The sequence below is a fragment of the Tursiops truncatus genome, chromosome Y (assembly GCF_011762595.2).
Source record: "Tursiops truncatus isolate mTurTru1 chromosome Y, mTurTru1.mat.Y, whole genome shotgun sequence".
NCBI lineage: Eukaryota > Metazoa > Chordata > Mammalia > Artiodactyla > Delphinidae > Tursiops > Tursiops truncatus.
Genome location: NC_133428.1, coordinates 5,413,431 through 5,552,217, shown reverse-complemented (window position 1 = coordinate 5,552,217; position 138,787 = coordinate 5,413,431). Strand labels below are relative to the sequence as shown.

Genomic DNA, 138,787 nt, shown 5'->3' with positions numbered 1-138,787 from the left:
AGGGCGTTGCCCATGCGGCCACCGCTGGACCGAGACATTGGGGTCGTCCTCTCCCGGAAGCTGTTGGCACCTCCCGCCAAGGGACCACCGTCTTCTGGCCTCCGTGGCACCCAACACAATGGTGCGCCTGCCTGGTGAAGGTGAGACCTTTTCAGATACGGCAGCTCAGGAAGCGGAGGAAGACGGGTTTCAAGGGAAAGATGAGCCACTATGGCTTCCCGTGCTCTGAAGGATGAAGACGGTCGGGGTATCTGGGATGCAGATCATACGACCCTGGGGTCACGTCCCAGCACAAACCTGCCTTCCGCCCCAGCCTCGCCTCCAGAGCCCGGGGAGACCTCCCGTCTGGGAGTCCCGTCCCGTCTGCCCCAGGAGCTGAGAGAGACCCTCCCGGCCCCGCCGAGGGGACATCTCTTCCCTTCCCATCAGCATGCTGGGCCGGCCCCTCCTCTCCACTCCCCTGATTTTCGGTCTTACCTTTCTGGAGGTGCGTGTCTATTCCCACATCTATGCCTACACCCTCACCTGTACCCCACTACCTGTCCACCCACACCTATGCTAGACCTATGTCTAAACAGCTATACCTGTAGGTAGAACATGTACGTATCCACCTGTGGATGCCGCTAGCTCTGTCTATACTTTTACCTGTAGCTCTATCCCTACATCCACATACATTTGTTTATATCCGTACGCCTATACTTACACGTTTATACCTATATCTATACTTCTACTTAAATGGATTTCTATATACCTATATCTATATGTGTATCTCTATACGTTTATCTATATTGATCCCTATCTCTCTATATTTATATTTATAACTACATCTATAGGTATATACCTATATTTATATCTGTAGAGCTTCACCTGTGACTATATACTCCTACCAGAAGACCTACGCTTATGCTATATTTATATACCTATATGTGTATCTTATATGTGTATACCTATAGCTACATCTGTACTTTATTTACACCCATGTCTATATAGCTATATATATACCATATCTATATAACTGTATGTACATGTATATCTCTGTCTATAAACCTATACCTATACCTACCCCTGTATGTATATATCTCTACCTATATCTGTATACTTCTACACCTAGACTATGTACTTGCAGCTCTGTACTTATATTTATACCCGTACCTACACTTTGATATTTCTACCCCTACACTGGTGCTGTCCCTATATCCCACCTAGAGCCACACCTGTACTTCTATACCTCCCCCTCCACAGTATGTACACCTGTATCTACAGCCATCACTCAGGATGTGCCTACCTACGTCTACCTCCATCTCTCTCTGTTTCTACATGTCTATACCTTTACCGCACCTCTGTGAACATGCATGTGTTTGTCTCTGCCTCAACTTCTATCTCTGCGCGTCTATATATCTATTTCTCTTTCTCTAGCTCTGTCTCTGTCTCTCTCTAACCGTCTCTCTATCTCATCGGCACTCAGACCCTGCCTCCACTACAAGTTTAGAAGCCCAGCGCCTAGCTCAGCCCATGCGTGGAGCACGACGCTGGTAATCACAGGGTATTAGAGATGGAAATGTCTTACGTATCTCCCGAAGGAAAGAAGGAAGGAGGAACTAAACGGTGAGGATATCAGAGCTGAAAGAGCCCCACCCCCAGGAATCAATGCTCCTTTCATCAATGACAGCAGGAGAACCCAGGATCCCAGGGCAAATGCAGCGCCCATCTTTTAGTGCAGTAATGGCATGCACCCCATGACTCATTCTCCTGTCGCCCTGGTCCACTAGATCGTGACCTCCTTGAGACAGAGGCCGTTAATCTTGCTTTCTCTTAGCAAGACTTGGCATGGTGCTGGGTAGGCATTCAACACATTTGTGCTGAGTTGAATGAACGCATACATTATTCTTGTCCTAACGTTAAGAGTCAAGTCAGAGGCTATGAAATCCTAAACTGCGGTTGTTTGATTAATGCTTATGCTGAGTGGACTAAAGATTCAGGAAGAAAAGAAATGCATCCCTTTTGTGTCCCTTTTTATCCCAATGCCTAGTACCGTGCCTGCCGCATACCAGGGGGTTCTGTACACATAAGTGAAAGGTGCAAAGAGCTGTGTCATTTCACCACGATGGGTGTGAAAGCAGAGCAATGATTCCCTCTGTGAAGGATACAGATTTGAAGATACAAAGACACTTATTCCGGAGGAGGTGAGTGGGTAATTCTGTACTAACTTTTGTAAGGAACTCCCAACTGTCTCCAAACCACTGAAGGATTCTGGAGTGGGTTAGGAAGTCAGAAGTCTTTTTTCCAAAATTAAGGCGAGGGCTTCCCTGGTGGCACAGTGGTTAAGAATCCGCCTGCCAATGCAGGGGACACGGGTTCGAGCCCTGGTCCGGGAAGGTCCCACATGCCACGGAGCAACAAAGCCTGTGCTCCACAACTACTGAGCCTGTGCTCTAGAGCCCACAAGCCACAACTACTGAGCCCACCTGCCACAACTACTGAGGCCCGCGCTCCTAGAGCCCGTGCTCCACAACAAGAGAGGCCACCCAATGAGAAGCCCACGCACTGCAACAGGGAGTGGCCCGGCTCGCCGCAACTAGAGAAAGCCCGCGCACAGCGCGCAGCAACGAAGACCCAACGCAGCCAAAAATAAATAAATTTATAAAAAATAAAAACAAAATTAAGGCGATTGCACCTCTGTGCCGTGTGCCAGGAGAACACTGTCCCTCAAGCCCCATCCACTAAGGAACTCAGGTTAACTGTTAAAGTAGGGGGTCCCAGGAAGAAAGGTTGTGTGGTGGACAACATTGAATTCTTCATGCTCCCAGCTTGGAAGGATGAGTTGGAAGGTTTGCTTTTTCAAATGGCTTATATAACTTCATGGAAAGATTGTCAGTGGGAGGGAGAGGACACCACTTCTCTGGAGTGTCCCTTTGTATAAGCATTTGATCAGTACTAATTTTGTTGGGTTTTATCCTGATGTATCTCAATCCTTTGCTTGGAACCGCAGGCTATAATACTAATACTACAGAGTTACTGTGAATATTGAAATGGGATCATGGGACTTCCTTGGTGGCGCAGTGGTTAAGAACCCGCCTGCCAATGCAGAGGACACGGGTTCGAGCCCTGATCCTGGAAGATCCAACATGGTTCAGGGCAACTAAGCCAGTGCAGCACAACTACTGAGCCTGTGCTCTAGAGCCCTCGAGCCACAACTACGGAGCCCGCAGACCACAACTACTGAAGCCCACGTGCCTTGAGCCCGTGCTCCACAACAAGAGAAGCCACCGCAATGAGAAGCCCGTGCACTGCAATGAAGAGTAGCCCCCGCTCGCCGCAACTAGAGAAAGCCCGCACGCAGCAACGAAGACCCAACGCAGCCAAAAATAAATACATTAAATTAAATAATTTTTTTAAAAAATAATAAAGTTTATCTCCTTCTTGGAAGATATCTAGAGTAGCCTTGACCGTGGTTAAGCCCAATGCACCTCATATTGTTCACATTTAATTTTGGACAGGGTTAATGGAAGGTTGAGCCGGGAACCCTCATTCCACAAGCCCAGAATCAGAAATTTATGTTGTCTTCTGCTTACCAACAACTTAACCGCACTCCTTGCTCTGAAAAACTTAGTTTACAGAACCTCATTGAAATTTTGACAAAACAGCTCAATTTTTATTATTTTAGACACTATTCCTGTATGTTCAGTGCATTCAGTTATCATCCCAAGAACAACTTTTTTTTTACACATATATACATTCTTTTATTAATATTCTTTTCCATTATGGTTTATCCCAGGATATTGGATATAGTTCCCTGTGCTCTACAGTAGGACCTTGTTGTTTATCCATTCTAAATGTAATAGATTGCATCCGCTAACCCAACCTCCCAATCCATCACTCTCCCTCCGCGCCCCCCCGCTTGGCAACCACAAGACTGTTCTCTATGTCTGTGAGCCTGTTTCTGCTCTGTAGATAAGTTCATTTGTGTCATATTTTAGATGCCACATATAAATGATATCACATGGTATTTGTCTTTCTCTTCCAAGAACTTCTTGATGTGGAGAAAACGGAGCCTTCATGGGATATACAAGAAGTAGGAGATTTTCAATTCTCTTAGTCAACTCTTTAGGAAATATATCAAATGCACTTCATTAGAATGAGATAACATTTGAAAAGCTAATTATAACCCGTTTTATTCTACTAACTAAATCAGGTCCCTGTTGGTCTGCTACCTCTTGGTACTTTCATAGTGTATTACCTTTATTTAAAATTTTTTTTCCAGTTTATGAAGGTGTAATTTTTTTAAAAGAAATTAATTTAAAAATAAAGGAAAAGGGTTTCCCTGGTGGCGCAGAGGTTAAGAATCCACCTGCCCATGCAGGGGACACAGGTTCGAGCCCTGGTCTGGGAAGATCCCACATGCCGCAAAGCAACTAAGCCCGTGCGCCACAACTATTGAGCCCGCGTGCCACAACTACTGAAGCGCATGCACCTAGAGCCCGTGCTCCGCAACAAGAGAAGCCACCGCCATGAGAAACCCGCACGCCACAACGAAGAGGAGCCCCCGCTCGCCGCAACTAGAGAAAGCCCGCGTGCAGCAACGAAGACCCAACGCAGCCAAACATAAATAAATGTATTAAAAAAATAAAAATAATAAAGGAAAAAGCCACTGACACACACCACGACATAGCAGAAGCTCAAAACCAAAACCACCTACGTTAAGTGAAAGAAGACAACCTCAAAAGGTCCCATAGTGTAAAATCCCTTTTGAATGCAATCATAGTTCAACTTGTAAAACCCTCATGATAGAAAGCCTGGCAAAGAATAAACTGAAATTTGAAAAACATGAAGTTCCTTGCTCTGATATGTTCACGTCTTTTCCTTCAAATAGGAGGAATCTTCGTAATTGCCTTCTCCTCCTTTTAAAAAGAAGATGAAAAGTAATTCCTGCAGAGGCCATGTATGACTTAAAACCTCCTGAATCCCTCCTAGAGTAGCATATCTGTCACGTCTGGTCGTGTTTTTGCTCTTCGTTTTGTCCAATTTTCCCCCCATAGGCTGCGTTTTTCTCCTCTTTCATTTGCCTCATGGTTTAGGAATTTTTATTTTAAGAGGATTTATCCCTTTGAAGCCCCACTTCTCCCCCCACCCCCCACGGTGAATGCATTCTTTCAACCTCGTCAACATCCAGCTGTGTCTGCAGAGTTGGGATGGGATTGTCTGGAGCAGGTTCTCAGGAAGGGTCCCGCCTCTGCGTCTGGTGAGTCTGTCGCTGACTGTGCCTCAGATCTGCTCTTCTATTCCAGTTGCAGTTTTCCACAATGCCTCTTTGTTTTGTTTTGGGCTGTGAGTCCTTCCTCTTCAAGTCACCCTTTTCTTATTTTTTATTTTTTAAATAGAAAGGACTGCAGGGCACCTAGAGTGAGGAACTCAGCTTGCCTCTGTATAAATGTTTGACCTGAATCCACACACAATACAGGTGTGTGGTTTTTCTCACTTATTTTTACACTCGGGCAATTCTTTTTTTTTTTTCCTACTTACACCCTTGTGAGATGGAGGAGCCAGAAATGGCACCAAACTCTGCCAATGGGCTGCCACCTTGTTTTTCTCTTCTCAGCCGCCTTCTCCGTATTGTTTGATAAGCCTGGCTTACTAGCTCATGGTCACGGATCGAGTCGACCTCAAGGAACACTGAACAATTGTTTGGGCTTAAGCCACAGCTATTAAACAATTATTGAAAGATAAAGCAAGTTTGCTGCTTTTCCATCTTCCCATCTGCAATCAAAAGCAGAGAGATTTCTGTGGGGGACCAGAGCGTGAGGATTTAGTTGACCGTCTCCAAGCTGGTCCCTCCCAATCCCCTCCTCCTAATGTTCATGCCCTTGCGTCACCTTCACCCCAGGAATATGGGTGGAATCTGTGTCTTTCTTCTAATGCAAAGATGGCAAAGCTTAGGGACTTCCCTGGCGGTCCAGGGGTTAAGATTCCGCACTTCCACTGCAGGGGACGAGGGTTTGATCCCTGGCTGGGGAACTGAGATCCCGCGTGCCACGCAGTGTAGGGAAAAAAAAAAAAAAAGATGGCAAAGGTTAGTGGATGTCTCTTCTGAGACTGTGTTGCATAAGACTGAAACTTCTGGGACTTAACTGGTGGCGCAGTGGTTAAGAATTCGCCTGCCAGTGCAGGGGACACGGGTTCGAGCCCTGGTCTGGGAAGATCCCATATGCTGTAGAGTAACTAAGCCCGTGCGCCACAACTACTGAGCCTGCGTTCTAGAGCCCGCGAGCCACAACTACTGAGCCCGTGTGCCACAACTACTGAACCTGCAAGCCTAGAGCCCGTGCTCCACAACAAGAGAAGCCACTGCAAAGAGAAGCCCGAGCAAAAAACGAAGAGTAGCCCCCGCTCGCTGCAACTAAAGAAGGTCCACATGCAGTAACAAAGACCCAATGCAGCCAAAAATTAAAAAAAAAAAAAAGACTGAAACTTCTGTTCTGCCAGCAAAGCCTCCTGCCCCATGGAACCCAGGGGCCGTGTCCTGAGATGTCCACACAGCAAGGAATGGACAGTGGCTTCCAGCCAACAGCCAGAAGGGAGCCAAAACCCTCAGTGTGAAAAGCCACAAGGAACCAGTTCCTGCCAACAGCTGCTTCAGACCCTCCCACTGTCTCCGGGGAGCCCCCAGCCCTGGCTGACACATCTGCAGCCTGCAGCAGAGGACTCGGCTAAACTATGCCTGGATTTCAGACTCCCAGGAACGTGTACTGGTTAAGCCTCCGAGTTCTGGGGGAAGATGTTTTGCATCAAGAGGTAAGTGACACAAAGGCAGAGGTATTTGGAGCAGAGACAGATTTTTGAAAAGAGCGTCCGTTTCCTCTCTGGTGGGTTACAGAAGTAAAGATGAGGATGCTTGCAGTCCTGGGGGTTTCTGGTGCCTTGTATTAGGGTGTGTGGCCCTAAAGAGGTCTGTGTCGGTATTTCCTGCTGGACTCAATCTTCCCAAAGGAACAAAGCTTTTCAAGCAAGAGCTCTCCGTGGGGCACCAGCCAGCCCCGCTGGCTGCAAGGTTTGTGGGGAAACATGCCATCCATACCTCAGAGACTAAGGCAAATTGTTACATCAGTCACGCTCCTGTTTCCTCTGCGTCCGTCTTTTTTAAAAAACAATCTCATGAACTTGGACCTCCTTCTGGATTTCGGTTCCCTGTTCACCCAGACACCCCTCAAGATGTGGGTGTCAGAAGATGTCCTGACCCAGCCTTGATAATGGAGAATCCTGCCTGTGACATTGAGTCTCTGTCGGCCCTTCTTACCTCCACGCCTAGGAAGACACAGATTTCTCCGGAGCAGGAAAATTGAACTTGGCCTCCCGTTAACACTCACGGCTAGGGATTTTTTTATTTATTTATTTATTTTTGTCTTTAGTTAAAAAATGCTATGCAGAAGAGATGATCTATTTTGCAAGTGGAAAAATACTGTACACACAGAGACACACACACGGAGTGTGGTGCTATATCTGTAGGTGTGAAGGGAGGCAGTAAAGTGTCAGCTCAGCTCACCTGAGTCCAGATCGGAGGCTCCTCCTCCAGGTCAGGAGCCAGCAAAGCGCTGTCTACACCAGCTGCAGCTTCAGGCTGGGAACTGAGCTACAGTCAGGGGTGTCTGTGATCCAGGTGCAAACAGTCCCACCCTTGGGATGCAGGTCACGTTCCCTCCCTGATCGCTGCTTTGTGGCCCCGGAGCTCTGGGATGCTGGGGGTTCCAGGGAGAGCTCTCAGGAGAAAAGGGAGTGAGGAAGACAGAGCAGGACAGGAGAAACAGCCCAGCAAGGATGTGACCTTTGCAGCCTGATCCCTTGGGGAGGTCTGGCGCCTGCATTGCACCGCAGAGCTGGTCTTTTGTACAATGGGTCATTGCCTGTCGGCTGCCTGAGCTTGGGGATGTGTGGGGTGATATCCCAGGCCAGGCAGCTTCCATAGATCTGAGCCCATCACAAGGAAAAAATGTTTTTCTATTTCTTTAATTTGGAGAATTTGAATCATCAATATGAAAAGATGAATCTTATCACTGTTTCATGACGTAAGTCAAATCATTGCGCCATACGCCGTCAACTGTTCCGGTGCTGTATGTCAATTCCATCTCAATAAAAATGGAAGAAGACATAAAAATTTAAAAAACGTTTTTAAATAAGAAAATGGAACCGTTTAAAAATGTGAAAGCCGTTCTTAGCTTGGGGCCATAACGACCCAGTTTAAATTTCATCTCCTGCTGGAATACTTAGAAATAAACCCTTCCCAATTCTATCTCGTTTACCCTTAATTTGGTCAGCACGGAGGATGTAGCTTGTGCTACAAGGAGTTTTTTTTTTTTTTTTTCGTATCAAGTTAAATGTGTGTCACCCAAAACAAGCTGCACGAGGCTGGCCCTCGATCTCCCGGACAGGAGAATATTCACAAAGTTTGGTTCCAGGATCCTGTACGTTTTATAGATAATAACCGCCAAGGAGGTGAGTGAGGACGGTAAAAATAGCAAAATGCAGACACAACTCGAAATGCCCAACCCTCCACGTGGTGATTATTTAATTCAAGCTCCCTCTTCCCGTCAACTGTCAGGTCGCCCTGTTCAGACAATGAGTCATGGAATTCCAACACAGATAACAGCTCCTACAACGTAATTTGGGTTGTAGATCCCAGATAGAGGACACTACGCGTCCCTTCTGAAAGCCAGGCGCATTTTTATTAGTCACGGTTTTGAATTATTGACGGCTCCCTTTAATTAGACTTGAGGAATGAGGCGTTTGATCAATGCCAAAGTCTGCGTTGTAGAGTAACTTAAAGCAGGAGCCGAAAGGAATCTGTATCCTTCTGGCACCAAGCGTGAGCTACGAGTTTCTCTTTTTCTGAAGCCCTCCAACCATGTTGAAGTGCTCTTCACATACAGGCTTAGAGATATACCTGGAGAACGATTTATCAATCTGAGCTGTTTTATCGCTAATAAACTCCGGGAGAATGGACACACATTTTCTCTGGGTCTCTCCTCTTCGTTATGGAGCTGTTTTCCTTACAGTTCGTTGAAAGGCTGGAATGAACACAGGGATGAAGGATTTTCCATCATCTTGTTTCACGTAAAATCCTCCCACCTTTTTCTTCTTCCAGGTTTACTGAGATAGAATTAACACACAGCACTGTATAAGCTTAAGGGATACGGCATAGTGACTTACATACATCATGAAATCATGACCACGTAACTTTAGTGACCATCCATCATTTCACAGAGATACAAAAGAAGCAAAATAGAAAAACTATTTTTGCTTTTCTCGTGATGAGAAATCTCAGGATTTACTGTCTTAACGACTTTCATATATAACACAGAGCAGTGTTAATTACTTGTATCATGTTTATAATATTGAACATTACATCCCTAGCACTTATTTACCTTTTAACTGGATAAAAGTTCCTTTGGGTCACCTTCCTCCAATTCCACCTTCCCCTACCCCCGTCTCTGTAACCACCAATCTGATCTCTTTTCCTAAGAGTTTTTGTCTGCTTTTGAAGTATAATTGACCTACAGTACTTTTAGTCCTTGTTCTACGACATAATGATTCAATACTTCTGTACACTGGTCCACTTTCTAAGTTACCCAGCTTTCACGTGTTTCTGGGTTTATTGGAACTACAATTTCACTGGGGAATGACCATCCCCAAACTGGTTTATTTTATTTCATCTGTCGCATTTACCAACGTTAATCACCACCAATTATTTGTACAACCTCCTTGTGTTCCTTCAGATAGGGGATCAATAAAAATCAACCCATGGGAGCCATACTTGAGTGTATGAACATTTATATCCAGCATACTGGCCTATTTCAAACATTTAAAAATCTTCTCCCAGCCGTGTTTCTAACTCATGGCTTTTCTTTGTTCCTAACCTACGTTTTGAAATAAATTTATAACCACATTTTATCAGACCTGAATTTATAACCACATTTTATCAGACCTGAATACATGATCCATGAAACAGCCACGCCTCCAGCCCCCACCCCTCAAATATTTTGCAATTAAAATTGTACTTTTACTCCAAATGTTTTACCCAAACGTATTTGTTTTTAGCGGAAAGATTTTTGGTGGCCAAAAATAATTTTCGTTTCTTTTCTTTTTTTTTTTTTTTGGGACATAAACTAATCCACCCACCGCAAAAGCTCTGTTTCAGCTTGATAAGGCATTCCGGTGTTTGCAAAACACTTTCATCCTTGCAGCAACGGGGAAACTGGCGGCTATGCCAGCATGACACTCTCGCGCATGGAAACGTTCTCAGTTGAAAGCGGCCCGGATGGCACTCTGACGGGTCTCCTGGCAGCACTGGGCTGGCCTTCATAAACACCCGCCAAGGGAATGGGGATTCCGTGGAAAGCCTGCCCGTGTATCCTGCATGATTCCATAAGCTGCTTACCACTGAAGTTCTTCTGTGTCTATTCACCTTCAAATAGGGGTCCATCCTTTTTTTTTTTTTTCTTTTTTTGACTTAATTTTTTCCAAGTGCAAAGCTTTTTTCTTCGTTTCTGTTTCTAATTGACGTCTAGTAGATTTACAGCGTTGCGTTAGTTTCAGGTGTACAGCACAGTGATTCAGTTACATGTATATATCTACCCTTTTTCAGATTCTCTCTCATCATTTTAATGTTTCTTTCTTCTTCAATATGTGCACGCCAACCAATTTTCTCTTCTCTCCTTGGGCGATGCGTATCACAACAGCGGGGTCCTGGTAAAGGGTTAACCGACTATCCAGGAAAAAAAGAAATGCTGGTCCGTCTCTGGAGCCAATTTCTGTGGTGTAAACACGGCCACCCTGGTTGAGGTCGTGGAGCATGGATTTGGGACGTGATGAGCCGTGCTGGGCTCCAAGGGTGGGCAGGAGCTGGTTCTATCACCTCTCCATTAAGGTGTCGACAGGGGAGACGGATGAGACGCCTAAGGGGGCTTTGGGATGGGAAACACATAACCCCACAGGTGATTCGTTCCAAGGGTATGACTGGCCACAGCAGGTGGGTACCCCAGGGGAGACGGCATCCCGCAACCCTGGGAAGATGTATGTGGACTTTCCTCACCTCCCGATAAGAATCTGCCTCTCTCATAGACGCTAAGTCCATCCATACCAGAATCACCAAGTCCGTGTAGGTATCACCACCTCAGCTCACGGGAGACCCTAAGAGTCCCACGGTTGCCCGCTGGGTTGACTAAGAAGATGCAGTGTGTCGTGGCCATACTAGGAAGTGTGAGGGAGAAAGTGTGAGCTGGGCTGGATGGAGCTCCCACCTGGGACTGGACAGAGCTACCCTCCGTCCAGTGTCATGACACCCACACCTGCACAGGTAAGTCAGTGCAGGTGCTGGGGCTGGAAGCTACCTGTGCACACAAAACACAGTGGAAGGGGCTTCCCTGGTGGCGCAGTGGTTAAGAATCCTCCTGCCAATGCAGGGGACACAGGTTCGAGCCCTGGTCCGGGAAGATCCCACATGCCGCGGAGCAACTAAGCCCGTGCACCACAACTACTGAGCCTGCAAGCCACAGCTACTGAGCCCATGCACCACAACTCCTGAAGCCCGCGCACCTAGAGCCCACGCTCCGCAACAAGAGAAGCCACTGCAATGAGAAGCCCACGCACCGCAACAAAGAGCAGCCCCCGCTCGCCGCAACTAGAGAAAGCCCGTGCACAGCAACGAAGACCCAACGCAGCCAAAAATAAAATTAATTAATTGGTAAATTTATAGAAAAAAAATACAGTGGGAATATTGGAGGGACGTTCAACACTGCCTCAGAATGTTCTCTAAGACTGAGGAGGTGAGCATCCCTGAGGGGTATTTAAGAGTGTGTACAACGAAATTAAAGCAAAAGGGTCAGAGGACCCTGGCTGGTCTCTCACTGGGTCCATCTTCATCCTAAACTCCTAGACAAGCTTCATCCCCAAGCAGTGCACTGGCTCCCTGGACCCCACAGAGTTCCTCACCTCCCTTGGAATGCTATTCTCCCTGGCAGAAAATGTGTCTTTTTTTTTTTTTTTTTTGTCTATAACATGTATATCTGGTCAACCAGACAAATAAGCTAATTGTGTGAGAAAATGCTGTCAAAACAGAAATGGCTTTTCGTTGTAGAGTCTTAGGAAACGTTTGTGCAAGTTTTTTCTTTTAATGACACTTATTTTGATTTGGGGATTCAGAAACTCTACCGGATCGCAGAAAAAAATAAAGGCAGAAAATAAACCACACTTGCACAGTTCTGAGAAACGTGGGTCTCGCGCTTGGGAGGGATGAAACGCAGGCTAAGTGTGATATTTTTTTTTAAAGGGATGTTTATCTATTAAATATGTTCACATATATTTATTTGGCAAACAACTTCAGTAAATAAAAAAGCATGTATTTATAGGATGCAGGCCTAGGAGTCTTCTCAGCAACCAGAGGTTGTAGATCGGGTGAGCTGAATGGTCCGTGGGGATGGCGCACCGTAAGAAGCAGAGAACTGCCCTCAGCATTCAGCAGAGGCTTCCACAGGAACCACCGGATTCTTCTCTCTGTGTCCTTAAGTGTTTTCCAAACTACACCAAGCAAAATTCCTTCCAACACAAATAACTCAGGACACTCATTGCCGTGTCAGCAGGGAGTAACAGGGGCTCTGGGGATCAAAACACGTGGGAAACACGGGGCTGCAAAGAGGGAGCTATTATTCATTTCAGCAAGACGTCTCTGTCTTTTCTTCGCGCAAGTGCAATGAAATCTTTCCAGGGAAGAGAGATTATGATACGATCGGCAGCTTTCCCCAAACCAACCTGACCACCCGACACATTTAGGAGCATTTCAACCCAACTGGATTCCAGGGAACAGAACCAGTAACATCCGAAGTTCGTTACCCTGTGGATGAATACTACTGTTTGTATAGAGTTAGATACTGTCTGTTAGATACTGTTGAAGTAACTTCGGACAGGAGTAGAATCCCTTCTCCAAGAGGCTGCAGGTAGAATATAAATATACCATGTGCCCTACATCGAAATATAAGATGCACGTTACATATACAGGTACGCTTCACACGCTAAAAGCTTGAGTTATCAAGGCTGACACTTTCCCTTAACCAAGGGCTTTCTTGTCTTCCTCCAAGAAAACCTTGTCTCTAGAACAAGGTCTTCATAACTTTCCAGAAGTTCTGCGTATGTCCAAAATACGTTAAGAAAGACATCGAGGTTTCCAGTAAACTTTTCTATGCATGGAGCGAAACAGCAGGAGATTTCCAGGCAAGTCTAGATGCTTAGATGTCCTGGAACCTGTGAGTAAAAACTTTCCTGCTTGAATGCCGTATAAGAGCGAGCATGGCCCTACCTTCAGGTATCTTTGATCACTGAATTAACAGGAGGGTGAATGAAAGGGGGGCTCAGGAGCTGTCCTGGAAATGACACATTCCACAAACACAGCCCTGTTTTTTCTCCTCTGAAACGTGGCATTTCTGAAAAGGATGCAGGTGATGTTGCCCCTTTGTCCTGCAGCATCTCTGTCTTTCTCAGAATTAGGCTTGGGAAACGCAGGTCATGCTTGGAAGATTTCAGACTTCGGGCAAGGAAAGCCCCCAACTCTTCATTTTCTCATCATTCTGCATGTTAGGGTACAGCTACAATCCCAATGAACAGGGGACAGTGGGCACAGCCTCTCACGGGCCAATGGGCCAAGGAGATGTGGAAAGTGAGTGTTTTCCAGGCATTCAGCAAACTCCCTGCTCTCCTTGAATGAGCTCAGAGTCCACCATCAAATCAAGGTCCCTGTATGCGCCAGCCCTAAAAGATTTCTGGGGAACTGGGGACGATTTTTCAAAGATAAAAACCACCATGCTACAGGGAATACAGCCAATATATACATATATTTTTTTGCGGTATGCGGGCCTCTCACTGCTGTGGCCTCTCCCGTTGCGGAGCACAGGCTCCGGACGCGCAGGCTCAGCGGCCATGGCTCACGGGCCCAGCCGCTCCACGGCATGTGGGATGCTCCCGGACCGGGGCACGAACCCGCGTCCCCTGCATCGGCAGGCGGACTCTCAAGCACTGCGTCACCAGGGAAGCCCCCCAGCCAATATTTTATAATAACTATAAATGGCGTGTAACCTTTAAAAATTGTGAATCACTATATTGTACACCTGTAACTTATATAATATGGTACAGCAAGTCTACTTCAACTTAAAAAACCACCATGCTGAAAATCAGTCAGTCAGTCTCGTAGCTCAAAGCCCGTTTCTTGGACCAACTGCTGCAGCTGTTGACCAGGAGCTGGTTACGGACATAGCATCCCGACCCTATCCTGATTGGCTGAAGCTGCCTCTGGTTCATAAGACCCCTGGGTGATTCACTCTAGAAGGATATTTGCTCTGACCTGTCATATTTTAAGAGGTGAATCAGTCTCCTGTTGCTGTCGTAACAAATTACCACCTACTTTGTAGCTTAAAGCAAAGCCAGCATCTTCTTTTATGGTTCTGGAGAAATGCCTAGTTAGGTTTCCTGCCCATTTTTTGATTTTTTTTTTTTATTGAATTGTATAAGTTCTTTGTATACTTTGGAAATTAAGCCCTTGTTGGTCCCATCGTTTGCAAATATTTTCTCCCCTTCCATAGGTTGTCTTTTCATTTTGTTGATGATTTCCGTTGCTGTGCAGAAGCTCGTAAGTTTGATTGCGTCCCCTTTGTTTATTTTTGCTTTTATTTCTATTGCCTTGGGAGACTGATCAAAGAACACATTGGTACAATTTATGTCAGAGAATATTTTGCCTATGTTCTCTTCTAGGAGTTTTATGGTATCATACCTTATATTTAAGTCTTTAAGCCATTTGAGTTTATTTTTGTGTGTGATGTGAGGGTGTGTTCTAACTCCATTGATTTACATGTGACTGTCCAACATTCCTAACACCACTTGCCAGAGAGACTGTCTTTTCTCCATTGTATATTCTTGTCTTTGTTGTCAAAGATTAATTGACCATAAGTCTGTGGGTTTATTTCTGGGCTCTCTATTCTGTTCCTTTGATCCATGTCTGTTTTTGTGCTGATACCACACTGTTTTGATTACTGTAGCTTTGTAGTATTGTCTGAAGTCTGGGAGGGTGATGCCTCCAGCTTTGTTCTTTTTCTTCAGGATTGCTTTGGCAATTCTGGGTCTTATGGTTCCATATAAGATCCAGTGATTTTTTTAAATGACACCCCAAATAAATATTCTCAAATCTCAAAGGTTAGGTAGTGTGATACTGTGATTTGGCATAAGAAACAAATATTTGTTCCTCATCCCAGTTGCTGGGTGATGCTGATGCTGCCAGCCCATGGACCACTCCATGTGTGGTTTTGTGCGTAAACACACTGCAGAGAACAACCTAGGCTGGAAATGGTAACAAAATGAAATCTGGAGTTTTACTTAACTCGGGAGATGGATTTGGAGCTTGGGAAAGCCTCTCCCCTGACCTTCAGTAGGAAGTGAACACACCCAGACAATTTATCACAGAGCAGATGAGGTGAACATCCCAGATGGATCAGTTCAAATACATCGGTAAGACCAGCAACAACCAACAGCATGCATGGCCTCCCGACAGGATACAGGAACAATTGCATCACCTTCCTCTGTGCCTGTGTGTGGTTTTGTCCCTGAGGAAGAACAGCTCATGTGATGAAGGGCTGATTAGATCAAGCCAGGGGGGGAAGGCTTACAAAAGGGGCAGGGGTTAGTCGATCGTGGCAGAAAAAAGGAACTTTTATCAAGTCCAAACCCCAATCAGTTTTAAAGAGTAATTAGCTGTGTACACGGCAACTGAAGATTGAAAGGGATTTAAACTTTGTTTTCATTAATTTTAAAAGTGAGTCTTGCTACGTTGATGCTTTTAGAACTCACCGTTGAAAGAGGCAGAGTCTGCACGGGAAGCTCCCTGAGGACTTCGTGGAAAAAACCCAGAGCTCCATCCTGCACTGAGCAAAGTGCATTTTCCCAGCGGGGCTCAGGGCCCCACTTTAAAAAGGGGAGTCTGGAGGCTGGTCCTTGCCCACGCTAGGAGGGGATGATAGAATTCTCTAGGATCTAGATGCTAAAAGGCCACCTTTCACTGGCTTTCTGCTTCAGGGGTGGGGAATGATTCATTTAATCCAGGATAAATAGCTATTTAAACTTATCTGGGTAGACTGGTCAAAGACACATTAAGGTGGAGATTCCAAAAGCAAACATATTATACTATAAAGGTGTCTTTTATTTAAAAAATAAAAGAGAAAGGAAAAGACATGAGATCTTCCAGGCATTACGAAATGAGCAACGTTTAGAATATCAGGTAATCCATCCTCGTTCCAAATGTTTGCCAACACGGCATAAACATTATTCCTCTATTTTCCAGTTTCTAGGGTACAGTATGCTGCTGCAATTGTTGGGACTTGGACAGAGATGAAACAGTGAGTAACAGTCAGTATGGCAACCCACTGTTTCCAATTTCCTGAACCATCGGGAGAATATAATCCGTCTCTTTGGTAATATTTATGAACCATAACTTGAGAATTTTTATTACAATTCCACATGCCCGACATTTATTCTCTTCTATCTAAAGTCATGGCAACTCTGGAATCTAATTGTTTTTCTCTGGAACAAAGAGTCAAGCAGAGAGAATGTAGAGACTTACGGGTATTCCACAGAATGTTTTGTGATTTCTCTGCATCATGAACTGGGCTCTCTCTCTCTCTCTCTCTCTCGCTCTCGCTCTCGCTCTCGCTCTCGCTCTCGCTCTCTCTCTCTCTCCAGGGGACTCTATGATTCTCTGGTGTACCTGGGAACCCAGGCCTCTTCCAACCAACTCTTTTTCTTCCCTTGGATTTATTCCTCAGTAAAACTAAGAAAAGCCCCAGAAAGGGTCTGCAGAATGATCCACTCTAAGTCATTTCATTCATTCATTCATGTGTGCATTCATTCACGAAGTGAATACTGATAACCTAGGTTGTGCCAGGTACTGAAGGATGCCTGCATATACATGGGTATAAATATTTGATCTCAGAAAGTAATAGGTACATGGATGGAATAACAAATAGATGGATGGGTGGCTGGGTGGGTGGGTAGGTGGACGGATGAATGGATGGATCAATGGTTGGGTGGATAAATGAATGGATGGATAGATGGATAGATGAATTGATGGATGAATGGGTGGATAAATGAATAGATAGTTGGGTAGATAGACGATGGGTGGAAGATTCTCCAATTTCTGGTTTACTGCCACCCCCTTTCCATCCTTCAGGGTGTTTGCTAGTGCCAGAGGGGCAGGATGGGTGGTTCCATGCAGAGATTATGAGTCCATATGCTGTTGTCAGCAGCCCCAGGTACCAGCTGTGTTACCCTGGACATGCAACTCAACCTCTCTGCCCCTCCACTGTCCTATCTTTAAAGCAGAGGTATCCACAGTGCCCCGCCTCATAGGATTGTCATGGGGAATTTGTGAGAAAATCCGGGTCCACAAGGCACAGTGAGAGGTCAGTACATGATACGACCATTGAGAGAGTGATCAGTAGATGTATCCCCTCAAAGGGACTTGAGATCACTACTCTCAGGTGGCCCCGGAACAGGGCAAGTTCTTTTCCAACTGAAAACTCTGTCAACTATAGTGTGAAACCGCATGACCCCAATTTTAAATTTACATCTCCTTCCACAAGAGCAAGGGGAGCCTTGGAACAGTCAAACACGTCGCAGAAACACGGACTTGTCCACCCAACTGGGGAAGATGAATAATCCTGTACCAAACACAAGAGGAACCATGAGCCGTCCCCACTCAGACGGATGAACACAGCAAACCACAAAGCAAGCGAGAACGTCCTGGGGATCGATGCACGGGCCCCGCAGCTGGATACACGGAGCTGGAGTCACGCCTGCTCCTAGCTGGTGCTAAGTGGGCCAGATGACTTACATCCATCAGCTCCGCAATCTATAAGATCAGGGACATCCCTCCCTGGCTGGCAGGGGTGAGAAGGATTAACTGAGGTTATGTCCACCCTGGCAGCCGGCGCTGACGATTCCATGGTGTGGATGATACAGTCTTACTTTGCTTTGTGCCGCAACGGAAACTGTGCTAAGAGGAAATGTCAATGCCAGACTCATGCCTTGCTTTCCTCTCTTCGAATCGATTCCCAAAAGTGGATCTGTCCACTTCTTCCTCTTCTTATGTTTTCTTTCTTTTTTTAATTGAAGTATAGTTGATTTACCATGTTGTGTTAATTTTTGCTGTACAGCAAAGTGATTCAGTTATATATATATATACACACACTTACATTCTTTTTCATATTCTTTTCCATGATGGTTTATCCCAGGGTATTGAATATAGTTCCCTGGGGTCTACAGTACGACCTTATTGGTCCTTATGTTTTCTCTTAACGTTTCCCCACAACACTAAGCTTTTTAGAAACGTACGAATACTCTTTTTTTTTTTTTTTTCTTTTTGCGGTACATGGGCCTCTCACTGTTGTGACCTCTCCCGTTGCGGCGCACAGGCTCCGGACGCGCAGGCTCAGCGGCCATGGCTCACGGGCCCAGCCGCTCCGCGGCATGTGGGATCTTCCCGGACCGGGGCACGAACCCGCGTCCCCTGCAACGGCAGGCGGACTCTCAACCACTGCACCACCAGGGAAGCCCCCGTACGAATACTCTTGATCTTATACCCTTTTCCTCTAAACTATTGATATGGGCCCCAAACATGTGACAATAATCATCTTAATGATGTTTTTCCTTTGGCTTGAAACTTATGAGAAGAATACTGGGTATGCCAGCCATAAAAAAGAATGAAAAAATGCCATTTGCAGCAACATGGATGCAGCTAGAGATGATCATACTGAGTGAAGTAAGTCAGACAGAGAAAGACAAATACCATATGATCTCACTTATATGTGGAATCTAAAGTATGACACAAACTTATCTATGAAACAGAAACAGACTCACAGACATAAAGAACAGACTTGTGGTTGCCTAGGGGGAGAGGGGTGGAGAGAGATGGGTTGGGAGTTTGGAATTAACAGATACAGACTAGTATATATAGGATGGATAAACAGCAAGGTCCTACTGTAGAGCACAGGGAACTCTACTCAATATCCTGTGATAAACCATCATGGAAAAGAATATAAAACAAGAATGTCTCTGTGTGTATAGCTGAGTCACTTTGCCGTACAGCAGAGACTGACACAGCATTGTAAGTCAACTCTACTTCAATTTAAAAAATGCTACTAAAAACAAGAATACTCGGTATGCGGTAGTCAAGTGGATGTGAGGGTCCCCGAAAGAGAGAGTTTCTCATTGGGGCTGCTTGTGGGTGAGGACAGGGTTTCTGCGAACCCCTGGTAACTTGTGCAGGACTTGGTTGGGTATGAGAGTGTGCGTTTTCCATTCATGTCCAGAGTTTTCACTGACTCATGACTGTCTTCCCATCTTATCACAGCTGACCCAGCACACATAACTCCAACCTCTAACCAACTCTTTTCGATCGCCATTCAGAGTTTCAGGCAAAGTGCAAGATCATTTTTTTTTTAACATAATAAGGATTCAAGAACGGTGTAAATTCTTACCTTGTTCTCTAGCCTTCCGGGATAAACGTACACACCACGACTTAGACATTCCTGCCCCCTTCGTTCAAAAATGTTCACGCAGGGGCTTCCGTGGTGGCGCAGTGGTTGAGAGTCCGCCTGCCGATGCAAGGGACACGGGTTCGTGCCCCGGTCCGGGAGGATCCCGCATGTCGCGGAGCAGCTGGGCCCGTGAGCCATGGCCGCTGCGCCTGCGCGTCCGGAGCCTGTGCTCCGCAACGGGAGAGGCCGCAACAGTGAGAGGCCCGCGTACCGCAAAAAACAAAAAACAAAAAACAAAAAAATGTTCACGCAGGGCTTCACCGGTGGCGCAGTGGTTGGGAGTCCGCCTGCCGATGCAGGGGACACGGGTTCGTGCCCCGGTCCGGGAAGATTCCACAGGCCGCGGAGCGGCTGGGCCCGTGAGCCATGGCTGCGGAGCCTGCGCGTCTGGAGCCTGTGCTGTGCAATGGGAGAGGCCACAGCAGTGAGAGGCCCGCGTACCGCAAAAAAAAAAAAAAAAAGTTCACGCAGGGCTTCCCTGGTGGCGCAGTGGCTGAGGGTCCGCCTGCCGATGCAGGGGACGCGGGTTCGTGCCCCGGAGCGGCTGGGCCCGTGAGCCATGGCCGCTCAGCCTGCGCGTCCGGAGCCTGTGCTCCGCAACGGGAGGGACCGCAACACTGAGAGGCCCGTGTACCTCAAAAAACAAAACAAAAACATGTTCACGCAGGACTTCCCTGGTGGCGCAGTGGTTGAGAGTCCGCCTGCCGATGCAGGGGACACGGGTTCGTGCCCCGGTCCGCGAAGATCCCACATGCCGCCGAGCGGCTGGGCCCGCGAGCCATGGCCGCCGCGCCTGCGCGTCCGGAGCCTGTGCTCCGCAATGGGAGGGGCCACAACAGTGAGAGGCCCGCGTACCACAAAAAAAAAAAAATGTTCACGTGCATCTACGGTTTTTCTAACTTTGTTCCTTGGTGAACTTGAACTATGCAGAAGAATGGTAAGTGGCACATGTCGAGGGCTTACATTATGCCATTGTTTTTAAACATATTCCATACACATTAACATGTCACATGGTCCTTAAACGGTAGGCGGCATAGGATATCCATTTTCATTTCTTAAGTTGGGTACCCCAGGGTCCCAAGGATGAGATGTTCCCTCCTAGGTTTAAGCCACGGCAGCCTGATTCTAGACCATGCTCTCAGCCGGGATGCTCTGCTGGAGGGCCCCTGAACCCCTCCACGGAGGGATGCTGTCCATCCTTTCCCAGCTGCATGGAAGTAGAGGGATCTCACCAGCGAAATGGTGATGATTCGTGGGGTACACTGTAAGGTATCTCCCTGTTCAGGCCTCCCAGGTGTCTCAGCAAAATGCACCCTGAAAATATGAGGAGGGGGCTGTCTGTCTGCGGGGTTCTTCCCCACCGATGCTTGTTCAGTTTCTGACAAAACCCCTATGTCACCACCGAGCCAGCTGCTTCTTGTATCCTCCCCTGATCCCTTACATAAGCCATCCTTGGCCCCTCAGCCCACCATGCTGAAACCCCTTTCCCAGGGGAAAAGGCCCCCCACCCAGCCTCTTCAAACACTGCATCCTTTAGTTGGGAGTGTAGAGAGAGAAATGATCCCTGAGCCCAGATTTGCCAAGATGTTCTTTCTTTGGATTAATACGAAAATAAGTGCATTATAAGCACAAGAGGGTTTTTTTTTCTTTTATCCAATTAAAATCATGCTCATTCAATATGCCTTGGGACTTCCCTGGCGGTCCAGTGGTTAGGATTCCGTGCTTCCACTGCAGGGGGCCCGGGTTCGATCCCTGGTCGGGGAACTAAGATCCCACATGCCGGGCAGTGTGGCCAAAAATATATTTTTTTAAATATGCCTTTTCCAACTCCACTCCTTAGCCCTTCCACCCTGTTCTCGGCTGGGTCACACAATTACTCTGCATCTTATGTGTGTCCTCCTTGTGGGGCAGCTCACAGATGAGGCAGGTGCGCGATGAGAATTGAGACCAGCAGCTCTAGAGAGGAGTATTCTCCAACTCAAGGGCGGTGACCTTCCTGAATCCTCCTGAGATACAGGGAAACCAGACCTCGTTTAGGAAAATGACATCAGAATAATAGCTCTTGTGTGGAATCACCATCCAGTTTTGCCATTGCTTTTTTGTTATGGTTGTTTTCCTAGAAATGACACCCTTTCCCACCTACGGAAAAGCGTCTGAGGGGCGTCTCATTCTGCAAGCTGCACAGAGACGAGGCTATGCCCACCTCGTGTGATAAACACCTTTCCGCCCTCGGCTATCTCTACAGGGTCAGTGAATTCTCTGTGCCTCTTCCAAGTGCCACGCTGCTAGCCGCACACGCACCCGGGTTCTGTTCCCACTATGAGACAAAGAGCTGTAGCCATGCTGTGCGGTTTCAAAAATATTTTATTTTCTGGAATAGCCATATGTCTGGAAGAGCTTTGTCTTTATCGCCCATCTCCACACAGGGAGACAGAAGCTACGACGAGAGAACAGAGGTGCAATACGTCACACCTGCAGGACGGAATGACGGGAGTGTTTGGGAGGATGTATAAAATGCTCACCAGGGTGCATGAGGACAGGTGGGGGGCAGGGGCTGGCGATGCCGGGTTGCACACTGCCGAGCACATTCATCGAGACGTGCACGCACCCCACAGCGCGGGGGGAGGGGGGCCCTGAATTTTCACCTGGCCCCCCTCAGAGTTTACACAGAGTGGAGGGAGAAACCTGCTACAAGTCCTCCGCGGCTGCCACACTGGGCAATGCAGGTCTCACCCGTGACGCGACGTCCAAAGTGCCTGCTGCATCGTTTACGGTTGCAAGAGAAGTAACGCTAGGCTTGTTTCTAGAATGTTCCAGGACGCTCTTATTTCGTGTGCAGAGTCTCTTGTCGGTATTTTATAAGGATGCCACTCTCCTTCCGGATCATGGGTTCTGCTCACCGCAACAGACGGATAGAAAGACTCGGGGTACGTTGGCAACAAGGATGGTGGGGCGTGTCTTGTCTGTGTCCCCTCGCGCGTCTGCCTGCTGTGTACACAAGAGCAAGCCCGGAAGCTCTGGGCGGGCTTGTGTACGCCGTAGGGCATGGGCTTGCATCTGAGACTGAAGAGGGTCAGGCACCAGCTGGACCTACCTTCATGACGGCATCATCTGAACCCGATTGTTCTCTGGACTTGCCTAGTCAGGAATAACAGTAAACACTTCCACTGGGCTGCGCCACTGACCACAGGAACCCCTGTGACTATGCACAACGGGAAGGCGGAGGAAAACTTCACAACACGGAGTGGGCCGGGGGGCGGGCGGGCGGGAATGGCTAGGATGGGACCACAAAGGGGTATGGAGGTTACAGATGCCAGCATAGCCCCGGAGGTGAGAGTTGCCCATGAGTCCTGACCGCCTGGTGATGGCGTGGCAAGATGAGTGATGGGGGATGGCCTCAATCCTCATAGGTGGTCACACCACCCTTCACCCCACAGCGCAGCTGGAACACATGCTGGTTGGCAGACTCCAAGGTAGGGCCGAGCAGGGACCTCCAGGCATCCGACCCTACATCCACATTGGAGTCCTGGCCGGCCGGTGGTCCACGCGGGGCTGTGTTCTCACGACCTCTTGGCTTGTACCTGGAGGACAGGTGAACGGTAGGCTCCACGGGCAACCGGAGCTTCTCTTTCCCTTCAGGGCCCCTAAAGGGTTGGAAAGAGAAGGAAAGACAACAGAAGTGTAAGGGGGAGAACATCAGTGGTGAGCCCACAGGAGCGAACCCCCTTCCATGCTGCTGAGCTTTTCCCCCAGCACCCAGGTCTTCGTTCCTAACATCATGCTCAAATAAGAGGAAACAGGGCTCCCTGGAGAAATGGCTAATTCTAGGACCCGGGCTTAGGAGACCCGGGCTTAGGAGACGTGGCTGGAGTGTCTTCTAGTTCCAGAAAGTAAGGAAATGTTCAAAAATACACAATAATTGGGGCATGTCAGTAGGACACAGAAGATAAAGTGGAAGAGGTCCCAATGGCCAAGCAATTTGAGGCAGGAAATAAAATACTATTGGATTGTAACCCGAAAGAAGAAATGAATCTCCATGTGTCCAAACTGGGAGACATCCATGAGTGAAGAAATAAATAAATGAGGGAGGAAAACTAAACATCTCATGCAGAAAAATTCCAAATAGATGCTGTGCCCCTAAGACGGTGGAATATGGTTTCCTTCTTAAGTGTGGGCTGTTCACAGGGTCTTCCTTCCAAAAGGGTGTGGAATGAGGACACACAAGTAACTTTGCATTGGAGACATCTGACTACCTCAGCCAGCTGACCAAGAAAGCCCCAAACGCACAGTGACAAGTCATGTTGATAATATGTCCCTTTGATAAAAGGTGATGAAAAGAGCACTTCACTCCTGTGGGTTTTCTCTCAAAGACCAATCATCCCAGTCTAATAATGAAAAAAAAAAAAATCAGGCAAATCCTAATAGAGGGGCAACCTAAAAAAAGAAATCTAACAAGTGCTCATCAAAGCTAAGGTCATCAAAAACAAAGAAAGTTTTAAAATAGAATTACCATATGATCCAGCAATCCCACTCCTGGACCTATATTCAGACAAAACTATAATTCGAAAAGATACACGCAGGGCTTCCCTGGTGGCGCAGTGGTTGAGAGTCCGCCTGCCGAGGCAGGGGACACGGGTTCGTGCCCCGGTCCGGGAAGATCCCACGTGCCGCGGAGCGGCTGGGCCCGTGAGCCATGGCCGCTGGGCCTGCGTGTCCGGAGCCTGTGCTCCGCAACGGGAGAGGCCACAACAGTGAGAGGCCCGCGTACCACAAAAAAAGAAAAGATGCATGCACCCCAATGTTCATAGCAGCACTATTCACAATAGCCAAGACATGGAAGCAACCTAAGTGTCCATCGACAGAGGAATGCATGAAGAAGATGTGGTGCATATATACAATGGAATACTACTCAGCCATAAAAAAGAACGAAAAAATGCCATTTGCAGCAACATAGATGGACTTTGAGATGATCATACTGAGTGAAGTCAGTCAGACAGAGAAAGGCAAAAACAAAGTTTGAGACACTGTCACAGCCCAGAGGAGCCCAAGGAGGCATGAGGGTGAAAGTGATAATGGTGTCCTAGGTGGGATCCTGGGACAGAAACGGGACTTGAGGGAAGAAGTAGTGAAACCCAAATAAAATGTGGGGTTTAGCAGGAGAGTCTCGACTCACGTGCCTACATGAATATCACGTTCCGTTCATGGATTATTTCTATCCTTTGTATGGCTGGACCAAACGGAACACAAGATCTGGCCATCAGCGGTGTCTCTGAAGGCTGAAGGGATGCCCGGTGAAGCACGGCAGGGAATTCTGGGGCCCCGTTGCTGTCAGGGCACCCAAAAAGGCAGTGACCCGTCACAGAAGCAGCAGCCATGTGTGGTGGTTTGGATGTGTCCCCCGACGAGGAATAGTTCTGGCCAAGTAACCCTACATTTGGGAAACTGGATGGTTGGCAACGCTGATGAGCAGAAGAGACAGAGGGGGATTCCTTCAGGGCTGAGGGAGTTCCAGGAATCTCACCCAGAAAAGGGGGGGTGAGCTGGAAGACACTAGGGCATCCGACCCTGGAGCCACCAAGCTCTTCGATAAAGCTTGTCTCCACTGACACGTGCTGTAGGTGTACGATACCCACGGGGTCCAAAGGCTTAGTATAAACACAGCATGTCAGCTATCTCCCTGACGGTTAGTAGACAATTCTAAACGCGTGTATATACCTATAGAATTTTAAAATATAATTTTAGTAAATTATATATGTATGTATATACCTATAAAATGTATAAAGTATATGTATATATGTTTTCATACATTTCTATAAATTCTGTACACTAAAAAATAGAAACACACGTATCTCTATTAATATATAAATGTACATGTTCATTTATGTATATGCACACACACATATATACATATATATTGTTGAAATGATACTTTTTTGATATACTGATTAAATAAAATATATCAATTCAATTGATTTCTTTTTTTATAAATTTATTTATTTTATTCATTTTTTTCTGGCTGCATTGGGTTTCTGTTGCTGTGTGCGGGCTTTCTCTAGTTGCGGCGAGCAGGGGCTACTCTTGGTTGTGGTGCGTGGGCTTCTCATTGCAGTGGCTTCTCTTGTCACAGAGCACGGGCTATAGGCTCGTGGGCTTCAGTAGTTGTGGCTCACAGGCTCAGTAGCTGTGGCTCGCGGGCTCTAGAGCGCAGGCTCAGTAGTTGTGGCGCACGGGCTTAGTTGCCCCGCGGCATGTGGGATCTTCCCGGACCAGGGCTGGAACCCGTGTCCCCTGCATCGGCAGGCGGACTCTTAACCACTGTGCCACCAGGGAAGCCCTCAATTGATTTCATCTTGACCATTCTTGCTTTCTTTTCTCATGTGGCTACCACGACAAGTTTTTCCTTCCAGTTTTATTGAGATATAATGGACATACAATGCTGTGTAAGTTGAAGGTGTACAGCGTGGTGATTTGACCTACATACACCATGAAATAATGACGCAATAAGTTCAGTGAACATTTGTCATCTCATCTAGATACAAAATTAAAGAAATAGAAAAAACCTTTTTTATGATGAGAACTGTTAGTATTTTGTCTCTTAACCACCTGCATGTGTGACACACAGCAGAGTTAATTATCCTTCTCATGCCGTACGTTACACCCCTGGTACTGATTTATCTTATAAGTGGGACTTGGCACCTTGGTGGCTACCAGAAAACGTTTTAATTATTTATGTGGCTTGCACTGTACTGCCATTCGACAGAGCTGTTCTAGACGCTGGAAAAATGGGGTTTCCAGGGGAAAATGCAGGAACGGGGCCCCAGACCCATCAGTGCCATGCTAGGTAGGGCTGTATGCCGGCGGTCATGCCCCTCAGAGGACCCCAGGAGCCCCATGTTCTCTGAGCACAGTGGGCCAGGTGGCCACCTGCCGCCACTCCTGGCCCCTCCACCTTTGCCAGAAAGTGGCCAAAGTCTTTGGCAGTTCGGATCTTCTGGAATCGAGGCAGACCCAGCACCTGGGGGCCCCTCCGTGTTGCAGGTGGGGCAACTCGGAAGTGGATGCCTGGTCCTTGTGAGCCGGGGGCTGGGGGCTGGGGTGGGAGCATCCCTCAGACTTTCCCAGTAAATATCTACCGAAAGAGGCTTCTCCTCCTTGGAGCCACTCGAATTTCAGCAGCAAACTCCAGGTACCACCCCCTAGGTTACAGTAGCTGCTTAGAGACCATCGTGAGTGTGCAAGGACGACCACACACACCCCAGCCCCCATACCCGGCACTAATTAATTTGGCTTTTGCAAGGAGCCTGACCCATCAGTCCGAACCAGATGTCCCCCGATTACATCTCTGTTATTCGTACGTCTCATCCTAAGACGGGGTGGGTCGCCACCCATTTCTGTGTCTTCCCAGGACACTGACCTTCCCAAGAGGGCTGAGCCTGGCAGCTCCCCTGTGGGGTAATTTGAGGGTCGCAAAGGATGTCCTTCCTGACCAGCCTCGGAGCCTGGCTTCCCACCACGGCAAGGTCCTCCCCGGCTGGCGGATGCTGTGATCCGAGGGGTAACCATGGTCACCTGCACGGTCTCTCCGCTCCCGGTACCACTTCCGGGGGAGCAGGAGGAAGCACCACAAGCAACAGAAGCCAGGGCCGTGGGCTGGCTTTCAACCCCGGACTGAGCATGCGCTCAGCAGAGGATGTAACATCAGGACCCGGCCCGGGGCCCGGCATCACCAGGACCCTCTGAAACACAGCGTCCCGGTGGGCAAGGGGAAGGACTAAGTGTTGCTTCATGCCTCCTTCTGACAGCTGAGTGAGGGGTTCGGAGCTGCACCATCTCTGGGACCGCTTGGCCTCAACCGTACTGGCTCAGAATTGGAGCAGCCTTTCAAATGGGGGCGGTGACGTGTACGGGAAAGAGTGTCCCCCTGTGGCCGTGCTGATCCAGCCCTGAACCCCCAGACCACAGGGGTGAGATGACGTCCCACTGCCCCAGACACCAGCACGTGCAGCCCTCCTTCCCCAATCCCAGGCCTGCCGTTTCCTCCTAAATGTATTTTTATCCTTTTGATACAATGACTCAAGGCATTTTTGCAGTTATTTCCTTTTTCTTTTTCTTTTTTTAATAGTCACATCAGATTTTAATTTGTTATACATTTTCATAGTTCAGTAAATGTCCTTGATAATGTAAAACAAAAAGTGTTATTTACTTGGGACAAAAAGAGTAATCTGTGTAAAAAGGGGGGGAAGACCAAAATATTTTTATATGCTTATTCAGATACATGGAATTTTCGTGAATTTAAGAGGAATGAAGATATTCAAACAGTAAGAGAAAATCATTACACTTATTTGAGTGTTCAAATGCTTATGTAAGTCTTCAATCCGTCTGGTTTTATAACACCAAAACTTTGAATACAAACAAAAGCAGAAAAGTTCACATCACCTTTTTATATGTTCCTAAGTATCAAACTGCATCAACTTATTATGAATTTAAAGACCATCACAGATTTTAAAACTAAAGTACAGGAGTGCCTGATTCTTTTTAATTCCACAAATACCTAACATCCCAAAGTAACACGTAAATAAACCTCTACTGCTCAGTGAATGTTTGAAAAATGATCCAACAAACACTGTATGGGAACGTGTACAATCACACCTTCGCCTACATGTGATTTTTGTTTTGCTTTATTTTCCACTTTTTAAAGATTGTTATTTTATATTGGGGTATAATTGATCAACAATGTTGTATTAGTTTCAGGTGCACAGCAAAGTGATTCAGTTGTACATAAATGCAGGAAAGGGTGTGAAGGAAAGGGAACCCTCCTGCACAGCTGGTGGGAATGTAAATTGGTGCAGCCGCTATGGAGAACAGTATGGAGGTTCCTTAAAAAACTAAAAATAGAACTACCATACAACCCAGCCATCCCACTCCTAGGCATATATCCAGAGAAAACCATAATTCGAAAGGATGCATGCACCCCAATGTTCATTGCAGCACTATTTACAATAGCCAGGGCATGGAAGCAACTTAATGTCTATCAACGGAGGAATGGATAAAGAAGATGTGGTGTATATATACAATGGAATATTACTCAGCCATAAAAAGGAACGAAATAGTGCCATTTGCAGAGATGTGGATGGACCTAGAGACTGTCGTACAGAGTGAAGTCAGTCAGAAAGAGAAAGACAAATATTGTATAATATCGATTCTATGTGGAATCTAGAAACATGATACAGATGAACTTATTGGCAAAGCAGAAACAGAGTCACAGATGTAGAGAACACACTTACGGTTACCAAGGGGGGACGGGGGTGGTGGTGGGACGAACTGGGAGATTGGGATGGACATATATACACTATTGATACTATGTATAAAATAGGTAACTAATGAGAACCTACTGTAGAGCACAGGGAACTCTGCTCACTGCTCTGTGGTGACCTACATGGGAAGGAAATCCAAAGAAGAGGGGACATAGGTATACGTAAAGCTGATTCACTTTGCTGTACAGCAGAAACTAACACAACATTGTAAAGCAACTGTACTCCAATCAAAATTTAAAAAAACTTACTCTAGGAATGGTTCAGTGGGATAAACAGGAGGTCCTCATTCTGGGACTTTCGCTTGTGACGGAAGGTGACATCCTGATTTCCAGGCCGAGGCTGGGCCTCCCCTGGTTTTGCCTGATTCACCCAAGGAGGAGGTGGGCTGGAAAAGGGCTGGGATGCCAAGGAGGACGGGGAAATATAGGCCCCGAAACAGGTCACCCAGCTCTGGCAGGAAGCAGCCTCTCTTTATAGCTCAGTGGACTAAATAAAGCCCTGAGTGCTGAAGAAGAGACCGAGGAGAGTTTTTTATTCCAGGAGAAGAATAATTATTTCCTAAGTAGAATTCCTTTGGTAAAAAAAACAAAACAAAACGAAACAAAAACAGCTCTGCACCCTAGAAACACTTCAAGGGGAAAAAGGGAGCAAAAGATGGCAAACAAGAAAGTGAACCCCAGGCAGAGTAAAATCTTGAGATCCTCATTCCTTTTTTTTTACAATGAGATTTTAGTTTCCACAGAGCATGAATATCCTGGGCCGTCTCTAACCTACCTGCAGAAATTGCAGGAAATTTAAAAGTAACTTAATAAAAACAGAGAAGGCGTTAAATCACAGTCAGTTCTGCAATGAGGTGGTATTCCGTGTTTCTGAAAATCACGGTGCTGGGCAAATCCAAGATAAAAATCAAAGGGTTTCAGAGAAACATGGGATTAGGGTCCTAACACGTGAGAACTCTGTCACAGACACACCAAAAACAATGACCACGAAAAGAGATAGGAATCGAATAAAACGTTAGCACAGCTGTACAACTTCTGCATGGCTATGGTCAGCATACGCACTACAATGCATAGGTGGTATTCGTTGTTGGTATGTTCTGTAATTGTTTGTGGAATTCGACCCTGGAAGGGTCTCAGCATGTGAGTAATGGTGAAGGGGAAATTCACTCGGAACGTTCTAATAACAGACGTGGGTGCATATGACTCAGATACCACACGTGCGCCCGAGGGGGCTGGCGGAGGCCTCAGGGGTGTGTGTGTGTGTGTGTGTGTGTGTGGTACAGGGCTCCTTTCAGCAGGGTGTAATTTTCTGGGCGCGTGTAGTATTTCTCAAAGATGAAACCACACACAAGCAAAGACAAATGCCAAAAGATGCTCAAATAATTCTCTGCAACAGTGGCGTCGGAAGAAACTCGTGCTTTCAAAAGAAGCGAGAAAAGAGGAGAATGGACCGTCCGGGGGCCCCCGGTTCAACAAACTGACACTTCTGCTTCTCTCATGACTGTTCATTGCAAGCTCCTCTGTTTACTTGTTTACATTTTTTTTCCTCTAGAAGTTGATGCAATACACACTGTTTTAAGCCCCTGTTTTGTGATGCATTCCTTCCCATGTCTCTTTCTATCCCCCTCTACTATCTTATTCAGTCCTTTTTTTGTCTTTGGTTGTCTTGGAATTTTGCGTAGTTGATAACATCCAACACCTATGCTGTCATCATCTCCATGAGATTTGCTCCCTTGGTATCCAAACAGTAAAAGATGAAATGGTGGTGGGGTGGGGAATAATTTAGTCTTCATCCTAATTGTATTCATGCTTCACAAACATGGTGATAATGAAGAGTCATGTACCAAAGAAGAAAGAGCAATGAGAGACAGAGAGACACTGAGTCCTGCTGACATCAGTTGAGGCCCTGGATCAAGCCATACCTGAAGACTGTCAAGGACATTCCTGTTACATTTAAGAAAATTCAAAAGAGGGCTTCCCTCGTGGTGCAGTGGTTGAGCGTCCGCCTGCCGATGCAGGGGACACGGGTTCGTGCCCCGGTCCGGGAAGATCCCACATGCCGCGGAGCGGCTGGGCCCGTGAGCCGTGGCCGCTGAGCCTGCGCGTCCAGAGCCTGTGCTCCGCAACGGGAGAGGCCACAGCAGTGAGAGGCCTGTGTACCGCAAAAACAAAAAAAAAATTCAAAAGAGTACAAGGACCTACTGTATAGCACAGGGAACTATACTCAATATCTTGTAATAACCTATCATGGAAGAGAATATAAAAAAGAATACATATGTTTATACATGTCTATGTGTAACTGAGTCACTTTGCTGTACACCTGAAACTAACACAACATTGTAAATCAACTATATTTCAATAAACATTTTAATAAACAGTAATGTGACACTGCATGGTGGTCGGACTGTTGTGCCTTGGGAGACGCAAGCATGCGTTTGACGTTTCACGAGCGTGGTGAGCCCATTTCCCCGGTGATCCTCCCATGATCACCCCGGGCGACTGGTCGACCTACAGCTTCAACCACCGGATGCACACAGACACCAGCACTGCCTGCTGCGCTTAGACGTCTAGGGAACCACAGCGAGGCGAATGCAGGTGAGCGGAAGGCTTGGTCTGGCCCAACGGAGAGTGAGAGCAAAAGCGGGCTCACATCAGCCACTGCTGACCCCGGCAGCCTGCCCTTCAGATCCCCGTTGACCACGTAGCTGGACTGTTTTCATCCACACAGAGGAAAACCCAACAGCACATCCCAGGGTTTTGTAAGGGTCACGTGAAACCATCTTAAACCCACAGGAGGTGCTTAATAGATGCATGGTCCCTGCTCCCAGGCCCCAGAAATCCAACTGGGGGGGAGTGCTACCTGAAAGACGGGGGCAGGTCCACGTCTGTCACGTCACGGTGGGGATGCGTGTGCCGGACGCCCCGTGGAGGACAGACGCCCCTCCCTGGAAGAAACTGGGAGCTCGGCGTGGACCGCACGTGGCCGGAAGGTCATGCTTTATATTCCGTTTGTGTTTCCTTTTTATTTACATGTCGCACAGACTCCATCTGTGTCGGAGGGTGGGGAGTGACTTATGGAAACATGGTCTGTTAGAGATGGAGTCACTCAGAGGCACAGAAGGGGTTTAGGACGTTCCACGGGGACCGTTTTCCTCTTTGCCTGAGCTGCCTTATTCCTGTACGCACAGCCCAGCATCCCAGCCCGGCATATGGGTTTCAGATGCAGCCTCCTGCATCCCCGCCAGCCACAGGCCCGGCAGCCCCGGCTCCAATTCAGGCCTCCATCCCGCCCCCCTCCAGCTTCAAATCCACTTCTTTCCCATTTCACTCTGCAACTGCGATTTAGCCTGACACGCAGAGAATACCGCATCTGGAAACGAAGAGGTGAGACGCTCGGTCTTCCTTACCTGCCAACACCTTCGATCTCTGTGACCTGCGTGCCCACGTGTTCTAGAAACATCTGCAATGCAGACCACTTTGATGAACATCTGTGGAGTGGAGCTTGAACAAAGTAGGAACACAGGCTATTGTATGAGGCATTGTGAGGGCTTGACAAACATTCTCTGCCTCCTTTTTTTTTTTTTCTTTCTGAAGCTGAAAATAGCTTCAGAAGCAACAATCAGATTCCGTACCCAATTCTTTTCCCCCAAAGTCACTTGTCTTGAATTGTAACACGTTTGCTTCTACCAAAGAATCTTGCTTTTCAGGGATGCGGGAGCTGGGGGATAGGTACATCAGCTCACACAGTATGAAACCCCAGGACTATACTTCTCCAACCCCGCCCGCCAGCTCACACATCCTGAGCAAAAGTCAACTGCCCAGCAAGCAAACAGCCGCGGCCACTCCTGGGGCAGCCCACAAAAAGTTTCACGGCTACAAAGTTCTTTCTTATGTGATTCACAAACAGCGTCCTTCCAAGCGTCATCACTTTTCCCTCGTGCTGGGTCCTCGATGCTCTGTTTCCCCGTTTCCCCTGATGCTTCTGTGCAGACCCAAGGTGCTCACTTCCATCAACGAACTATTCTTTGAAAGAAGCCGAGGTTTCCAGCAGCCACTCTTTGCCTCTTTGGAGAAACCTTCAGTTTGGGGGAGAAAGGGGCGGGGGGCACAGGAGGGAGCTTTGAGGGCATCTTTACACAACATAGGATGCAAAGCGCAATCCTTGTAGGACACAAAAGTGTTCTCAAAACATATTAGGACACTGTTATTAAAAAAGTGCTGTCCGGGACTTCCCTGGCGGTCCGGTGGTTAGGACTCAGCGCTTTCACTGCCGAAGGCCTGGGTTCAAACGTTCAATCCCTGGTCGGGGAACTAAGATCCCACAAACCACGCGGTGCAGCCCTAGGAACGTTAACTGACAACTTCCAAAATATAAAAATAGAGACACACTCTTTTTAAAATTTTAATTGAACTATCGTTGATTTACAATTCTGTGTTAGTTTCAGGTGTACTTCTTTTCCAGATTATTTTCCCATATAGGTTATGACAAAATATTGAGTATAGTTCTCTGGGCTGTACAGCAGGTCCTTGCTGGTTATCTATTTTATATACTAGGCACACTCTTGAATTCACTTTTTCAAATCTGTATGTCTGATTATCAATATTTATAAAGAAATAAGTCAAAAGCTTTTTTAAAATGGAAACCTATGTGCTCAATGCCTGTAAATATATATTAAGCAGTTATTTTGTAATCTATCAAAAACAACTTAGAAGAAGAAGATGATTCCTAAGCCCTAAGGGAGAGGTGAAGAGAGAAGCACCATTAAAAATGTTTGGAATGGGACAGCCACGGAGGTGAGCTTTTATTTACAGATACACGTGAGCGTGCGTGCAGGTCCGCGGTAAGAGCTTGGAGACTCTTGGTGACTGGTTTCTTTTCCTTGCGATCTTAGGAAAATTACATAATCTTTTTCTTTTAGCCTCTTTTTTTCTGTTCTGTATAACTGGAATCATCATTAGACTCACGTTGCTGTCAGAAGGATAAAATGCGATGTGAATAGTATCCCTTTAACTCTGTCTGGTACTTTGTAACACCCTCCGTAAGTATGAGATGTAATTGTTATTTATAGGAAGCCCCATTTTGTTGTTTCCTTTCGGCAGGCACTCTGGATTTGTTGCTTGTCCGTAGGAAATTCAGAAGGTGACAGGACAGATATTTCTACCTTGTCACACTCTTTCCAGCCTTTGGAGATCAGCCTCACCACCCCCCCACCCCCGGATTCAGGAGTGATCTTTCTGGGCTCCAGAGAATGATCTTGGTAGAGGTTGCTGTCTTCAGGCAGTTGAGCGGTCTCTTTTTAGACCGTAAACACCCACAGGGTCCCCAGGATCTCGGGGCTCCCTTGGAGAGGTGATGGGTGGAAACATGCAGGCATGGACATAAGAGGGAACAGGGCGCTCCTTTCACGGAAGCAGAGGAAGGTCTCCCGAGCGGCCCCTCTCCGGCCGGAAGCCCCCCGAGCATGACTCTGTCCTTCACCAGTGACGCCTCGGCACTTCTGGCTCCATGACCTTGGGCGAGAAACTACCTCGGTTTGTACCTGAAATGGGAATACTGGCATCGATCCAGAAGGCCATTTGGGAAGGTCTTCTGTAGATCACAGAGGCTACTGTGAACGTGAGGGACCGCGATTTCATTTTGTCTAAAAGGGTCGTGGTTCTGTCCTGGTCTATGTCGGGGTGGGAGGGGGCGAGTGTCTACACTGTGGGCATTACCGTGTCACAGCAAGAGCATTAACTCACGGATTCATTAAGAGCAGCCGACTCCACACACGCCTGGCAATTTGAATCCGGGGACCCTGTGTTTTTGTCCTGATTTTGCGATGACCCTCTCCGCAGAGACGGCAATGATTACGAAGGAGACGCATTTCATGGGTCATAGAAATAATATGCAGATGGCTGGTTTCTAATTGATGGGAAGGCACATTCTCTGGGAAGTGGAATCAATGCTGATCTGTCGGGATTGAAATGGCGTGTGGGGAAAATAACCCAAGGGAGGCCCAGCATGGACCGACCTGACACGTCACCGGATGGGAATGGGGTCCCGCTCCCGTGTGTGTGTGTGTGTGTGTGTGTGTGTGTGTGTGTGTGTGTGTGTGTGTGGCCAGCACCGTCAGCCGTGGGGGACCGACCCTCCGGCCACAGGAAGACACCCTGGATGGTCTCAGTTATGTACTGCTGGGCACTTTTCCTTGTAAAGGTGTTTTCCTACCCCTGCCAGATGGGCCCCACTAGCCCCCAATCACAATGTCCTCCCCCAGGCTCAGCGGAGACTCAGGCACCTCCTATGGGTGGCTTCCCCTTTCCTGATCCACTCTCCCGCAGTGTGTGTGTTTGTTGCAATTCTGGCTCCTAATTCACGTGCCGTGCGTGGGATGCAGACTTGTGAGGTACTTTCTCTGGTGGAGGGGGGACAGTTTTCAAGGCATCATATTTGGGGATGTGATCACGAATCTTTTAACCTCCTTTCGCGCAGCTAATTCACCCGATACCTAAGGCGCGGCGCTTCAGAAATTTATCAGAAGTATTTGCCTGGTCTGTTTCGAACCCAGCTGAGCAAATCTTAGGCTCTAGCTCTTGAGATGGGGGGTGGGGGCGGTGGGGGCGGTGGACAGGGGAAGGGGACCGGTCTCCGGAGCTGGGGCAGGCCCTCCAGAGATGCATGTGACAGGAGAGCGTTTCCCCAGCCAGCTCCACAGAACGCCTTCAGAATGCATTTGCATTCGGGGCATTGTCTGGGGGGTGTCCTCGGATCTCTCTTCCCTCAAACAGCGTTTGTCATCTTGAAAATGGGTCTCCCCTCCCCGCCCTCCGGGTCCTCAGACACTGGATCTTGGAGACGTGCGCTGGAGGCTGCAGGACCACTCTCCGACTCCGCACCAATTTTAACCGCAGGAGAAAACCCACGCAACGCGCACAAACCCTGATCGCCCCACATCAGACAGGCTCGCTCCCCTTGGGTTTTCCAAAGATTCCGGGGGACGAGGAGTGCCTGCGCTTTCAGTTTCCTTAACCCTCCAGGGGCTGGAAACGGTTAGTGGGAGAGGAATGCACTAACATGAATTGCACAAAGCTGGGCTGCTGAGAGCTGGGGCGGCTCCCTCATGACCGCCGGGACCCAGACATCCCCCTCTGCCCTGATTACCCCAGGAAGACGGCCTAGCCATCTGCAGGTGCATAAACTGGCAGCCTGTCTAAGATGGGTGTTTTTCCTCACGCGTTCCTTCTGCACAGAGACGTTCAGAGAGAGGTATTTTTTTCTGGATAACAAGATATTTATTTAAGTCGCAAAGTTGCTCGGCACACCTGGCGGAGGGCAAAGCTTTCCCACTTTCCCTCTCCTCTGGGGTAGGGGGCTAGGGCACCGGGGAGGAATTCCCATCCCCGCGGGTCTGCGCCCCTCGGGGGTGCCTGGGGCGTGAGGAGGGCGCCCCGGGCTTTCGACCCGTTTTCCACTGCTGGCGGGAGGTGTCCCTTTGCGGTGGATTGCGCTCGGCCCCCCCGCGCCGCGCTCTCTCCGCACGGCCCGGCGGGGCTGCCCGGGGTCCTCCGCGCGGGGTCCCCGCGCCCGCGGGCCGACGGCTGGGGACCCGGCAGCGCGTGGCAGCAACCGGACGCCCGGCAGCTCGGTCCCGCTCCGCCCCGGGCCGCTGCGCAGGTGGCGACCCAAGGCGGGAGCGCCCGGCTCCTCGGACCCAAGGCGCCGGGCTGGATCGGGGGGGCGCCCGGCCCTCCGCACGCCCTCCCGCCGCCGCCTCCCCCCGGGTGGCGAGGCCGGGGCGCGGCGCCCACCCGGGGCCGGTCCCGCGCCGGCACCCCGCGCCCGCCGCGAAGTTGCGGCTCGCCCCCGCCTCGCCCCGCAGGGCGGCCGCCGGAGTGCACTCACCCGCTCTGCCCGCTCCGTCCCTGAAGGTCAAGGCCAGGTGGCTGCGGCGGGCGCGCGGCGGGGCCCGGGGCGGGGGGCGCCGGCGGGCCGCCCCGCCCCCATGCCCGGCGCCGCGGGGGCGCCCTCAGCGCGGCGGGCCCCGGGGGCCGCGGCGCTCAGATGCCGTGGTCGCAGTCCACATCGCGGCAGATGTACCAGAGGATCACGTACAGGATGAGCAGGATGGCGAAGATGAAGAGGGCCACCAGGATCGCCTTGGTCACCGGCGAGATGAGCGACTGCATGGCCCCGGCGGGGCGCGCGGGGCGCGGGGCGCGGCGCTCACGACCCCCGAGCGCGCCCGGAGCCCCGCGCCGGCCCCGCGCCTCATCCGCAGTGCTCCGTGCCGGGGACGGGCGCCCGCCGCTCGGCCGCGGCTGCTCGGGGCGGCTGCGCGCGGGGTCCGACCGCCCGGCGCCGCTCCGGGGCCCGCGCTCCTGCGCTCACCGGGCCCGGCGGCCGCGGGGCTGGGCGGGCGGCGCGGGGGGCGCGGCGGCCATGGGCGAGGACGCGGACGCGGACGGAGGCGGCGAGGCGGCGCGCCCGGCAGGTCCCCGCAAACTTGGGCGGCGGCGAGAAGGCGGGCGCGCGGGGACAGGTGGAAGCCCGGCCCCGCGGGGCGCGGCGCGCGGCCGTCCGCGGGCGGCGTGGGGCGCGGGGCTGCCGGGCGGCGGGGGCGCGGCGGGGAGGCGCGGGGCCGCGCGCGGGGAGGGGCTGCGGCGCGGCGGGGGTGGGGGGGGAGCCGCGTCCCCACCCGCGGCCCGCGCGCGCCCCTCCCGCCCCGGCGCCCCAGCCCTCTCGCTCCGTCTCAGCCTCGGCGGTCCGCCCGCTCCCCGTCCGCGCGCCCCCCTCGCTCCCCGTTTCCCGGGCGCCCGCCCCTCAGCCCGCGGCCGGGGCGCTGAGCTGTAATTACTGAGGACCGGGGAAGGCGGGCAAGAGGCAACGGCGGAGACGGGCAGCCCCTTCCTGCCCCCTCTCTCCCGGAGGGCGGCTGGCTGGCTGGACTCGGGAGGGGCTGCGGGTTGCATCCGACTCACTGCTGACCCGGGCAGGACGGGGTGCAGACGCGATGGGGCAGAGGCAGGGGGCAGGTTCAGACCGGAGTGCCCTTACGTAAGGGGGCGCCCCGTTCTGGGGGAAATGGATGAAGAGCCCGGGGCTGGACCTCCCGGAATGGGGAGGCGGGCTTGTGCCCTGACGGACGAGAAGCCTCGCACGCCCGCGCCACCTTCCCATACGTGCGTCTCCCACCCTCCTGGGCTGGGCCTTGTGGATGACAAACCAGACCTTGTCCCCCACCGCCTACACACTCACACACACACACACACACACACACACACACACACACACACACCCCTTTCCTGCGGGCTGGGCTGCGCTTAGGGCTGATGCCCGCTGGCCCTTCCGGCAGGGACAGGCAAAGGAGGTAGAATCCCCCCAGCCCAGCACTTCAGGGACGCGGTGCAGGACAGGGGTACCAGGGCCTAGACTAGAACTTCGGGATATGCGAAAAACAGAGCCACCGGTGTCCCAGAGGATAGGGCGTTCAGGACCCAGGAGCTCCGATTCCAGTCTCCACCACGTGAGGCCCCCAACGCCAGGGGCTGGGTGGTCAGAAGGCCTCATGTGTGCAGGGTGAGGGGCTGTGAACGGGAGGAACGCATCTGCAGGGGAGCCCTCCATCCCTGAGTCCCGGGTGCCTCGGGGGCGGGGGGGCGGGCGGCCAGGGGCTCTTTTCCTGTACTCACTCCAGGTGACCTTCAGAGCCTGCACACAGGACACAGGGCCTGACCCCACGGGAAACAGCATCCCCTCTGACGGCAGCCGAGTGAGGATGCGGGCAGGACGTGCACGGTGATCGTGAGGGGATGGTCTGGTCCGGCGTGGACACAGGGCAGGAAAGAATCAGGAGTGGATTCCAGAGTGGCCCTGGACCCCTTCCTGCAGCCCACCCCGGGGACTGTGCTCTCCCCGCGGTGCGGCATAGGAAGAACGGAGGGCACCCACCCACGCTGGGGCCAAAGAAGGAGGCCACATCCCCGGCTCCGGGCAGCCAGGATGGGTCTGCGGTCTGTGAAAGGAGTAGAGGCTGAAGGAATGTCCTTGCAGGTGAGGTGACCCAGCCCAGCAGGATTTGCAGTCGGGGGCTTCTCAAGGTCACCTGGCGGGGTGGGGGGGGGGATGCCTAGTATCTGCACACACACACAGCAAACTGTTGGTATCCCCCAGGAAGTATCTGATGAGCAGCAATACTGTGCATCTTTTTGCAGGGCTGCACCTTCTAATTCTGAAGGCATCTGCCTTCCCAGCCTCAGGCTGTCCCCGGGCCAAAACAAGAAGGGCAACGGGCTGCCTGTCCCCGCTTCCGGTACTCCCACCTCACTCGCACACGCAGAGTTCCTGTTTCTTGGGGGTCCGCTAGGGAGGGGAGCCTATCTCTGACATTCTTCGTTAAACTTAACTTTGTCGGCAGAACCTCTCCGACGCCCAGAGCCAGAGCTGCCCTGGTGTGAAGGCATAGGAGGTGTCTGAGGACACATGTCACCATTCTTTGCTCACCAAACGGACTTGGATGTTGACCGTGAGAAAATGAACTCAGTTCAGGGAGCATTTTCCACATGGCTGTCCTGAGCTTTGGTGCGTTCTGGTTGGTCGCCATCTGTTAACATCTTGTGTGTGTGTGTGTTTAACTTAATCGGATTCCCGGAGGAGCCTTGACATGGAAGCTAGTCCTGTGGATGGCGAGAGAAGAGTCACTCTGTCGAGAAGCATGCCCTCGCCCAGCACCGTAAAACTCAGACCGTGCCCAGGCTCTGTGCACCCTCAGAGCCAGCCTGCCCTTCGCACCCTCGTCTGGGTTACTTAACTTTTTTTTTTTTTTTTTTTTTTTTGCGCGGGCCTCTCACTGTTGTGGCCTCTCCCGTTGCGGAGCACAGGCTCCGGACGCGCAGGCTCAGCGGCCATGGCTCACGGGCCCAGCCGCTCCGCGGCATGTGGGATCCTCCCGGACCGGGGCACGAACCCGCGTCCCCTGCCTCGGCAGGCGGACTCTCGACCACTGCGCCACCAGGGAAGCCCGTGGGTTGCTTGACTTTTGCTCTCAGCCCCCGTTCCCCGCACTCCTGGCTTTATCTGAAAGTTGCTCTCACACGGAGGCTCCTGTCCGTTCTCCTTCCACTCGCAGAATTGTCCTTGTTACCTTTTATTTCTATTTACTCCTGCCATGGGTTTTCCTCTTCCAAGTCCTGCAGGAACACAACTTTCAGCGCCTGTGATCTTCCTGGAGTGAATTGTTTTGGAATCAGATACATGGTTGGTTCTGAGATCAAATTTCAGGAGCTGCTAAAACCTCTTCCTGGGTACAGTGGCTGAACCGCAGTCCTCCGGACAATGATTGGTCCCCTCTCAGCCATCAGGGCTTCCTTTTTCTCCCGACGTGTGTACGTTTGTCTAAAACCTTTCCTTGCTACTGAGTGTATAAAGCAACCTGAAAATCCAGGCCAGACTGTCCCTACAGGGGGACTTGAACTTTAGAAAGAAATCGTGGATGAATCGACACACCTTCATCCTGGCTTTGGTGCACTGTTTTTCAGACTGCAGGTCACGACCGGTGAGAAGGGTCTGAGATGGATTTGGGTGGATGCGATGGGAATTGTTAAACACCCGGTGGATTGTAACAGCAGACGGCGCCACCTGCAGGAAGCATCGGTGCTGTGTCGGGAAGCTCTGTGTGTGTGTGTGTGTGTGGGTGTGTGTGTGGGCGTGTGTGTGTGTCTGCGTGCCCATGCGCACACACACATGTGCTGGTTGTTAATGGATACTGTCTGTCAAAGGTGCTAGAGGGTAGCCACCCTGTGGGCGGAGACTTGAAAGATGCAGAAACTACGCCGGGGGAGTTTGGATGGAAGGTTAGGAACAAAATTTTTTTTTAATGTTATTGACGTAGAGTTGATTTGCAATCGTGTGTTAGTTTCTGCTGTACAGCAAAGGGATTCAGTTACACATATACATACATTCTTTTTCGTATTCTTTTCCATGATGGTTTATCCCAGGATGTTGAAGAGTTCCCTGTGCTCTACAGTAGGGCCTTGTTGTTGATCCATCCTATATCTACTGGTTTGCATCTGCTAACCCCAGACTCCCAATCTTTCCCTCCAGATGGTCTTGGTAAGCAAAGCCATGAGCGGACATCTGTAAGCCACAGGTGAGTCCCCTGGATTGGTTTTCATTTGAGCTGGCGGTAGCATTTGGGAACTCAGGGGCAAGGGCACCCCATGGGTTTGGGGCAGGCAGAGAAGAGCAGGGAAGGTCCCCCAATGACCCAGGGCTCCTGCATGACTAGGAGAATCAGGAATCCAGTCCCCTTCTGTCTGATTGTCTGGCTTGATGTCTGTCTGACCAAGCATTGGCCGTGCTCCAACCAGAGAAGCTGTGGGCCCCTGGCGAGCCACTCTCTCTAGGTAGGCTTGTTCAAGAGATGTGTGTATTTTCCTGAACGGGCTACAGGTCTTTGGGGTAACCCTAGAGCAAGCTGGGGGCGGCCCAGCGTTTTATATAGAAGACTGAACACCTTTCCTGAGAGTTTTTGGACAGTGTCTTTTTCTGGCTTGACTCAATTGCCTGAGTTAATCCAATAATAATTGCTTCTCCCTCAGCATCACTTGGAACGCCCACATGTGTGTTTTTATCATAGGAAGCTTGCCCGAACGGCCCCCCGTGTCCATCTCCCGTGGAGGATTACGGATCTGGGGACCCCGTCTCCCGGGTTTCCACGTCGAGTCGCCAGTATTCAGCACCCACGAAGCCTGGTCAGGGGTCCTGTTCCTGGATCCCAGGATTCCCGCTCCTCCAACTCGATTTGTGTAACTGTCAGTTTTCTCTCTGGCTCTGTGGCTGGTGCATGTGTCTTGGGATGAGAGCGGCGGTGTTGAAATTAGCATCCTTTTCCATCTTGCTAGGTTTCTGTGATGATAGGTTTTCGCCTACATGTTGGCTTAGGCGAAAACAGACTTGCTAATTGAGGCCAAAAAACAAAGCAAATGGTAAAAACCCACGGGAGCCAATGAACTAAAACGGGATGTTTCCATAGTAGCAAGATGTCACCCTAAGGCTGGGATGGCATTTCATCTTCTTAGCGTGTGGTTTCTGCTTGCCTTTACTCTCTCAGCTTTCTTATCTGTGGGATATGCCTTTTTATAATTTGTCCAAATCCTTTCAAAGCTCATACGGGTCAGCACAGTGGATAATAGCTAAGGCTATATGTGGATGCACTCAGTACACTGAAATTAAAAATTGAGATGTACCGCATTTCCGTCTGTGAACCGAAACGCCTATAGGAGAAAGACTTCCCCGTAAAGGGAAGCAGCTGCAGCCCATCTGCCTCTTAGAATGGGGTCGCTTTACAAGGAAACATTCCTCACATTCTTGGGATAACTGCTTTGTCCCAGAAGACAGATGCATGAAACTCAGTGCATTGGAAAGGTAGTCATCAAGTAATACAGTAACCAAGGCAGCGCTCATGGCAAGTTCAGACTTTAGCACTTTTAAAAAAACTTTATCGCAGCAGCTATGGTCGGTGACCAACTATAGGAACCGTAGGAAAGGGTTTTACTTTTGAATGGTTGTGTTTGTAGTCTCCTTTTAAGAAATGTTTATCAGGTGGATGGTGTAACCATCTGTATTTCATGCATCAGGGTACTGTCGAGAGTGTGGAATCCTTTATAGCTTGCGTGCAGGTCCGTGGCCTCCAATTAACATTTGAAACGCTCGTCAATTAGGAGATCACAAGAGCTGACTTCAATCCGTATTTATGCCCTTTTATGGGGAGTGGGGGGGGGTCCTTGCTTCCCACGGAGTGGGTGCTTGATAAAGATTGATGGTCCGTGAAAACCAGGGGAAATCCCGCCAAGATAGAGCACTGATGGCTTGTAGGAAAATGCCCACTTCTGTGACAAGCTCAACACCACCCACCCTCCCAAAGAGACGGGGAAAACTCAGGTGTCCGGAGGACCTCCTGGTTCTGTCAATGGGATATTTAACAAGCAGTTTTGCGTTCTTTGAAAAACGTCATATCCTTTAAGGCAGGAATGCCCACGTGCTCTTCATCCTTAACCGTCAGGCTGAATGTAAGATGACTAGCAAGGACCTACCGTATAGCACAGGGCACTATATTCAGTATCTGGTAATAACCTATAGGAATGCCCTAGTAGGGAAAAATACGGGACTGGGGGACTAGAGGGGAACAAACAGACAATATGCGTTCATCGATTCCCCTTTCATGGTGTTTCCTGTGTGCGGAAATATTTTACATAAAGCCCATCCCTTTGAGGGAGGAAGGACTGTGCCCCTTTCAAAGGAGATAGCTGGGGGAGCCAGACCAACTCATCTACGGGGTTTGAACCCCACCCTTCCTTGCGGGGACAACGGTAGGGGTCATTCAGTGTCAATAGGTAATTATGCTTTGTTTCTAAAAAGGTGTAAGAAGTGCGGTTTTTAAATCTCCCCTGCCTTTAACACAAATTCCAGATTTCCAAGTATAAAGCCAGACTTGGGTGCCTACTTGGGGCATCAGGAAACTCATGATGGCAGAGTGTCTCCTATGCTCTGCGTTGTCTGATATTTACTCTTTTTAAATCGGAGTATGGCTGGTTTACAATGCTGCGTTCGTTTCAAGTGTACCACAAAGTGCGTCAGTTATACTTCTATAAATATCTATTCTTTTTCAGATTCTTTTCCATTATAGGTGGTCCCAGGATACTGAACAGAGTTCCCTGTGCTCTACAGGAGGACATTGTTGTTGATTTTAGGTCCAGTAATACGTATCTGTTCATCCCAAGCTCCTAATTTATCCCTCCCCCTCCCCTTTCCCCTCCGGTAACCCTGCGTTAGTGTTCTACGTCTGGGAGTGTGTTTACGGTATTTATTCTTCAATCGCCCTCTGACCTTGTGCATCTCGCGCCTCGCAGGGTTTGGGCGGGGCGGGGCTGTGACACCCTGGCTGGGTTTCCTTCGAGCATGGGGAGGGTCCTGGCGGGATGACTGTGCGGTCATCACGTGTGTGAGGACCTAGCACAGCCTGCGGGGTGAGGCTGCCCCGCAGACTCCAGCTGTGATTCGGGGGCTGCCTCCCGGGACGCAGGCACCGGCGCAGCTCGGATTCCCTTTACCGCGATCTGATGGCGCCACCTACCGGCCCTGCAGGGCGCGCGCTGCCCGCCTGGTCTTTTCCAGGCGCAGCTGCTGTTGCCCGTGCGTCTGTCGGAAGCCTGGTGCCGCCCTGGGTCCACCTGCCCGGCCGCCCCTGGGGTGCTGTGCACGGTGTCACCTGCCGTCCGTCGGGTTTGGGAAGAGCTCAGAGCAGGGCACAAAGAGTGCCCATTTTGTTAGGGATTTCTGAGGTCGCTCACCCCATCTAAGCTTCTTTAATAATGGAAACTTTTTGGTGATGTGGTGCTGGGTTCTAGAGAGGAAACGGAGGGGTTGGGGAAAGGGGGAGGGAGAGAGAGGCTGAGGCCGATTGGCCATTTCCTGAGCCATGACTGATTTACAGTGTTAGGTAAGTTTCAGGTGTACGACCTAGTGGTTCAATGTTTGTACAGGTTAATGTACTCTGCTTCCCTTTATTATAAAATGTTGGCTACATTCCTCGTCTTGTACAATATATCCTTGTAGCTTATTTAATACATAATAGTTTGTGCCTCTTAATCCCCTAGGCCATCCTGCCCCTCCCCCCTTCCCTCTCCCCACTGGGAACTATTAGTTTGTTCTCTATGGGAGTCCGCTTCTGTTTTGCACAGACGTTCATTTGGTTTATTTTTTTAGATTCCACACATAAGTGATATCATGCAGTACTTGTGTCTGACATCTCATTAAGCATAATATTCTCTAAGTCTATCCATGTTGCTGCCAATGGCATTATTTCATTCTTTTTTATGGCCGAGTAATATTCCATTGTATACATGGACCGCATCTTCTTTGTCCATTCCTTGGCTATCGTGAATAGTGCTGCTGTGAATACCGGGGTGCACGTATCTTCTCGAATTAGAGTTTTCACTTGTCTCTGGACATATGCCCAGGAGAGGAGGTGCTCGATCACGTGTGATGCACTCTTCTCCCCCCAGATGAGAAGAGCAGCGTCACTGGGGTGTTTTAAGCCATCCACCGTATCCAGTGAAATCATTATGGGAACACACGGGCTCCGTGAGGCTGCGGGCCGCATGCGCGAGGGCGCGCCGTCCACAGGGCACTGGGGTGGTGGCCGCGGGGCTCGCCATCGCAGCCCTTCCTCCCCGGAGAAACCTCAGTGGCATCCGGGAACCCCGAGGAGCGCGGGGCTCAGGGGCTGCGAGTTTCCAGTGAAATCACTACGGGAACACAGAAGCCCTGGAATTTCAGTGGCTTAACACATTAAATGTTAAATGTTTATTTCTAGGAATTCCCTGGCGGTCCAGTGGTTAGGATTAGGGCCTTTCACTGCTGGGAGCCCAGGTGTTTTTCTTTGTTTGTTTCTTTGTGTTTTTTGGCTGCGTTCGGTCTTCGTTGCTGCAGGTGGGCTTTCTCTAGTTGCGGCGAGCGGGGGCTGCTCTTCGTTGCGGTGCGCTGGCTCCTCATTGTAGTGGCTTCTCTTTCTTGTTGCGGAGCACGGGCCCTAGGGTGTGCGGGCTTCAGTAGCTGTGGCACACAGGCTCAGTAGTTGTGGCTCGTGGACTCTAGAGCGCGGGCTCAGTAGTCGTGGCGCGTGGGCTTAGCTGCTCCGCGGCATGTGGGATCTTCCCGGACCAGGGCTCAAACCCGTGACCCCTGCATTGGCAGGCGGATTCTTAACCACTGCACCACCAGGGAGGTCCTGCTCATTTATTTTTCAAGAAGTGTTTTCACGGGGGGAACATAAACTAATTGGTGGTGTTGGAAAGATCCTACATTGTGTGAGACTTCCAATTATGATGGTAAAGTGATGTTTAGAGTGTGGCCATGGTGGTGACAGCTGAAGTTAATTGATAAGGGACGTTATGGTCATAAAAGCGGTATCTTGATGAATATTAAGATAACTCCAAGAGGTGGGTATACCAACAGCAACGTAAATCAACGTCTGGGTCATGGGAGGAAGGGCAGAGGAATCCCAGAACGGTTAAGTTCACGTGCTTTGTGGGCAGAACCCAAATGCCACCTTCGGGCTGGATGACCCTCGGCAGGTCCCAGCCTTGTATCTCAGCCCTTAAAATGTGGTGTCTTTAGTCCATTCGGGCTGCTATAGCAAGACTATCACAGACTGGGTGGTTTATAAATAATAGAAGTGTATTCCTCACAGTCCTGGAGGCTGGAGGTCTGAGATCCCGGCGAGGGCAGATTTAACGTCTGGTGAGGACCCTCTTCCTGGTTCATCAATGGTGTCTTCACCTGGTGGAAGGGTCGAGGGAGCTCTCTGGGGTTTCTTTTCTAAGGACACTAATCCCATTGAGGGGAGCTCCACCCTCATGACCTCATCACCCCCAAAGGCCCCACCTCCTGACACCATCACGTTGGGGGTTAGGGCTTCCATATGTGAATGTGGGGGGGACATAGACTTTCACTCTGTATCATGGGGGTGAGGAACCAACTCTGCAGGGTTGTAGTGAAAATAAAATCGGATCACGTAAAGGACTTAGTACCTGGTGCTTAAAAACCAGTCCATAAATATTAACTCTCATTACTTTTAAGACATGCCTGTTCACATGGGAAATAACACTATAATAATAGGTTTAACATGCAAAGGAAAGGTGATTCTTTACGTGGTTGTGCTTCTCATAAATATGTTCCCAGGGACAGAAGATGTTCTGTTTTATATTAAAAATATAAAAAACCTCTTGACTTCTCATTAGCCTCTTAAAAATATTGCGGTGATGTCCATGGTATTAAAAATGTAGGGACTTCCCTGGTGGCACAGTGGTTAAGAATCCACCTGCCAAGGCAGGGGACACGGGTTCTAGCCCTGGTCCGGGAAGATCCCACATGCCATGGAGCAACTAAGCCCGTGCGCCACAACTACTGAGCCCACGTGCCACAACTACTGAAGCCCACCCGCCTAGAGCCCATGTTCCGCAACAAGAGAAGCCACCGCCGTGAGAAGCCCGCTGACCGCAATGAAGAGTAGCCCCCGCTCGCCGCAACTAGAGAAAGGCTTCACACAGCAACGAAGACCCGACCCAGCCAAAAATAAATAAATAAATTTATTCAAACAAAATGCAAACTTTCAAGAGATATTGTTTGTCGAGGAGCAGAGAGAGAGCCGTGGCTTAGCTGGCCTCTGGCCAGGATGGCTGGTGATTGATTGATTGAATTTTATTTTTTAATTATTCAAATCATACATTAATTAAATGTTAAAATTCACATTCAGCATTGACTTCAGGGTACTTGAGTGTTTCAGATGGTTTTCTCTACCGGTGAAGAATGCAGTTACACAGGGCACCGCTCTCCCAGGGGTAGCTGGAAACAGAAGGAGACCTCACAGAGCTTCCTTTTTCCGTGAGTCTAGAATTCAGTTTTGACGCTGACCCTTCAAGGTATGGAGAACATTGGGTGAAAGACCGCACGCTCAATGAAGTGGTTTTAAAATCTCCTTCTAAGCAGCCCCTGTTGGCCCCAGGAACTCTTTTCTTCCCTCTGGTTCTGATTGTCTGGGACACTTTGCCTTGCAAGGCAGGCTCTGCAGAAGGGAGGGAAGTCCTTCCGCATTTGGGTCTTAGATCCTCCTTTTTCTGATAGCCATCTGCTGGGAGCAACTTGAGATCTGCTCCCAGAAAATTTGTGAATTAATCTCATCCATGTTATTTGTGGTGAGTAAATTAATAAATATGGTAGATAGAGATAAATACATGGACGGGTGGATGCATGGATAACCTGGATGGATGGATGGAGGGAGGGATGGAGAGATAGATGATGGATGGATTAGAAATAGATGATAGACAGATGGATATAGATGGATGGTAGGTAGGTAGATATAGATGCATGCATGGGTGGAAGAATGGATGGATAGAGAGGTGGATGGATGGATGGGTAAATAGATGATTGATAGATTTATAGATAGATAGATACATGGAAGGAGGGACAGGCGGGCCGAGAGCTGAAGCAGTAGTCACCCCTGAAGACTCCTGACCCAAAGGCCAGCTGCTGCAGAACCAAGAGCCAGGCCCTGTCCTCAGGTGGTGAAGGCTCCCAGCACCCTCTAGAACTAAGTGGGCTGGTGCGTTGCGCTCAGAGAAGAAGAATGGTCCATGACACTCATCATGAACCCCCTGAGTACCAGGCTTTGGACACAGGTTTTACTGAATCCTCCCCAGACCCAGGGAAGGGGCCACAACCATGTTCGTGTCAGATATGTCAACAGTCCAGGAGGTTAGGAGTCGTTCAGAATCATGGGATTGGGCTTCCCTGGTGGCGCAGTGTTTGAGAGTCCGCCTGCCGAGGCAGGGGACGCGGGTTCGTGCCCCGATCCGGGAGGATCCCACATGCCGCGGAGCGGCTGGGCCCGTGAGCCGTGGCCGCTGAGCCTGCGCGTCCGGAGCCTGTGCTCCGCAACGGGAGAGGCCGCAACAGGGAGAGGCCCGCGTACCGCAAAAAGAAAAAAAAAAAAAAAAAGAATCATGGGATCAGTCTACATGGCCCACTGGGAGGGGCAGGCGGAGGTCGGATCATCCGTGTACCGGAAGATGCTGGGCGGACGAATCTGACCACAGAGAGAGACTGAGGAGGAGGGAGGACGCATCTACCCACGAGTTTGGTCAGACGGGGACTCTGACCTCTGTGTGCTTCTTTATCTATGTCTGCGTTCCTTATAAAATCCTTATTGTTCAAGATTGCATTGGCTTCTTTGCAAAAGACATGATGGTTACTAAAAATGGTACACCTAAATCCATCTTTATGGCAGCTTTGACTGCAAGAAAATTGACCTCCAATAACATCAAAACCTTTACTATTAGAAATGCATGGAATAGCTTATACATTATTAAGCTTTTCCTTCTTTGGCCAACGCCTAAGAGATGAGTCAGATATATTCTTGAGTGACTTCAAGCTCTAAATGCTGGCCTAGTTCCTGTTTTGTTTTGTTTTGTTTTCTGGGTGGAGACAACTTTCTGAAACATGTATAAAATTGTTTATCCTTCATGCATACTCCTTTCCATCTTGACAGAATTAAAACAAAAGACTTTTATAAATTGTTCTTTCCTTCCCCCCATCCTGTGCCAACAGAAAGCACAAGTGTGTTAGCCCATGTTTATTCACAAAGTCCTACTGCCAGATGTTTCATATCCTTGGAATAGGGTTTAACACACACACACACACACACACACACACACACACACACAACTTGAGAGTAATGGAAATGGGATAACTCAGGTCTGGATTTGAACATACAGCTCACAAAGTGTCCATTTTTGGACACAAAATATAGTTTTGCTCTGTTTACCTGTTTAAGCATTTTTTGCACTTTGTAAAGGACACCCACTTCTTTTTGGAATGGGCAAGGCTACGAGGACTCTGTTGTGGACCCCTTCGTTGTGACATAAAACCGCATTGAACGGCCGATTTAACATGAATCACGCTTCCTCCCAGCTGCTTCTGCAGCTGCTTTGAGTTTCCTGAGGCCAGAAGGATGCTCACCAGAAGTGACAGCTGGTTCCCAAGGAAACCCCACCCCAGGGGCTGCACCCGGGGAACCTTCTGCTTCCCTAAGAAGCAAATGACACACGCAACTGGGAAGCAACAGGGGTGCTTGCAAGGCACCCCCGGGCTCTGCTGCTTCCATTAATCTTTCAAACCTGAGAGTGACTTTGCAGACTTACATCACCTTGGCCGTGGTGGCTCCCAGCCCTGTCTGTGTGATCCAGGGACCTTAAAGAACACCGAAGCCGGGAGCCACTCCCCTGCCCTGAGATTCTGATGTCTTTGGGGTCTTGGGGGCATTAAATACCCAGGGCTGGGAGGTGTGAAACTTGGGAATGAAACTCTTTATTCAGTGTCCTAAGCTGACAGGCATTTGGGCTGAACGGTCATGCAGGAAAGTAAGGATTAAACATCCAGCAACCCCACTCCTGGGCATATATCCAGAGAAAACCATAATTTGAAAAGACACATGCACCCCAATGTTCATTGCAGCACTATTTACAATAGCCAAGACGTGGAAGCAACGTAAGTGTCCATCGACAGATGAGTGGATAAAGAAGAGGTGGTACATATACACAATGGAATATTACTCAGCCATAAAAAAGAATGAAATAATGCCGTTTGCAGCAACATGGATGGAGCTAGAGATTATCATACTGAGTGAAGTAAGTCAGACAGAGAAAGGCAGATATCATATGATAGCACTTATATGTGGAATCTAAAAAAAGCAATACAAATGAACTTGTTTACAAAACAGAAATAGAATGACAGACATAGAAAACAAACTTCTGGTTACCAAAGGGGAAACGTGGGGGGGAAGTGATAAATTAAGAGACTGGGATTAACAGATACACACTACTGTATATAAAACAGATAAGCAACAAGGACCTACTATAGAGCACAGGGAACTCAATATTCTGTAATAACCTATAATGGAAAAGAATTTGAAAAAGAATGGATATATATGCGTATGTATTGCCAAATCACTTTGCTGTACACTTGAAACTAACACAATATTGTAAATCAACTATATTCCAATAAAAAGTTAGAGATAAACAAATCAATATTGGCTAAGAACAGGGTCCAAACAGCTCTTATGATTCAGCCCCTGCCTCTAGGTGCCTGGTCCGTGGGGCTCATGCCTTTGGGAGCGGATGACACCATGGCACGAGAGGGCAGATGCAGAAGGATGAAAGGGGGCAGTGGGGTGCCTTCACTTCCCGCCACTGTTGTCACAATTACCAACACTTAAAATCATGCAAACGTATTATCTGACGCTTCTGGAAGTCAGAAGTCCGGGATGGGCGTCGCTGGGTTACGATGGAGGTGTTGGCAAGGTCACAAACGCTCTGGAATCGCTTCCAATGAATCCATTCCTTTTCTTGTCCAGTTTCCAGAGGCCACCTGCGTCCTTGGCTGGTGGCCCCTTCCTCCATCTTCAAAGACCATCTCTCGGACCTCTGCTTTCATCAACACACTTTTTTCTGTGGTTAAATCTCCCTCTTATGAGGACCTTTGTGATTCCGTTGGGATTGTGTGGAAAATCCAGGACCATCTCCCCATCTCAATATCCTTCACTTAATCCCATCTGCAGAGTCACCCTTTTTCAGGGACGCTAACACCTTCACAGCCTCCAAGGATTAGGATATGAGCATCTTTGGGGACCACTCTCCAGCCCACCACGTGGTGTCTGTACAATTCATGGGATCCAGGAGCCTGGAAAGGAGGGAGCGCTGGGTCGCTGTGGGGCTGGGTCCTTGAGAACCCAGTTGTTGGAGCAGGTGATCCAGGAAGGTGGTGACTCCTGAGGGCACCGGCTTAGCAGAATGAAGGAGTCCATGGATGGAGAGACACTGGGAGTCTCCAGCTGAGAGAGGGAGCCACCTACGTACAAAGGGAACCCTTTATATGTAGGTCCCTTTATGACACTAGGATTGTGTCTAAGCAATTTACATGAATGGAGAAGTTCAACCTCAAGAAGGTGAGCGCAAGCGGTATCAGTGGTTTCCTTCAAGGGCAAATGTGAGTGTTGTGTGCGTGTGTGTTTTCCTCCATTTACCGTATTCTTTTGGTTTTCCTGGTTGTCTGTAATGAGCAGACTGCTTTCAAGATGGGAAAGTAAACGCGGCACTTTGATGCTCGAGGGAAGGATGTTAGCGATGGGACACCAGTAGAAGCAGCTTAAGAGCCCAGGCCAAGGGCAGCTGTGGGGCAGGAGGGGGCTCTCGGGGAGCATGCTGGGATGGGGGGACCCCGTGAGCGTGGGAAGCAAGGATGGCCCTGGGGAAGAGTCAAAGGGATGTTTTCAGGATTGGGCTGCCCCCCCCGCCCCGCCCCCACCTCACTCTGCTCACTTTGCCCCACCCTAGCCCACACTTCCTCTTTTCTTTTCCCCACTTAGCATCACCGGCAGCCTCTGCCCCGCCTGTCACGTGGGATGCCGCCACCCAACACTCCCTTCCGGCTCCCCTTGGAGTCACAAATCCTGCTTCTTCTTCAACAGTCAGCGCAGAGATTGCTTCCCCTCTCGCGAACCCCTCTGATCCCCATCTGGGCTCCTGCCAGACCCCCTGGGGTCCCCTTTGGAAGCATGCAGAGCCCCAGACCCCTCATCATTGTTGTTCGTACAGAGGTGCTTCATACTCTGTTGAAGATTTGGTTCCCAGCCTCCTCCTCTATTGGATTCTAAGCACAAGGAAGGTGGACGTCTGGCTGATCTGGGCAGACCCTGGGCATCTGGTGGTTTTCTAAGCTGGACCATCCCCATGGGTGTGGGAAATGGAATATTGCCGGCCATATCAGTAAACAAAGGATGTCACAGTCATCAGTGATCGCAGCCAGGTGAGAGGGTGAGCCCTGAAGGAACTCAGGAAGGAAAGAATGCCTGCCTTCTAGCAGCCATCAGACGGCAGCCACTCCCTGCGGTGAGCCCTGAGGAAACTCAGGACATGAAAACACGGGATCCTGGCCCCAGAGAGCTGAGGTGCCTATCAAAGGAATGCTTTCAGTGACCCCACACTCTTGCACCTTCCCATACATAGAAAAGCGCTGAAGTCCTTAACTTGACATATTTGGTTTTCTTTCATTCACAGTAATCGTCTGACGTTCCGACTACCTGCCCTTTGTTACAAAACTCCTAGATATCCTAGACGCCCCCTCGCCTCCTAGGAGCAGTTCTCTCAGGGTCACTTGAGACACTGCCTCCCAAGCTTGAAGTCTTAAAAATTCCCGCCGAATAAAACAGAGCTCTCAACTTGTAGGTTGTGAAAATATTCTTTAGTCAACAGGTGCACCTGTGCCCTGGGCTGGGGCCAGTCCTCCTTTTGCTTACTTCTTTCCTGTCACTGGACTGCCTCACCTTACTTTGCCCCCTGCCCCTGCCCCCCGACCTTCGCAGCTCATGCAGCTCCCAGGCTTCCTGGAAGCTCTCCCTGACGGTAGGAATGCATCGACGTGCCCCCTCCCTCCCATAAGTGCACAAATTCTGCAGCAGCTGCTGCTTTGGGACTTTGTTGAGATTTCGCCTTGTTAGACATATCTAAGAATATAATGACAACGCACCTTCCTGCCAGCAGTCACAGGGAACAGCTCCAGACACCGTGAACGTGCCACACTTTCAAACCAACCTCTAATAGCTCTCCAGCCTAACACGGGCATCCAGCCTTCCCAGCATCTCCTCAGCTCTGTGCCCACCACCTCCCACCTCAGCCCACCGTCTTGTCCCTCCTAATCCCATGGGCACCCCTGACGATCTTTGCAACGGCCATCATCAGATCCTAGGTCTTCGGCAAAACCAATAGCAGAGGAAAGACGTCCCTCTGGGTAACAGGGGCATCTTCCTCAAGTCTTGAACTGTTGACCTAATGTCCTCCCCACAGTAACATAAAGGTGTTATGTGAGTTTCCTATCTTTTCCTGTGACAAGTAGCCGCAAACTCCGTGGCTGAAAACCAAGCAGGTTCGTTCTTCTGTACGTCTGCAGGTCAGAAGGCTGCCCGGGTCTCACTGGGCTAAACTCCAGGTGTCAGTAGGGCTGGTTCCTTCTGGAGGCTCCAGGGGAGAATGCATTTCCTGGCCTTTTCCGGCTTGAAGAGGCACCTGATTCCTTGGCTGCGGGGCCTCTTCCTCCATCTTCAAAGCCAGCAATGCATCATCTTGAAATCTCTCTGACTCTGGCCCCCCTGCTTCCCTCGTTCACTTATAAGGATGCCTGTGATTCCACTGGGCCACCTGAGTCATCCAGGTACATCTCCCTGTCCCAGCGACCTTCATTCCATCTGGAATGTTCATTCAATTCCTCATTGCCACATGATATAACATATCCAGAGGTTCCAGGGATTAGGATGTGGGCATAGCAGCAGGTAGGGCTGTGGCTAGGGGGATGTCAACAGGAGTTGCCTAGGGATCCATGTGCTGGGCAGGAGGGATGGAGAGAGGGAGGGATGGATGGATGGGTGGATGGATGGATGGATGTGTGAATGGATGGATGAGTATTTGAGTGGATGTATGTATGGGTGTTTGAGTAGATGGATGGGTGGATGGATGGATGGATGGATAGATGGACAGATGGGTGTTTGAGTGGATGGTGGATGGTGTTTGAGTAGATGGATGGGTGGATGGATGGATGGATGGATGGACAGATGGGTGTTTGAGTGGATGGTGGATGGTGTTTGAGTAGATGGATGGGTGGATGGATGGATGGATGGATGGATGGATAGATAGACAGATGGGTGTTTGAGTGGATGGTGGATGGATGAGTGGATGGATGGGTGGAGTTTGAATGGCTGGACGGGTGGATCAACAGATAGAGAGACAAAGGTAGCTTTATAACAATGACAGCCAGAATTTCCCCCTTTGGGTCAGAAAGGGGGAATTACACCTCCAGGCCTGTGTCATTTTGTCAGCGTGGGGCCCTCTTCCCAGCCTCCCGGTGTCCAGAGAAAACCCAGTGCAGACGTAGAGTAACCCTGGGCGGTGAGCCCAGCTGTCTCCTCTGTGGGGTGATCTTCCCCAGATCCTTGAACTGTCCTCGGTCTCCCTCACCTCCTTTGTCAAGTGGAAGTCTCTGGGGTTCTCCTTCTCTGTGACATGTGGCTCTTCAGTATCCGGAGGAAGGGGGGGCAGCCTGAGCCTCTCTGGGAACCCCTTCCTGCCCACCACCTCCTATCTCTTTGGGCCACACTTGAAAGTCTAGGATGGGCTGCTCGGGTTTCTCTTCCGGGGCTGTATGTGGGAGTCCCTGCCCCACAAATGCACAGACGCCTTCCCTCACCCATTCCATCCTCTCCTTCCTGCCAGTGAGCCGGCCCTGCTGGCATCAGCCACTTCCCGACACAGGGACCCTTGTTCAGAGCTCGCTGACAAGGCGCCGCCGCCTGAGTGGGAACCCGGCGGGGCACAGCCCACTGCAGGACAGTTTTGCAAAAGTCACTCAAATGCCTGGTCGTTTACATCCTGTCTGCAAACACATTTGAACATGCTTCCTCCCCACTGGGCACATGACTCCTTGCCCTTTCACCGCCAAACCAAGGCGGGGTAGGGAGGGTTGTCTATACTGCCCACGGGGTGGCCGGAGACAGAGTCTCCGAGCGTTTGAAAGTGGGGTCAGAGTGTTTGGTTTCTCCTAGAAGCCAGGCATGTGGCACTCAGGGCCACACCAGCTGAGTTTGCGAGTGGCTGGCGGGGCAGCTGAGCGACAAACCAATGAAACGAGGCCCTGGGAGAGCTGGGGGGCTGGGATGCCATTTCCCTGCCCCAGTAAATTGCATTTTTTTGTCCTAGTTCTGGAGTCTTCCAGCTCTTTTTCCATCCCAAGTGGGCAATGGGATGTCTTTGCCTCTAGCCTGTCCCTGGGGTATCACCCCACCGTGCACTAAGAAAGACAGAACATGGACCAGGAGACCCAGCTTTTTCAGTCAGTGTGTGTATTCTTTTCCCCCATGGTGCGCACTAACTTATGGACACAGGCAACAGACCGCAACAGTATTCGAGCTGCCTGTGGATTTGTGACCAATCATAATCACAGGTATTTTCATATCACTGCAGTGGACTTTCAAATATCTTAAAGTATCCTTTATGCTCATCACCACAGCAAAATTATCACGGTTAGCATGCCTATAGATGCTTTAATTTAACGGATCTCTAAATGCATGACAGGGTTTACCTGACAGCAAATGAAACCATGATTTACCAGTTGCCCAGGTGAATTGAAGCATGTTTGACAGCTGGGAAAAATCATTCAGGATTTTTAGAAGTCCCCTATGTAGCTGGATTTTAGACTTGGGAGTCAATCTCGTAGGATTTGCTGCCCGATTTTAAGATGACACACATGTTTGAAGACCTTGACTGTAGCATAGGTTTGGAAATGCCACGTTGGTTTCTAACAGCAGATGGATCTCATGTTGGGGCAAAACTGTATAGCCTTGGTAGTATCTAGTGTACACTTGTGTGGGCACGTGTGAAAATTTGCAATTCTTTTCTATATTCATCTAAAGTGGAAGAGAACTGGAAATAGAGTGTGCTTCTTTTGCAATTCCCATACCTCTGCTTTACTCGTATATCAATTTCTAAGAGGAGCTAGTGGGCTGTTTTGCCCTTCAGAACAATACTCTTCCCTGACCCAAAATTTGAGCTGACCTAGAACCATCCCCACTGGACCCAACCGGGGACAAGCCAGCCTGAATTTTAGTGCTGTTTAAAATACATTAAAACCTCAATTGCTTTTTGAAGAGCTACCTTACCCTAGAACAAATGTGGAGATGTTCTCCTGTGGAAATTAGACATCTATCAGAGCAACCCAAGCTCTGCTGTACATAAGAGACCCACAATTATTTAGAAATGTCGATTCCTCGGGATTTGGAAATACAGTTCTAACCAGAAAACAGGAACTGCATGAACCCTTCCTCTAAACGCTTTCAGTCGTCTTTCTGTTCAGAGTTGCATTTCCACCTTCTGTGCAAATGCAGTGATGACGAGGAGGTCATGAATGCATGACTGAGTTCACTTCTGTGTGACCAGAAAGCTTCCGTGTTGTGAATGTGGGCATCTGTGATTCTCTCCCAAGGTTTCTCTTTAGTGTGGTGAATGTGTGATGGAGATGAAGATGTTCCGTATCCTGAGGATGGTCCATTTTCCTCCAGACCACAGTCCATCACTGTGGCTTCAAAGGTAGATATTCAAGCTCAGTTTTGCCCACAGACGGAGGCTGGTCATCACCTGTTCAGCAAGGGCACCATTAACAGTTGTGATCTCCCCAAGAGGAAGGTGATGGTTGTTGTCATATTTTTAAAATTTCTTTATTTTATTTATTTATTTTTGGCTGCATTGGGTCTTTGTTGCTGCGCGCGGGCTTTCTCTAGTTGCGGCGAGCGGGGGCTACTCTTCGTTGCGGTGCGTGGGCTACTCATTGCGGTGGCTTCTCTTGAGGTGGAGCACAGACTCTAGGTGCGCGGGCTTCAGTAGTTGTGACATGTGGGCTCTAGAGCGCAGGCTCAGTAGTTGTGGCGCACGGGCTTAGTTGCTCCATGGCATGTGGGAGCTTCCCAGACCAGGGCTGGAACCCTTGCACTGGCAGGCAGACTCTTGACCACTGCGCCACCAGGGAAGCCTGTTGTTGTCATTTTAATCGTGCCTGAATTTTAGCTGACATCCTGGGGGTGGAAAGCTCTGTGGGTGATACCCATTTCTCAGCCAAGGTGAGAAGCAGGGGTCTTACCTCCTGTGTCAGGGGAAGAGGCATGGACACCTGCACAGAATCAGAGTGTGGAGTGATGGGAAGGCAATCAAGGGCGTCTACTATAAACGTTTATGATGAATCCCTTCCACCTATCGACATTGGTCGCGGTGCATAGCCCCAGAGGGAAGAATACCCTGGAACAAGCAAGCATTGAGGAGAGAGTGAGGCTCAGGGCCTGGGTCCACGCCACCCAGGAGGATTCCAAAAAGTCTCAGGAAGCTCACTTCTGTTTCCTCTTTGGAGAGCTAGCTTTGGCGACTCATTCATCCAATCAAACGTTGCACAGATAGCTACCGAGCTAACCTGTCTCAGAGAAGCAGCCCAGAGGTGGAGACACAGGAGAAAGGGATGGCTGGGACCACCCAGGGAGGGCATAGGAGACAAATCCTCATGAGTGACGTCCGTGAGTGTCACTTTAAGGGATGCGGTCAGCAAGAAAGGGGTGAATTTTCATTTCAGAACGTTTGCTCTGGGAGCAAAGGATGGATTTTAGGAGGACCAGAACAGAGTTGCAACGATGTGTCCTGAAGGCCAGGGGGGTTGGATGATGGGCAGACGCGAGTGTGAAGGTGACGAGGAACCCAATGGTGATGAGTTCATGGAAGGCTATGCAAGATAACCAAGGGTCGTCTTTGTCAACTCATTCATACATTCTTCTAGCGGATAAGCACCGAGTCCCACCGTGCCCCACCGAGCATGTGTGTGTGTGTGAGAAGGAAAGAGAGAGAGATTTAGGGTGATGTAGCGGGGAGGAGAGAGAGATGGCAGGGCGCATTTGCTGAGGTGTGAGAAGAAGGAAAGAGTTCCTCCTTGGGACTTCCCCGGTGGTCCAGTGGTTAGGACTCCGGGCTTCCACTGCAGGGGGCACAGGTTCGATCCCTGGTCGGGGAACTAAGATCCCACATGCCTTGTGGTGCGACAAAAAAAAAAAAAAAAAGAAAAGAAGATTTCCTCCTTGGAGGAAGGAAGAGGTTGCCTACATCTATTGTCTTCGTGTGAATTACAAGACTTGGAGTGTCATGTGGGATCTGGCTTGGATGGAGATGCCCACTGAGTACCATATGTGTGATGGTGGCCATGCCAGTCTCCACAAGACAAAGGTATTCTGGTCTCCTTGTACCTGGAGTCCTATGGAGGGCCAGGAAGGGGAAGAATAAAGCAATATTCTCTTCCTGCATCTTGAAAGAAAGCATCACGGGCACCATCTCTTCCATGCAAAGGAGAAGACACACTCCACTCGCCAGTGACGTGGTTGTCAACGCTCCAGTGCAGACGGTCCTAGACTGTGTCCAACTTTCTTCAGGTTTGAGATGAGTGCATGAAGGTTCAGGTCTTCAGGTCTGAAGCACGGCTCATCTATTTGGGGAGCGTGCCCTTAGGAATAGGATGACTTATTCTTATGCGCTGGGCAGAGGGGTAAAGATGGGGGTGATGAAGAGAGACAGAATTGCCCAGCACTGGGGCAGTCTCCGGTGAGACACACGCTATTTTTTGCCTCTGGGTCTGTGCTGTGTTTTTAAAAATATCTGTGGCTGATAAAATAACAAAATACTCAAAATATAGGAAAAATAAGATCCCTAAGATACCATAAAATATCTTCAGTTTATAGAGATCACCATAATGTATCTTCAATTTGGAAAGGATTCAAATAGATACATATAGAAACTGCACGATAGAGTGAATTTTATTCTGATCAGAAAAAGAATAATTTTTTTTTTGTTCTTTGGACAAAAGATTCCTAAGAAGGAATAAGATTTGAAATATCAATGCTTACTATAAAATTGCTTAAAGGAAAAAACTCAAAAAAAAAAAAACCATGGCAATGGTAAGAAGCTTTTAAAACCTCAGTCTGCTCCCCGAGCTAACATTTTTCAGTTCCTGCAAACAAAACCTGCACCGGGGCAGGAAATCTTACTAATCTTCAGCCCTTCATTCTTTGTGGTTAAAAAAAAGCCCGATTTAGAGCTGCACAAGATCTCCATGGAGAAGGTGAAAACAAAACAGCAGAAGCGAGAAGCGTCGGCGGGAAGCCTGAGCTGAGCCATGCGGAGACCCGGCGGCGGCCGGGGCGGGGCAGCGGGCAGGCATCTGGGTGCAGAGGGCCTCTGCTGCTTCGGTAGAGCTTTTGCTTGCATTCCGCTTGGTAGCGAAGCAAACCGACACAGCCGTGCAGAAGTACCTTCACTTGTCCTGACCCCAAGCGAAGGGTGCTCCTTCTAGACCAATGAATATCTTATTTTAACACCACGGTTGGAGGGAAAAAACGGACCTGGGGTTTTCCCTGAGACACATTTTACTTAATTTATGATTTAAAAAAAATTTTTTTTTAATTTTTAATTTAACTCATTTTATACTGGGGTAGAGTTGATTTGCAATATTGTGTTAGTTTCAGGTGTGCAGCAAAGTGATTCAGTTGTACGTATACGTATATTCATTCCCTTTTAGGCCCGGTGTCACCCTGACCGGAGCACACTGGCTGCCAGACAGGCCAGCTCCAGAGGACGAGGGACATATGATTTTTACGTGGCTGGTGATACCAAATGTCTTCCAGATGCTGGATGACCCATTTTTAAAAAAGTCGAATTCGTCATTAGAAAATGAAAAAGTATATGGGTGTCCTTTTCATTTTCATGGAGTAAAAGTCGCCTTTGCTCACACTGATTTTTAGGGCCATTAGTGGGTTGAAACTTGGGGACCCTTCAAAGACATGTGGGAGACCCCAAAATAGGCTAAGCTGAGGGAGTGTTGAGACGGGAAACGGAATTTCGAGGCAAATAAGCACGGCAGCTGGAGCGCTCTCCACGTGTGATTATTAATGAACGGTTCCTGACGGGCTGTGTGTTGAAAACATTAACAGAGCAGATTCACACGTCCCGGGAGATGAGGAACCTTATCATTTTATTTATTTTATTTTGTTCTCTTCTATTTTTTTTTTTTTCTTGGCTGTGTTGTGTCTTCGTTGCTGCACACGGGCTTTCTCTAGTTGCGGCGAGCAGGGGTTACTCTTTGTTGCGGTGCACAGGCTTCGCATTGCAGTGGCTTCTCTTGCTGTGGAGCACGGGCTCTAGGCGCATGAGCTTCAGTAGTTGCAGCACATGGGCTCAGTAGTTGTGGCGCACGGGCTTAGTTGCTCCACGGCATGTGCGATCTTCCTGGACCAGGTCTCAAACCCGTGTCCCCTGCATTGGCAGGAGGATTCTCAACCACTGCGCCACCGGGGAAATACCTCTATTTTTATTTGTTTTATCTTATTCTCTTCTATTCTACTTTATTCCTTCTTTATTCTATTTATTTAACCTTATTTATTCTTGTTTTATTCTTAGTCGCACTTATTTTATTCTATTTATTCTATTCTATTCTACTGTTCTTATTTATTTTGTTTTAGTTTAGTTTAGTTTTTCACAATTTATGGGATTTCTTTGTATTCCAATTTAAGCAATTCAACTGTAATCCAAGTATTTTAAGACAAAGGGTAAAGATATTCCCTGCCTTGATATTTGATGAAATTGTGAATTGTTGATCTTATTATTTTTTTTTTTTTTTGGTACACAGGCCTCTCACTGTTGTGGCCTCCCCCGTTGCACAGCACAGGCTCCGGAAGCGCAGGCCCAGCGGCCATGGCTCACGGGCCCAGCCACTCCGCAGCATGTGGGATCCTCCCGGACCGGGGCACGAACCCGTGTCCCCTGCATCGGCAGGTGGACTCTCAACCACTGTGCACCAGGGAAGCCCTGTAGTAGTTTTTAAATATGAAATTTCACCTTCAGAGATACTCAAATATTTATCGATCATTTTTAGGGTGTAATGGTTTTTAAATATGAAATTTCACCTTCAGAGATAGTTACTCAAATACTTGCAAATGAAGTTTTATGATGTCTGGAATTTGTTTGTAAATAATCCAGGGTGAGATGAGCAATAGATGAAACAAGACTGGCTGAGTTTACAAGCGTACACTATTCTTTTTACCTTTGAAGAAAGGAACCTCCTATTTTAAACGAGACACTGAAAACAGATTATACGGCGCACTCACAGGGGTGACAGGGAAGGAATTTGCTGAGTGGAGTTTGGCTCAGTGACGCCTTGACACATCCTAGCGAATGTAGGGCCATTAAGAAGTGGATCGTGAAGCCCATTGCTCATGGCGGGCTGAACAGAATGGTGACAACTTTCCCACGTCTGGGCCACTCCCCTCCCCGTGAACTCCAGCGCAGAAGCAACCTCAGAATACATTTCCCAGTTTCCCTTGCAGTTGGAGGAGGGGACCTGAATCCTGGGGTCTGTGACCAGATGCATCTGTTCCCAGGCTTTTCATGGGGGGCTCGAGACACAGCTGGAAGTCAGTCTCTCCAGAGGCAGAGATGGGACAGCAAGGCTGAGTTCCCGGGGCTGTGGTGCCCAGAGAAATATCCTCACAGGCCAATTTTGGGGTTTGGTTTGGGGGCATTTTCCTGTCTGCAGGGTCCGAAGGCTGCTTCTCCAGCTGAAGTCGTTTTCTGATAGTGCATAACCAACTAGTGCAAATTTAGCATCTTAAATCAACACACGTTTGTTATCTCATCGTTTCTGTTGGACCAGGAGTCCAAGCTTGGCTTAGCTGGGTTCCTGCTTCAGGGTCTGAGCAGGCAGCCATCCTGGGATAAGCTGGGCTGTATTCTCAATCAGATGCTCATCTGGGGTCAGGTCCACTTCTTGTGGTGTTTGAGGCTGTCGGTGGAATTCATCTCCCAGCAGCTGCAGGCAGGGCTGATGCTTCCGTATCTTGCTGGAAGCAGCTCTCAGGTCACCGATCCTTCTGTATCATGTGAGCTCCTCTATCTTGGTCATTTACCTCATGGCAGCTTGGTTTGCCAAAGCCAGTGACTAGAGGAGAGAGAGAGAGAGAGAGAGAGAGAGAGAATGAGAATAGAGCTTTTCTTGCTAAGAAAGCTACATCGTGTGTAATCATGGCAGGGACATCCCATCCTTTTTGCCATATTCTCTGGGTTAGAAGCACATCTCAGATCTCACCCACACCGAAGGCAAGGGGATTATACAATATTATAAACATATAAACATTTCATATCTGTGCACCCACCGGCTCTTTTAGCAATTCTGCAAATATCCAAATTCCTTTTTTTTTTTGCAACATCATTCAGAAGTCTATTCTTTGCTTGCACCTAAGAAACTGAATAGAGGACAGATCAACGGTGCAGCAGAATGACCCCAAACAACACTTGTGTCCCTTAATTATTTCTGCCTCTGACTGTCATATGTCTCTCCACCCTCCCTCACAGACACACACATAAATGATGATGTGAAGAAAGGCATGTGAGTGCAGAGAGGATATCGTTAAGAGCATGGACTCATCATTGTTTTATGGGAAAGACTGTCAGCACGGGTCTGATCTTTGTATGTATTTCCAGGGGCTGCCAAAACAAATTACCTCAAACTAGGTGTCTGAAAAACAACAGGAACTTATTTGCTCACAGTTCTGGAGACCAGAAATCTGGAATCAACAGGTCAGTGAGGCTAATTCCTTCTGGAGGTGCTGGGGGGAGAATCTGTTCCACGCTGCAACCTCCACTTCATTCAGGTGGCCTCAGAGGCCACCTGTGTCTTCAAAGAGGTCTTCTTGGACCACCTCCTGCCTAACATCCTCTATCCTCATCACCCTCTCTGCCCATCACCCTCTGTATTTGTCAGGGTTCTCCAGAGAGACAGAAAAAATAGGATATGTGGACATACGTATAAGAGAAGATTTATTATAGAAATTAGTGGTGGTCCAGTGGTAAAGAATCCACCTTCCAATGCAGGGAACGCAGGTTCTATGCCTGGTTGAGGAATTAAGATCCCACAGGCCACAGGGCAACTAATCCCGCACACCACAACTGAGCTCAAGCACCTCAACTAGAGAGCCCGCGTGCTGCAAACTACAGAGCCCACATGCTCTGGAACCCGTGCACCACAACTGCAGAGCCCACACGCTTTGGAGTCCACGTGCCACAACTAGAGAAGAGAAAACCCGCACGTCACAACTAGAGAGAAGCCCACGTGCCCCAATGAAGAGACTTTGTATCACAAAGAAAGATCCCGCATGCCTCAATGAAGATCCCGCGTGCCACAACTAAGACCCAAAGGAGCTAAATAATAAATAAATAAATAAATAAATAAATAAATAAATAAAATCATTTAAAAAAAAGAAAGAAAGAAATTGGCTCATGGCTATGGAGGCTGAGAAGTCCCATGGTCTGCTGTCTGCAAGCTGGACACCCAGGAGAGCTGGTGGTGGTGTCAGTCCAAGTCCAAAGGCCTGAGAAGATGGATGTCTTTGCTTAAGCAGAGAGGGAGCAAATTCCTCCTTCCACCATCTTGTTTTTCCATTCTAGCCCTCAGTGGGTTGGATGAGTCCCGTCCACATGGGGTGTGACCTCATTCTTTTGGTTTCCAGCTTTCTGGAAGAGTCTTAGCCAACAACTTCACACTCCTGACATGGCCTCAGATGTAAAATTGAAGCCACATGGACTTGCTTGCTGCCATCTGCTTTTCTGTGTGTACCACCAAAAATGAAGTATTTCTTATTCATGATCATTTCCAGTCAGTGGCATTTAAACAGGAAAAAATTACGGTTTTGACTGTGAAACATTTCCTGTGACTTTTGGCTACACTAGTGTTCTACTTGTGCTTTTTTTTTTTCTTTTTTTTCTTTTCCTTGATACACTCTCTTTACATTAAGAAGCACCAATATTTCAGATATAATTAAAGACTATTTCAAACACTCCTATATACATTTTTTTAGTCTCAATTTTCTAACATCGGTTCGATGACAGATAGATGAGGGAAGAAATGATTCCTACCAATGAGAAATGCTGACGATAAGAAATAAAGTTCTAGCGGGCAGGTAGCTGTGTAGGTGGGGGCTTGGAGGAGGGAAATGCTTGTGGGCTTGGCCCTGGTGACTGCCAAAGGCCAACGGGTCAGGTGCTGCCCAGGCTTGAAGATTAAAGCCTTAAGCTTGAAAGGGCACTAGAGCTGACCTGATTCAGGGTAGCGGGCTGGTGAATATACACCAGGTTGCAGATCTGTCAAGTTTGGCTGACTCCCCAAGAATAATTTAAACATCAGGAGAAAGTCTGGTGAACGTGATTCGGTGTGGCCAGGTGCTAATAACACTTATCCATCCATCCCTCCATCCATCTGACCTTCCTTCCCTCCATTCTCCCATCCTTCCATCCATCCACTCATTGATCCATCCGTCCATCCACCTACTCCCCATTCACCCATCCATCCATCCATCCACCGACTCCCCACTCACCCATCCATCCATCCATCCACCGACTCCCCACTCACCCATCCATCCATCCATCCACCTACTCCCCACTCACCCATGCATCCGTCCATCCACCTACTCCCCACTCACCCATCCATCCGTCCATCCACCTACTCCCCACCCACCCATCCATCCATCCATCCACCTACTCCCCACTCACCCATCCATCCGTCCATCCACCTACTCCCCACTCACACATCCATCCGTCCATCCACCTACTCCCCACTCACCCATCCATCCGTCCATCCACCGACTCCCCACTCACCCACCCATCCATCCATCCATCCACCTACTACCCACCCACCCATCCATCCATCCATCCACCGACTCCCCACTCACCCATCCATCCATCCATCCACCGACTCCCCACTCACCCATGCATCTGTCCATCCACCTACTCCCCACTCACCCATGCATCTGTCCATCCACCTACTCCCCACTCACCCATCCATCCGTCCATCCATCCACCGACTCCCCACTCACCCATCCATCCATCCATCCACCGACTCCCCACTCACCCATCCATCCATCCATCCACCGACTCCCCACCCACCCATCCATCCATCCATCCACCGACTCCCCACTCACCCATCCATCCATCCATCCACCGACTCCCCACTCACCCATGCATCTGTCCATCCACCTACTCCCCACTCACCCATGCATCTGTCCATCCACCTACTCCCCACTCACCCATCCATCCGTCCATCCACCTACTCCCCACTCACTCATCCTTCTGTCCATCCACCTACTCCCCACTCACCCATCCATCTGTCCATCCACCTACTCCCCACTCACCCATCCATTCGTCCATCCACCTACTACCTACACATCCATTCATCCATCCATCCACCTACTCCCCACTCATCCATTCATCCGTCCATCCACCTACTCCCCACTCACCCATCCATCCATCCATCCATCCACCTACTCCCCACTCACCCATCCATCCATCCACCCACCTACTACCCACTCACCCATCCATCCATCCAACCATCTATCCATATATCCTTCCCTCCTTGCTATCTTCCTTTCTTCCTGCCATCCATTTTGTGTACATGTGAGACTTCAAGTTGACCATCCCATACCCTTTAGCCCTTCTTCCACAGTATGGAGCTTTGATTTTATCGCGGGTGGTGATGTAGTGGACATTGTTGATGCTCCCCAAGCCTGGACACCTGACTGCCAACAGCTATGAGTGTTGGCTATTAACTGCCCCTTCTTCACAGAACGGTCCTGGCCTGAAGATGAGCCACCTTACCCTAAAGGTTATGCCCGTATACTCCCTTCCTAGGGTTGAAGGCAGTGCCTGGCCAACGACTGACGACTGGGGTGGACAGAAGCCCCTCTGGCCTCTAGGAGATACATTCCACGCTCCAGAGTGCCCGGCAGGGTCAGGGTAAGCCCCATCCCCAGCTGACACTACCTCCTTGCTCAGCTCTTGGCCCTGTCCTGGCCAGCCTCCCTAACTTTCTCCTCCCGCGAGCTCTCCCTCCATAACCCATTGGCACAAGAAGGCCCATCTCAGGTTCTGCTTCTGGGAATGCAACTCGAGCCTCCTCTTTCTCAGCGGCAGTACTTGATATTTCCTGCCAACTCCAGGAGGGCACTCTGCTCATATATTTTCTGGACTTCAGGCTTCCCGTGGTCCTTCTGTCTGTTCTCACTGCTTCCACGTCCACGGGTGAGAGGGGAGGTCAGACTCCATCCTATTAAATTGCCATCATATTTCCAGGACCTCCTTCCTGAACTAGGTCACACTCTAGGGCGTTCTCCAAATTTCCACTCTTACAATTTTCAAATACATTTACCTCCTATTCAAAAATAATGCAGTGCAGAAAATTTAGAAAACGCAGACACCAAAACATCCCTCATAATCTAAGAACTAATCCCTACTAAAGGTTTAGTGTGTTTGCTGCTATTCACTTTCACTTGTTTATAGAGAGTTTCTATAGAACTTGCATTGGCTTAGGCTGTGCCTTTAAGATTTACGAGTATCTGCAAATCATTAAACGTTCTTCTACGATGCTTTCAAATGGCTGCGGAGTTTCCCAGTACACACTGATTTCCTGTAGTGCCTATAGTTGTTTTCTGTTGTGTTTGTTTTTACTATTTTTCTGTTGTAAAGAATATTCTTGATGGATGGAGGTGGTTATGGACTGAATGTGTGCGTGTTCCCGAAAATTCACATGCAGAAGCCCTGATTCCTGAGGTGATGGTGTTAGGATTTTAGGAGGTGATTACGGTTAGATGAGGTCATGAGGATGGGGTCCCTGTGATGGGATTAGTGTCCTTATAAGAAGAGGAAGAGACACCAGAGCTGTCTCCCCGTCATGTGAGGACACAGCAAGAAGGTGGCATCTGTAAGCCAGGAAGAGAGGCTGGCCAGGAACTAATCTGCCCATGCCATGATCTCAGACTCCCAGCCTCCAGGACTGTGAGAAATAATGTCTGTTGTTTAAGCCACGTGTGAGCGTGTGTTTTAGAGGAAATATATACATATGCATGAATATCTGGCTTGGAGAGCAGGTTAGGAAGGGACCAAAGTCAGATGCATTAACAGTTAAAAACTGAAGAGATAGACGAGGTCCCAGCTTAAGACGGGGAGTCACCAAGGGTAACACTGAAACACAGAATTGCCCTTTGCATCCATCAAAAATGGTCCAACCTTGGTCACGTCCTGTGGTTCAGCCAGCATAATGCACGTGTTACTGAACCAGGTTTGCTTGCCTGACACCGAGCAAGCCAAACGCTGTGATGCTGGGGTCTGCAGCAGAGAGAAAGGGCTTATTCACGAGGCAGCCAGGTGGGAAGACAGGAGAAGAAACCGCACATTGGCCTCCCTGAAGGTGAAGGGCTTAGGGTATCTATGGGGCAAAGCTGAGGTGTGGGGAGTGTGTGGAAAGGTGACTGAAGATAAGAAAAAAATGTGTGATCACATCGGTCAGAATGGACAACAGTAAAAAGTCTACAAATAATAAATTCTGGAGAGGGTGTGGAGAAGAGGGGACCCTCCTACACTGTTGGTGGGAATGTAAATTGATACAGCCACTATGGAGAACAGGATGGAGGTTCCTCAGAAAACTGAAAATAGAGCTACCATATGATCCAGCAATCCCGTTACTGGGTGTATATCCAGATAAAACTCTTAATTCAAAAAGATACATGCACCCCAGTGTTCATAGCAGCACTATTTACAATAGCCAAGACATGGAAGCAATGTAAATGTCCATCAACAGATGGATGGATAAAGAAGATGTGGTACATATACACAATGGAATATTACTCAGCCATGAAAAAGAATGCAATCACGCCATTTACAGCAACACAGATGGACCTAGAGATGATCATACCAAGTGAAGTAAGTCAGAGAAAGACACGTACCATATGATGTCACTTATACGTGGAATCTAAAATTTTGTGTTCTAAAACACAAAAGAACTTAATTACAAAACAGAAACAGACTCACAGGCATAGAGAACAGACTTGTGGTTGCCAAGGGGGAGGGGGGGTGGGGGAGGGATGGATTGGGAGTTTGGGGTCAGCAGATGCAAACTAATACATATAGCATGGATAAACAACAAGGTCCTACTGCAGAGCACAGGGAACTGTATTCACTGTCCTGTGATAAACTATCATGGAAAAGAATATTAAAAAAAGAATGTGTGTGTGTGTGTGTGTGTGTGTGTATCTATTTATGTATAACTGAGTCACTTTGCTGGACAGCAGAGACTAGCAAAACACTGTAAATCAACTATACTTAAATTTAAAAAAAATTTTTAAAAAAAAGTGAGTTGATCGTCACTCTGAGAAGGTGCAACTAAGGTCCAGGCTTCTTCATGGGACCATTGTTCAGAAAATGTTGGCATTAGCTTGTTCTGAAGGTTGGGTTTTTGGCCCTGGGATGTGAAAATGTCATCAAGTGGACTCTCAGAAATGCCCCGTTGGAGGGTCTGTGGTGTTGACCAGTCGTACCTGGCCTGAGCTCAAACTGGACACAGCTGAACCCAAGTTCCTGAAAAATAACTCTGGCAAACATCTAACAGTTTTTTTTTGTTTTTCTTTTTTTGTTTGTTTGTTTTTTTTTTTGGCAAACATCTAACAGTTTAGGCTCTGTGATGCTTGGGGAGCGTGTGAGGCTTTTTGTTTTCTGGGTTTTTTTTTTTTTGGTAGCAACAATTGAAGTGATCAGTGAAGGCAGGTTCCAAGTTCATCATGTATTAAGCACGTTACAGTTTAACGCATCTCACTGATGACTCCCCTGGGTTCCCCACTCGGAGCAAGAAGCCTGCTCCCAAAATGCGTTCTATCCAGCTCCCAGTCCAGCTTATGGACTTCACATGGGCTCTGTGGTGTTTGGATACAAGGGAGGAAGCTTTTTCAGGTAATTTAATTTTCATTCTGGAAGTTAGAGCTTTCTGAAGCCAAAGCATCTGCATGATGTTATGGAAATTTTTATTTTGAACTAAGGAAGGCAGCGCTTAAAAAAAAAAGAAGAGAAGTAGCCGAAAGTCATCTATTAAATTACAGAAGCCTTCAGAATGCCTCCCTGTAGGGACATAAATCTAAAACCTCCAGCCCTGGCATTCAGAGAGCAATGGTGCCTGAGGTTATGGCTGATGATGGGGACTCAGCCCCTCGGTGACCAAAGGCACACAGCCTCCAGAAGCTTCTAAAAAGAGAAAAGTGTCAGCCGTGGTCCAGCTCAATTGTTGGAGGCTGGAGATTTGCCAGGTAGGACCTTTCTTTTGAAGGTAATTGGGGTGAGCTGAAAAGTTCCCAGGGAAGGGTCTTTGGAATTTGACCTTGGCAGGAAGCACATGGTTTCTTTATCTATGCTTCTTTCAGAGGCTGGCTTACCTCAAGGTGCCAAAATGGCTGCAGCAGCTCCAACATCCCCTTCCTCCCTCAGAAGTGCCCTGGACGTCCTCTTGTTTACAACTGACCAGGGTCCATATGTCCTCTATTGGCCCCAAGACTGTGGTCTGGAAAAGGGAAAGTGGTAATTGGCAGAGTCAAGGCTGAAAAGCGAGGGGTAGAAAAACATATAGAGAGAAATTTCCCTGGAGGTATGGGGCTCTCTGGCTGAGTGGTCAACCCAGGTTAGCTACAAGAAGGGACACTTCAAAGACGGTTTTTTTGGTTTTTGTTTTCGCCCGAAAATGATTACATTACCTTCCTGCCTGTAGTCTACAATCATGTGTTGGGGTTTCAGTTGGCCGAGAAAAAGAACCACCTTGTCCCTGGGTACAGGTGTGTTTGTTCAGATTGCTGGTCTTGTAAGATAAGCAGTCTGGGGGCCCTGGGGTGTGGGTCCAGGCACCTCTGGCCAGATGTGTGTCTGACCCAGTGGGTACACGTGTCCGTTGTGTATGGCGGCAGATGGCGGCGGAAGGACAGGTGTCAGGAGGGCAGGGAGGAGGGGCCCTGAGTCATCCCGGGAGCCGGAGGGGTGTGATGGGTAAGACCTGGCCCTGGGTAGGGTCGGGAGGGTAGAATCCCGGAATGTGACTCAGGGCTATTTCTGTCTGACACCTTCGTTCCAGTGTCCTGAAGGAACACGGATAGAATTTTAAGCTAATACCTTAATTTAAAAAATATTGTAAGCCCGGGACAGGGAAGGGCACCCACATTGCAGCTGTGGCTTGTGACTGTCGCCAGAGATGCCTCTCCCCCCACCAACCTGGGCGCCAGCTGCTTCGGATGGGGGAGGGGAGACATGTCCCACCCCTCCCCACCTCCGGCTCGGCGGGGAGACGCTTCCGGAGCCCGGAGGCTCCTGCAAAGGAGGTCCTTGGTCAGGCTGGGAAGTAAGGGCGGCCCTGCGCCCGGAAACCCCTACCCGTGCTCTGCGCTCTGCTACTCCAGACTGGACTTTGGGGACCGCGGGCTGTTGCACCCGAGGCAGGGGGTCCACTCTTAGCAGACCCCGGAGCGGGGGCTTCACTCCGTTGTCTAGAGAGGCCGCCCGGGGGGGGTCCCCGTTAAAGAGGGGTGGGAGGGTGGAGACGCGGCCCTCCACTTTGGGAGCAGGAGAGACTGGCCTCGCCCCGCCTCCCGAGCGCGTGCCCTGCCCCTGCGGCTCCCTGTGGCCCAGGGGTGGGGCGGCCGCCAGCGGGGAGGGCTGAGGCCGGGGCGGGGCGACCGCGCTGCACCCTGACCCGGCCCCGCCCCGGGGGTGTCCCTCCCGCCGCCACCGTCCTCGCGCCACTCCCGGGACAGACACTGTGCGTCGCGGGGCGCACCATGGCGCGCCGGGCGGCCCTCGCGCTGCTGCTGTTCGGCCTGCTTGGCACCCAGGTGCCCACCCGGGGTGAGTGAGAGGCGGCCGGTGGGGCTCACGGGGGCGCGGGCCTGGCTTGGGGACCCGCGTCGGGGCCCCAGGGAAGGGCCATGGGAGGGGGTCGAACCTTGGGGGACGGACGCTCCGTGTGGGGTGGACATACTTCGGGGGGCATAGTGCGTAGGACACGTAGTTTGGGGGTCGCACTGGGGAAGCATGCACCTCGGGGGCGCGCTGTGCGGGGCCTACACACGTTGGGGGACGCATGGCGAGGGACGTATTTTGGGGGCGCACTGTGTGTGTGGGGGGGTGGCGCGTGGAGGGCGACGCGCCGGGGAGCCCTGAGCCGTCCTTCCCGCCTAGAGGGACCCGCTGTGCCAACGGGTGGCCAACGGCCCAAGGAGGCGGCCTTACCCTTTCCTCCCCGCTTTCTTCCCGGGCGCCTTTGCACTCACTCCGCAGGCGGAATGTCAGCGTTTGTTTTCACATTCACAGACTCTTAAAAGTTGGAAGGCCCCTGGGTGGGGCGGTGGCCCCCGAGTCCCCTCTCCCTCCTCCTCCCCCCGGGGTTCCCTTCAGTTCCCGGGCGCGGGTGTGCGCCTCTGCGGCCGCCCCGCGCCCCGGCCAGAGCGCTGGCAGGGCCCGGGGACCGCGTCTTTGTTCAGGCGCTCGGTGGCCGCCTCCGGGCGCCACGCCCTGCGGCCCGGGACTAAATTTGGACTCGGCCGGGGAGCCTGAAACCCGGGAAAGGGGGAGGAAGCCAGGAAAAACTCGGGGCTCTAGAAACGCTCAGCAGCTCTTGCGGTGTCCGGGCCGCGGGGACTTTTGGCGAGCGCGCGGTCGGGTGCAGAACGACGCCGCCAAGGGACACGTGTTCTCAGCCGATCGTCCGTGTGTCCGAGTAGATAATTCGGAAAACCGCACCCAAAAAAGTGTCAGGAGAAGGACAGGACGCCCGGGACGCCCACACTCCCCAGCCAACCTGGCCTGTTTCTGGTTCTTGCCTGCGTTTTTCTGTCTTTCTCCTTTTAAAATGGAAGTTGAGATCCAGTTTTCCTGTCTCTCTCTTCTTTGAAAAGGAAAGTTGGGATCCTGCTGGGCGTGGCATAAAAAACGGGTTTCTCCGACTAACGGTTGTTTTCTGTCCTTACGTGGTTATTTTTAAGTGCACAGCCACTAGGGCAGTGTCTTTTCAGGAGTGGTCTGGTCGGTGGAGGACACGTTTTAGGAACCAGACACAGGACAGAGAAGGCCCGGTGTTTACCTGGAAATTTCCAGCTCAGCGCTAGAGGTTGAATGTTGAGCCCTGGTCCCCCGCCTGAGTTTTAGTTTGGGGAGGATTTGCTAATCGATGTCTGCATTTTTAAAATGTGTGCCACGTATTCTAGAAGTTGTGTGTTCGTTGCAGGCTTTAGAACCAATTCAGCCTGATCCACGGGAAACTCTTGGAATAGTTTACAGCTTGGTGGGGAGGGCCTGGGATGGGTTTCCTGTTTCTCTGTTTCCTGCCCTAAATCCCACCTAGCTGCCTCCCCACAGAGTTCTTCATTAGTTGTTGTTGTTTTTTTTTTTTTCCTGCCGTGTGGTTGAGTCCCACCTGCTCATGAGACTTTTTCGTGCACCCCCCTGGCTACACCTTCATTCATGTTTCGTGAGTTAATTGCCCTCTGAGCCCTTAACTGTGTGCCTCGCCCCAGGGAGATGGATCACAAGGGGTTCTGGTCGCCCAGGAAGGTACCATCTGCTGGGGGAAGGGAAACATCTCACCAGGCAGATAGGACACAGGGCCGAAGAATGGTGACAGTCCCACAGTTCAAGGACTCAGGGGTGGGGAACACAGCCTTGGCCAGTGTGAGGGTGTGGCTGAGTTGGAAGCTGTCTCTGGTGACAGTTGTTTTTCGTGTGTTTGTTTTTTAACAGGTTTCACGTACAGGTTGTATTCTACCCTGTATATAAAATGTGTAATTTTTAGAAGAAACCCAGAGCACCGTTAGCCTGGAATTGCCTGACTTCCATGCAGGTTGCTTCCAGCTACTCGGGGTTGGTTGATGCTTTCAGCCAGCAGATGTTGGGGCTTGAATGGCAGGGGGATGGGAGGGGAGCACAGAGCAGCGCGGGGGTGGAGAGCCAGCCTCGCCCCGAAAGAACAGAGGGAGAACAGAGCCTTGATACGTGCTGATCTCTTGGAGGGCGCCTCCCCCGCCCCTGCCTGATCCTTCTGGGGTCCGAGGCAGGGAACGGACTGTTCCTAAGATACAAATGGGGTTTTATCAGGAAAGTTTGCTTTTGAGTTGCTGAAGTTCAGAACACACTTCCCTCTAGAAATCGGGGTTTGGCTTCGTTTCCATTCTGGCTACAGAAGTCCATTGAGTCAGGGGTAGATCTTCATCGGGATGCAGGTAGCACTGGCCTGGTTTCTGAGGCCTTGGGACCCAGGGCTCTTGTGTTCCCAGGTTTTTCTGGAAACCCCCGTGGGACGGCGTGGGGTGGAGAGACGCAGGGGCCCTAGAAGGCAAGAGGCAGCTTCGACTTTCAATGGAGCCCTGCTTCCTCCCGCCACCAGGGACACTTGGCCATGCCTGGAAACGTTTGTGATTGTCTCAACTGTAGGGGGCTGTCTCAACCAGGGCTGCTGGTCCACAGCCCGCAGTGCCCAGGACGCCCCGTATTAGTCACCCAGCCCCAATGTCAGTCGTGCTGAGGCTGAGAAACCCTGACCGAGCCTGGAGACTTAATATCAATCATTTATCTATGTATCCATCCATCCGTCCGTCCATCCATTTGCCTACCTGTGGCTGTGGTTTGCAACCTGGGATGACTTGGTCCCCCAGGGGGACATATGACAATGTCTGGGGACGTTTCTGGTTGTCACACTGCGGGGAGGGGCTGCTCCTGGCACCTGGTGGGTGGAGACCAGGGAAGCTGCTGCACACCCCGCAGTGCCCAGGACGCCCCACGTCAGAGGGTCCTCCAGCCCCAATGTCAGTCGTGCTGAGGCTGAGACACCCAGGGATTTGTGTCACACGTTCCAGGTTGCTGGTGGCTGGGGGTTTGGTTTCCGTAGTCTTCCTCCAGGTAGGACACTCACATCCCGGGCTTTAGAACTCCTGGCACCTGGGCGACCTAAGGGCGGACCGGGTGGGAAATGGGTCCAGTAAGGTGCTGACTCCAGGACCCCACGCTCCATGCCAGCCTCTGCACAGTAGCCAGTGCCGTTCGAAAATCCAGAAACGCCTATAGGGAAAGCGACACTTCCGGGGCAACTGCTGGGTTTCCGGGGATTCCCTCCTCATCCCCGCCCGAGCAGGTGTGGCTTCTCCGGCTTCCCGTCCGGCTATTCCTGTTTCTGCCTGCCACGCAGAGAAAGTGAGTTTCATTGTCCTGCCTGCGTGTTCGGCTCTGATAAAAAGTTAATTGCGTGTTATTTCCTTTAGGGCTTTGGCTTTTTCTTCATTCTCAGTTTATGATGGTTCAACTCCCCCCCCCTTTTTTTTTCCATCTGGAGATATTAAAATATTTGATTTTGGGGGGCGGTTTCTTCATGGGGGGAGATGCACTTTTCTTCATGTGGGTGATATGCTGAGTGTTCGGAAAAAGAATGCAGGTGGTCGAGTAGTTATATCCATCCGACGTGTAGGAGGCAGGGTTTTCACGGATGAAATGTGGAATTTTTTCCAGCTGAGGTTTTCCTCCCAAAGGAGACTGACTACCACACACATGGAGCCCATGTGTTTGTTCCTACTGAGATTTTCCAATCACGGTGGCTTCTTTTAGGGAGAAAAGAATCCCATGCTTGTGTATGACTTACAGACGGGGTTAGAAAGAAGACGGAGGTTGTCTTGGGGTGAGGTGTCGACTCATTCAGCGTCCTGGCTTTCCACAGAATCCTTCAGACACCCAGCTGTTGGAGGACGCCCAGCCCTGGTGGCAGCTGGGGAGACACATCTGGCACAAGACATCTCACCGAGTCCCCATGTGGTTTGTTCTGACACCCGGGTGTCCGTCCCATGTAAATCAGCGGAGATTGCCCTTTGATCTCCTTTGCCAGTTCTCAGGGTTAACGATGGAGTGTGTGTTTACAGATCTCCGAAAGTCCTTTTGGGGGGATACAGTGGTTTTGGAAGTGTTTTCTGCAGACAGAGGGGTGTGTTCTAACCCTCAGAGGATGACACATACTTGAAAATGAACTACCCGCAAGCACTGTTATCAACATGGGTTTCGTGATACAAGTCACGGCAGCCCCTTCGTGGCGGTAGTGTTTACCAGAGCGTCTCTGGTGGAACAGGGAAGGTGTTGTTGGGGAATTAGAATTCAACCCAACATCAACCCAGAAAGCCTCTCTGCCACGGTAAAAGGGAAAGAAACCCATTTTATGACTGAGTGAGCGTGACGCCAGGATGTGACATGCATCCCAGGTGACCCACTAAGGCCGCAAAGACGCACTTTTAAAAGTAGCTAAGTAAATGTCACCCGTTCTATACAGGTCATCAAAACAGGCTCCTTTAGCCACTGAAAATATTTACCCACCTTGGAAAAGGACAGAGAAAGATCTTCTGGAAGCAAAGGGCGAGGGAAGAGAAGTCTCTTCCTTTGTTTCCACCAGGGCTTTTATTTTTAATTTACAGTCCCTTCCAACCTTATAGGACAAAGACCCACATCACACACACACACACACACACACATGCACACAGACACACACATGCACACAGACACACACACACACACACACACATACACACATAGACACTTCAATCACAGTCAACAGCCGTGAATATTCTGTTATATGTGTCCTTCTGGGACAATGGCCAGGTTGTGTAGGATACACAAATGGTTGGTCTTAGGAGATGCTGCCGTATTGCTTCTGATTTTGGCTTTATCCTCCCAGGGAGTTCTGGTTGCCCACCCAACACTACATGTTCTTTTTTTGTTCGTGCCTAATCTCTTGCGTGAAAGAGGTTAACTAACCAAAATTCCTATGTGTATTGACCTAATTAATAGGACAGGCACACCTCAGAGAGATTGCGGGTTCGGTTCCAGACCACCCCAGTAAAAGCAAGTCACATGAATTTTTTGGTTTCCCAGTGTATGTGAAAGTCATGTTTACATTAGACTGTAGTCTGTCGAATGTGCAGTGACATTATGTCTTAAAAAAAAAACAATGGGGCTTCCCTGGTGGCGCAGTGGTTGAGAGTCCGCCTGCCGATGCAGGGGACACGGCTTCGTGCCCCCGTCCGGGAAGATCCCACATGCCACGGAGCGGCTGGACCCGTGAGCCATGGCCGCTGAGCCTGCGCGTCCAGAGCCTGTGCTCCGCAACGGGAGAGGCCACAACAGTGAGAGGCCCGCGTACCGCAAAAAAAACCGAAAACAAAACAATGAACATGGCTTAATTGAAAAATACTTTATTTCTAAAAAATGCTAACCATCCTCTGAGCCTTCGGAGAGTTGTAGTAGTAACATCAAAGATCACTGATCAAAGGTCACCGTCACACACGTATCATAATGCAAAAGTTTGAACGATTGCGAGAATTACAAAATGTGACACAGAGAAATGAAGTGAACAAAAGTTGTTGGAAAAGTGGCACCAATAAATTTGGTCGAAACAGGGTTGCCCCAAACCCTCAGTTTGTAAAAAACATAGTAAAGCTAAATGCAATAAAATGAGGTCTGCCTGTGTCTTTCACATCTGCATCTGTATCTGTCCACATAGGGACACAGGAGTTCCTTTTTTTTTGTTTGTTTGTATTCTTCGCCTAATTCTTTTTTTAAAAATTAATTAATTAATTTATGGTTGTGTTGGGTCTTCGTTGCTGCACGTGGGCTTTCTCTAGATGCAGAGAGCGGGGGCTACTCTTCATTGCGGTGCACGGGCTTCTCATTGCGGTGGCTTCTCTTGTTGCCGAGCGCAGACTCTAGGCGCGTGGGCTTCAGTAGTTGTGGCACGCAGGCTCAGTAGTTGTGGCTTGCGGGCTCTAGAGTGCAGCCTCAGTAGTTGTGGCGCACGGGCTTAGCTGCTCCGCGGCATGTGGGATCTTCCCGGACCAGGGCTCGAACCCGTGTCCCCTGCATTGGCAGGCGGATTCTTAACCACTGCGCCACCAGGGAAGCCCCTCTTCGCCTAATTCTTATGGCACTTTTGGGAGTCGGTACACGGCTGTGTTAGTTTCAGCTTTGTCTTGAATGACTCGGTGTGGCCACCGTCTCGCTACTCGTATTATTTTTTAAAAATCCCGTAAACAGAAAACCAGAAACTTCTTTTTTTTTTTTCTCCCCCTAGAGTTAGATACAAGCTCTCTAAGTGGTGTTTTTCCAGTGGCGATTAGGGACCCTTGGACAGGCTGGGAATGTAGTGCACGTCCAGCAGCGTTGAAACAAGGAAGATCAAATAGATTAGAGTAGAAAACACCAGCATACTTTACCCACGCTTTGCTAAGTAAGCATCGGTGTGGCTTCGGTGCCAGTTCAGCTGTCTGGGTGGACTGGGCCATGTCGTAAAATGTCTTTATTTCCGCAGAAGGCAGGCGGGGGCGTTTGAAACCCATTGCAGATCTGAACCCCTTTTCCATCGCTCTTGCTTTCTGCACTTGGACATTTTTGATAGAATCCCTCTGTTTTCAAAAAGGGCCATAAAGCCGCAGGGCATCAGCAACTTTTCAAAGAGCCAAGTAATGACTCCCAAGGGTGCTTTTGAGAAGGAAAAAAAAGAGAGAGAGAGAGAGAATTCATTTTCATTGCTGCCTGTTCACCGCCCTTCGTGAGAAGGCAAAGAGCCAGACCTGTTGTATTCCGGGACTTGGAAGGCATTCGTCATCCGCAGACAATGCAGCCAGCGAATTCCGGCTGTTTCTGTTTGTGCATCCGCAGGGCGTTCCACCCTCCCCTCCCCCCTCCCCTCCCCTCCCCCCTCCCCTCCCCACCCCCTCCCCTCCCCACCCCCTCCCCTCCCCACCCCTCCCCTCCCCTCCCCTCCCCTCCCCCTCCCCTCCCCTCCCCCTCCCCTCCCCTCCCCCCTCCCCCCTCCCTCCCCTCCCCCCCTCCCCCCCCTCCCCCCTCCCCCTCCCCTCCCCTCCCCCCTCCCCTCCCCTCCCCCCCTCCCCCCTCCCTCCCCTCCCCCCTCCCCCCCCTCCCCCCTCCCCCTCCCCCTGCCCTGACTCGACTCCATGCTGAGGAATTAACTAAAGACTAGTGGCCTGGACAGGTGTGATTGATGATTGATTGGTGCATGGATGATAGATAGACAGATCATAGGTTTATAGAGGATGGATGGATAGACAGACAGATGGTGGAAGATAGATAATGGATAGATGATAGATAGACACAGGATAGATGGAGAGATGTCAAAAGATAGATGATGCATGGATGAATGGATGGATAAAAGATGATAGATAGATATGACAGATTAGATAGAAGATAGATAGATAGATAGATGATAGATAGATAGATAGATAGATAGCTGCAGTACCTGTCTCAAGTGGTTGCCAGTTGGAGGGGGCCATTATCTCACTGCTCTGAAACCACCAGCACCTAGACTCACCGTAAGCACAGCACCAGGCAGTGGGTTATAATCTCTGCATTCCTACAAGATAAGGAGCTGACTCAGAGTTGGGGAAGGAATCAGGGCATGGGAAGGACGGAGCAGAAGATGAGCCTCAGCTGCGGTGTGGACTGCATCCTGCTACCACAGAGAAAGCTTTCCTGGTCACCTCTTGGAAGGCAGATGCTGGTTCCCCTGCAGTCCCACCCCCAGATCTCTCTCCACCCTAGGCTAACTTCCATAAATGCTGATAGATCTGGTCCGTCTGGATGCACCCACGGTGTCTACATTGCTCCATATCCCGGGCTTCTCATGATGTTCTCCCAGGCCGGCATGTCCTCCTTCACTCCTGCTTCTTGTGATAGGACCATTTGCCCAGATTCTCAAAATGAAAAGTCAGCTTTCATTCCTGCCAGCTCCTTCTCCCATATCCGATGTTAGCGAATCCTGTTGATTTCATTTTCTAAATCTTTCTCCACCTATGCTCCTGTCTCCATTTCTGCTTTCATTTTTAAGGCTCCCCCTGCCCCCCCCAAATCCTTCCAGGAAGAATACAAGAAGCCCTTAACCATTTTCTTTCCTGGATGCTCAGGTACTTTGAGAAGGCCTGGGGACTCCCCCTCAGAATAACATTTCTTTTTAATGCATAAAATAAAATACATAGGACTGCCAGGGAAACGGATTATATTAAACCAGCCACCCAGTGTGCAGGGGAAGAAGATGCTGGCCTTAGCCGAGGGTGTTGGCAGAGCCTGGACCAGGACAGCAGAAATGAGAGAGAAGGGACCAGCTGTGTTAAGGAGTAGTAAGGAAATAAAAATCTATACTAGTGGCTTGCGAACCGGCCCCCAAAGTTTTTTCTTTAATTGGCCTGGGGCACAGCCTGGGTCTCGGGACTTACGAGGTCTCCTTGGATGTGCAGCCAGAGATGAGAACCAAGATCTGTATTTGAGCTTCAGAAACTGTAATATGCATAGGAATCACCCATGGAAATGCTTTAGTCTGGCTGGGAGGGATGCTGAGGGCTTCCTGTAGGAGGGCAGCCTCTTATCGGGGCTTTGAGGACTGAATAGGAGTTTTCCTGGTATGGACAGAAGAGATTGGCATTTACGGCCAAGTAGAGGATTCGAGGGAAGCCCCAAGGACGGACAAGGTGCCCAAACTGTATGACCCCTCAAATCATTCACAGGATGCTGGGGGGATTGTAAATTTTCGAGGGACATAGAGTGACATCTATTGTATTTCCATAACATCTTACCGAAAAACCCGAGTGAACTTCTTGGCCAGTCATAGTAGTGATTGTACCATCCATCCTCAGCATTCAGACTCCATATTTGCAAATCTGCCTACTTGCTACAATTTATTGGTAACTCCCAAATTGATACTGAGTTCGGGGATTTGTGCCCAGCTGCAAAAACACGGAGTCACCTCTCCAGTCTTAGATTGTAAACAAGTATCTGTGTCGTGCCGCATTTTTGTGCTTTATGCTTGCGATTTTGCTTCTAAGCACGAGGAGGTTGCCGCGTGCCTGAAATACGTGTGTGAGATGAGCTTCCTTTAGGCGGGAGAAAGAGTGCTGTGAGCATCAACAGTCTAGATTAAATAAGATCAAATTCCACAGAAACATGCATGAAACAAGGTTATGTGCGATTAACTGACGGCGGTGTGACCTGAGGGCGCAGGGACTTAACCCTGGAGTTCCCCAGGAGCCATGATTGAATATTATTAGCTCATTCAGCATTTCCGGCGACTGTAAGAACAGAACCACTACGGATGACGTGCCTTGACTGTGATTAATAAACAGAACTGTCAGGTCTAGGTTAGGGGCCTTGGGCCAGTTTCTGGAGATGCAAAGCCTCTGTGAACTGATCAAGTTTGGGGCCTTCTGACGGGTCATTTAGGGCCAGTGCGAAGGGGCAGGGCGGTGACCCAGGTGAAGGGTGATAAAATTGGAAATGGATTTGGGGCTTTGAGTCAGATCCTGGAGGTTATCTTTCAGGGTGACAATGACTTGGTTTCCTAGCTCAGGGAGACTGAATTTACCGGGGTCCTAGAACTACCTCCCTACAGCCGGGATGAGGGTCCTGGGCCACTCTTGCCATCCCAGCCCACCCACCAGGATCAGCATCACCTGGAGGTTGTTAGAAATTCAGAGTCACAGGCCTGGCTCCCACCCACTGAGTCAGTGTCTTTGGGATCGGGGCCCAGGAATCTGGGCTCCCCAAATTCTAAAACTCACTGGTCCACGGCACCCGGAGCCCAGCCCACAGCGTCCCCAGATGCTCTGGGTTCTTCCAAAGCTTGACCCAGCCCAGAGTGGCACCCCCAGGGTTATGGTACAGGAGAAGAACCTTTCCCCTCCTTGTCACAAAATCTGTAAGGCAGAATGTTCAATGACATGGCTCGAGAAACGGCAAAACTATGTCTGGAGCAATTCCTTCCTAGCTACAGAAAAGTAAGGGCATCTCTAATATTTAGAAATAAAATAAGCTCAAACAGCATTCACCATCACCTCTGGCCCTGGACCAGCCCTGAAGAGCAGTGACCAGCCTGCACGGGGCCAGGGCCGGGGGGACCCTGGTGTTGCCCTTGACATTGCAGGGGACTGGGGGCGAGTTCTGGGGTCTCCGTTTCTTCCTCCCTAAAAGAGGGTCTTGCAGATCAATGGTATTATCTAGACAGCTCCAGGAGCATGCAGGCCGTCCAGAAAATTCATCCATGGCTACTGTTAGTTTTACGTGATTCTTACCTCATTAGTAGGAAAATCTGAAAGCCCAAGAAATCTTTTAACTGCCTAATTTTTATTTTGATTCTAACTTTATTTCTAGAATTTATTTCTATTTTATTTGTGCCTGTATTTATATTATTAGGTTCTGTGTATAAATGATAAAATTTATGTATAATTCATAATTTCTATAATTTATTATAAAAATTTAAATTTTATCTCTACCCTTATTTTCTTTCTAGAGTTTGTTTCATGTATACATATATCCATTGATATAATTCATAGGTTCTGTGTATAAATTATAAATTACATAATTTATAGTTCATTATTATAAAATTTATATTTTCTAATTTTATTTCTAGAATTTATTTCTATTATATGTATACAGGTGTTCATTTATATAATTGATAGGTGCTGTGTATAAATTATAAGTTACATAATTTATAGTTATAAAATTTATTTCTTATTCTAATATTATTTCTAGAATTTATGTCTATTATATTTAAACGTATATTCATTTACATAATGATAGGTTCTGTGTATAAATTATAATTTATATAATTTGTAATTTATTATTATGCAACTTTATCTTATTTCTTTTCTAATTTTGCTTGTATAATTTATTTCTATTTTATTTGTATATATTTATTTATATAGCTTATAAATTCTGTCTAAAGTATAAATGACATAATTTGTAACTTCTGTAATTATATTTAATTTCTCTTCTAATTTTGTTTCTAAAGCTTATTTCTACTTATTTTTATATATTTATATAATTTATAAGTTCTGTATATAAATGATAAATTCTATAGTTTGTAATTTCTGTAATTATTATTGCAACTATATTTTCTTTCTGTTCTAGTTTTCTTTTTTCTTAATTTTTTACTTATTATTTTTGGCTGCGTTGGGTCTTCGTTGCTGCGTGTGGGCTTTCTGTAGTTGCGGCGATCGGGGGCTACTCTTCTTTGTGGCGCGCGGGCTTCTCATTGCGGTGGCTTCTCTTGTTGCGGAGCACGGGTGTCGCAGGCTTCAGTAGTTGTGGCTCATGGGCTCAGTAGTTGTGCTTTGTGGGCTCTAGAGCGCAGGCTCAGTAGTTGTGGTGCTCGGGCTTAGCTGCTCCGTGGCATGTGGGATCTTCCAGGACCGGGCCTCAAACCCATGTCTCCTGCGTTGGCACGCGGATTCTTAACCACTGCACCACCAGGGAAGCCCCGATCTATATTTTGTTTCTGTTCTAGTTTTGTTTCCGTATTTATTTCACTTCTATTTCCATTTGTATAATTTATAAGCTCCGTGTATAAATTGTGTAACTGATCATCTCTATAAATTATTATCCGTAGGATTTATATCCTCGTTGTGATGTGTGCGTCAGTGCGCCACCCTGATGGAATTTAAGGGAAACCGGATTCGGGCCTCGTGCTGTGCGCTCGTCACTTGCACAGTTCGTGGTTGTGGAACCTCAGATTCGCGGTTCAGCGGGTTTGTGAGGCACGTGCAGCTGCACAGCTCCCCCGGAGGAGCCGGCGCCCAGGGTGGCCTTGGGGACGTCCTGGGGCTTGTCCTCGGTCTCGGGAGGAGGGAGCCGAACAGATGGCTGGGGGGGAGGGCGCACGGCGGTGGGGGAGGGCGCACGGCGGTGGGGGAGGGCGCACGGCAGGGGGTGTGTGAGCTGTGGGGATGACTCAGGCCCTGCGTCTGGCGGGGCCGCCTCACATCTGGAGGTGTCCCCTTCCGCATCTGGAGGTTGGAGGGGCCGCCTGGAAGCTGCAGAGGCGGTGCAGGCTGCCTCCGATGGGCTGGGCAACGGCAGCCGGAAGAGAAATGCCTGGGTGTCCCCCTCGGATGCCCGGCCCCTCCCCCAGCCCCACTGGGTCTGCTGTTCCTGGGTTTTCGTGCGGGACCCCGGGGGCTCAGCAGAGGGCTCTGCGTTGAGCCGTGAGCTCTCCTCTAAGCGAGGCCACGTCAACGGTACTCAGGAGCCCAGATGCACGGGGAGCGGGGCGGGGCACGGGGCCCAGGTGGGCTGGGGAGGCTCCAGGCCCTGGACACGGAGCTACCAGGCAGACAGACAGACATGTGCACACACACGTGCACGCATGCTCACACGCAGGGCACAGACACGCATACATACACAACACTCACGCTCGACGCATATTTGCGTGCACGCGCGCCCATGAGCACATACCTGCACCGCACACGCACCAGTGCACGTGGACATGCATGTGCACAGGTACACGTGGGCACGCGTGCAGTTCACCCACATGCAGTGTGCACGCCCGCGGGTGCACGTGCTCACAGACACGCGCACACGAGAATACTCACGTGCACATCCGTACACAGACACACCCACACAGGAGCATGCGCGCGCACGCATCACGTGTAGCAACATCTTACGTTCAAGTGTGTTGCTGTTGGTTTCAACATTCCAAAGAGCCTTGTCTGCTTGTTCTTTCCAAATCCCCGTCCGAAACGCAGCATCGTCCGCTCCTTGAATCGCTCTGTTTGGGGTTACTTGCCTCCCCCCCCCCCGCCCCCCGCCACCGTCAGGTGTGGAGGCGTCCCGATGGCAGGGGCGCTGAATATCTCAGGAAGGTCCCAGCGCCGTCGCTTCGGCAGAGGGAGCGTAGAGGGAGTGATAACGGTTGTGGGTCTCTAGGCAGACGTACAGGACCAGAGACGCGCATGTATGTGTAGGCTCTGCACCTGCCCGGGGGGCTCTTCGGGGCTGAACAAATCCCACCCTCCCCAGCCGCCCTGGCTACCACGTGGACATCTGCCGCATGCTGCAGGAACAGCTGAAACCACACCTGTCCCTTCCGGGCTCTGAGATCCAGAAACCAGCGCCCCTTCCCCCTCGAGGGCTGGGGTCCGTCCGACGCAGGGCCTTCCCAGATGCTGCTGCTTCTGCTGCCTGTTGTTTTCTTTGTTTTTAATTCGGGGGCACATCTCATTGTTCATGTCGTAGTTTTTATGGAAGTAGAGTTGATTTACAATATTAGTTTCAGGTATACAGCAAAGTGATTCTTCTATATATATTTATATATAGCAGATTCTTTTCCCATGTAAATTATTACAAGATATTGAATAGAGTTCTGTGTGCTCTACAGTAGGTCCTTGTTGTTTATCTATTGTATACATAGTCATGTGTATCTGTTAATCCCATACTCCTAATTTATCTGTTCCCCCCTCCCTTTCCCCTTTGGTAACAGTAAGTTTGTTTTCTATGTCTGTGAGTCTGTTTCTGCTTTGTAGATAGATTCATTTGTGTCGTAGTTTAGATTCCACATATAAGTGATATCATAGGGTGTTTGGCTTTCCCTGTCTGACTTTCTTCCCTTAGTATGACAATCTCTAGGTCCATCCACGGTGCTGCAGATGGCCTGATTTCATTCTTTTTTACCTGCCTGCCTGTTCTTAATACACACATGGAAAATCACACACACAAAGACACTTCCCAAACTGCACGTAGACACACGTACACATGGGCACACGCCCAAACTACACACGTGCACATACAAAACCCCACATATACACATACACTACACACACCACAAATACACACATGCCAACTGCACTTAGACACACACATGTGCACACATGCAAACCACCCACACACCTACACACAAAACCCCGTGGATCCCAAACAACTCAGTAAACGGACACACACACACACCCCCAATCGCTCACACACATAGCTGCGCGCGCGCGCACACACACACACACACACACGAGAGAGAGAGAGAGAGAGAGAGACAGACAGACAGACAGACAGACAGACAGAGAGTTACAGGCTGACACCTGTCTGTGAGACATTCGGGGGACTGAACACATTGCAACCTTCTGGAGGCCCCCGGGGATGAAGGTGGCTTGTTACACGCCCAGCACTTCCTGACATGGGACACGTGTGCTCTTTGCTTCTGCCCCTGCAGGACGATCCTCCGACCCGCTGTCACCCTCCTTTCCGCTGACTGGACGGTCCAAGCGGACTGTTCCCTGATTCCCTAACTGTGCTTTCCTTCAATCCATCATTAATTGGATAGAAATAGAAATCGTATTGAAATTGCTTCAGTAAAGCAGTAGCAACAGGATAGAAGCACCGTGGAATTAAAGGCAGCTTCCCCCCTTCTCTGGGATCACAGGAAATTTAAAAGAAAGTTTACCTTTTTCTGGGTTGTCTGGTGTTTCTACAAGAAGTACATTTTGGTCGCATAATTACAGAGATGTTTTTCTCTCCATCATGTATTGGAAATCGTTACTCACCTATTTCAAAACACCTGCTTTTTTAGACCAACGCACGTGCAGAATTATCATGGTTCCCCACTAATTTAATTGCTGCTAAACTCTAAGGTTGTCCATAATGTAAAACCTAAGCTGACATGTTCTTACGTTTACGCATGAGAGTGAATATTTCAAATGAGAAATCACAGCATGTGATGCATTTTCAAAGCCGCCAGACATCTCAAAATCATGCCCTTTTTTAATTGTCTTCTTAATTTCCCAATTTACTTTTATTTGACTTATTTCTAATTGGACTCTTTTTCTTTTAGGCCAGGATTTTGATTTATCGCATGCCCTTGATGGTGAGTAACATTAAAACATTTTGTAAACTACAGGGAATATTTTATTGGACTATAGTCAATCTTTTGAAATATGTCTTACTGTGATAACTAGACTCACGTAGGACGAGGAAAATCAAGATGCCCTCGTCAGGGTAAATGAGTCTTTTTTGGTGGAATCATTTCCACGTTCTGTGGTGGTGAATGAATGCCACGTGGGGTTGCCATGCGCTTGGGGAAGGGGCTGGTCCCCCGTGGGCTGGTCCCCTGTGGGCTGGTCCCCCGTGTGCTCACTGATTCCATCCCTTGGCTGGTGGCTGCATGACCCCAGTCTCTGCCTCTGCCTCACGTGCCTCTATGTTTTCCCATTTCCTTCTGATAAAGGCACTCGTCTATAAGGGTCTGTGCTAATCCGCTGTGACCACATCTTAACCAGTGTTTCCAAATAAGGTCACGTTCTGAGGTTCCCAGTGGATGTGAATTTGGGAGCCCAGTATTCAACCGAAAACATCTTTTTTTTTTTTTTTTAATTGGAGTACAGTTGCTTTACACCGTTGTGTTAGTTTCTGCGGTACAGCAGAGTGAATCAGTCATACACATACATATATCCCCTCTTTTTTGGATGTCCTTCCCACTTAGGTCACCACAGAGCACTGAGTAGAGTTCCCTGTGCTCTACAGTAGGTCCTCGTTAGTTACCTAGTTTATACATAGTACTGTATGGATGTCAGGGCCCCAAGGTATCTTTTTCACTCCTGGGGTCCGATGCAGAGGTGTGAGTCAAAACCGTGAGGGCAGTAATATTCCCAAAAGCCAGCGGGGGTTAAGTCTTATTCTTGATGATGAAACCCTCACTGGGTGGTGGGGAGAGATGCCGGGGAGGTGTCTGTGGTCCTAATGGCCTCGGCCCACACTGCCTGGGTTGCCTGGGGGTCCCAAGGAGCAAAAGGGGTGCTGCACGCAGTGAATGTGCACAGCCTTTGAGGGTCCCGTGTCCCTCCTTCTCCCACACAGGTCCCGGGCTCTCCCTCGTGTCCTGTGTTCTCCCGGGTTCCCCTTTCCCTCACAGTCCCCCCACTTGGCGTCATGAGGTGGGAGGGGTCCTTGGTCTCCGTGGCAGCCATGGTCGACATCATGCTATGTTCCTGTTGCCGTGGGTCCTCCAGTGCTTGGCCACTGCCAGGAAAAAACGATGCTTCAAACGTTTTCTGAGTCTTTTTAAGGAAAACAGAACAGTGTCGGGAGTTGCTTTCTGTTTCCCAGCTGCAAGTTTTACTGACAGAAATGTCTTTTCTCTTTAGACAAGAAACCCACTCTGGTCCCACCAAAAAAAGCCACCGGTAAGAAGCAAAGGCGCCCAACATGCAAATGCAGCCGAGAAATCGTTGTCGTGCGCCCCAGTTTTCCCAAGAGCTGGGTGAGACGTGGTCAGCGATTCACCGGCTCTGGGTCCAGCCTGGTTAATATTTGAATTATGCTGGGATGCGGGTGCTTTCAAGTCCACAGAGGCTGTAAGAGAACGGGCGCTGACACTTCGGCGAGATGCGTTTGGGTCTCCTGGAAGGCATCTCGGGATGCCTTTCTCCTGAGTGTCTGTCCCTGGTTTTGGATACTCATTTCTCGGCAGGAACAGTTTTAGGACCCTGGGACCCTCCTATAACCCATGAGCAAACTTCGATCTCAGCCTCTAGGAGGAGCCTACTAGCTGTCACTAACCCTTTCCAATAAAAGTCAGGAATCAGACCGATCATGGAACTGACCAAGGGTCAGAGTCATTGGTGGTTAGTCACCCACAGTAAAATCGATGCCCAGAGTTACAGAGCTCTTATCACTGATTTTTTTAAAAATGTGATAGCTCTCTTCAAATGTTGGGCTTCTCATCTAGAAGGGCATCTTATGAGGGAAAAGATAGCCTTGTTCAGAGCCAGGTCCTTGACCTGTGCAGGCCCGCGGAGGATGCTGGACCAGTCATTATTGAACAATGGACTTTGCTCCCTGGGGCAGCAACGGTGTTTCCCAGTCGTGACTCGTGATGGGTCAGTACATCGTGTTGGGTGGATACACAGGCTCACTTAGATGTTGCTGGGACTTGCAAAGAGTCCTTAAAACTAAGAAGGCAACCTCAGAAGCCATCAGGAGTTGTCACATCATTTTGTCAAGGACACCTGGGTCAGTTGGATCATTTTCTTGGTGGGCACAAGCCCAGATCTGGCCTCAGACATCCCCCCTTATCTAGTACTGTCTACCTTGTGGAAGTTGTTGGCAACTCGGTAGGGGAAGATGCTAGGATGAACGGTCCCCGGGGAAGAACTGTCTGCAGGCGGAAGTTGGAATTTCAACTCGGTCCGTGGGGCGTACTTGATTTATAAATTACTTTCATTGTTTTGGTTTGGTTTTTGCCTTTTATTCCTTTCCTTGGAGAGAAGGATGATATGGATACGGCCAGGAATTTGGTTTTTCTGTTGAGACGTTGGTCAGAGTGATATTCTGGAAAGTGTTTGGAGATGTGGAGATGCAGTGTTTCCTCCATCTATTAAGGAAGTCATTTCTGTTCCTCGTTTCACCCAGAACTTCAGTATTAACTATCTATTTTTCTCCTTTAGATGATAACTTCAATTTAGAAGATGCCCTTGGTGGAGGGAACAGTAAGTGGTACCTCTTAAATCTCCTGTGTGTCTGACTTGCTTATTTATCATTGCAAAGAGGCTTGTCTCTTTCAAATAAGTCGAATTCGTTTTTACCACGAAAACCTAAGGAATAGATGTATTGTTTGTTGTGGTTGAGTTTTTTTGGCTTTTATCCGTAGGCCTGCTTTTATTTTAAAGCTCTTACAGTCTTTGGGGTGATATAAGACAAACTGAATATCCTTGCCAGGGCTGGCCTCGTGGGTGCGTAGGGTCACACAGGGCTCCACACTCAGAAGGGCTTCCCTCCTTGGTGGACTGCTCTGTGGCCGTCATATTGAATTTCTTAGTACAGTTTAAGCAAGGGACTCTGCCTTCTCATTTTGCCCCGGGCTCCGCAAACTCTGTAGCTGGTCCAGCCGTCTGCTTTATTTTCTATTGGAAATACATGAATGTAAGTATTGCAGCTGGATGATGATGGAAAGAAATCCACGGGTGCCTGTGTGTACGGGTATCCCCATCATGACAAAGTACTTGCCCTGCCGTGACAAAGGACATGCTTCCGTTTCTAACTGTTCAGTAAACCACCTGTGTGCAAATGCACGTTTTGTTGTTTTGACTGCAAAGTGCTCATAATTGCCGTTCTCCTCTTTTACAGATGACCCGGTGACACCCGAAGCACCCAAACCAAAACCTAATCCAAACCCCAAGCAGCCCGGCTCTTCTGGTAAGACCTTCTCACCCCTGTGGGTCCTTGTGTGTTTTTCAGAGTACAGCGATTTCCATGTCAGCTGAAAGGAGGTAATTTCAGATTTAGCGCGATCTTACTGTGAACTCTCTGTGCAAGGTAATGCCCATCTTCCAGTCGTGGAAAACAGTTTACAAAAAGATATTTTTGGTTCGGGGTTGATTTTTAGTTTGCTGATTTAACTTCCAAGGTTTTAATGGAAACTTTAAAACATTAAATGTAAGATTTTAAATATAGAGAATCAATATGGAGAAAAGTATCAGCTTGTTCTTTCCCTTTAGAGAAGCCCTTGGTTTTTGTTTTTTTTTTTTAAAGGTTTTTGCCGCCTTTTTTCGGACACATCATAGTACTCTCTGAGTATTTGACCGACATCAGTGTTCTGAGTTGAATGGCTGTTGAAACTTCAGATTTTGAGTTGGCTTTTTTGATTGTTTATACATTTGTTTAATTTTTAATGCAGAAAAGTAGAAATACTGTCCGTCCTCTACCACAGTGAAGATGGTTTTTCTCCCTAGTATTTTATATCAATTTAAATGAAACAACTGTTAAGTAAAACTGTCAATCTTTTATTCACACTGTGTCATAACATTACGTTTTGCGTATTAGTATTCCATAAGCATTTTCTTACGTCATTTAATAATTTTTATCATGACTTTTCTTGGCAGTTATATACTGTCATAACTAATCCCTAATTTTGAAAATGTTATGTTTCTCTGCTATTTTAGACGTATGAGTTGCAAAGCAAATTGAAGCCACCTTCATATGCTTTCTTATGGTTTTATTTCTTTTTTTTTAAATAAATAAATTATTTTATTTATTTACTTATTTTTGGCTGCGTCGGGTCTTCGTTGCGGTGCGTGCGCTTCTCATTGCGGTGGCTTCGCTCGTTGCGGAGCACGGGCTCTAGGCGCGCGGGCTTTAGTAGTTGCGGCACGCGGGCTCTGTAGTTGTGGCTCACGGGCTCTAGGTGCGCGGGCTCGGTAGTCGTGGCGCACAGGCTTAGTTGCTCCGCGGCATGTGGGATCTTCCCGGACCAGGGCTCGAACCTGCATTGGCAGGCGGATTCTTAACCACTGCACCACTGGGGAAAGTCCAGTAATTGTATCTTTGAAAGATTCCTTCCATAGAGTAGTACGTTTATGGGGTTCCCCGCCACCCCATGTCTGCTTTTGATTCTGATACGTTTCCCTTCACCCCAAGACATCAAGACACTCCCGACGGTTCTGATGTGAGACATGATGCTGTCTTTTTCCTTCTAGATGGCTTTTCGGATTCGGACCTTACTGATGGGACTTCAGATGGAGGTAGGGTTCCCCTTCTTTTTTTGTCTTTCTCTTTTTTTTTTTTTTTTAATCTTTTGTCTGCGCCGCGCGGCACGTGGGATCTTAGTTCCCCGACCAGGGATTGAACCCACACCAGGAAGGGCAGAGTGTTAACCACTGGGCCGCCAGGGAAGTCCCTCCGTTTTTTATTTTATATTGGAGTAGAGGTGATGAACAATGTTGTGTTCGCTTCAGGTGTAGAGCAAAGTGAGTCAGTTCTACATAGACACGTGTCTGTTCTTTTTCAAATTCTCTTCCTGTGTAGGTTATTACAGAATATTGAGCGGAGTTCCCTGTGCTCTACCGTAGGTCCTTTTTCCACCTCTGTCTTTAAAATCTTAGGTCCATGTGGAGGCAAAGCAGTATTTAAATATAATAAAAAATAAGTGTAAAATTAATATATGCTTAGAATAGTTATAACTTGATGAGATATATAGTCATTTTTATGTACTTATGTATGGATAAATGATCGTGTATACGTATGTTACATATAAATATATTTGTACTATATTCATCTGTTATGCATATGTAATCTAAAATAGGCATATGTGTATGCAATATATAAGGCGTAGCCAGATACAAGGTAAAGATCTTCTCCCCCAGGATTCCTTTGGGTCACCCTCAGGAGGTGGGGAAAGATTGTGCGTCAGCCTTGAATTTGGGCGTCACTCTTGGCCCACAGCCTCCTAGGAGGGCTGCAGACTCAGAGCCTCTGGACCTCCCCCTGGAGGGAAGCTCCTTCCATGGCAGTTAACTCCAGCTTCCCCCCCAGGTAGAAAGCCCTGGCTTCAGCCCCCAGTTGGGGAAATCTTTTATTTCTAACTCTGCCATCGAGCTCTGGTTCTTGTTTGTTTCTTGGAGAATGGAGCGTACACGGTGAATAATAATAATAAGATGATGTGAAGATTTCCCAGGAGGTGACCCATGACTCTGACCTCCTTGGCGAGGGACTTTCATGCTCTGATGTCTCCCCACACTCCCGCCCTGACCCGTGTTCTTCCCCCTGCGTGTACAATCTGTTTATTGTCCCTTCTCTTTTTAAGCATTTAGGTTATACCAGTTTCTTTTTTTTTTTTAATAAAAAAATAACATTTTTAGTTAACTGCCTGATACTCCTTAATACTTTTTTTTGAGTTTATCGTTGCTGTACAGTATTGTATAAGTTTCAGGTGTATGACGTAGTGATTCAGTGTTTTTCTAGGTTGTACTCCATTTAAAGTTATTATAAGATATTGGCTCTATTCCCTGTGTTGTGCAATCTATCCTTGTAGCTTATTGATTTTATATATAGTAGTTTGTACCTCTTAATCCCCTCCCCCTGTTTTGCCCGTTCCCCTGGGCACAGACTGGGAACCACTCCTCCCTACTGGGAACCACTGGGAACCACTCGTTTGTTCTCTATATCTGTGAGGCTGCTTCTTTTTTGTTATTTTCACTAGTTTGTTGTGATTTTTAGATTCTGCACCGGTTTCTTGTACATATCTTTACGCTTTGATATCGGATGTCCTCCATGTGGTTCCCTTAAGGTGGTTTCTAAGAAGTAGGGTTTCTGAAAGGAGTTCCCACTTTTACATCCCTTCATGGATTGCTAAATTGCTTTCCAGAATGGCTGGGATCGTTGATAGTCCCACTGGTAAGAGGACTATGTAAGAGATTGCTGGGTTCATTCCTCTCTGGCCTGCCTTAAATGTTACTGGAAACATTTTTGCTTTGAATCCTTGCTTGTTGGAGTGCCATTGATTGACATCAATGGATGAACCAGCCCCCAAAGGGTTATAAGTCTGTTTCTATCAGTCACGCCCTTACGGTGACATGCTTTTTTATCAACTTGTTTGCCTTCTACTGGGAATGCCCCTACCTCCCCTCTTGAGCTCACATACCTTTCAGAGTAAACCCCTTCTACCCTGGTCCCCAAAGTCATGTCTACAGTGGCTAACTGTCTACCTTCTAATTGGTTTTCCGTTTAAATTTACATCTCTAGGTGCTGTACAAGATCGCTCCACTTTGAGGAGTGTAACAGACAGGATTCTAGTTTGATACCCGTGTAACGTGCTCTTACCCACTGCATGTAACAGGCCGTACGCTGGCTCTGTAGCTGCGTAACATGCAGCCCCTCCTTTGTAGCAGGCAGTGTTGCTCCATAGCCATGTAACATGCAGTGCCTGTGTGACTATACTGTAAAGACACACTGGGAGTGACTGGCTGACATTAAACAAAGCTAAAGGCACCCTCACAAGTGTACAGTCCACTGGGTGGATTCCTGGTTTGTGCACTAATAATTGTACAAGCATCAGCTTAACATCAAGTATCAGGAATGGCCTGACGGTCCAGTGGTTAGGACTCTTCGCTTTCACTGCCGAGGGTGCAGGTTCAGTCCCTGGTCGGGGAGCTAAGACCCACAAGCTGCGTAGTGTGGGCAAAAAGAAAAAACAAAACGAGACAAACAACGACAAAAGCATCGAGTATCCCTTGGCATTACATGTGGAAAAAGTAGAGGGGGTGGTGAAGCGGTATCCCTTAGCCCCGGGGAAAGCACAAAGGAAGACCACACCCAGAGGTGGTGGGTCCCTGGATGGCACATGGCTGACAACCACCCCTAGTGAGACTGGGGGGCCTGAGAGGTAACAGGAATGTGCCTGGAATGACCCCATAGCCATGCGAGCATTTAGGTTATACCAGTTTCTTTTTTTTCTCCACTTTTTTTCTCTCTTTTTTTTTTCTTTTTTTTTCTTCAAGGGTGGAGTAGAGCTGTGCCCACTTCTCAGGTGGGCTCTGAGGCCCTTGCTGGGTTTCTCCCCGAATCCCTGGGGGACTTTGAAGACTCAGTGGGTCTCCTGGGGCCCACCATGGGGCCAGGGGGTTGAGTCAGGTGCCAAGCCTAGATTTCAGGGACACGGGAGCAAGACAGGTGATACCGCCCGCAGAACGAGGACAGCCCCTCCCAGCAGTGGAAAGGGACACCCTGATATTAACGGCCTCATCAGTCCCACGGTCATTTCTCTTAAGGAACCTTCACAACCCAGGGTCAGAGGAGCTGGTCCTTGGTATGAGTTTTCGGTTACCGAACGTCTTCCCAGCGCCATTTGTCACCAAGCCTCGTTCCTCTCTTACAGGAGGCGGTGATGGCGGCAACCAGAGGCCTGGAGGGGCGGAGCAGGGTACGTACCCCTGGTTCCTGATGTCCTGGGTTCCTCACGTGTACTATTGAGGAAAGCAGGAGCCAGTGGTCACAGCCTCACTTTTAGTATTTGCAGCGTCATCTGAAAGATACTGGCATGAAGAATGGTTCTCTGGACACGCGTTCCAAGGGGGCTCAGCGGAAACACAGGCAGACCCCGGAGATGCTGGGGATTCAGGTCCAGACCACCGCAGTCAAGCGAATATCGCGATACCGCAAGTCACACGAATTGTATGGTTCCCCGGTGCATCTAAAAGGGATGTTCACACTACACCGTAGTCTGTTCAGTGTGCAGGGGCATTATGGCCAAGAAAAAACACCACGTGCAGGCCTAGATTTATAAAACTTTTTATTGCTAATGAATGCTCACCACTCTCTGAGCCTTCAGCGAGTCATAGGAGTAACGTCAGAGATCACGGATACCGTCACAAACAGAATAATAATGAAAAACTTGAAATATTAGAAGAATTACTGAAATGTGATGCAAAGACGTGAGGTGGGCAAATGCTGTTGGAAAAATGGCGCTGATAGACTTGCGTGGCGTAGGGTGGCCACAAACCTTCAATTGGTTAAAAAAAAACAACAGGGCTTCCCTGGTGGCGCAGTGGTTGAGAGTCCGCCTGCCGATGCAGGGGACACGGGTTCGTGCCCCGGTGTGGAAGGATCCCGCATGCCGTGGAGCGTCTGGGCCCGTGAGCCATGGCTGCTGAGCCTGCGCGTCCGGAGCCTGTGCTCCGCAACGGGAGGGGCCACAACAGTGAGAGGCCCACGTACCGCAAAAAAAAACCCAAAAAACAAAAAACCCCACAGTGTCCGTGAAGAGCACTAGCTTGAGGTCTACCTGCTACCGACGGGATCTGCATTTTAAGTTCAGTCGCCCTCCCATGGTGCCCTAAGAAGGAACGCCACCCATATTAGCCAGGGTCCTCCAGAGAAACGGGACCACTAGGATGTATAGAGATGAGTAGAAAGACACTTATTGTAAGGAGTTGGCCCACGTAGTTACGGAGGCTGAGAAGGGCCTCGATCTGCTGTCTGCACGCTGGACACTCAGGGAAGTGGCCAGTCAGTCCCCATGCAAAACACCGACAACCAGGACAGCGAATGGCGTAGGTCCCAGTCTGAGTCTAAAATCCCAAGAAGCAGGATCACCGATGTCCAAGGGCGGGAGAAGACAGACGTGCCAGCTCAGGCGGAGAGCAAATTGTCCCTTTGTGATCTAATCAGACCCTCAGTGGATTGGACGATGCCCGTCCACGTTGGTGACGGCTTTTACCCAGGCTAACGGGTGCGAATGTTATTTTTTTCTGGAGACGGCCACATGGACACATCCAGAAATAAAGTGTTCCCAGCTGCTTAGCAGGCCCTGGCCAGTCCAGCTGACACATAGGGTGAACCGTCCATCACACCGTCCTCCTTTTTATTCACGGGGGAGGATGTCTTGTGCACCTGCCGTGTCAAGAAACAGCTGTAGATGTGGGACGGATGCAGGTAGTTTTAGGATTCTTGGTGGGGGGTGGAAACCCCGTCACCCTAGAGCACATGAGACTAACGAAGAGGTGGGCGACTTTGATTTTTCGGAAGGTACATGAAGAGACGGCCATCTGGCTGCTTGAGGTCACACGGCCTCTGAGTGGTCCCCGCTGGGCCCCCTTCCACTGTGGGTTTATCACCCACCTGAGACCTTCCTCACTGAGCTGGGAGGACAGCTGAGCTGGTCCTAGGGGTGGGGAAGAGATGGGGTTTGGCCTCCCACTGGGAGCCAGTTCTTGGATTGGAAACAGCTCGCGTAGTAAAATGAATTCAGACGTGGCTCCGGAGGGACGGGCCCTCTGTGGTTACCGGGGGCCCCGCCTCTCAGGCCTCAGCCCCACCCTCTTCCTCCGGGCAGGGCCGCCAGCCCCCGGCGTGGTCCGTGCGCGAGGGTTACGTGTGTCATGGTGTCCTGTGCTTCCTTCCACAGCCGACTCCCCGGGGGTGGTCCCTGGGATCATCGGTGCCGTCGCAGTGGCCGTGGCCGGGGCCATCTCCAGCTTCATCGCCTACCAGAAGAAGAAGCTCTGCTTCAGAGAGAACGGTAAGGTGCTCACCGCCGCGTCCTTTCCGTGGGGCCTTGCTGCTTTGAAAAGCGTGCTTTCTTTTAAAAAAAAGAACTAAAAAGCAGAGCTCAGGTTGGCACAGACACGTGGAAGGCGGCCGAGGGGCTCCCGAAGTGGCTAGAAAACTGGGATCTGACTTCGTGGCTTTGATCCCAGCGTCTCCTGCATTTAGCCGTGTGAGTTGGTGCAAGTTACTAACCATTCCATTTTGGGGGGCGGGCGTCCCCGTAACGGGGAGAGATGAGAGTCTGCGCTTTAGAATTTTTGTGAAGGTCAATAAGGTCATTGTGAAGGTCAGTAAGGTCATGTGTGAAGGTCAGTAAGGTCATGCGTGAAGGTCAGTAAGGTCATGGGTGAAGGTCAATAAGGTCATGTGTGAAAGTCTTGACAGGTTGCCTGGGAGAGAGTGAGTGTTGAAGAAATGTTAGTTCTTACGATTCATTCGTTGTTATTTACATGGACCGCCGAATACCACCGTTACAGCACAGAGATCGGAATTCCATCACCGGGCATTTTGGGACTTTGTACTCAAATGCTAAGTTACTTACGATTCGTCCTGACATCAGTGAGTTCTGCTGTTCTGAGCACAGTTTATGTTTGTGCATCTCTGGAAGGCTCTGTCCAGGTTTGGCTTTGAGAACCAGCGAGGGCTGGGTTGCGGTGTTTGTGGCCGTGGCTGCCCATCCTCCTTGGAGGAGGCTTGTGGTATCTGAACTTCCCTTCTGTGTATGACCCTAAGTCCTTATCCATACTTTGCCGTTGGCCATAGGTGTCATCTGCCTAAAGGACCCTTTCCTGAGGGTTCTTGGGAAATTCCCAGAAGACTTGATGGAGGCCAAGTTACCCTCTAGGGATGGAGTTTATCCTTCATCTTGCATCATTCTAGATTTCTAGGTTCACAAACACTATTTATAGCCTGAAATTAAAAGTCTGACACAGCGTTTGGATTCAGAGACCTAAAATAAGAGGCCATTTTTATATCCCTCTGCTAGCAGTGGAGGGTAAGGGTGCCTGAGTGCATCTTATTTCCCTCGTGTGAGTGGGTCGCCTTCCATCTGGCCACGCTCAGGAAAGTGTGGTTGGCTGGCGGAATGGTGGGCGTCCAGCAATGCCCAAATGGATAGATGACCAAGTTCCAGGAGATACTTACAAAAGATCTACAGTTAGAACCAAGTGGGGGGAAACAGCACAAAAGAAAACACCGTTTTCTTTTGCTTCTCCTAGAACGAGCGAAGACTTAAAAGACTAGGGATTCGATAGAAGTGAATTTCTGTTTCCTTTTCAATCACACTTTCCACTTTCTCTGAAGATACTCAAACTCAGAGCTTGACGCCCAGCCAGGAGAGGAAGGCGCTCGCTAGGCAAGATAAACAGGAAGTCCTGGCCCCGAGATTTCCTGAAAATCTTCAGGTGAACCCCAGTTGGACTCTGGAATTACAAAGCATTTCTGTTACCGTGTGAACGGGATACATGACTCTCTGGATGTTCGTATGTCAAGACACAGGGATTTGAGGAAACACCCAAGAGTCTTAATAGACTTGACATCATCTCATATTTGGAAAAGGGACTCAGAAATTGGGAAAACCAGGTGTTCTGCATCCCACCCTACCCCACCCCGGGGTCTTGGTCTTGGGTTCAAGCACTGTTCCCCCATTGCAGGGGGAAGGGGTGGGCATGGAAACGCAAAGCTTCCCGGGTAGAAAGAGTTGAACGTCCGATTTTCAAAACCAAAGCGAACTTTCTGAAGAACTGGCTCAGAGCAGGCGAGGATTCAACTTTTGCTTCCGGAGAGGCTGGCTCCATTCATTCCCCTAGAATATGTCCTCCAGTCTGTCTTCGTAGGCTGAATTAACATTAGGTGCGACTTTAAATTTTTGATTTGCTTTGTGGTTTTCACAGGTCCGTGGTCTTGAGCTGATGTAGATGCACAAAGAAAAAGGAAAAAAAGGGGGGGGTGAACCTTCATGAGGGAAGGGAGCGGGTGTTTCTGATTTCAGTATAAGCACTTTTGTCTCCAGCTGTAAAGTGTCCAGCAGTGACACAAAGAAACTTGGGTCCCTTTTCTCATATAAGCACCGAGTCTAACGCAAACAGTGAGCATCTTTCTGACTACGTGCGTAGATATCGCGGTTTATAGACCCGCCTTATAGAATGAATTCAGTGTTTGTTGTCAGTTATGTGTTTTTATGAGCAGAGATGGCCAGGTATCGGGTCCATGACGATGCTAGACCTTTTCAGGTCCGTGCAGGACTAGTTTATAGGCTTTATTTCTGGGGTGGTTATTTTAAGGTGTGCAGCTGTGAGCTTGGAGATTTCGTAAGGAGGATGTGGCTCCCGCGTGTACAGTGAGCTCGCGTCCTTGGAGGAAGCGTGGTTTGGGGTGAACCATTATTCTCTGAGCGTGGCGGTTTGCAGAGTGACTTTCCGGGACCTCGTTGTTGTATTGAATTTTGTAGTGTCTGTTGAATTTGCGCCAAGCTTCCTCTCGAGCACTTACGGCGGAAGCAGATGTGTTTTCCCAACGTGGAGACACATCCATCTAGTACTGTCAGCCTTGCTATATACTTAGCTAAGAGCTTCTCCGTGTTACATTTTGTGAGAAGGTATGAGAAAACCTCCACAGCCAGCAAAGTTTGGTAGCTCTGTCTTTTATGCCTAAAGGTTTGAAGTTGTGACTCTAGGAGTTTAATCTGGTTTTCTTCCAAGTGATGCAAGCTGGCCTCTTAAAGCCGTTTTGGGACGCAGGCTCCTGGTTGATGTGTGTCTTTGCGTTTTCGTGGGTTGGGTTCAAGTCACCAGTTTAAATGATGGGTGACGCTGAGACTGACCCGCTGGGACAGGGCACAGTGTTTGGTTGTTGTCACTGGATGCGGTCGATAGCTGATTCTCGTTGCTCACTGCACATCCGCCAGCTGCTTCCCTTGTCCTTGATGGTAGCAGATTCTTGCGGCTTTGGTGAAATGAGCTACTGGCATGTCCTCTCCCTCCCTTCTTTCCTTCCTTCCTTCCTCCTTCCCTTCCTGCCTTCCCTCCTTTCCTCCCCGCCCCCCTTCCCTCCCCCCACTTAATTCTGGTGTCCACTCTGTGATGCTCTGCTCTGTCAGCTTGTCTCCTCAACTTCTGAGCCCAGAGGGCATCTTCCTAACCGCTCTCACTGCTGCGTGGGCTGTGGGCACGCACCTGAAGCAAACCTTTTGGACGTTTACTTCTCATTGTTTGTTTCTCTTTCATTTTCCTTTCCTGACTTTCCGTTTCAGATGAGTCGAAGACCTAGGGATGAGCAGAAAACCCCAGGTGGGGCCTCAAGATCGTCCTTTCCGATCCGTGTTTATCTACCAAGACGCAGAGTCGAAAGCAGACCTTGTCATTTGTCCTTTTCCTTATTAGTAAAACTGCCACCGTGATGTGTTTCTCCCAGACCAGATGCCATGCCTTGAATCCTATATGTTTTCTCCCTTCACGGTGCACAGAAGCGTATGATATGATATTTTAAGGCCCAGGTAGCTTCAGAATGAGGAAGAGAAATGCAGACATTTCCTTTTAACGTAAAATCCAACAGAAAGAAATGGTACCGGCGGGGGCTTCCATGAACGAACCAGGTTTCTCAGCATCCCCCATCCTTGCCAGTGTATCCTGCAGGGGGTGAGCCGTCCTGTTTTCAGAGTCCTGGGGCAAAGCCGGCCCTGGGTCATAGGGTTTCCTCTCTCACGCTCATGATGGAATTTTTACCCTTCTGATTCCATAGCCCCTGGATTTTTATGGTCCATTTCCATGAAGTATTTCCTAACTCTTGCTCAGATCAGTTTTTGCCAATTATGTGAATTTCCCAGTTCGCAGCGGGTGAAAAAAAAAATCCACATATTTAGGCAAAACCTAAAAATCTCACGATCTTAAATTTCTGAGGTCAGCGGAGACGTGAGTGTTGGGATCTTGACACCCTAGAATTCTTGCATCCTTGTATATCCCCGTAAGCATGGAAGTCATCGCTGCATTTTTTTTTTTTTTTTTTTTTCTTTTTAACATCAGACCATCTCCTTCTTGTGCTGGCTTCTCGGGCTTCCCTGGTGGCGCAGTGGTTGAGAGTCCGCCTGCCGATGCAGGGGACGCGGGTTCGTGCCCCGGTCCGGGAGGATCCCGCACGCCGCGGAGTGGCTGGGCCCGTGAGCCATGGCCGCTGAGCTTGCGCGTCCAGAGCCTGTGCTCCACAACGGGAGAGGCCACAGCAGTGAGAGGCCCGCGTACCGCAAAAAAAAAAAAAAAAAAAAAAGAACCCTGCAACGGAGGCTCTCCGTGCTCCTCCCGTGGGCCTGGTCATCTTCCACCGGTCACCTTGATGGCCTTGACAGTGGTCACCTTGCTGGCCGTCTGGGTCTTTGAAGAAAGCGTCGCAGATTTCTTGGTTCTGATGAAATAAAGCCCGTGTCCCGGTTAGCACAGGGGTGCATTTAAATCGAATCTCTGTGCCCCAAGAATGAAGTCCTGGGTGTGAACTACAGATGAGACCCTGCCGGTCAGTGGTCTCTGGGGTCTGCTTTTGGCCCCCAGTGCCTGCTGTGTTTACATAAACAGCCCGCACACAGAGAGACCCCGAAAGCTGCCATTGCTGTAGTTGCCTTCATAGCTCGAGTGGCTCCTAGCTTAAAAGAAAGGCATGTGAGCTGCTTTGGTTTTGAGTTTGAGATGGGGTGTGTTTGGCCTTCTAAGTGGTGAGGTTGCAGCGGGAAGATGCACCTGGTGGAGCCCGGGTCTCCTCTTAGGGGTCCACGGGGTTGGGTTGGGCGCTTGGCATCGGGGAATCCGGCCCTGCATCCCTGACCACACGGCTCCGGCTAAACGGATCCCAGGGGGCCGATCCCTTTCCCCGCCCACGAAGCACCCACCCACTCTCAGGCTCTCCCCAAATGCTGGGCGTTGGTGACACCAACATCAAAACTGGGTGTGCCGGCATCCCCTCCCCCTCCCCCCAAATATCTCTTCAGATAATGGATTGAACATGTCTTTTACTTGTTGGAAATAACGTTTGGCCCCACATGGATTTGGGTTTGGCTGTACTTTATTATTTCCCAGGGGCATTTCTTTTTTCCTTTTCCTTGAACATACCTGGATATAGGTTTTCTGCGGACCCGTTAGAATATTTTGACTGGGTTTTTTCTTCCTTTGTTTTTCTTTTGGTAGGGAGTTTCTTTGTCACATGAAATTAAAGCACATTTAGGATTTATCGTCATAATAGTTGACTCTACAATGTGAGCGTGTTCAGAGCCTGCCTCCTGCCCGGCCAGCAGAAGACGTGACATTGGCAGTGACCGCCCTGCAGTGTTTTCACAGATCTCTTCAAACTCTCTCCTCTTTGGGTGTTTCTCTTTCTTTTTTTGTCATCTTAGAATTTTGGTCTCTGACTGGGGTCTCCTTTCGTGGTTGGGGGAAAGGGTGGTGGCTCACGGAATCCATTTCATACAGACGGGGGGGATGCGTGTTTCTGGGACCGGGATGAAAAGTGGTGTTGGGTGTTCACGCATGATGCTAACCCCAGATGCTACGGTTTTGCAAAAATCAAAGCTTCGGGAATATAGGAGAACGGTCGTCATGGGTCCCGTGAGCTACTTCAGTCCTTTTCACGTCATACATGCTTCCGTGTCCCTTCCCAAGCATGCAGTAAAGAAATAAACATGTTCTGACTGGGAATCTCTCCTGCGTTTTTGTTTCTAACTGAAGTGTAGTTGGTTTACAATGTTGTGTTAATTTCTGCTGCACAGCAGTGATTCAGTTATACACACATATGTTCGCTTTCATATTCTTTTCCATGATGGCGTATCCCAGGATATCGAATCGAGTTCCCTGTGCTCTACAGTAGGGCCTTGTTGTGGATCCATCCTCAGCATTAGCAGTTTGCATCTGCTCATCCCAATCTCCCACTGCATCCCGCCCTCCACCCTGCCGTCCCGTCCTGTCCCCCGCCCCGCTCGCCCGTGCATTTTGAATTCTGTCGCCTCGCACTGTATGCTGGGAGATCGTTTCTGGGGGCCGGCGGGGCGCGGCAGGGTCCTCTTTGCGTTGACGTATGTGTGTTCGAAAACTTTTGGAGTAGAAATTGGGAAATAAAATGATAGACTGAAGAAGCATGGGAGCGAAGAAGCCAGACCCCGCGAGGTGCCCTTCGTGCCTTGATGACCAGGGCGGTCCTCTGCTTGGGGGCAGCGGATGGAGACAGGAGGTGGGAGGCCAGTTCAGCTTGAGAGTGACCATCAGGGGGGGTTGTCTTGGTAGTCACCCTCCTGGGGCGTTTTGTTCTTCTTGCAGCTGACCAAGGCGAGATGAACATGGAGAACCATCAGGGCACCAACGCCGAGCCACCCGGTAAGAAGCGTCCTGAGTGGCCCGCCCCCCCCCCGCCCCCCTGCGGGTCTGTTTTTCCTCCTCTCACCACTGTCCTGCTCAGATTCTTGGATGGGATCCTTTGTGTCTCGAAGTTTTCAAGGGGGTTCTCTGGGGAGATGCCACATAGACTTTCCGGGGCTTGAGGCTTCCGGTGAGACCTAAGTCCGCTTCACGTTCTCTTTAAATGTCGGCCAGGAGAGTTTTCCAAGCGTCGCCCCACTGCCGCATGGCCGGAGTCAGCAGCTGGCCGGATTGCATCTTCTGAGATGCACCCTTTGCAGCATTTTCACGTGCTGCGGTCACTTTTACAGAATCCTCCCAACCTGGTGGAGAATTGGACCAAGAACAGGAGGTGGTGCAAATCATGGAAACTTCTCAGGGCCAGAGGTGGGACGTTCCGTGATTAGAACCACTTCTGAAAACGGCAGGAAAACACAAATTATGTGTCTAGACACCTGTGTGTGTTTCTTTCTTTCGTTTGTGTATATATGTGGAGACCCACTCCTTTGCCCAAGAAAGGCAACATTTATTGCATAGGACGCCTGTGGAATTGACATAAGTTTGGGGTTTTTTTTTTTAAAGTTTTTGGCCACACCCCACGGCATGCGGGATCTTAGTTCGCCAACCAGGGATTTGAACCCATGCCTTCTGCGTTATAAGGCAGAGTCTTAACCACTGGACCACCGGGGAAGTCCCGAGATAAGTTTTTAGTGAAAAGTTAACATAGTTTTAATTCTAAACATACGGACTTTTAGAAAGTGTCTAGCTCGTTGCTCTTTCAAATAAGGGAAGGATGTGTAACATGAGCTGTCCTTTTTTAAGGACAAGAAAATGCGAAAGAGACCCCAAAACAGAAATGAACTGATCCGAAAATCTTAGCCCTGCATTGTTGTCAATGAACCAACGCCGTGGCCCCTCATTTACAGAATTATTTATTCTGAAATTTGTAGTTTACAGACATTTCTTACCGTCTCAGAGAAGTCGCGAGTAGAGAATGCCTCTTCTTAGTTTCTTTCTACTTTTCCCGAAGTGTCCGTTTTTTACGAGTGGCCGTTGCATCGTAGTATGAAATGTACTGAATTGTTTTTTCTGACCCGTTGGATTTAGTTTTTGCTTTCTGTCAGCAGTGAGCTTTGAGCACACTTCTATCTTCTGTAGAAATAGCGTCACCCGCTTCTGGAATTTTCCACCTGCAGGTACTCGCGTGCTTGTCGGGGCCGCTGGGGGTGCCTTGTAAAATCTGTTCTTGTGTCTTGGTCCTCTGCAGTTCAACAGACCCTTCTGGAGAAATAGGAGGTCGGCAGCCAAGTGAGTCATAGCAGGGTCTCGAGCTGGCCTGCTGAGCCTCTCCAAAGATCGCCTGCAGGGACAGAGCGGCCCCGCTGGAAACAAGCCCCGGCTTGTCCGTGCCTTTGCTCAACTTGGGATTCCTGGTTTGAATCTTGAGGTGCGTCACCACCGTGCTGGGTGGGTGAGATTGACTTGGGATGAGTTTTGCCTCCAGAGGGCAATTACACTCACCTTCTCCACGGCCCTGAGGGGTTTCCCGTGTGCTGTGAAAGGCTGACCGACCAAGTCCCCGTCATTCAACCCCACTGAAGTTCCCCAACCAGAAACGCCGCGCTGTTTACCAATTGCCTGTAAATTGAATGCGTCTGAACCTCTGCCGACATTGACCTTTTTATAGAGTGAGGTAAGCCTTCGGCTAGTTTCCTCAAAAGTTCTCCCATTTACTAGGATTTTTTTTTTTCCCACACCAAACTAATAAAGAGAAATTAGAAACCAAGTACTTTTTACTTAATGTTTTGCCATGGGGTGACTTTTAAAAAAGGTTGTGAAACTAGTGGGATGGATCCCCTGTTCCCTTCTCTGGGGCTGTAAGACAGACGATCGCGGTAAGTGCTCGCTCTTTATAGCATCTTGCAATGAACGGAATGCCTGCTCTTCTCCCGGTAACACACGATGACTTCTCCACCTTTAGAAGCATTTCCCCCGTTTAGGACCGCGCACGCACTGCACAGCGCCCAGAATGCTTGCTTTTATACAGAAGGGCTTTGCGTGGACTTTTGTGTTCATCTCGGGAAGTGCAGAAGCCCTGGTGTTGCAGACGGGCTGGACCCCACCCGTAGACTACCCTCCGCGGAAATATTAGTTTCCAGGGGCACAGGCTTGCCTCGTCTAAAGCTCTTAGGATAGTAACCCAGAGCAGTGGCGGTTTCCTGGGAAGACTTCCTCTTGTCACGGATGACGGTGTAAAGAACTGTTGTGTGTTTCACATCAGCCTCTCCAGGTTCAAAGGTATGACGTTAAGCACACCTGCGTGGGCTGCCTTCACAAAGCACCTAACTTGGGAGAGGGCTGCTATGACGTATCAGTCATGAAGGCTGGGTCTTTCTCCCTTCTGAAGCTCAGAAACTCTGCCAGTAGTTTGAGGGGTAGGCATCTGCGCCACCCCCTGCTGTTGAGGACTCAACCCCTCTCCACGCCCGTATCCTTTCTGTGACCTCTCCTCCCTGCGTTATCTAAAAGCGTTTGGAGTTTCTTTCTCGAGGTATTGCTGGAGACCGTCGTCTGGCTCTTTAACTTGTTCTGTCTTTGACACTATGATAACTTTAGAGTATATGAAATGGTGTAAAAAAAAAAAAAAAAAGGATTGGTATTTATCCTATCCATTCATTGCTGTGTTCAACAAATACCTATGACCTGGTGTGCACAGTGGTGACCATGACATTCAGGATTCTACAGGATGGAACACAAATATATGACATCCATCCATGGATGGGGTCGGCCAGTCGTCAAGAGCTGAGGGCCAGGTTGGTCAATATGCTTGGGTTCCCTCGCTAACTGGCTCGGAGCACCTGGGTACAAAGGTCGAGAGCGTCCATGTTCTCCCCAGTGAGTCATCACGGGTTGCCTTTGAGGTCAAGATTGTGCACGCTGACTTGCTTCATAATAAGAAAAAACGCATACAGTCTTTTTGTAACTCTGAATAACATTGGCATTTTTATAAGCATTGCAATCATACTATAAGCATAAATGCCTCATTAAAGAAGAGAAGAGTGAAAGGATGGGTATTTCTTTAAGGATATGAAATTATGACTGATTCATAAATAAGTATACATTTAAGAAATATGTCAACTAGGCTTTTCTTACGGATGGTGGATGTACATTGTTGTAGACTCGGTTTAATTTCATGTTCACGTAAAAATAAACATGATTTTATCAAAGGTCTGTCTTTTGAAAAATTGAATTTAAATTATGTGGCCTGGATCATTAAATACTTGGCATAACGATTGCTTTTTAAAATCATTTTGGAGCTCCCATATGAAGAAATCACAGTCCAACAGATTTTGAAATCAACAGAAAGATTTTATTTAAGGGCCAAAGGGAGACAATACCAGTGGAGGATTTGTTACAAGTCTGGGTCATAATGGGTTTGATTAACCCACTTAAGCTGTGACCAAGTTTTTGCTGTCAAGATGCTGCAGTGAATATCTCTGTAAGCACGTTGTTGTGGCTGTGTGCAAGTGTGTGTGTTGCATTAGTGCCTGAAGTTGGCTTTGTGAGGAAGAAAAGCATGTGTATATTTAGTTTTTATGGACACTGCCCAGTCATCCCCCATAGAGGTGCAAATTCATGATACCCCCCAGTGATGTCAGATCTGTTTCCTCACTGCCGTGCAAACTTTCTGATTGGTGCCAATCTGTAAGTTGAAAATGATATCAAATCAACTGCGTTTACATTGCATTTCTCTTAACACATCTCACTTAATCTCACTTAACACAAGTGAGATTGAGAATCTGCGTAGGGGGGACCCATTTACATTCCATTTCTGGGGGAAATGAATGCATTTTGCCTACGTTTATATGTGTTATCGGTCCTATCCTTATTGATTTGTAGGAACTCTTTACATATTAAAGCTATGACTGTGAAGTAAGTAGCAAATACTCTTTTTCACTTTATCCTTCACCTTTTAACTCTGAAGTGATATTTTCCCCCATTCATTTTTATTATTTTTGCACAGTGAAGTTAGTTAATGGTTTCTGGGCTTGCTGTCATACTTCTAACACTTCTGTGGGGTTTTTTTACATTAAAATATTTGATCCCCTAGGAATGCGTTTCTGTAAAGGGAATGAGGAAGAGATTCCTTGGTATTTAGTTTTTTAAAAACCGCCATGGGATAATCCCATTATTCCCAAACCATTTATTGAATAATCCATGTTTTCCCACTGATTTGAAATGCAGTTTACATCATCCACTAAATTTCTGGACCTCCCAGGGCAGGAAGTATTTCTTTATTTTTTTCTGTCCTATGGGATCCTTTACAGAAAAAGGTTGGTAACACCTGCTTGAATACATAAAATACCTGTACTTCAAACTGCGTCTTGCAGGGGTCAGGTGTGGTGGAGCAGGTAGTGGCCAGTTATAATATGAAAAAACAGCTATAATAAAAACAGTAGAGTTTTAATTATTTTGCTGCCATAACAAAATACCACAAACTGGGTGGTTTAAAGAAGAGACATATATTCTCTCCGAGTCCTGGAGGCTGGAATCTGAGATCCAGGTGTGGGCAGGGCTGGTCCCTCCTGAGGCCTCTCTCCTCTGGGCATGTAGACGGCTGTCTCCTCCCTGTGTCCTCACTTGGTAGAGAGTTGTCTGGTGTCTCTTCTTACAAGGACGCTAATCCCATCATGGGGGCCCCACCCTCATGGCCTTATCTAACCCTAATCACTCCCCAAAGACCACCGTCTAACACCATCCCATTGGGGTTTATGGCTTCCACAGATGACATGTTGGAGGGACACAAGCATTTGGTCCACACCACTGGGCGATGTGCTCAGCACCCCCTAGAGGTGGTCCCACAGAAGCCCTGGGTCCCCCCTTTCTACCATGTGCCTTTGCCCCACCCCTTCCTCAGCCTCCACTCTCCATCCCTCCCCTCCCCTTCCTACCCAGCCTTTAAATTCAGTGTGAGGTAGGACTTCCCGGGCTGTCCAGTGGTTAGGGCAGGAGGCGCAGGTTCAATCCCTGGTCTGGGAACTAAGATCCTGTATGCTGGTATAAAATAAAATAAGAGAAGAGAAGAGAAAATCAAATCAAATCAGTGTGAGGCTACAACCCTCCCCAGAAGCCTCTAGGACACAAGCTGGGTGCAGAACCTCCCAGGAGCCCCCCAGCCTTGGTGTGCTCCCCCATATTACCGAACATTACACTGCAACTCTCTCCTCCTCTTTGTAAACAACTCTTCTTCCTCTGTCTCCACACAGCCGGCATCTAGCCTGCCTCTCTGGCTCAAAACAGCTGTGCGTCAAATGTTTGTTGAATGAATGCACGAGCTCATCTGATGTCCCACACTGTGGAGCTGGAAACTCTGGAATTTATAAATCTGGTGCTTCCACTGCTGCATAGCACAGGGACATCAGCTTGGGGCTTTGTGACCACCTAGAGGGGTGGGATAGGGAGGGTGGGAGGGAGATGCAAGAGGGAGGAGATATGGGGATATACGTATATGTATAGCTGATTCACTCTGTTACACAGCAAAAACTAACACCATTGTAAAGCAATTATACTCCAATAAAGATGTAAAAAAATTAAAAAATAAAAGAACCTACTGTATAGCACAGGGAACTCTACTCAATACTCTGTAATGGTCTATATGGGAAAGGAATCTTAAAAAAAAAAAAAGAGTGGATATATGTATATGTATAACAGATTCACTTTGCTGTACACCTGAAACTAACACAACATTGTAAGTCTACTATACTCCAATAAAAGTTTAAAAAATAAAATAACTCTGGTGCTTCCAACCAGTTCTTTTTTTCTTTTTTAAAATGTTCCTGAAGTATCATTGATTTACAATGTTGTGTTTAATTTCTGCTGTACAGGAAAGTGACTCGGTTATACATGTATACATTCTTTTTCATATTCTTTTCTGTGACAGTGTATCACAGGGTATTGACTATAGTTCCGTGTGCTGTACAGTAGGACCTTGTTGTTGAACCATTCTATATATAATAGTTTGCATCAGATTGTACTATAATATATATACTGAGATGTATGTAAAATGTATACATTTATATATAAATAATATATATATCGCATATAATATAATTTCTATCTGAAAGGTGTAACTCAGGTGTATGCAATTGGAAACAAAATGCTTCCCTCCACACTGAGGGGTTATTTTCTAGAAGCCTCTATCCAACCACTTCTTACACAGCTCAGGTGGAAAACGCGGAGAGAGGGCCAGGTGAAATTCGCTTCTCTGGCCCCAGCATCCGCAGCCAGACTGACTGTCCCGGCCACCTACAAAGAAACTGAGGTCCACGGATGCAGCGCGACTCTAAAGGTACGGGGTCTTCAAGTCGTAGAAGCAGAGATTAAACGTGAGTCTAGACTCTGATCGTTGCCTTGGCGCTCTGCTGGGTCTGGCGTTGGCCTCGCCCTGCAGGAGGGTTCAGGGGAAGGACCCCGGGCAGGGAGTGTCCTGCCTGCACCCAGGGTTGGCGCCTTTGATGCTGGTGCATCTCCCATGCCCGCGGGAAGCAGACCCAGGACACCCATTGGTGCGGGGCAGCCACCTGTTTCCCCAGCATCCTGAGGCTGGTTGGCAGCGTAGCGCAGGGAGGCGGGCTCCCCGGGACGCCCTTCAGCATATACGGGCACGCGCCTCGCGGGCTCCGGGCCGTGCCGTTTGGGACGGAACGCCCAGCCCTTCGGATTCTGGCAGAGGCACTCCAGTTTGGTTCATCCTTTCTGCTTGGAGACATTGCCTGTTTCCCTTGCAAACTGGGAAGCAGAAGTCAGCACATCCGTCCAGCGAGGGTGGGGTGGCCGGATCGCCCAGCGCGCGCCCTGAAGGTTCACCTGAACGGAAACCGAGGATGGAGCCCTGGTGGGGCCTTTTCTACCTCACGTTCCTGTGTTCTCTGATGCACGTCCGAGGTAAGGGAGGGTTTGCTCTGGGGAGAGCCGCGTGGGTGTGCATTTCTATCTGGCTGCTTTAAAAAAAAAAAAAAAAAAAAACTCCGCCCCAAACCACTTCCACTCAGGAAATGGCTTGAAGGTGCCAGATAGTAGAAAAACAAAAAAAACAGACCAAGTATGATGGCTTTGAGGGGAGAAAAAGGGGCCGGGTTCCAATTCGGGGTCTGGGAATTGGATCCAGAAGTGTAGGGTGTGGACTCAGTACTTAGACGCGCACTGTTTTTGTGGTCTGCTTTTGATCTCTGTGTGTCACACACGGAAAAAAGTGACCCGTGTTCCTGGGGCGTGTTGGGATTTTTCAATTCCTTGTTTTCGATTTAAAATAATCAGGGCTGCGTTTCTGGATGGGGACAATGGAGCTGAGACCCAGCTTGGTTCTGTGGGACTGATCACCCAAGATTGGGTTTACTGGAAGGGCAGCCTCCGTTCAGGTGTTTAGACGTTTCTCACCAATGTCACCCCTCCTGTTGGCAAATGAAAAACATCTGAATTGTTTACGCCCCAAACTTCAATACAGGTTCTTCTGGTGATGCCAGGATTTTGGTTTGTCGGGGAGCAGAGGTGGGGAGGGACCTAGTTTGGGAACTATAATTTACCCATGACGTGTAGGATTTAACCGCAATTGGATAAGCTCCTTTGGTCCTCATTTGAATTTTAGGAGGTGGAGGCCCAGGCAGGATTTAAGAGTGAGAAGTGTTGTAGGTTCGGAATTGAAAGGATTTCATTGGGCGGGCAGTCTTGTGACATTTCCTGTTTATCCTGTTTGAGGATGGTTGTTGAGGGGCAGATGGGGTTTTGTGAGACATCCTGGCACCCAGAGCCCAGGATCTTCCCCGAGACCCTTCCGGGAGTCCTTGCTGTCTGCACATCGTGCCCCCCGGCACGTGGGTCACGCAGAAACGCAGTCCAGGCGCTTCTGTTTGCAGGGAGACGTTAGTCCCTGAACTGACACCAGGGCTGAGAAGAGCAAGAGAGCAGAGCTCTGATTCTACACAGACCCGCCCAGAAGCCGAGCCAGCAAAACCTGTCTGAGCGTTTATTCCTGCTGCTGTGCACATGGTAGGAACTGTGGGTTCACCTGCGGGCTCAGGCAGCTCCGCCTCCTCCCAGGCACGGTCGGGTTGCTCCTTTGGGGATAATGGGATGTCAGATTCCTTCAGCGCATCACGTATGTGCTGGGGAAACGTGTTGTGGATTTAACCGCTGTTCTTCAGAAGAGAAAACAATGCAGGAGCCGGCCCTGGCTGACGTTAGCTGAGTGCTCCCGAGGATGCCCAGGTTACGTACTTTTGATGAGGGCGTGACTTGCGACGGGCTCTGCGGGTGTTAATCGAGTTCATTCTCACACAGCCTTGGGCTGGGGCTGCCCGGCTTGGTGCACTTTTTCTTTCTTTCTTTTTAAATATGTTTCCTTTTCTGATCTAACACGGAACTTTTTTTTTTTCTTTTTAAAGATGGTATTATTTTATTTTATTTTTGGCCATGCCGCACGGCATGTGGGATCTTAGTTCCCTGACCAGGGATTGAACCCGTGTCGCCTGCATCCCTGCTTTGGAAGCGCAGAGTCTTAACCACTGGACTGCCAGGGGAGTCCCTTGATGCCCTTTTTTTTGATGCCCTCTTATAGATGGGTACACGGAGGCACAGAGGTGTTCCATCATTTGTCTGAGGTCCCATTGCTGGGAACATGCACAGGCAGGAGAGGTGCGAGGAGGGACGGGAAAGGTAGTGAGGTCTGGATCAGGGTGTGTCGGTGTGAAGATGTTGTGCAGCTGGCCCGAGTCCTGGGTAGTTTGTTAAATGCATGGACCACCCCTCACACCCCAAACCACCAGCAGCTGTCGGCGTGAGCGAGTTCACGGGGTCCCCAAGCACTTCCTGCAAGGCTGTCAAGCTGCTTGTTACCAAGGCTCCGGAAGAGCAGACTATCGCTATGGTGAACGTCACTTAACCGTTCTTAGAACGACTAAACTGTGTGTATAAAATAAAAGAAGAATTTGATTACAGTCCTGAGGCAGAGGGGTTTACAATTCGGTGGTGGCAGATTTCCAGTGTATTGAATTACCTTTCGCTATCAAACCTGGATGCACTTGAAGGACCATGAGACCAAGACAGGTCTTCGAAAAGCTGATAGAAGCAGAGATGGAAACTCCAGGGGCTGCTTGTCGTGTTCGGTTTGTTGAGAAAAAAATCTATCTATCTACCTACCTACCTATCTATCTACCTACCTATCTATCTTCTGTCTATGTATCTATCTATCAACTATGTAATATCTATCAACTATCTATCTACCTATCATCTATCTATCAACTATCTAACATCTATCAACTATCTATCATCTAGCTAGCTAGCTATAATACAGGTATAACTCTAGATTTTGTATATATATATATATATATATATATACATATATATGTATTTCCTTATATTCCCTTTTTTCCTGTATATCTATTGTATCCTGGGTATACATTACCATTTTCCTGTATCTATATTATACCGTGGCTCTGAAATCCCCTTCTACATGTATTGTATCTTCTTCTCTTCTCAGACAAGACTAAACATGTGTGTGTGCTTAAACAGAGCTCCTTTTCTACCTACAGACTAAAAAAGTACCGGCATCCCTTGGTATTTGAGGGGGATTAGTTCCAGGACCCCCTGGGACACCAAAATCCATGGTTGCTCAAGTCCCTTCTATAAAATAATGTCATATTTGCATATAACCCACGCACTTCCTCCCGTAGACTTTATTATTTTTATTAATTTTTATAAATTTATTTATTTAGTTTTGGCTGCGTTGGGTCTTTGTTGCTGCGTGCGGGCTTTTCCCTAGTTGAGGCGAGTGGGGGCTGCTCTTCATTGCGGTGCACGGGCTTCTCATTGCGGTGGCTTCTCTTCCTGCAGAGCACGGGCTGTAGGCGCGCAGGCTTCAGTAGTTGTGGCTCGAGGGCCCTAGAGCACAAGCTCCGTCGTTTGCGGCACGCAGGCTCTAGCTGAGGCGTGCGGGCTCGGTAGTTGCAGCGCGTGGGCTTAGCTGCCTCGCGGCACTGGGATCTTAGGTGCCAGGCCAGGGATCGAACCCACGTCCCCTGCATTGGAAGGCGGATTCTTTACCACTGGACCACCAGGGAAGTCCCCTGAAGCATATAGTATTTTTAAAGACAATGGAGCCAGAGTCAAAAGGGGCACCTTAAATTTGCCTGAAGGAAGTCGGGCTTTGTTCCCTGGGAGTCCTGCTTCAGCTGGGTGAAATCCCTCAAGGACAAGAACGTCCTACCCATTTATGGCGTGCAAAGTGGCTTAACCTGTGACCGCTGGTTCCGGAAGGACTGGCTTCAATTAACCCAGGCTTCAGATGAAGCCGGTAAATTCCTATGTAAAGGAATGGAAAGCAATTGTCTTGAAGGGCAGCCGTTCCCGACACTGGCCGGAATAATAAAATCTAAGATCCTGCCTGCCTGTGGGGGGTGGGATTCTTGTCCCCTGATGGACCCACTCAAAGGTAATTAAATTCAGCACCTATAAATGCTGCTGCTAGCGGCTGTCATTGGTGACAGGGCTTTAGATAGTAATCAGTTTTCCCCCCTCTTCTCAGAGCTAGCCTGGGGCTGGTTTTCTCCTTCAGAGGGAATAATTCAGGGGTTAGTTAGTGGGAACTGGGACATGTGCCTCTATCATGGTCGCCTCCGCTGTGGAGGCGTGGTGGGTTTTTTCTAGTGCGTGGTGTCCTCCTCAGCGCCGTGTCATGATTATTCCAACAGCTCTGCCCTTTGCAAAAATTCCCTTTGTCCTGTAGGCTTGTGGGTCTGAGAAGTTCAGGGAAGCAAACTCTGATACAAAGCATCTTAGAATCTTGATGGGGTAGAATTTGACTGGGGAGGGAGGGGATGGGTTACTAGAGATAGGGAGAGAATTCCTCCAAGTGCCACTCAGGTGATTTCGTCTCAAAATCCCTCCTAACTAGCTTTGTTTTTGGAGGGTAGGGGTTCTTGGCGCTAAGACCTCCCGCCCGGCAGCATGAGTCCTTTTCAACGCCCATCTCCAGGACGTCAGCAATGGGTGACCAGCCTTATGATCGCAGACCCCACGGGGCTCCTTTCCCCTCGGGGTTTACAGAGCCCAGAACATGTGGGATCGATTAGCAACGGCCGAGCCAGCTAAACTAAGCAGATCAGAAACACGTCTTATGTTCCCGGCCCCGTCTTAGGCTCCGATTGAAAAAAAAAAGCTAGTGGAAGTAGTTGCCCTGGGGAGCTGCATGCCCCCTGCCCCCCGGCTCCACCGAGGTTGAACCTCTGAATCAGCAGCGTCCACCTGAGTGAGGTCCCTGGCAGGGCTGCACCCGGTGGGGCTACGATTTGAAGCACGTGGGGAGGGTCTGGGCTGCAGCCCCTCTGGGGCTAAACCTCTGGCCTGCGGGACTGGATCGTCGCCAAGCCCAGGGTAGGGGAGCGCCTCATACTGGGTGCGGTCGCCGGCTCTGTGCATGAGTCATGCCCACGGGCCTCCCCGTAGCGCCACAGCTAGGGACAGCTTCCTCCACGACCTCTCCTCGTCAGAAGCATCTCCACACGGAAGGAGGCTGCTGAAAGAGAAGGGGACACAGAATGGGGTTAGGGCAGGGCGGAGGGACTTGGCTGTTCTCAGAGCCCCAGACGGCGCTCCCTGGCTTCCGGCCGTGAGAAGGCCAGCAGCAAGGCTACCACGTCCCCAGAGACGACCCAAGGCCCTTTTGGAAAACAGCCAGCTCCCGCCCAGCCCCGTTGGTTGTGCGATGGATTTGGGAGAAGCCGGGAGGAGACAGATAACAGAGGCTTTGATCATCTCAGGTTGGAGGACACTGTGTAGGCGCTTCTTCACGGGACGCCTGGAACTCCTGGGAAGAGCCTGGTGAGAGTTACCTGTAAACTGCCAACTGGCGATGAGAATGCAAATTCCGGAGCTGCCCTTGTAGCTGAGGGGCACTGGGGGCCCTGCACCGGTATCTGTCCTTTCAAACTGGAGGGAGGGTCAGCCACAGCCCCACTGGCAGCCCTGGAAGGGATGTGTCTTCAGAGTCCCCAAGGCTGACACTGTTTCCTGTCACCCGGCCCCTGCACAATGACCCAGAGCAGAGGGTGGCCAGCTTGTCCCCAAAAGAGGACCTGGCAGAAGCTGGAGGGACACAGACCCTGGCCAAAGAGAGGGGCGCTGAGGACAGATGCGGGACCTCCCTGTGTTAGAGACGGCTCTCCGGGGTTTGGCCTCTAAACGCACTGAGCCCCGGCCTCCAGTCCGGACCGTGAGGCTGCCGGCGGATGCCCTCTGACCTCAGCTCCTCTGCCGTCCAGTTTCGATTATTTTGAATTGTATAATCTGTGGATTCTGTCTCAACAGAGCTCTTTTCAAAAGCTGTTTTTTATCAGCCAAAGATGAGATACAAGTTGGTCAGAAGCTCAGAGGTTTTCTGATTGGGCTTCCTTAGTTTTAGAGGCGGCGAAAGTGATGGGTGGGATGTGTGTGGGAAGAAGCCCTTAAACTGGCAGGAAAGGAACACTCAGCTCGTTAAAAAGGTTTTGTGTGTTTTTTTGAGATAAAATTCACATGCATCAGAGTCACCCTGTGAACGCTTTGAAAGTGAATAGTGCAGACATTTTTGTTCAGCATGTTCACAATGTTGTGCGACCATCACCACCATCGAATGCCAGAATGTTCTTATCACCCCCATAAGGAGCCCCGTACCCGTGAGCAGTCGGTGCCAGTCCCCCCGACTCACTTGTTATCCACCCAAGTTTCTCCGAGTTGAGCTTGTAAGAAAACTGAAATCCAGCCTCCGCTTCTCTCCAGACCCTAGACTTCCTCATAGTATTTTTAGCAAGTCTGAAACTCGCACGCCAACAAAATATCTGGGCCCCTGAACACTGAGAGGGAGCCGGGGTTGAAATGTTTGGGAAATGCTTGCGGGGGTGTCATGGAGAGGCGAGGGCAGCGCGATTCTGGGCCTCAGTCCAAGATGAATTCTGTCTTAGCCATAAAGGAAGATATCCACAGTTCCAGCCACAGAGCCGCCACTGTACCGCATTTCCTGAAGGCATCCCCTGAGGTGTAAACTGGGGCCAGAGTGTCTCCCGGTGCGTAAACCACTATCTTCCACACAGCTCACGTGTCACCTCCTCCAGGCAGACCTCCAGGTCGGCTCACACAAGACGTGCAATTGCCCCCGCAGCCTTGTGGTCCCCGCTACACCCTGTCCCCACCTTTAGGGATATTCACGGGTCCCTCTCCCCTAAAGAACCAGGAAGCAGGGCTAGTGTCATGGAAGGTCCCGTCCCCATTGGGTGACGGTGTGCCTCGATCAGAGTCGCTGTTCGTAAATGTTTGCAGAATACACGGGTTCTTTGGCTTTCCAAGACGTCTGTGTGTTTTGCTCGAGGCAGCTGAGATTCTAGGAGCATCTCCCTCCTGTTTAAGACGGGGATACCAGGAACTTCCCTGGTGGTGCAGTGGTTAAGAATCTGCCTGCCAATGCAGGGGACACGGGTTCGAGCCCTGGTCTGGGAAGGTCCCACATGCCGCGGAGCAACTAAGCCCGTGCGCCACAACTACTGAGCCTGCGCTCCAGAGCCCGCGAGCCACAACTACTGAGCCCACGTGCCACAACTACTGAGCCCGCGTGCCTAGAGCCCATGCTCCGCAACAAGAGAAGCCACTGCAATGAGAAGCCCACGCACCGCAGCAAAGAGTAGCCCCCGCTCGCTGCAGCTAGAGAAAAGTCCGCACGCAAAAACAAAGACCCGGCACAGCCAAAAAAAATAATAAAAAAAAAATTTTTTTTTCCTTTTTTTTTTGCGGTACGTGGGCCTCTCACTGTTGTGGCCTCTCCCGTTGCAGAGCACAGGCTCTGGACACGCAGGCCCAGCGGCCATGGCTCACGGGCCCAGCCGCTCTGCGGCATGTGGGATCCCCCCGGACCGGGGCACGAACCCGTGTCCCCTGCATCGGCAGGCGGACTCTCAACCACTGCGCCACCAGGGAAGCCCCTAAAAACATTATTTTTAATTAAAAAAAAAGATGGGGATGCCATTGGCAGCAACATGGATGGATCTAGAAATGATCATACTAAGTGAAATAAGTCAGACAGAGAAAGACAAATACCATACGGTATCACTTATACGTGGAATGTAAAAAATAATACAAATGAACTTATTTACACAACAGAAACAGACTCACAGACATAGCAAACAAACGTATGGTTACCAAAGGGGAAAGCGGTGGGGGAGGGGGAGAATAAATTAGGAGTTTGGAATTAGCCGATGTCAACTATTGTATATAAAATAGATAATTAGCAAGGACCTAACTGTACAGCACAGGGAACTGCATTCAATATCTTGTAATAACCTGTAAGGGAAAAGAATCTGAAAACATATATATATGTATAACTGAATCACTTTCGCATACAGCAGAAACTAACACTATATTGTAGCTTAACTATACTTCAATAATAATAAAATAAAAAAGACGGGGTGCCGTCATCTTCCTTCGGAGGCGTCTTTGGTGAGGGGCGCAGCCTGCCAGGAGAGCCAAGATGTTGGCTTGACAAACACACCACAGGGGATGTGGAGAGAGAGAGGGGGACTTTGGTCTTCCGCTGACCTCACGGTGGGTGCTGGGCTTGACCTTTGCACCAGGGGGGATGTCTGGGCAGGTGGGGCCAAGGGGGTGGAGACAGGTGTCAGGGGGCCCCGACGGTCCCGTCGCGGTGTGACCTAGCGCCCTGTCTCCCCACAGGTCAAGGTGACTTTGATTTGGCCGACGCTCTCGATGACCCCGGTAAGTGCCCATCTTCCTCTAGGAGATGCTGTGCTTCTCAGCCTGTGTCAGCTCTGTGCTGCCTCGGGGCTGGGGGTGGCGGGGATTCCGAATTCCAGGCAGTGAGAGCTCTGTTTTTCACCTAAGACACAAGCCCCGGGAGATGGACCTTCACATCCGGCCTTAGCTGTGGGGCTCGGTCTTATGTCTTGGTAGGTCTGGGCTCCCCAAGCCAGGGGTCCGCGCATACCCTGGAGGGTTTTCCTTCTCTTAAATGTGGTTCACCTCTACTTGCGGGGCATCTATGGCTTGGAAGACCCCCCCTACACCCCACCTGTGTGTGGCCACTACCCTTGAGGTCAGCTGGACCTTCTTGCCAGCAGAAAGGCTGACTGTACATCTCCTGGGCCCAGGAAGAAGGTCTGGATTAAGGCCCACAGTCAAGCTGGGTGGCAGGAGCGTTCAGACCTGGGGGCTTGGGGAGGAAGGAAAGGTTGTGACCTGCAGGCACAGTGGGAAGACACATCAGTGCTTGTCTACTCAGAAAAATCAGCTTCTCCTGTCATCAGGAGAACCCCCGGTCACTCATCACACATCAATTACGGTGGATTTTCCGAGAAGTAAAGAAGGGACGTGATCACCAGACCCACTCAACTTAAAAGGATGACAACCAGGGCTTCCCCGGTGGCGCAGTGGTTGAGAGTCCGCCTGTCGATGCAGGGGACGCGGGTTCGTGCCCCGGTCCGGGAGGATCCCACATGCCGCGGAGCGGCTGGGCCCGTGAGCCATGGCCACTGAGCCTGCGCGTCCGGAGCCTGTGCTCCGCAACGGGAGAGGCCACAACGGTGCGAGGCCTGCGTACCACACACAAAAAAAAGAAGCTTGAGAACCAGGGGACAGGGTGGCCTCCAATAGCGGCCTGTCACCACTTCTCCACTTACGAGCCGGGGAGCGACACTCAGCACTTCTGTACTCTCAAAGGAGCTGCTTTTTAAAATGAAAACACACCTTAGGAATCATAGAATTTTAACAATATTTCTTCTGTAGAGAATGGCATTTTGAAAGATATTCATTATCTAAGTTTTTACATTTCTGATATGTTAGAATTTTTACTACGTATTATTTTGTAATCAGAAAAATTGCAGACATGTAAGAAATAGAAAGAACAAAATAATGGAGGCAAGACCTGCTCCCTCCGCAGTTTTCCCCACTGACTGAGGCTTTTGCTAGTGGTAACCGTGACAGAGCAGATGTGAGATTCTTGTCAGAGCACCAGACAAGCGTAGTGATGCAGGTCAAAGCTGACACGCTGCTTCCCCCGTCTGACTGCAAGGGTGAAGGGCTCAGTCCTTCCCAGAGTGGACCGGCTGCGAGCTCAGGGTTATAGGAGGGCCAGTGGTTGCAGCCACACTGCGGGGCATTGGGAGGTACCGCCCCACATTCAGCCTGGGTGGTTGGCACAGGGTCTGGGATGGGTAAAGACGGAGCACGCCCAGGGTAGGGCACACGCAGCTGAGGACTGTGGTGCAGAATCATCGGAGGCGTTTTATCGATTCAAAAACGTCATCAACCTGTGAACTGGCAATTCCCCTCCTAGGAAGAAAGGGAAGGATTGAAAGGAGAGACTCAGACGCATACGTGTTTACAGCGGCGTAACTCATCATCGCCAGAAGGCAGAAGCCACCCACGTGTCCATGGACGGATGGATGGAGAAAGAGCCTGGGGCCCAGGCACACAGTGGAATGTGACTCAGCGATGAAAAGGCGTGAAGCTCTGACCCAGGCTACCGCGTGGATGGACCTTGAACCCACGATGCTCAGTGAGAGAGGGCTCTCTGCAGAGAGGAAGGACCCTGTCCACTGTGCACCCGGCAGTTCCAACCTCCCTCACCCTTGTCAGGGGCCACCCCTCGGAGCACCTTCTCCCAACCTCTTCCTCCTGCCCCTGTCTGCCCACCCACACTGCACTCCCCAGACTCACTGAGCCTGGCAGACAGGTACGCTGCACTTGATGCCCCGTCCATGAGTGCTGACCTCAGGGAACCGAAACCACCTGGGAAGCTGTGGACCACCGCGTTTACACACCCCCGGCAACAACAGGCACTCCGCAAACTTTCGTCACGTGAAGAAACGTGCAAGAAAGTGAGAGAAGCATCGTCCTGGAACCGGGGAAGCTTCTCTCCAGATCTGCCTTCAGCCGCCCTACCTCTGCTCCGCAGGCACGTTTGTGGGGCACCAGCTCTGCGCCCCCTGCCCTGGAGGCTCTTTGCTCAGTCGGTCCTCCTGCTGGCGTCCCAAATCTCGCTACCTCACCTCCTGCAAGGCTCAGATGAAACTTACTTCCTAAGGAGCTTAGCCGACCACCCCAGGAAAGCTTTGCTCCCCCAGCGGGACCTCTGCATAGCTCCCGTGGAGACTGGTGGGCGTGGGTTTTAAAGATGCTTTTGTTCTCCCCCCGCCCCGAATACAGAGTGGAATTTGTGTTCATATCATGTCTGTGTTAGCGCCTTGAAATTCTCATTGTTTATTAGGGCATTAACGATTCTTTCTTGGAGCTGCACGTAAATCCTCGAAGCATACTGAATGTATGTCCTCTCTATCCACAGAGCCCACCAAGAAGCCGAGCTCAGGTGAGGGACTACCTGGCTGCACAGAAATGAGGCTGCGCCCGAGATGAGGTTTTGGAAGGTGTTTCTAGGGACGTGGAGTGTGTGAAAGAGGGGCAGGTGTTTAAAGCAAAGCCTAGTCCTTGGGGAACTAGAAATCAAAATCACAGTGAGACATCATTCCTACTAGGACTGCTAGAATCAAAATATGGCGATACCAAGTGTCGCTGAGGGTGTGGAGACATTGGAGCCTTCGTGCGTTGCTGGTGGGGATAGACAACGGTGCAGCCTCAGCGGAAAACAGTCTGGCAGCTGCTCAGAAAGCTACGTATAGAATTTCCCTATGACGCAACAGTTCTACTCCTGGGTATAGACCCAAATGAACTGAAAACAAGGATTTCAACAGAAACACGCACACTTAGGTTGATCGTGTATAATTCCTACGTTAGTCCAGGAGAGAAAAATTGAGAATAAAGTTGATGAAAAGAAGGATAAAGTTGATTGAATGAAGAACAAACTTGATTAACTAAATAGAGACAAATGAAGAATCAGCTTGATTAAATGGAGAATAAAATAAATTTGATTGAATGAAGAATAAAGCAAACTTGATTAACTAAGTAGAGGTCCAGAAATTTGAAAAAAGAAAAGAAAGGAAAAAAAATAAAATAGTAGGAATAACGTAACGTTAATTACTGTAGATGTAAAATGATTTAATGACTGTTAAAAGACAGGGCTTAAAGCACTTTTAAGTCGGTTATATGCTGTTAAACAAAGTGAAAGTAAATGTTTGCCTGAAGAGTTGGAGGCAGATACCGGAGGGAAGTGGCATCACGTAGCAAATGTCGCACAAAATAATCTTCAAGGCATGAACAGTTTTTTGGGTTTTTTGGTTGTTTTTTTTTTTTTGCGTACAATGTAAAGGCTAAACAGTTCCTTTTGTAACTGTGTGTATGCAGTTTTTTCTTTAAGTTCTACGTTCCGAGGTTTTCCTTCTAGCGGCTAAATGATTTTTAGCGGCTCGATGGTGATCTGTGAGCAGCAACTGTGAATCAAATACAAGATCTAGTTCTTATTTTATAGGCTGCTACTGACGGAAGGACATTCTCCTCTTCTAAACATGCAGTGTTGTCTTCCCCACAGATATCTACCCAAAGCCCACGCCTCCCCACCAGCCACAGCCCGGAAATCCCGACAACAGTGGAAGTAAGAAAGTTCGTTCATTTCAAAGCAAGTTTGATGAAAGGTGCCTCTTTTTTTTTTTTCCTTTTAACTATGAGTTTTCATCTGACTGCTTCTGAAGTAAGAACCAAGTCAGCTTTTATGGGGGCGGGGGGGGGGGGGAGCAGTTTGCATCATTTTATTTCCTCGTTGCTCAGACACTTGGAGAATACTGAGCATTTGGGGACGTCGTGCATTACTGTGCTGCAATTTTAATCAGGCTGGAGGACGAGTCTTCTTCTAGCTGTTTCCGTGGTTCCTAATAAGTTCCCTTGCACTGTGCGTTTTAGGTCATTTATCTTCAGTTTCTCCTTTGTTTTAAAAGCTTGGCAGACACTGCGCCTATAGATCACTTGAAAAAAAAGGGGGGGGGGGGCCGGGAGGGGGGTAATATTAGCCAATAGCCCATAAAGTCCTCAGCAATTCAAAAACCCTAAAGACCTAAAAGCTGACCAGGCAGAGGTGACCAGTGACACTGGCCAAGTTGAGAGCTTGCGGAAGCTTCCTGGAAGCTTGGTGTGGCCTTGGGATGGGTGGAAATTCATCTCCTCGGCGGTGGTGATGGCCATGGTGAGGGAGATGTCATGAAAAGTAAGACGTAAGGTTCTACGAAGGTGTTACCTAATTGCAAAGCAGCCCAGGCCACTAACTGCGTTCGTTAATGGACGCTTACGTCACTACTTTGTCATCCTTGATACCGAAACTTGGCTTCTGTACAGCGGTGCCAAATTGAATCTCAGAGACAGAGTTTCAGGTGAAGTAGAAAAGAATAGCTTCGTTGCTTTGCCCGGCAAAGGGGGACACAGCGGGCTGCTGCCCTCATAACTGTGTCCCTGGGCTTCCCTGGTGGCGCACTGGTTGAGAGTCTGCCTGCCGATGCAGGGGACGCGGGTTCGTGCCCCGGTCCGGGAGGATCCCACATGCCGCAGAGCGGCTGGGCCCGTGAGCCATGGCCGCTGGGCCTGCGCGTCCGGAGCCTGTGCTCCGCAACGGGAGAGGCCACAACAGTGAGAGGCCCGTGTACCGCAAAAAAGAAAAAAAAAGTGTCCCTACCTGGGGTGGGATTCGGTGAGGAGTTTTATAGCAATGGGTCAAAGGGTGGGGCTGCTGAGAAGGACCAGGCTGCCTGCAGGGCCTGCACTCCTTCAGTCTAGACGGCACCTGGGCTCAGGTGCTCTCCTGATGGGCTTCTGTGCTTCTCAGAGGTTATCAAACTGTGGCCTTCTCTTTGGAATGAAGAATGTCTTACCAAGTAGTTAACATCGTCCATTTGTTGGGGTTTTCAGTATCTGACAAACAGTACGGTCACGTGTATCCCTTGAGGGGAAACCAGGACCTGCCCCCAGGCTGCACTATTGTGTCTTCACTGCTCCTCCCTTGTCTCTGCATCCCCTCCCTTCCCTGATTGGCAACTGTGAATCTGCCCTGTTGGAACTCAGGGAAGGTCGTGGGGGCTGAAGGAAGCCTATTTCCTGTAATCAAGAAACGGGGGACACAGGAAGGCTTTTGTGCCCAGGAGCTCCACAGGGCCCTGCTCGGTTTCATCCCCTTTCGTTTTTTTTTTTCCCCTCCAATTTTAACATCCCAGCTCCATCGATTCCTTTCCTGTAAAAATCCCTCCCAGCCTTTTCAACAAACTATTGTCCAGTGGAGCGCTGTTGTTCTACAAGGTGCCATGGAAATCCCTCCTGGGGAGCGTTTCTTGCTACAGGCTATTTGGGGATCTCGGGTTAAACTATTCCCATGGGCTTCCCTCCTACGGGGTCCAGAGAATGTTGGATGCTGGCCATCCTGTAAGATGAGTCACCCGGACCAGGGTGACTCACCCACCCCAGGGCGTGGGTAGCAAGCCTCATGCTTGGGAGGGGTCCCTGTGTGACTCAGGGTTCCAGCAGCTGACACATTCCAAATGAGAGGAAGGTTGCTTTCTGGCCTTTGTTTTCAAGCTCTGCTAAAACCCAGTGGGGAGATGCCTTTACAATGGTACCCCCAGATAACGAATTTATATTTGATACGAGTTATATGGCTTTTGGTATCAGCCTGACTGTCCCTTAGAAGCTAGTTCTGCTGATGGTTTATTGTGTATTGGGGAACACGTCTTGATTAAGGGGTTTTGGAACGCTGATGAGACTCAGTGAGTATACTTTCTGCCTGACCCGTTTGGAACGATTCATAATGAAATGATAAAACGTGTAGAAACAGGGACGCAGCAAACGCAACGCAGACAGCAAACGAAGAGGGGAAAGAACTTGATTAGAACTTAAGTATGGAAACAGCAACACAGGAGTAGACGCTCTCCTTAAATTTCACGCTTGCCCTCTGGCTCACCCAGGTCCTGTGTGTGTCTCTTGAGAAGAAAGGTGAGTCATTGAAGGCAGTGGTGAGCAGTCCCTTGAATACAGGGTGTTCTGGAACATTCTGCTGTGCAAGAAAGGCTCTGCAGGTGGAATGGGAGATCCTGGCAGAGACAGCGTTTTGTGCCAAGGCTCTGGGGCAGGAAGCTTGGGCGAAGTTTGAAGGGCAGATTAAGGGCATTTGTGACAAAAGTTAAGATTAACTCCAGTGAGGGAACGTACACACGCACAGCAGGAAGGGTAACACGTCATCAAAAACGTGAGATGCTTCTGTCCTAGTATTGATGACGGGCTTTTGCAAACAACGTGACGTTTGCGATAACGCTAAACATCGGAACATTCACGGGGCAGCGTCTGCCAGATTCTTTTCAGGAATCCGTGAACTTCTTGCTTTCAGAACCAAAGGAGGAGGTTCTGGGCGCCAAGGTCAACACGGTGTTTAAAGCTTTGGAGATGTTGAGTACCAGAGGCTCTGTGAAGGCGATAAACAGCAAATATAAACAAGCCGGAATGTCATGTTGTATTTCGGCCTTCTGTATTGTGTGAACGGTTCGTTGCGGGAAGATGTCATTCTTTTCCTAACATCACCTTGGTGTTTTCCAACAGATATCTATCCAAGGCCAAAGCCACTGCCACGTCCCCAGCCTGGCAGCTCTGACAACGGTGCAGGTGAGTCCGGAGTACTGAGACGCCTTCTGGAAGCATTGGGAGGGATGCAATGGACCATCTTGGAATTCTGTCCTCGGGCGCGTTTGAAATACGCAGAGGTTCTTTAACAAGGAGTCCGCCTGCTGTTACCAATCTCTCTGTTGACGGAGGATACGTTTTGTTTTGTTTTGTTTGGGGCTGAAAGAATGCAACGCGCCCCAAAGACATCTCACGTCACTATGGAGGAAGGGGATTCTCTGTGTCCTTGGTTGCCCTGTTTTGGGTGTTCCGTTGAGTTTTGCTTCCCTTGTCAAGAGCCGTTTGGGGCCACGTGGCCTGAGTTCCCACCATAGATCGAGTGACGTGTTGGGAATCCAGGCACCTGGGGGAGGACCGCTCGGGAAGGGATGCTGGCTCATGGTGGTGGGAGAATCGCAAGAATTCCACGGCTTGGCCAGACACGTGTGCCGACGGGTGGGTGCTGGGCAAAGCTCAGCTCTACGGGACCCTCATTTCCAGCTGGTTGGGCGATGGGGAGTTCCCCCATTTCCGATTCTCTTGAGATATTATTCGAACGTTGAATTCCTAGGGTGCAAAACACCGTTGCTTACGCCCAGCCAGACAGCCTTCAGAGAGGTCCAAGCATCCTTTCTCCCCTGCAGGTTTCAGCTTGGGGGGTGGGGGGCATGTCTGTCTCCAAGACCTGACCTCTAGATCCTAAACTGTGATCCTTTCTCTGCAGCCCTTTGAGCTGCAGCAGGAGAGCATGTTATACTTTGTAATGTGCCATGCCATGCAATTGTGGTTAATTTATTTCCTTGAGTTAGAATGAGAAGTACACACACACACACACACGCACGCACACACGCACGCACGCACGCACGCAGGGATTTTTGCCTTTCCTCCACTGATGCATCCCCAGAGCCAGAAGCCAGACATGGCACACAGTAGGTCCTGTAAAGATCAGTTGCATGACGGCGACGGAGGGCTCACCCCTGAACCCCTTCATCAGGACACACATACCCTCCACTGTGTGGTTGACTTGAAAGGTCTAACGGCCCCGCCTCCAAAAGGCTGTGCTCTTTGACTGACAGCGTCCAGCAGGATGTTCCTAAGGGGTTCTCAAAGCTGTTCTCTGTTCCAAGATGTTTCAGGAGACACCCTTTTATCATTATTATTATTATTAATTATTATTGGCCGCGCGATCTCATGGAAAATTGTATCCGAGCCAGATTATTGGGTGATCACCCAGGTAGAGCATCTCAGAAAAGTCTGAGAGCTCTTCCGCCCCGTTTGGAAGTCAAGGCCCACTTCTGTAAGTTTTTTGAGACAGAGGGCTGGACCTCGCAGCGTGTACTAGTGACAGGTTACGCAATCTAAGCGTCACTGTGGCCCCTTACAAGATGGAGAAGGAAGCTTACCTTGTTAGGAGCCGTCTTGCTGGCGCTGGGAAAATGCTGCCGTTTACGGTAGAGCAGATATTCCTGCCGATGGGGGAGGTCCGACCAACGCCTAAGGCAGGTACAGATGCACAGCGAGGGGTGGAGAGAGGAGGACAAAGGGAAGAGAAAATTTCTTAGGTTTAAATGTTTCTTGCCCTGCCATGAAACCTGAATTTTATTTCACATAAAGGATATGATAAACGACACAGATGAACGGGCAGATGAAGAGACACAGGGCGAGGGGGGTCCCAAGTTAGGAGCTTCTGGAATTGGGGTGCCCTGCCTTCCACCGTGTAGATAAATTCACTCACTCGGAAGCTCTCCAAACCCCGTCTCCCGGGCTTTTGCAGAGGCTCTGTCACGTGAGCCTGATGGACTCCTTGGCCACAGGACGGGGTGAGGCTGAAAGCCCCCACCCTCCCATCGCTGGTCGGTTGCCCTGTTTCCAAAAGTCACCTCATTCACATAAACTCAGGTGTGGTTCTGAATAACAAAAGACACCTTTATCTCTTTTGTCACTTCACAAAAGACCCCTTTATCATTCCTATCATTTAGGAAATTCCAAGGGGCTCTGTGTTTGGATTAGGGAGGAAAACCAAATACGTATATTTCTGATGAAAATCACAGTGTCCTGTCTGCAACCTCTTTATAAATCTTGCTTGAGGCTAGGGGTGGAAGTAGCAGGTTGGGGTCCAGGCCCGGCCCGGTGAGAGCCACGCCCCCTCCACCTCCACTGGTCCCGCTCCCCCCCTAGCTGTAACGCCTGCATCTCCCCTTCCTAGATCTGTCTGTCCCCACCTGCCCGCTGGGAGGCCAGCTCCGTGAGAGCAGAGGTTTGGTCTGCTCTGCTCGTGGCCATGTCCCTATCAATTTCATGGCGCTGGCAGCAGAAGGCAGCCCGACCAGCTCTTCCGAATAAATGAATGACCGTGTGCTTGTCCCCTTCTAGGTGGAGACGGCTCCCCCTCGTACGGCAACCCACAAGGTAACACACAGGGGCGGGGCAGCCCACCTTTCCAGGAGCGAGCTCTCCACATCACTGTGGGATGAAGTGGGGTAGACGTGTAATGATTTCAACCTGAGGGTGTTCAGGGAGCACCTACTGTTCCCATGCTCGTCTGGAAGCTCCTGAACACACATGTCTGTCCTTCAAGGAGGGGTCCATCCTGTGGGGGTCAGAGAAGGAGGGCGAGGACGGTCCTCAGGCTGCAAGATGCCTCGGAGCTCCGAGAGCAGGGCTGGGGTTCGTGGACCTGCCACTGGGCCACCAATGGCGTCCCTTTCATTGACCACTACTGACCGGTGGCCAACATGGAGAGGAGAGGGGAAGTCATGGCATTCAGCCTTGGAGAGCCCCAGAGGGCACTGCCAGCCCCATCACAGGTCCAGAAATGGGGGCTGGAGTCCGGATGGTGGGCTTTTGTTGTGTGTCCCTGGGAGGATGGGGTCCAATCTCTTGGTCATCTGGCATTTGGGTGGAGGGTGACAGTGAATCTGCCCAGCTGACCCCAAGGCTTTGGGAAGAAGAAAGCTGTTGAGGTGTCTCTCCAACCTTCAGACCCCATCCCCATGCGGAGTCTCAGTGCTGCTCTTTGCTGGGTGTAGGGACCTTCTGGGGAGGTCCGTGGATGCGTCTCTCCTTGTGGGCAGGAGGTGGGGCAGGAGGGGTGCATCTCAGGGCAAGAATCCAGGTCTGACACGTGGTTTGACGGGGTCCACGGCAGGACAGAGGGACTCATCCTAGCCTGGGGCAGAATGGAGGTGGGTAAGGATGCTCCTGGAGGGGACCATCTCCAAGGCCGGGTCTAAAGGATGGGTGGGAGGCAGCCAGGACAGGAGAGGTAGGTGCTGTGCTAGGTCGGGCTGGGTACACCCCCGGGAACAACTGTAGCGTATGGGGTCAGGGTGTGGAGTGTGATGGGCAGGGGGCAACACTTGTGACTGGCCAGGCGACCCCATGGGCACGTCTGCACTTTCTACATGCTCCATGGGAAAAAGCCTGCCCCTGTTTATACCTATGAGACGCATGGATCAGAGGGCCAGTGATGGTCAGGGAGATCAGTGTTAAGACCCACTTAGTTCCCAGACTAAAGAGGATGTTGTAGAGACAGTGGACATGGGGATAAGAGGTCAGCCTGGAGGACCATTTGGTAGTCACCATTGATATCACGTGGTTGATTTGTATGGGATGGCAGAGAGGAAAGAGGTGTATCAGTTAGCGGTGCTATGTAACAAAAGAGCCCCAAACATAGTGATTTTAAACAACCACCATTGATTATGATTATGTGAGTCGCAATTGGGCTAAAACCAGCCCACATCCATCCAAGAGGCCAGGCCAGGCTGGGCCACAAGGCAGCCAGACACGGTACCAGAGAATAAAGAGAAGCATCACAGCTTCATGTCTGCCGGTTCTACTGGCTGAAGACCCAATTCCGAGGATGATGACCTGGACCCCCCCCCCACCTCCTATGCCACCAAGTCACATGGTAGAGGGTGTGCATGGGAGGTGGGGAGCCCTGGAGAGCGGGGTCCAGCAGGGGACAGGGTGAGACAGCAGCACAAGGGAGGGATAGATCCCTGGGCGCCGTGGTAACGCTCTTCCAAGCATCACGGGAGCCACATCCACGGCATGGCCACTCATCTGTCCCCTACGACACGCCGGGCACTTGCCTGGATCTGATGTAGGACATGGCTGGTTATTTTAGATGGAAGCAACGATTTGTTCTTCTGGGGAAGTGTTGATTTTTGTCCCATCAAGCTTCCATACCTTGGATTTTGTGCAGGAATACCTAAGCTTCCCTTAAAGCATTGATGTTTGCTCTGTGGTTGTGTTCAGAGCCCCAGCGTGATTTGAGGGTCGGGCTATCAGGCACTTTTTGGTTAAAAAAAATTTTTTTGCATGAGTGAACATTCTACGTCCCCAAAGCTACAGATTCATCCAAATTCACAAATACATGAAAAAACATATCAAGCCTGTCTTCTGCACAAAACTGTTGGGTGCCCCAGTACGGTAAGACTGGTTGGTAAGCTCTCCTGAAAGCAGAATCACTTCCTCGGGCTTCTTGTGTGAATAGGAGGGTGGGGAGGGCCGGGGATGTGATTGCAGAGTTATTTACAACCAGCGGAGTTCCGGCTGGCTGTGTTTTTCACAGACCATCTTACTTTTCTGGGTTCCCGCAGGCAACAGGATAGCAAAAATCGTGTCTCCTATCCTGTGCGGGGTGCTGGTGACCGTGGTGGGGGCAACGGCCCGCTATTTCCAGTACAACAGGAGGTGGAATTGTTGCAGGACGAATGGCAAGTTTCCCTCCCAATTTTATCTTCCCTAAGTGTAAAGCCTGATAAGTATATGAATAAATGTAACAAAACAGAAGCAGACTCACAGATACAGAGAACAAACTAGCGGGTCCCAGTGGGGAGAGGGAAGGGGGGAGGGGCAAGATGGGGCAAAGAGATTAAGAGATACAAACTGCTGTGTATAGAATAAATAAGCAACAAGGATATGTTGTACAGCATAGGGAATAGAGGCAATATTTTATAATAACTTTAATGGAATACAATCTATAAAAATGTTGAGTCGCTCTGTTGCATGCATGAAACGAATATAATATTGTACATCGACTATATTTCACTTACAAAATTACTTTAATAAAATAACAACCGGGGGCTTCCTGGTGGCGCAGTGGTTGAGAGTCCGCCTGCCGATGCAGGGGACGCATCGGGTTTGTGCCCCGGTCCGGGAAGATCCCACATGCCGCGGAGCGGCTGGGCCCGTGAGCCATGGCCGCTGAGCCTGCGCGTCCGGAGCCTGTGCTCCGCAACGGGAGGGGCCACAGCAGTGAGAGGCCCGCGTACCGCAAAAAAAATAAATAAATAACAACCAAAACAACTTAGGTCCAATAGACACACTGACACATCTTCCCACGAATCATCTGTATCTAGGAAATTTGTTCTTAAGATGAAAAATGTTTCATTTTATTTAGAATTTATTACTTTTCAAAAAGTCCTTGAAGTAGTTTTGTTTTGTTTTTTTAACATAGGCCTTTAGAGCTGATTTGAAACCACACCTAAATGATGGCTTTTAAGATCTCTTCTTGTTATACATTTTTTTAATTGAAGTATATTTGCTGTACAATATTATATGTTACAGGTGTACAATATAGTGTGTCACAAGTTTTAAGAGTTATACTCCATTTACAGGTATTACGGAATATTGGCTATATTATGTTATAAAATTCTTTGACAGATATACGTTACTTAATTTAACTTAGGTAATGAAAGGCTAAATCCTTTTGAATACAATCTATCAAAAAAGTTCATGCAAAATACATACTTTGATTTCGTGAGTAAAAGGTTTTGTGTCTGCTTTTGTTTAACAAGGCAATGTGTTTAAAAATATTGCAAATAGGGGCTACCCTGGTGGCGCAGTGGTTGAGAGTCCGCCTGCCGATGCAGGGGACACGGGTTCGTGCCCCGGTCCGGGAAGATCCCACATGCCGCGGAGCGGCTGGGCCCGTGAGCCATGGCCGCTGCGCCTGTGTGTCCGGAGCCTGTGCTCCGCAACAGGAGAGGCCACACAGTGAGAGGCCCACGTACCGCAAAAAAAAAAAAAAAAAAAAAAAAAAAAAATATTGCAGATAGAGTTGAAAGCAGTCACCCGCGATGCACCTGTGTGAGCTGTGTTCAAGTGTCACACTCAATAAGTGATAACATATTTTGAATTAAGAAATACTTTCTGGGGTCCTTCGCTGGTAGTGTTATTTCTGATACAGTCCAGTGTAGACCCCCTTGCATAATGAAGGGATGTTAAAGCTGGGCCTTTATTACGGACCCACGGGGGACTTGAGAGATGCTTTCGAAAAGGTTTTCTCATCTGTAAGATTTGGTTTCACTGCCACAGACCTTACATAAGTAACTTGCTTTTGTTTTCCGTGAACTTTCAATCACAAGGGAGTCGGCAAAGATATTTGGGTGGAGTCTGCAGTGTTTGGACCCTTCTCCCAAAAGAAAACCACAGAAGGGCTAAATTGCAAACCTTTCTGTCGAAAGGTGCATAGACCCCAGGGAAATGGGTTGGGGCCAGGGCTGGGGGCGTGCTGGGACTTTCTGCTTCACCTTTGGGTCCAGGCTTCCGGGTTTGAAGAGTTACACGCCCAAGGACGGGTGGGTAGCCGTCCTTGGGAGCAGAGATCCTGTCTGCTGAATCGTGAAAACCCTAAAGACATCGCTAAAGGGAAGATGGGCGGGGGGTGGGTGGAGAGGGGAATGCTTTATTGCAGAAACAGCAGCTCAGATGTTAACTCGGGGTCTCCCAAGGTTTGGTCCTGAGACCAACCGTGTCTGAATCTGTCTGTGTTTTGCCAGGGGGCCTCCACCTCCAGGAAGGAAGCTATGAAACAAGCGCCTATTCCAGGAGTATTTTTTTAAGGATTTGGGCGAATTCAAAATCCCAAAACCTACCCTTGGCCTCCCTCTGCTGGTGGGTCGGTGGTACTGAGCAATCCCCTGGCCGGGGCGAGCCTTGGTGTACATAACCCCGGACCCGGAAAGTTTGCGGGGCGGGTGGGGAAACAGATTATGAAGAACAACGTTACTTTCCGGGCAACATGCCTTATCATTACAGAGACACTGTGCATTAATTTCGCTTGCATCTTCGGCCAAACTCTGTAAGCACTTGTGACCCCGGGAGCTCAGGGCTGAAAATGGGCAAGGAAAGTGAGGCATCATCTCAGGCGCAAACGTAAGGGGGTGGAGGGAGCCCCAACGAGCGAAGTCACCAAGATCAATACTATTTTAGTGCCATATTTTTTTTTTAAAAATAACAAAATGGCAAACTGCAGCCTGCCGGCTTGCTGCCTGTTTATGTCAGTAAAGTTCTACTGCAGCGAGAGGCAAGAGAGGCAAGACTGGAGCCCACGTTCATTTCACGTTTCGATACTATGCTCACGGTGGGCTTTTCTGGGCTTTCATTATGATTTTTTTTAAAAAAAAACACTGCATTCAAGTATTACGACATATCCTGGGTTTTTTGGCACCTGCTACAACTTCGCGGCCACTCGCCTCCCCCTATTTGAATTTCTGCAGCAGGGGCAGCTTTTGTTCTTTTTGGTTCATACCCTTCCCGTCTATCTGAGGCGAAAGCCCCTTTTGGTTAAAGCAGTGTCCTGTCTTGAAGCTCTCTCCTGCCTTTTTCGGGACTGGATAAAATACACGTCCAGCTGATTTACTTTGCTGTACAGCAGAGACTAATACAACATATTATAAAGCAAGTACACTCCAAAAAAAAAAATTCTGTCTGCTTCCTCAATTATCGTTTAATGATAACTTCACCAGGTCCACGAAGGGACCGAACTTGGCTGCGGTTCTGTGAAAGTTAGCGAGCTCAGAGAGTCAAGACATGCTGTGACATCATTCGGGCACCCCTCCCACAGTGTGCAGGACCGATCCTTGCTGGGTGCAAAACCCGTAAACCGTCTAAGAAATATGGCAGCTTGACCTTCCCTCTGTGGTCCGGTGTTGATGCCCACCATGTGGCCAGGGAATGCCCACTCTCTCCCGAAGGATGGCGGGCACGTACATTGGCCAGCTCTGCAGGGGTTAGGAGCAACGCACGACCTGTGCGTCTGTGTGCAGCCCAGTCCTGGAGCTTGTGCGTGTTGCAGGGACAGTGATGGGGATGGGGCCCTCTCACATGGCGACAGAGGTCCATGCGCTCAAGGGGACCGTGTGAGCCTCACACTTTGCCTTTATTTCGTCAGATGGACGTAATAGTCACTCCCCGTTTAGAGGTTATGAAGACTAATTCGGCCGCATCCCCCAAAGGGGTTTCTACAACTAGGAGTGGTCACCCAAAAGATAGAATTACTCGATTCACTTAACATGTTCTAAACCCTGAACAGATAGAAAGCAGCAGAAAAGATAACAGGGCTTTGAGAGCAATCTGTAGAGGTTTTTTTCTTTTTTTCCTGGCGATGACATCTTGCATCCAATCTTTCCTTACAGAACCAGAAAACATCTGAGGCCTTCAAAATCCACCCTTTGCTTTGAGATAAAGGCTCCACCCAGACAAGAACCACCCTCATCACTCCCGTGCCACGTTCCTTTCCTTCTCAGCTTAAGCAGCTGCCCTGAAGCGTTTTCCCTCCTGTTTGCAATAGACGTGCTACCTAACCAAGAATGCCTAATTCCTCAGACACATCGATCATCATAAGGTAGACAGCTGGACCTTGGGTTGTAAAATGACTGCTTGATCTGTTGGTTCCATCGTGAATCCGGACAGAGAGTCCAGCTCTGGAATGAACTCCGAAACTACCTCCTGGTGTGACCTCAGGCCAGCGACATGGTCACAAAGCACAGGGGCAGCAGGATAGCACCGGGGTCTTGGGCGGGAATGCCATCGGCTTCTAAAAGATGCAGACAGACTGCTGTTTGGGTTTCCAGCAAGCTGGGGTGAGAAGATTGACTGATGCTGTAAGTTCCTTAGTTATGTCAGGAATCCAGACCTGTTCACCACCGCCCGTGAATCGGGAATGAGTGATTCCCGACACTAACGGCAGAATTTGAACGTTATTTCAGCTCCCAAGAGTATTGTCACCTGCAGAGGATGAGGCTGGATTTGGGAAATTTAAGTGCAAAATCGCTGATGTGGAAACCGTCTCGGGGAAGTGATCATGGGGTGCTTTTTTCCTGTGAAATAGTCCAGTTTCTACATTTTTTTGGAGAACGTGGGGTAGAAATAGAGATTTGCAGATGTTGTGGCTTTTCGTATTATTTTTGGTCTTTGATCCTCCGTGGGTACCAGTTCTTAACGCGACGGCAGTGCCTTCCTTGGTTTATACTTTTCTTTTTACTGGACTAGATGATCTTCTATCCTCAAATATCTAAAACGCGTACTAGCTGTTTGGTTCTATTTTAGTAATGCTTTAGGGGAGAGGGAAAAGGATGGTTTGGGCAGATTAGTAGAGTTTGATTCAACTGAGATGAATGCTGATAGAATTTTAGAGTTTAAATATTAGAACCAAAGAGGAAGCCAGCCCGCTAGAGTCTGGCTCTCATAAAGAGGACACGTTAACATTCCAAATATTTATGCCTTGAGCTCACCCTTAAGGATTGAGAGCTGGGTCTGCAAAGAGAAGTTGGAAGCAGAAGGCGTTTGAAAGAGCTTCCCCAAAATGGAAAAGAACTTAAAACTAAAGATCCTGATGAGACGGCTCAGAATTGCATGCCTTCCCGTCCTGGATTTACAAAGATTTGAGCCATTTGAAGACTGTATTTCCTATTTTACTATGAATGTCCTAGGACTCTTCCCAAATCTTGTTAAGCTTCCCCATAAGTGAGGATGCCCGCTAAACATGCCCGCTAAACATAATTTAACTCTTGTTCAAAAGTGTGTGTATGTACACACACAGATTTACACACAGATGTACATAAATGGAAGTCAAGCATTTTGAAAGGTAACTCCATCCCTTTTCTGTAACTGTCATGGGCAACTTTTCATCATTTAAAATACATGTAAGAGAAAAAAAAAAATCGGCCTTGTTGGTTGTGTTCTCTTTTCTATATTTTGCACGTATAACCATGAGACAGCGGTGAAAGGGTCAAAAAGTCATGAAGCTACGTAGCTTTGCATGTATCCAGGAAAGCCCTTTCTACTCCGTTGTGCATCCTTTGGGCGCATGGCCTTGGAGGCTTATGGCTGAGATGGTCGCCCCCCCCCCCCCCGCCCTGCCCCGCCACCAGCTCCGATGGACCCAGCAGTTGTTTGAGAACCAGAGGGGCATCTGTCACCTTCCAAAGGAAGAAATGGTGTCCTCAGTACCCTGTGGAAGAAGATGGATTATGAACACATAAAGAAACATACAGTTGGAGAACAGCGGAATAAACGTCACCCCGATGACAAGAGGAAGATATGGTTAGTGTTCAATGTCGTTTAAATTAAAGTATGTGAATAATGCTGTCTCGGGACGCCTCTCTTTAAGACTTTAAGTTCTGGGGATCGAATGTCCAGCATGGTGACTCTAGCTAACAATACTGTATTCTATACGTGAAAGTTTTTAAGAGAGTAGACTTTAAGTATTCTAACCACTAAAAGAAATGGTAATTATGTGACAGGATGGAGGTGTTAGCTAAGGCTGGGGTGGAAATCCTATTGCAGTGTATACACAATGTACACTTTATTGTATATATATTGTATATATCACAATGTACACCTTAAACTTCCGCAATGCTACGTGTCAATTATTATCTCAATGAAGCTGGGGGAAAAAAAAGCTCTTTCTGACATTTTCTTCCGGAAGCGTTTTTTGCTTGGATTCCGTAGGCATCCAGCACTCCGCACGCACAGATGATCATTTCAGTGGCCTTGGCAAGATTTTCTTCTTTCTTTCCATGGCGCATTCACTATAAATTTGATATTCTGTGATAGTTCATTTTCTACACACATATATGTATCTGGGGGAGTGCAGCTCACTCAGTGACCATATGTTTCTACCAACGTCATAGAATCTGACTTTCAAATGATGTTTACTCCCGACGGCGGCGAAGCTTGTTCATTTCTGAGACCGTTTCATAGGATCTGCGTGTGCATCTGTTCTTTTATCTTCTTTCGGATAATTTAGTGTAGATTTGGTGGCTTTTTCTTGCAGACATTTGGACGACTCCTTTATCTGAGCTCATCCATCAGTTTCTTCGAAACTCCTTGTGGTTCGCGTTCGAGAAGGTCTCCAACGTCTCACGCATTTCAAATGCAAGGAGGCATCATCTGTAGTAGAATCATTTCTACCTTCAGCAAATGTTTTCTAACATTTTGTTTGTTTATTGAATTCACTCTTTCTTTGCACCCTCTGGTTTCTTACGAAAGCAGATTTACCCTCCCCCAAAGGTGGACACATTCATCCAAACCCTCTGTTACTTTTCTGGCTGTGTTAACCTGAGACAGTCATTCTTAAATCCCACCGATCTTCCTTTTCATTCATTGACAAGTGTCACGTTGAAATGTCTCGTGACGCAGGTGACAGATTTCGGATCCCCATCTGTAAAACCGTGAGCCTGGGGCAGGTGCAGATGAGTTCTGCTGGTTTTCAATAGCTTTTCAGAACGCAAATTCTAATAACAGCAACCAACCATGTAATTCTCTCCTCGAATTCCTGCTCTGAACCCATCAACCTTTTCAGGACACGTTAATCCATGTTCACAGGGGGCTTGAATTTTTTTTTTTTTTTTTCCCAATTAAGCCCACTCAGATAGTGAGAACCATAGTAAAGCAAGTCATCAGAAGCTAGTCACCAGCCTTAAAAAACCGACGGTTCAGCCACCGTTTCTGAGAAAATGATTCCTCTTTTCACTCGTAAACTCACGAGGGGACATTAGTTCTGGAAAGCTGCCTCTTTGGTAGAAAGACCACAAAGCTGTCTTCTGATCCTGTTTCTTACGATGACGATGAGGCTGAAACCAGGCAGACTGAAAGCCCTTGTGGTTCCTGAAACCCACCATTCTGATGGGGCAAACTTTTCTTTGGAGAGCCGCCTTCTATGTTAAGGATGTATTTCTTGAATCTTCACATTTTGGGGACACACCCTTGGCGTCCATCACATCTCTAACCCTGGCAGCTTTCACCTTGGCCCCCAAAGCAGGTGGTACTGTTACCAGTTAGGGTTCTTGGCCTCCTTAAGCAATAGAAATTGATCAGAGGCCAGACAAGAAATTCACGCCAGGCTTTATTGGGGCCCCTGCTGCAGCGCGGGGCGGGGGCGCGGGGTCGGGGGGGAGTGAGAACAAATAACAAGTTCCCTTGTTTGCTCGCTCCCTGGCGGGGGCAAGCTTGTTCCTTAAGTGGGCTGAGGGTACGGGTGGGTCCAGGGGTCGGGCTGGAGGGGAGGCTTAGGTGGGCTGCCCACCCCTTAGGTGGTGGTGTGTGCAGGGGGCATGCGCAGGACTCTGCTTTCGCTCCGGGCTCTTCAGAAGTGGCAGGTGGGCTTTTTGGTCTCTTTGTATCTTATTGTTCATCATTTGTCCCAACTGCGCATGCACGCGGTTATTTTTAGTCCCGTACATTTTCTCTGTGTGTTGCTGTCTAAGAGATCTCTGTCCGGGCACAAGCCCTGCAGCAAAGGGTCCCGGGTCCCAGCCTGTCTCAGTACTTTAAAAGTATTATTATCTCTGCAAATGACTTTTTCAGCACTTTGCCTGTTTTATTCCCAGGAAATGGTGTTTGTTGCTTCTTGGGGTCCTCCAAACTCCTGTGGTTAGGAATTCTGTGGAGGGACCATCCATGAATCCAGGTCCGGTTGTTGTCCGGAGATCTGTTCTCTGCCTGTTGTGTAGGTGACCTGACACACCGACAGTGCATCTACTCAGAGCTCATGCAGAAATGGCCCCTTTCCCATCTCTTGGTCTCTTGGTTCAAAACACAGGGTGGGTAGTTACCCTGCAGACGGGTAAAGTGAGAGATTCTGCAGTCTTGCGAGGATTTGGGTCTAGGTGATAATTGCTTTTTGAGCCCATCAGAGGCTGCTGTCTTCCGGCCCATGAGAGAATTACATTTCACATTTTGCCCGGGCGGCCCCCTGAAAGTGTTCAGGGCTTTGTTCTGTGCAGAAGGGATACTGTATGGTGCATGGATTTTATTCCATGTGATAACTTTTCCATGCAGACGGGACCTTGGACCCCAGGAGAAAAGAATTAATGAGATGCAGAATTCCATGTGTTGTCTTGTGATTCTAATGACTTTTCTGTAAAGGGAGAAGATGTGTGTATGTATTCTGTAAAAATAGAAATATGTTTTACTTAAAGGGAGTTAAGCCTTAGAGCTGCAGAAATTTCATTTTTTTCCAATATATTATTCTTAGGTCTATAGTCTTAAAAATCTTTTAAAACAACCTGCACAACAATTTCAAAATTCAGTAAACAAAAGAGGAAGTATTGGATATTAGTTTTCACTCAATTTACTAATGAAAATTTCCCAAAACAGTGGTGGTCTTCCAATTCATATATCCCCAAGAATCTTATAAAATTAGAGTCTTCTGACACTGCGAAAGCCCATAGTCATTTTATATTAATTAATTCAGTTAAACCGAGTTCCATTTTGTTTATTTTTACAAATAAACATTTTCTATGACACAAATGAACTTAACTATGAAACAGAAAGAGACTCACAGACATAGAGAACAGACTTGTGGTTGCCAAGGGGGAGGGGGGAGGGGGGAGGGAAGGATTGGGAGTTTGGGATGAGCAGAAGCAAACTGTTATATATAGAGAATGGATAAACAGCAAGGTCCTACTGCAGAGCACAGGGAACTATATTCAAAATCCTGTGATAAACCATCATGGAAAGAAGTATGAAAAAGACTATTAAACAAAGAAGAAATGACACAAAAACCTTAATTATATACCATTTTAAAAAATATATCAATTGAAAGAAATAAACATTTTCAATTTGGCAGACAGAGAACGATTTATTAGGTCATCAAGCCAATGTTAAATCTATCAAGGAGTAGCAATCTAGAAAGTGAACAAAATAACTGATGTTCTGATTAGAAACACCAAGTACCAGTTTGAGTAATAGTAACGTCAATGACATATACATATGTTCTATTTTAGTAGGAAGACATGAAAAAAAACCAGACTTTTAAGATACATTAAATATTTTACACATACACATGGGTGTCGTTGACAGTAAATTGTTAGTAAAGGTATAACGAGTTCCAAGGTTGACGGGGCAGGTATAGTGTATTGTAGTCCCCACCGTGCACCCTCCAGGGTCAAAGTAGTGACTATAGAATTCAGGAGATTGACGAAAGAAGTCTCCCCCAGAGTGCTCCATTACTTGTCGAGCCATTGTACATTTGTGACATGGCTTTAACATTAGCTTAACACTTTTAAAAATCACGGTTAAAAAAAAATGGGTAATCATAATACCTGGCACATTGCTATAGCCCACGCACACTAGGGAATCAGAGACTCCCAGTGGATGTCCCATGGAAAAGGTCACCATCTGCTGTGGTGTTTTTAACGTAAATGTTAGTCTTGGTGGGGCTATTCCTGCCTATTCTGCTTTCTTTAGAAATCCAACGTCTTCTAACACAGCTTCTGTCTGAGCCTGTTGGTGAAAGGCTCGTGAGATTTCCTGGGAAAGAAAGAAAGAGGGTCAAGGCGTTCATGGGCCAGCCCCATCCTGTGAACCCTTATTTGCAGGTCAGACCCATAAGGGATTAGAATTAGCTCGTCTGGTTTCCCACCACGTACTGTTCTGGTTCCTGACACTAAAGGGCTTCGGTGATGTGGGTTGGCCTCTGCCCGAGTCCCATCTTCCTAATGGAGGCATGTCCCCCGCAGTTCCAAATATGAATGAAGTGCACATCTGTGCCTTGCCGCTATCTCCCCCCGCATCGTGGCCACCCCTTCTCACACTGGCATGCGTCCAACATAACTGCTCCTCTATGAATAGCTGGGGATGGATAAATGGTCTGTGGAAGCACAGACGACGTTCCAAACTCCCCTCAACTGAAAATAAAAACAGCACTTGGACCTGACGAACATGGAACATTTTGCCCCTGGGGTGGAGGACTGGGGGCAAAAGCTGAGACGCTCACCTTCGGCCGTAGACCAAAGGGGCGTTAGTTAGCGAGATGGGGCCGTTGCAGTCCCAGCCCTTTCCCCGACCCTGCGCATTCCCTCACCCACCTCCTCTGCCCAAACTTCTGTTCTCTAATCTTGTATCCACTGCCCACATCTTATGCACTATAACTTTTTATTGTTTATTGCCCGGTTTTTCCCCTC

General features: G+C 49.1%; 1 protein-coding gene and 3 long non-coding RNA genes across 13 annotated transcripts; 2 read left to right on the top strand and 2 right to left on the bottom strand.

The window, feature by feature from the left end:
• Window positions 1-22,067: 22,067 nt before the first annotated feature.
• Window positions 22,068-37,681, bottom strand: LOC141277701 (uncharacterized). Its single transcript, XR_012329453.1, has 2 exons — window positions 36,815-37,681; window positions 22,068-23,260 (listed from the first exon to the last, which is right to left on the bottom strand). It is a non-coding gene; the product is annotated as an uncharacterized lncRNA (long non-coding RNA).
• A 198-nt stretch (window positions 37,682-37,879) lies between these two features.
• On the top strand, window positions 37,880-42,660 carry LOC141277700 (uncharacterized). The gene is made up of 4 exons (XR_012329452.1): window positions 37,880-38,962; window positions 39,327-40,761; window positions 41,012-41,057; window positions 41,547-42,660. It is a non-coding gene; the product is annotated as an uncharacterized lncRNA (long non-coding RNA).
• An 18,498-nt stretch (window positions 42,661-61,158) lies between these two features.
• On the bottom strand, window positions 61,159-70,565 carry LOC117310551 (uncharacterized). Its single transcript, XR_004524702.2, has 3 exons — window positions 70,372-70,565; window positions 69,390-69,514; window positions 61,159-62,083 (listed from the first exon to the last, which is right to left on the bottom strand). It is a non-coding gene; the product is annotated as an uncharacterized lncRNA (long non-coding RNA).
• Window positions 70,566-70,686: 121 nt separating this feature from the next.
• Window positions 70,687-103,758, top strand: LOC101315493 (CD99 molecule (Xg blood group)). 10 transcript variants are annotated; one of them, XM_073799747.1, is made up of 11 exons: window positions 70,687-70,842; window positions 85,619-85,651; window positions 86,928-86,966; window positions 88,230-88,271; window positions 88,909-88,977; window positions 90,258-90,302; window positions 93,434-93,478; window positions 95,462-95,575; window positions 101,895-101,951; window positions 102,168-102,359; window positions 103,240-103,758. In XM_073799747.1, the coding sequence occupies exons 1-11, from the start codon at window positions 70,776-70,778 to the stop codon at window positions 103,263-103,265; spliced, it is 729 nt and encodes a 242-aa protein (XP_073655848.1). In that variant the 5' UTR covers window positions 70,687-70,775; the 3' UTR covers window positions 103,266-103,758. The 10 variants fall into 10 exon arrangements, 9 of the variants coding, with proteins under 9 accessions (XP_073655848.1, XP_033706084.1, XP_073655849.1 ...); XM_033850193.2 differs by having other exon boundaries at window positions 70,688-70,842; window positions 102,284-102,359; XR_012329451.1 differs by lacking the exon at window positions 102,168-102,359 and adding an exon at window positions 98,855-98,891 and having other exon boundaries at window positions 70,690-70,842.
• The last annotated feature ends 35,029 nt before the right edge of the window (window positions 103,759-138,787 follow it).

Bases quoted from the DNA above. Each gene is read 5' to 3' on its own strand.
- LOC101315493 (XM_073799747.1), top strand. From the start codon at position 70,776: ATGGCGCGCCGGGCGGCCCTCGCGCTGCTGCTGTTCGGCCTGCTTGGC. The intron at 85,652-86,927 runs GTGAGTAACATT...TTTTCTCTTTAG, and splicing joins TTTATCGCATGCCCTTGATG to ACAAGAAACCCACTCTGGTC. The intron at 102,360-103,239 runs GTGGGACGTTCC...GGTCCTCTGCAG, and splicing joins GAAACTTCTCAGGGCCAGAG to TTCAACAGACCCTTCTGGAG.